The sequence below is a fragment of the Haemaphysalis longicornis genome, unplaced genomic scaffold (assembly GCF_048455015.1).
Source record: "Haemaphysalis longicornis isolate Haplotype H1 unplaced genomic scaffold, Haemaphysalis longicornis Haplotype H1 scaffold_2, whole genome shotgun sequence".
NCBI lineage: Eukaryota > Metazoa > Arthropoda > Arachnida > Ixodida > Ixodidae > Haemaphysalis > Haemaphysalis longicornis.
Window position 1 is genome coordinate 36,683,925 of NW_027526295.1, and position 144,179 is coordinate 36,828,103.

At 46.8% G+C, this 144,179-nt stretch overlaps 1 protein-coding gene across 1 annotated transcript; it reads left to right on the top strand.

Annotated features, from left to right (window-relative positions):
- Positions 1-23,279: 23,279 nt before the first annotated feature.
- On the top strand, positions 23,280-104,879 carry LOC144168835 (uncharacterized). Its single transcript, XM_077697818.1, has 9 exons — positions 23,280-23,428; positions 71,393-71,941; positions 80,837-81,252; positions 83,809-83,920; positions 87,795-88,051; positions 94,320-94,668; positions 96,820-96,879; positions 99,970-100,094; positions 101,874-104,879. Exons 2-9 carry the CDS (start codon positions 71,413-71,415, stop codon positions 102,045-102,047), a joined length of 2,022 nt encoding a protein of 673 aa, XP_077553944.1. The 5' UTR covers positions 23,280-23,428; positions 71,393-71,412; the 3' UTR covers positions 102,048-104,879.
- Positions 104,880-144,179: the final 39,300 nt, after the last annotated feature.

Genomic DNA, 144,179 nt, shown 5'->3' on the forward strand with positions numbered 1-144,179 from the left:
ACGAGCCGGTGGCAAGGTGGAATAGGGTTCTAAGCTTTTCAAAACGACGGACGATCTAAATAAGGCTCCTTGTTTTCAGATTGATCAGCTAAAATCGAACAAACCCTACGCGGTAAAGTTTTTTTCTATACAGACCCTATTCCTAAAAGCGCCCATTTAAGAGCTGTCGGAAGCAAAGACACGACGGTCCAAGTTCGGACTTTAAAAGGTTCGATAACTTATCGGGAATGCTGAACTCCACGTTCGCACTTGTTGGCGATACCTGCGATCAGGCAGCGATAGCTAGGAGGGGCTGCATATCTTTTTTTGAAGAACAGCACACATGACAAAAGGAGGAGGGTTATCTTATCTTCCCAGTTTACTGTACAGTGTTCAAATGTGTGTCTGTAATTGAAGCTTGAGCGTTTCCCCTGGTTGAAACACTAGGTCCCGATTTACAAGTTCGTGTTTCTTCGAACCGACGTCCCGATCCAGCTCATCAGTAATTTTGCGAACTATCACAACCATGAAACGCGAATACCAGTGTACCCCTGCCGTTTTCGGGACATCCCACGGCTTTTCTGCTGCACGATATTCTGCTCCACTTGGCTGTTTCTAGTCGGAGCCTTGGAAGGGCGTTTTCAATGCCCGGTCTTCATTTCAACGAAAATGAATTTTATGATCGACAGAAACCTCCCAAGGTCATATTTCTTCAATTACAGCAAGCTGTAAGGTAGTGGTTCTTTCAAACGTAAATGCTTTGTATTCATATCATTGTGCTTCTCCGAATAAGTGTTCGAACATTTAAGACAATTAGGATGCACATCATGTGTACCTCGATATGCTGAGGTTAGGGTATGATTTTATCAACAATTTTGAATTTAGAGAGCACAGCAAACATAAACTTCTGGTGTTGGAGTATTGGTGATTCCCGATTGTTATGCTCCCGTAGACACCGAATTTTCGCGAAGTGTAAACTCGTACGCATACAATCCAAATTAACAAAAAATAAACACCGAAAACGTGGAGCCCTAGGTATCAATAAAAAAATGTATCATTTTTATTCGGCTCCTCAAAGCGCAACCTTATTTTAATTAAGACCTCCCTTCCACAGACATAAAAACGAGTGTATCTTCCCAGTTTCTCGTTACTCCATAGCACTTAAATAACGACCTTTATAGAACGTTGTCCCCATCAATAACTACATCCCTTTCCACCAACCTCAGCGAGCCATTCGGGATAATCATCATCATTATCATCGTCATCATCATCACCAGCCAATCTGCGCCCGCTGCAGGGCAAAGTCCTCTTCCATAAACTCCAATTACCCCGGTCCTGTGTGAACTGCGACCAATCTATCCCGGCAAACTTCTTGGTCTCATCTGGCCACTTAACTTTCTGCCGCCCCCTGCAACGCTTGCCTTCTCTAGGGATCCCCTCTGTTACCCTTAATGACCAACGGTTATCTTGCCTTCGCATTACATGCCCTGCCCACGTCCATTTCTTCTTCCTAATTTCTACTAATATGTCCTTAACACGCGTTTGTTGCCTGACCCACTCCGCTCTCTTCTTGTCCCTTACTGTTACACCTATCATCTTCCGTTTCCTTGCGCGCTGAGTCGTCCTCAGCTTAGGTTGAACATCTCTGATAATCTCTGATTATGGTAATCACGGCGTTAAGTGTACTCTCTACGTGCGTAGTGTGCAATACAGCACAATTGGGGCAGCCCGCAATGGCGCAAAAACGGGCAAACGGGGTGAAGACGGCTCGTCAGGCGCACGTGTATCCGTACTATAGGCGGAACGAATGGCGGAAGCGTCGTCATCCGAGAGTATACATGTACGCGCGAGTATGCATTATATGAAACAGAGCAAAAAAGTGTGGGCCGCAGTGTGTAAAAAAAGAAAAGTACGAATGCCATTATGAGAAATATTGCGTTAAAATTAGCAGTGGATGAGCCCGTCTATGCCGGGATTTACGTAGCGTGAGCTAAGGTTCAGCTGGTTTTCTTAGCTTTACTGGTCGTCTAGGATTAGCTTGATTATCATGCTTACCGCTGCTTCAATGGCACACACAAGGTATACGCATTATGTGACATTACGCATTATTTATCAAGCGGCTCCGGCGCAGCGTTATCAATAGCCCCAAAGCTAAGCTGGTTCCACAGGCGCACGACCGTGTTGCTGCGACGCACGAGCCATCGGGTCCACACCCGGCCACCGCTCGCATTATAAATCAAGTGGACCGGGCCGCCACGTGCGGAACAGAGGTCGGCGAAGACGCTGGCAGCGTGCGTGGGGTGTGTGATGGACACCGGGCAGCGAGCAAATTTCTTTGCGCCGTGTGACGTCACTGCTCCTCGACCATGCGCAGCACGGCTCTCCAGGATCCACGCGAAACGGCCCAACCTCGGCCAGTGTAGCTCAAGCTACAAAACATGATTGATTGATTGTAGGGTTTAACGCGTCGACGCAACATAGGCGATGAGGCACGCCGTAGGGGAGCGTCCGGATTAATTTTTACCACCTGGGGATCTTTAACATGCGCCGAAATTTCGTACACATGGCCATTTTTGCTTTTCGCATCCGCCCGCAAAGCGGCCGCCGCGGCCGGGAATCGAACTCGCGTCCTCGTGCTCAGAAGCGCCACGCCTTAGCCACTGAGCCCACCCGGCGGGTGATTTTTAAAAAAACTTACTTCTACAGCCTGTTTCTAAAAAGATTGTCCTGTTCTTTGCTCGCTGTGCTTGTCGTTACTGGGCAGTAGCAAGGGGAGGGATTACGACAACAGCTATTGTTTTAAAATGCGGCTACGATGTGTTTGCCGGGCAAAATCACCTGCTCACTTCCTGTTAACCATTTATTTTACTCCACGCAGGTGGGTTACGCTGCTACCTCGTGTGTCGTAGACAAGAAAATTCCGCGAGTCCAAATTATTCTCTTCATAAATGCCGCAACCACTGGCAAAACACAATGCAATGTATCCTTCGAGACTGCTGGTAGTAATGTTTTTAAGATTGCATTCCCAAATGAATGCCGATATACAGAATTACGGGAGTCAGTATACCAGGGCTTCCCCGCGGTGTCCGCGCCTAGTGATACGGTTCGCTCACAACGGTGCCAGGAACCTCGTACCAGATGACAATAGGTTAATAAAAAATTATCTCCGAACCGCAAGGTGGCTATCTTTGAAGAGAGAAATCTTTCTTTACTAACCTGGCGGTGGACCTCACCGTGAAGACCACTGGACAGTGCGTTCTGTTTGTTTGTGAATCAGGCGGTGGTCGCGTTCGACACCCTATCTAATCTATATGCTGGTCTACACGGCTGTGCTTGTTGCCTTTTTTATTTCATGGCATGGTGGTGGTGGACCAGTAACACCTCCGAGAAGGATATTTTGAAAATGCAGTATTTGGTCATTTGTATGACTTTGCAATTGACTCGTAAGAGCGGTGTGATTTGGCAATTCGGTCAGCATATTTTCAGTCGCTTTGTTTTCTGGTTACCTTTAGTCTTTTCGCAGCTGTACCTATTAGTTGACGACCAGATATACATCAATTCCGAGCGAAGTTGTGCCCTTATTGACCATTTTTTCTAGTGCGTGCGTGCGTGCGTGCGTGCGTGCGTGCGTGCGTGCGTGCGTAATTGTGAGCCTGCGCGTGTGCTTGCGCGTCTGTGTTGCAAAGTCGCGGAGTTTGTGTGCATCTTTTTCCGGTTCCGAGGCCAGCCAAATCGTAAAATTTGTGTTTAGGCAGAAGAAAATTGTATCGCAATAAAATTGCGCCGCCTTCCTCTTGTTGTAGACAGTTGCTTCAACGGGTAATGCAACAGCAAATACATTAGGCTTCATTATGAAACAAATGCTTTAGAAAACCCCTGCTATTGAGTTACCCGCTGAATGCAGGCACCTGTCTGTTGGTAACTCCGGCTTTATAGTTCGTTGCTTTATTTAAAACCATTCTCATACGTACACAGAGCAACTTGTGTAACATACAACGTGCGCGGTCAAATATGTCTGAGCGAATGAAGGAAACACTGCGACAATACGCCAGCCGCAGGTGCAAAACATCACTATCGTTGTTACATATAGACATCACACGGGCCCACCGCTCAATAACGCTCTAAAGAGGATTACCGCACATATGTAATATGGTATTCAAAGAGCTAGTATTTTCTGCGGGGACAAGCGCAGGTCTTATGGCTTAGAAACACTGTATGCGCTGGCATATAATTCAATTTCATCTTTTTGCGGACGAGTGATAATATTTTTTAGTGTAATTGGTGTATATTAAGTTTATGAAAAATAATTTTCTGTTGTAATATTGGCGACATGTAATTTTTTTTTCTTGATCGGCACAGTTTTTTGTGATCCAGAGAGTTGAAAACTGCCGTGTTTCCTGTGCTGGTATTTCGCGCAGAATGTGCTCAAGCGTGCGTTTCGAAACATTTGCATATCAAGTGTAAGAACACCCATCCGGCAGCTTTGAAGGTTGAAGCACGCGATTCTCAGCTGATAAGCAGTATAACCAACGAAGTGGTGAGCTTGTTTAGAACAGCTATAGTAGTTTGCAGTCAGTGGTGGCCGCAGGTTGTGCTTCGTTCCAAAACGCGAAGATACGTGTAGGCTTGTGCCAGATCTGGAGGAAAACCACATCCACATGTCAAAAATAAACAACACGAAAAATTAATTTTTCAAGAATGATCTTAATATGAAGCTACCTTCTCCGAAATGCTCATAAGCGTTCGGCACGCAGCTCCCTGTCAGAAGTCAAGGAGGCACATGAGCAATGGCGTCCCGTAAGTTCAGTCACAATGTTAACAAACTGCGCCATCAAAACTCAGCTGTTTTTGGAGTAAAACTGCACATGGCTATGATTCCAGGGGCACCCTTTTGCGTCAACAGTCTACAGTAGAACCCCACTGTCACATCCCTGAGTACTGCGCTTCCCTGGATGCTACGTTGTTTTTGTCTAGTCCCTACGCAGCTCTCATAGAGTCCCGCGTATTAAAATCCTCACTGTTACGTCGAGGCTTACAGTACGTTCCCGGATCATGCGTCGCAATCTGACACTCCGATGCCGCGCGGGCAACATGCACGGACCGCCATTCTGACATTTGACAAGCGTTGGCCAGGCTTGGCCTACGCAACTGACTGCAAGAAGCCGCATGAGTGTGCGATTCACACCACTAGATGGCCCCATGTTACTCTACGTTATCACCATCATCACTGCGCTTACAACTGAAGTATCACTTCGGAATGGCGGAAGTGCGTTTTTGCCATAAAGCACCAGCCCAAGAATAGCACGCGCACTCGTCGTCATCGTGCGCTGCAAGCTGTGAGAGCACCGTTGAACTTGCAACCGCAAACTTTGCTATGGATTCATGGCGTCGTGAAAACCGGACGCACACTTCCTTCAGGAGGCTTGACGTACTAATCGCAGTAAACAAGCAGCAAGCGCGGAAGAGAGTCGACATCTCTAGGGACCTTGCGTTGCCACGCGTGGTGTTTTCCAGCGACCGCAAAAAGCGGCAATCCTGCATTCTCTAGTTTTTTAAGACTCGAAAGCCTGTGTTGCAGAAATACATGGGTGCAAGTCAAAGCTACGCTGTTTTCGTTCATTATCGAAAGTTTCCTGGCTGCTGCGTTTTCCTGGTGGTTGCGTTTTGTCTTCCCGGTGCGATGAAAAACGCACGAACGGGGTTCGACTGTAGTCAGCGGTGTGAACTGAGCGTAATAAGAAATTGTTACAAAATAAAATTTCTACAAAAGACACTTCTATTGCCACCCCAAAAGTTCCTCTCCGGTGATGAATTTTTGTTTGCAAATGAAGCCGACTTTAAAAGGATTGTGTACGGTTAGCCATTGTAGGCCGGCTTTCTCACACTGCGTGTCGCACAGTGAAGCATGGCTACCTACAGCGGAAGTATAGTTACAATCCCATTTAATACTCCTCTCACCCCTGCCACTTTTTTTCTGAGTCGTGTATACTACTGCCATTGTCCTTTGATGCCTTTCTGGCCACGAAACTCCGGCCGCAAGTTTCTATACGGACAAAAGCACCCGGTAGGGGCGCCACCGTTTGTAAGGGGCCACGAGCGACTGCTATGCTGGGATGATATGCACACAGCCGCTGAAGTTTCGACGCACTTATAGCTGTTCTTATTCGTACCTTTTCTTTAACGTCAATAGATGCATCAGTGACACCCGATAAAACATGTCGAAACGGGATCCCGCGTCGACGACAAATGAGGGCCTGAGAGCTGTTTACTGAGGAGCGCAATCTTACTGTTTACTTAAGAGTACGGGCATAACTTTCAAACGGCGCCGCCTTTAAAAGTTTTTTTCAGGCATCGTTCTAACTTATTTGGTTCTTCTCATGGCCTAATTGCCTACAAACTTACGAGGCCTCGAAGTGGTAGCGCGCACGTGTCAAGAAGATACTCATCACGCTCCGAGCTTCTTGGCTCGCCGATGCGAGTAGCCACTGCCAGACCTACTCGAAAACTTGCGATTTGCGGAAGAACGACTAGGCTAACGTGATAGGTAAGCTTTCCATCACTGTAGGGCGAGAAATAGGGGGAGGGGGCCCTGCGGGATACAACAAAAGTATACATGAAAAACGCGGCTGCATTGGTTTCTGTTCGGCTCGTTTTTCACGCGCGGCTTCCCAATCCCCACGGAATTACTCGGCCACATTGGTACAGTACAGGGGTATCAGGAAAAGGTACCCTGCGCCGCACGTATTCCTTACCAGGGCAGAAGCCACCGACTGGAGACGGTTGCAGACTGGCACCTTCCCAAACCTAAACGTGCTGAGTAAAATTTACCCAACTCGATATGTACACGCATGCCCATTGTGCCATCAAGAAAAACCCACCCTCTACCACACCGCATGAGAATGCCAAAGCACAACGGCTGTCCCCAAAATGAGAAACCCTAATGCGGAGCAATGGGAGGCACTGCTGGCCAGCGCCCGCTGTGAAGACCAGATCGGTCTGATTCAGCGGCACGCAAAGCGGCAGAGGCCGTCGTAGCCCTGGACCAAGGCTACCACCACTGCTGGCCCCGTAGAGAACTGTTGCACGTAGCACGAGCCCTCGGTGGACTGCCGCCCAACGGCTAAAAAATATAAATAAACGTTTTTTCTCCTCCTCCTCCAAATATTCAAGTCAAATGAATGGCCGAGCAAGCAGCTTTATTTCAAACCTTTGAATTGCATTCTCACCCAATTATGCAGTTGCAGTGGGTGCGCGTGAGTGCGCGCCAATGGCTTACTTGACGCGGGGAGCTCTGATGCGCAATTGGTGCGGTTAGACAGCCTAGCGCTTCCGAACCTGTGCGCTTAGGTATTAAGAGTGCTTTTCAAATTGAATTTAACCGAATAAATTTTATGGAGACGGGGGAGGCCCCATGACCGTAGTTGTAGAAAGGGAACCGAAGGAGGAGTGATAACCAGCCACTGATTATCATTGGGGCTTCTTGAAGGTGATGCGTGATATCTTGAGAGAGCGACTGTAGACCCAATCTCACACAACCCTTTCCAGGCCAGCCTTAATTGAAAAGAAAAACAAACACTACAGCATGTAGGAAATTAGGGTCCTCGTAAGGGGGAACATCTGTAGATGAGTTAAGCACAAGTTTCGCGTGCATAACATCTGATCGATCACTTCTTTCTGCGCAATGCACAAGGGATACCCGTCGCGGTTGCCGTTTGCTAATGTTACTGCGTAGAGTAATAATTATAATTTAGCAATAATTTAGCAACAAACGCCCCTCTCCCGACGCGCTCATCAGTTCTGACACTGTCGGCAGCATGGAAATGCTTTTCGCGAACACAAGTACTCCTACAGTCAAAGCTAAAGCATCCCTATTCGAACGGTGGTGTACCTTTTCCATTTTTCTCGAAGCTCACCAATAGTAGAAAAACACCTTTTCGTCTGTGCTTCTGTATCCGGAGAGGCAGCGCGTCATACAGCACGTCTTGAGAAATTTGATTCCGAGTTTTATGTCGTCGACCATTTACACGGTGCACCCGTACATGATGTTCGTGGGATATTGACGAAAGAAACTCTGTTGCGGGGAATGCGACGCGCAGCATCCACACAGTGCCCCCGAGCTTCCGCTGCTGCCCGCCGGAAGTGACGGCCCCCTTACGACATCCTGCGCCTCGTAGCGGCTGTTCTTGGCAGCATATAAATCTCTCCCATAGAGTGACGCAGACGCTTCGTGACCAGGGCAGTATTCAAACACTCTGCTACTACCTATCTGCGGCGTCTCCTTCCCCCTGTAACATTGCGCTACGGCGCGCTCTGTGCGATAGCCACCTGTGAGACGCACAAGAACCTGCGCTGGGATTGGTGCTGCCGGGCTATAAGAAAACGTCATTGCCTCTACCATCCAGTCGTGTGCGTCCTTAGTGTGTAACGTAGAGATCGGGCCACTGTCCTTATAACTCAGTGTAGCAAATCCCCAATATAGTTAAAACCCATCATACCAAATCCAACCAGTACGTTAGCTTCGCTGCATTCCGCTCTTTACAGGTTAGAAAAACTGAATTTTTGGGGCAAAGCACCTTAGGGACTCGAGTTTTCGGCGTCTACCGTCGTCGTCGTCTCCTGTCGTCACGGTAAATCCAGTTGCCGAACGATGGTCAAAAAACGAGTGTACAATAGATAAAACCGGTTAAAAATCAACTAACATGTTTTAAACTAATTTAAAATACAGGAATATTCAGGATTTTATTGAAATGATAACAGAAATTTGTTAAATTCGGTTTCGAAATTGGTTTCAAACGCGAGGTTTTTTCATATAAAGCATAATTCGTAGCATGCTGCCGCGTGCGACGCAAAGACAACTTGCGGTCAATCTGTCTCTCATTTAGTTGCTTAAAGGAGTACTGACACGAAATTTCAAAGCTGAGATAACTATGTAAAACGCTTCCTTTTTATCAGGAGATATCTCCCAGCAAGTTTCAACAGCAACCGTTCAGCGAAAGATATTTAAAATCCATTTTAATCTTCGCCGGCACGAGAAAGCCCAGAGCGGGCCGACGTGATATCATCTGCTACGTGCCCCAAACTGCCCACGTCGGGGCTCCCGTGACGAAGCCGACGCGCTGGCTGTGGTTGGGCGTGTGTACACGTCATGGTTTTGGGACTGACGTCATGCTGCCCGGGCCTGTGGGGACGGCGAAGACCTCGGCCGGTCTGGGCGCGCGCGTGCGCTCGCTCGCGCGCGCTTCCAGAGAGGCAGCGATACGGCAAGAATGGTGACGTCATGTCATACATGCTGTCATGGCGGCCGCTCGGCGTTTTTTTGTCGAAACCGAAACTGGCACGAATAAACGACGCCGTAAATAAATGTTTACGCTGCGCTCGACCGCCTAATCTGTCATTCTATTATTAGTGGGCTGGTAGGCACGCATAGCAGCGAAAAAAAACGTAACATAAAAATTTCGTGTCAGTACTCCTTTAAATCCGTTTAAACGCAAGACGTTTAAACGCATTAATGATTTGACTAACACGGTTTCATCCCAAATCAGGCTTTTCGCGGATGATTGCGTGATCTTTCGCAAAATTTTGTGCAAAGAAGATGAGCAGGCCCTCCAGGCTGACCTAGATGGTATAAGCTCTTGGTGCTTTAAATGGCTAATGTGCCTTAATAATTCTAAAATGAAGCCTACGTTTACGAGGCCTTTACTAAACGCGAATCTCGCATTTCAACCTCGTACTCTTTATATAATACTCCAGTTGAACTTACTAGTAATTACAAGTACCTTGGTGTTTACCTTAGTTCGGACTTATCCTTGAATCATCACATTGACGTCATACTTGCATTGGCTAACCGCTCACTAGGTCTTCTAAAACATAATTTGAAGCCTGCCCCATCGCACCTACGTAAACTCGCTTACATCAAACTTATACGGCCTAAAATTGAATATGCATCAGCCATTTGGGACCCTTACCAAGCTTACATAATCAACAACATCGAATCACCTCAGAACCGCGCCGTTCGCTTCATCTTTTTAGACTACTCCCGGAATTCCAGTGTCACTGAGCTGAAAATTCGTGCAGAACTGCTCGACGTGTCGCAACTACGCACAGCTTCAAGGATACCACTTTTTCACAAACTTTACCACCACCCATTGCTTCATGACGCTTTCTTTTTTTCACCAGCTTCCATTCTTCCCAGAGACGACCATCCTTACAAAGTGAAGCGTTTACCATGTCATATATTGTACTATTCTCGGTCATATGTTCCGCGTACACTCATTGACTGGAACGCATTGCTATCACACATAGCCACCGTCATTGATGCTGTTAAATTTAATCAACTAATACTCACGGAAGTTTAGTTCGAAACAAAACTACCGCTTTTTTATTGTATAACTTCTGAGAGATTGTTCTTTATCTAAAAAAGTTTTGTTTGTTCTTGCTTCTAATGAGTTTATTTTTTACGCGTTATTTCGAGCTAACATTACATTTATCATATTTGTGTTCGCGCATGCGTTGTCCTTTTTACGTTCTATTTTTCCCAGTGTATATATTTTTGTTCGTATGTTTGTTTCTGCTGCATTGACTACCCCCTATGTAATACCCTCCCGCGTGAGGGCCTTTAGGGGTACTTTGAATAAATAACATAAATACACCCGTCACCTGCCAGCAACCAATTGTTTTGCCCACCGCAACTTCTCAGGCGCCCAATCAACGCACGCCCTGCTGCAAGAGACACAGACAGACAAAGAACTTTATTCAGGTCCTGAGGGACTGCGTTAGACCACCCCTTTCAGTGGGAGTCCGTGGCAGTTGCGGTGGCGGGCCGCTCCCACGCAGGGACCAAAAGGCCGTGGCCCTCCACGCTCTCGAAGACCCTCTGGAGAGTCCGAAGGTGAACCGAAAGGTTACCGCCCTTAAGGGCTTGCGAATGAGCAATTCCAGAAGGAAAAATATATCTAGCCTTTCCTCCTAGTGTCCATTAGTCAGTAGAGATAATCACTGAAAGGCAAGCATTCATTGACAAATTACAAATTTATTCACAGTTAATAACGACCACAGTGCAAAATGGTAAAAACTGTTAGCTATGAAAAAAAAAGAAAAAAACTCTTTACAGTACATTTCCCACGAGGACATCAACTGACATCGGGTTCTAGCAATGTAGAGTGCTAAGCACAAACTAGGGTCAGTAGGTTAGAGCACGAAAAAATGCATAAATAAAAAGCGACGCAAAGGAAATTTAGACCTATTTCTATTGCTAGCAAGTTTCCATGCGAGTGCATCCACATATTCATTAGTACTAACCTTCGTAACAAATGCCATTTTCCCGCACTCATTACAGCCGACAACGGCTCAGTAATATATTGCCTTCCATACTAAATGATTTTGGTCGTCACCACAGGCAAGCCATGAACTTAAGCAAAGCTCCAATTCACGAAATTCTTCAGAGATCTGCCTGAATCCTCGGGAGGCTGAACAATGTGATACACGCAAATATAAGTGCTTACGATGTGTTAAAATGACGTGTGTCTGTTAGAAAGGTACGCTTTTATGCCCGCATTGAATGTTTCGTATTTGTTGTTGCCATTAGGTACCTACCATCATTTTTTTTTGCCTCAACTTGTTTTCTCTGTGTTATGTACTGGTTAAAAAAGATCGATTGATTGATTGATTGATTGATTGATTGATTGATTGATTGATTGATTGATTGATTGATTGATTGATTGATTGAGGACAGAAAAATTGCACATTGAGAACGATCGATAATAATTCTGTCAAGACTAACTTCTCTCTGGCTCCTCAATTAGAGATTTTTTATCTATATTACTATTATTTTAAAGATTCGTTGAGAAAAACACCTACAATAACAGATATGATAATAGGGTTTCGAATCACTAAAAATCAGTAGGTACGCATTGTGGCAATAAATCAATGGGCACTGGAGCAGCAAAGGGGCCACAATGGCTCAAAGTCAAAGTCAAAGTCAAAGTCAGTGTTTATTTCAATATTGCATATGCTGATATACTAAGGGCACAGGCAAAAAGCCAACTTGGGCTTGGCGGGCCCTGTGTCCCTTATACAGTTCAAACAGCCGTTGCAATGAACATTCACGTATAGTAGACATACAATTTGGCAGATTAATGCAAAGAAGATAAAACCAAACCACCTCAAAAAAAAATTAGCGCCAATCCACACTGTGAATGTGGTTGGAAAGCAAAGGTGTAAACGACACCCACAGTGATTACCCATGCGACCTCACTTAAATTCACTCACGTCGCCCTACAAATAGTGAAACCAGACAGAAGTGAATGCACTTAACCACACCCTCTATTACTTCAAAGAGATATTCTTGGTAAGGTTAACTTAATGCACGATGCATGAACGGTGGTAGATTGAGTTGCATTGGTGTAGCAAATGAGTGAAAACTTTTTTTTATAAAATTAAAGCTCAATATCGGTTAGACGACCTGACTTCTCCGTCTCTGCCGTCGCGGAAGGAGGCGATGAGATCGGCTGCAGAGACGGGGGAGGAGGAAGAGGAGGAGTGCGAGCATAAGGAAATACTTCTATTCAGATTTCTGAACGGCAAAGAGTGCTGCCCAGGGGAGTGTTTCCTTCTTCACTGTAGCGCATATTCAGTCCGCGCCGCCTGTTCTCTGCCCACCAGCTGAAACTGGGTATGCAGAGAGGAGCTGGACCGCAGCATCTCATATTCCTCTTGTTCGGTAGTGGACGGAAAGAGAGGAGGGTGCTCAGGGCGAAAGTCGCACACCCCGATTATGTGGCAGAGTGTTCCTACTTCTGAGCAAAATATACATCCAGCGTCCTAGCGATTCGGGTGCGTTAAGTGAAGACGCGTCGGGTGTGGGAAGGAGCCGGATTGTATGAGCCGTAGGCTAGTTTGATGTTCTATGGAAAGGTCAGGGTAAGGCGAGGATAGGGTCTGTCTCAGAAGGCGAAAATGCTGAGTTATGTGCCTGAACGAGACAAGCGGGTGACTGTCCCCGTGCAGCTCCATAGCACGAGGGTGAAAGTGCAGGCTTTGTGGGCGTATTCGTTGCCCTCCATGGAAGCGTGAGCTGGTGTCCAGATGTGCTGAATGGACCCATTTCGTCAGTGGTGTTTTGCACTCTCAATGCAGGTCGGGACACCAAACCTGACTGCTTATTCTTGTAGGCTCATTGGGAATCGCCGACTACTTTACGAACCCCTGTTAGAGTGAAAGGCAAGGCGATGGCTTCCTTTTCTGCTGCCGTCATTTCTTCGGTCTCTAGTGAGGCACACGCAAGAAGGTTGGTTCTGGAGGTTGCCACAATGATGTCGTACTGCTGCCCTCAATGTTGGGAGGTGTTTCTGTAGATAACTGCATGATGCCCACCGAGGATGGTGTTCAGCGCTTAAGCCTGTGCTTGTCGGCGACCTTCGTCGTGTGAAGGGTTTATATTTCAAAGCCAAGGGAGCATCTTTATTTCTTGTCGCCAGAAGTCCAGGAGTATATTAGGCGGATTGGCATTCTGTGCTGCCCAGCTAATCTGTAGAAGGATGCTGCGACCCGCCTCAGTTCTGCTCATTCGGTGCTTCTGGATAGAAAGATGGCTCTCTAGCCGCTCTTCCACCGTGTTGTAGAGCCCCTTGCTAAGCAGCCTTTCGGTGGACGCACACATGGGAAGAGAAAAGAGAAAAATCATTATATAAAGCATCTAAGTCCTCCTTGCCAAGAAGAAGGCAGGGGGTTGACGTAAGTGATTCTCAAGATGACCAAAGCTTGAACTAATCGAAAGGTATCAGATTCGTTGAGGCCTCGCTTCTTGGTGTCAACTCGCCTGATCATGTGTATGATTTTATTGATAGTGTGTTTGAGGCGCCGCAAGGATCCGTCACTCTTGGTGGTGGTCTGAAGATGTAGGCCCAGGATCTTGATGCTGGGGCTTGGAGTGATGGCCTGGCAATCAAGGAGTATTTGAATGTGTTCTTTGGAGTGTCGTTTGTCGTGAGGGCGGATGACAAGGAGGTGAGAATTTTTACGTGTGTAGTGGAAGCTACAGGCTTTAGCACCCAGGGGTACTAGAAGTGAGATGCCATGGGATGGTGTGAGCTTCCTTTAATCGCTATCGCGTGGCATTCAGTGAGAATGCGGGGGTTAAACCCGTAGATGTGCTTGGTGAGTGCACCACTTTTCTTTCCCGTCTCTGCGTGGGCTCGTAGCTCAATCGGTAGGATAACGGGCTCTTGCTTTGTTACTCTGTTAGTTCCAGGTTCGATTCCTAGAAGTGCAGTAAATTCTTTTTGTTCGCGGGAGTTTTCTGGTGACACCAACGGTCGCGAAAGAACCCTTGGGGGGTAGAGGTAAAAAGCTTTGCTTTAAAACCACCTCTGCTTGTATCACAGGTCCTGCTTCCGCTCCTGGCCTGTGCTGCGTTCCAGCACAACAGCAGCGCAAGTGGTTCGTCGCTTTTTCCCTTCGCTCCTCAGCACCAAAGTTACGGACCGTCGCTGGATGCTACTGCGCACATTCCTTGGCTCAGCGACACTCTTCGTATCAAGCACGTCACCGCGGTGACATCAGAGGCACCTGCAGCATCGACTACAAAAGGCTGGCGTTCCCCCGGCATCGTCAGTGGGCACTGGAGCAGCAAAGGGGCCACAATGGCTCAAAAACCGCCTCTGCTTGTATCACAGGTGTGTAACAACATCCCATTGTACGCGAAAAGAAGTAGCAACCGATGTTTATTGCTGTTCGCGTGCCCACGGGTGCTTTGCGCTGTTCTGACAGAGTGTATACATTGTGCTGAACTTTTGTTGCTGTCCACGGACGTCGACACGAACCCTGGTCCAACTAGTAAAACTCGCGCTCGTTCTAATAGTGTTACTGACGACAGTAGTACTAGAGATGGCAGCGCGATTTTCAGCATTTTAAAGGCTGTACAAGCGCAAGTAACGACAATACAAATAAGCAATAATGAATTGAAGGGAAGTGTTGCGCAGGTTCATGCAAGTCAAAAAAGTATTGAGGCTGGACTGGCTGCTATGGGAACTAGACTGACAGTCGTTGAAAATAAACTGCAAGCTTTATAATAACAGCGCTACCGACACAGACAGAAAGAAGAGGGCACAAACACGGCGCTGACTAACAACTGAGATTTATTGCTTAGGCCCTCACAGAAAAAGAGTGTAGATTTCTAGCGCAGTAAGCCCGCCCTGGTAATCTTTGTCTTGTTTCCAAACTGATTACAAAATGGACTTGTGTTTTGTGTTCATCGTACTTCTTTCCCCGTAAGTAGATTAACTTGTGAATAAACGTAAAGTCAGCATGATGCCACGCTCACGCTCTCATATGGTCACGTGTTAATTTAGTGTTTCCTTCTCTTATTTCCTTTTGTTGTTTTTGCCCATGTGTGTATAAAAACCACTGGCCTAAGCAATAAATCTCAGTTGTTAGTCAGCGCCGTGTTTGTGCCCTCTTCTTTCTGTCTGTGTCGGTAGCGCTGTTATTATGAACATATACCAACTCGCCCAGTCTTCCGTTTTTGCAAGCTTTAGATGAGATCGAGGTTGATGTGCAGTCTACAATTCACCACCTTACCCGCCGCGGTGGCTCAGTGGCTAAGGCATTACGCTACTGAGCACGAGGTCGCGGGTTCGATTCCCGGCCGCGGCGGCCGCTTTTCTGATGGAGGCGAAAAGCAAAAACGCCCGTGTGTACGAGATTTCGGCGCACGATAAAGATCCCCTGGTGGTCAAAATTAATCCGCAGCCCTCCACTACGGCGCGCCTCATCGTCTGCGTTGCGTCGGCGCGTTAAACCCTACAATCCATCCAATTCACCACCTCAAAAAACAAAATCATTTTCTTCAGTCTCGAGTTGATGAACTTGAAGATATGGCTAGGAGGGATAACCTTATTTTTCATGGTTTGCCAGATGGAAAAGAAACTTGGGAACAAACAGAACAAAAAAATCCTTGGCTTGCTCTCATCTTGCCTTCAGGGTGAGATATGTGGCATTGAACGTGCGCATCGTCTTGGACAGTTTTTACCTTCAGGATGCCGTCCAATAATAGTTAAGTTTTCTAGGTTTAAAACAAAAGAAAAAATTATTCACGAAAAGAATAATCTGAATGTGCGCAATGTCAACGTTACCGAAGACTTCTCGCCTGCAACACGCCTAGTTCGTAAAAAACTAGTCTAATTTGCCAAATCGTAGCCCAACTTTCCGTCCTTCCAACTAAGGTATAAAAAACTTCTTCTACATGATAAATACTACGTTTACGACCACGTAACAGATTCTGTGATTGAAGCAACCACGCTTTATTCCCATGAAACAATACTCCCGGTGTGTGCACCGCCCCTCCCGAACAACTTCGGTTTCACCAAGATAGCGGATAGCGAGGGGCAGTGGTAGTACAGTCGAACACGGATATATCGAACTCCAAGGGGATCGCGAAATAGTTCGATATATGAAAAATTCGATATAAAAAATATGGGCTCTGACACCTCACCTATGGCGAACGATCACTTACCGATGGGCGCATTCAAGAATGACAACTAATTCCGCACTCACGACGCAACAGGACGCTTTATTTCCGTGAAAAAAAAAATCGCTGATCTTGGCCTGCTTCTTCGTCCTGGAAATGAAATTAAAGACGCTGGTCTCAATCTTCTCGAGGCCGTCCAGGTGCGACAGCCCAGTTCCTTCCATGTCGCCGCAACAACGGCGAATCAAGCTGAACGCAGCGGCCACTTCACCCGCGGAGTACGATCGTGTAGCCGCCTCCTCGTCCGGACGATCTTCACCACTCGAGCTATCGGCCTGGGTTCCTGCGACCGCAGCTACAATATCCTCGTCACCGAGGCTCGAAACAGCCTCAAAATTGGTGTCAGCGTTCACGAAGTCGTCGGCAGACACTCCGGCTGGAACAGCAGCCGGGAAAAGGGGCGACAACTCACGAAACGTGTCGCCCATGCACTCGTCGTCGTCGTCGCCGTCTTCGCAAGCTTCGGAAAGTTCGACCGTCACAAAGCCTGCCTTCCGGAAGCAGTTGGCCACGGTCTCCTCCTTCACGCCGTTCCAAGCGCTTGTCATCATATGTATGGCTCCCAGCAGGTCAACCTTAAGCTCGGTGCCCACGCGGAGGTTCATCAAAAGCCTATCGAGGAGTCGCCTCCTGTACCCGACCTTCGCCATGCCCGCGCATTCCTCCACATCCTCCTCAACCTCAATCGGGGGTGCAGCGACCGCCGAAGAGCACCTACCTGCTCCCGCGGCGTTCGATATACCCGATGTCGGGAAAAATACGGTTCAATATAAACGTACGAATTACTATACTTTTACACACAATTTTCAAGGGGATAATTTATGAGTTCGATAGAGACAATAATTCGATATACCTGTGTTCGATATATCCGTGTTCGACTGTAGTTCCCATTTTACGGATGCTTGCATTTTATGCACGAATATCAGAAGCTTAATCAGCAAGTGCACTGAAGTGTCAGCAGCAACTAATTCTTCATCTGAAGATATTGTAGTGTTAACGGAAACTTGGCTCCATAGGAATATACGTGATAGTCAACTTTTTGATTCATTTAACCAGTTCCATCTTTATCGCCGCGATAGGGACGCAAGGCAAGGGGTCGGTGTTCTCGTGGCTGTTAAAAAACAATTCGAATTCTTTTTACTTAACATACCGTCTGTTTAAGAAATCGTGTGGGTGTCTGATAAGCTGTCGTATCGCAGAATGATTTTCGGTGCATGCTATCGTCCACCAAATTCCTCGCTGACGTTCGTTAGCGACCTTCACGACGCTATAAACATGGTTGTATCTCGATACCCAGCATGTCCTATTTTCTTACTGGGTGATTTTAACTACCCAGGAATTGAATGGTCGGCCCAAAATACCGTTTTCGACAGCGTTTTCATCTAGTGATTTGATTGATTGATTGATTGATTGTAGGGTTTAACGCGCCGACGCAACGCAGGCGATGAGGCGCGCCGTAGTGGAGGGCTCCGGATTACTTTTGACCACCTGGGGATCTTTAACGTGCGCCGAAATCTCGTACACACGGGCGTTTTTGCTTTTCGCCTCCATCAGAAAAGCGGCCGCCGCGGCCGGGAATCGAACCCGCGACCTCGTGCTCAGCAGCGCAACGCCTTAGGTTTTCATCTAGTACCCAGCAATTTATTGACTTATGCTTAGCCTTTAACTTAAAACAATTAGTATCGGAACCTACGAGAGTAACGCCAACTACCGCGAATATATTGGACATTGTTCTTACAAACTGCCCTGATCTGTGTTCGCAAATAACGTACATGCCCAAACTGAGTGATCATGCCCTTTTAAACTTAACTGTAACAATTCAAGTGCAAAAACGTTCCAAAAAAAACAAGAACCATTCGAAATTATAACAAAGCCAATTTTACGGAAATAAATAGTGAACTGCATTTATTTATAGTTGATTACTTAAATGGATTCGATGAAGGATCGCTAGATTGCAACTGGGCGTTATTTAAGAACAAGATCATTGAATTAACAGATCGCTTCATACCTACTCGGGAAATATCGTGTAATCCTCACGCTCCCTGGTATAATCCAAATATTAGGCGCTTATCAAACCGAAAGAAGCGGCTGTAGCGTCTCGCCAAGGCATCTCACAATATTTATAGGTGGTCCTTGTACCGCTCAGCAGTGAATGAATATATCACAGCTGTCAAAACTGCAAAGTAAAACTTCTTGACAAATACGATGCCTAGCTTTTTGCAAAATAACCCGAGGAAATTTGCCGCGTCGTCAACCCCACGGAAGATTCTCGAATAATGTTAATTGACGCAAACGGCGAACCAATGCTCAATAATGAGTGTGCTAGTGCGCTGAACAAAGTATTTTCAGATGCTTTCTCCTCGAGTTCCACTTCTTATTTACCCAACTTTAAGGGTCGGGCCTATGTAGCGATGTAACCTCTGCAAATTGACCCAAATGGAATAATTAAGATTACTGACTCACTTAAAACTAGTTCTTCCGCTGCGTTGATGGTATTAATTACAAATTCCTTAAAAGTACCAAACACAACTGTTCTATTATCCTAGCTAAACTTTTTCAGCAGTCACTAGAACAAAGTAATATCCCTGATGATTGGGAAATAGGCAAAGTGTACCCGTCTTAAAATCTGGAGATAAACAGTCCGCTTTCAATTACAGGCCAATATCTTTCACTAGCATACCGTGTAAAATCTTTGAACATATAATTTATTCTCTTGTTGCCAACTTTCTTGAATCTAATTTATTTTTTGACCCGGCACAGCACGGCTTTCGAAAGTCTTTTTCATGCGAAACCCAGTTAATTTTATTGACTAACAAGCTTCACTCTATTCTTGACAACCGTTCCTCTGCTGACTGCATTTTTTTTTATTTCTCAAAAGCGTTCGATAAAGTACCGCACCCGTTACCTCTTCACAAACTAAGAAATATAGGTCTCGCCAACGGTATAATCAATTGTATTGATTGCTTCCTCGTGCATCGCCAGCAATTTGTCACAGCCGATGACACCGTTTCCTATTTAAGCCCGGTTATTTCAGGTGTACCCCAAGGCACCGTTCTGGGTCCACTACTTTTTCTCATCTACATCAATGATTTGCCTGAGTGTGTTTCATCATCAGTGCATTTATTCGCTGAAGATTGTGTCATTTTTAGGAAAATTGATAACGAAATTGACATATGCACACTTCAGTCCGACATCAATTCCATATCCCATTGGTGCAGTACATGGCAGATGACCTTAAATACTAATAAGTGCAAATCAATGCGAATTTCCCGTATCGCTACTAACCCGCACCCGTATATACTTAATAGGAAAATCCTGGAAGCTGTTACTTCATATAAATACTCGGACGTTCATATTGCCGCGAACCAAGCATTGGGTTTGTCTATTTGTGTTTTGCTTTGACGCCCGGCTACGCCGGTCTGTGTTATCGTTGTTGTGTGTGCCAAGAGAGGCGCGTGTGCCCTTCTTTCTTTCTGTGCCGCATGTGTTATCTCTTCTGATAGGGAGAGCGTTCCGAACTAACGCGAGCAGCCTAGAACAATCTTGGTTGATCTACAGTGTTCTGGATACAATTTGACTATTCCAGAAACCCTCGCGCCGAGTGATAAATTACCGCTGAGCAGATGCCGCGGCATTCAAATCTCGACGCTGAACTAGGCACGTCGCTGTCTTGTCTGCTGTTTCGCCGCCTGTGTATTCTTTGAGTTGTTAGGGGAGCACAAGTTCGCTCCAATAAAATTATTTCCTTTGAAGACAACTGCATCGTCTTTGGCTTCGTGACAATGTCACTGCTGACCTATCTTGGAATCTTCAGATTGATCATATAACCAATAAAGCTAATCGAATGCTTGGCTATGTAAGACGTAATTTTCATTCCGCTCCTTCTTCGGTAAAACTGCTCCTTTTCCAATCCCTTGTCCATTCACAACTTGACTGTGCTTCGTCTAAATGAGACCCATGTACTGGAGTGCTGCGTAACCAGCTGGAATTGATTCAGAATAACGCCGCACGATTTATTCTTTCCAACTACCAGCGAGCAGCCAGTGTCTCCAGAATGCAAACTAACTTGAATCTCTCTTCACTGACGTCCCGACGCAAAATTGCACGTTTGTGCTTATTCCATAAACTATATTCACACAGCATGCTTCACAACACACTACTTAGTCCCCCTTCATACGTATCTTCTCGTTTAGACCATGCTCACAAAGTGGGTATTCGTACTTGCAACCCCAAAGCCTTTTTTCACTCTTTCATTCCCCGTACTTCTAGGGACTGGAATCATCTTCCTTCTGATGTCGCTACGATTAGCAACCCGGGCTTGTTTTCCCACTTGTTTTGCTGTTTTGTTTTTATTGTTTTAATTTATTTTTATGTGTTTTGCGAGGAATGCCAAAACTGACACGAAATTGCAACTGACCTCCTGTATTACTCCTTACAACATGTATACCTTAGCCGCATTTCTCAGGTTGTAAAAGAATGATTACAACCTTATTTACTGTTTTACGTTTGTTTTAGAGGTGATATGTACTCGCAATGTGTTCGTTGTACTGCATTTTTCTTATTTCTTGTTATGTATTTACCCACTCCCCTCTTCAATGCAATTGCCTTCAGGGTATTCCAAATAAATAAATAAATTATTGATGAGCCCCCCCCCCCCCCTCTCTTCCCCCCTCGCCTCCAAATAGTGCTACTAAAAACAACCAAAATAATGCATTCAAGGCCGACAACCAACGGGCTGACACTATAAAAAGGGAAAGCGGCTGCGCCAGTTTCCAACAAGGCTTCATTTTTCTTGCAAGCAAAAAGAGACTATGAGGACCGATAAGCCGGAGAATTGGGATAACACGCCACCCGGGGATTATTCCTGAATCCCTTCAAGCTTAGCGTTATATTTTCTAGGATGACCTGTCACAGCCCAGAGTTTATCCGATTTGAGGACTGGAAAGTTCACTTCGAAAATCTGTTGCTTACCCGTGTACGAACTTGTATTCGCGCTTGCCCTAAAAAGAGCAATATCATTTATACACGTTAAACGCCAAGGAACAAAGCCTGACACATTTATGGAAGTTTCGAGTAACATCTCAAGCAGCTGCCTTTCTAAGCCTGGATCATGGTATTGTAGTCAGTAATCTTCAGAATAGCGGCCGGAAGGATATTTTCGCTCCAGTATTTCTTGATAATTCAAAATGGCGTATTCCTATTCTGGTATAATGCATGTTTATTCCGGTGTGAACCGAGAGAGGCTCATGTTCCCAACCCTAATTCCCAGCCCTCCACTTCTCGCCGTTTTGCCCATCTTCCAACCTTGTTTGATTAATTGCCGGTAATATTGTGTACAGAACAAAGTGTTCAGCATCGTATTATTCAAAAAACGTCTACGGCATACAATAATTAGCGTTCTTCCGTGAGAGAAATAAGGACGGCGCCGAGCAACGCCGGAATCGGACATGTCCATCCAAGCATGGAAAACGTAAATATTTGATTGTTAATTGCATAGCCTTGATCGGAGGTTCTTAATTGCATGCTCGTAATCGCATCTCTTTATTCGCACGTTTACTGAACCTTGATGTACATGCACTGAAGATCACATGCTTAATAAAATCCTAACATTCAATGGGGAATGCCGTCGCCGGAATTCTTGTGCCGCAGTGTCCCGTTTAGTTATCGAAGGTGGCGACACAGCAACCGTGGGATCCGCGCAGATGTTCGGATTAAACAGCCCCGTTTAATTAATAGCAGCGCTAGCGGTGCTTAAACACGGCCAGGGCTAAAAAATCAAACGACACGAACGCGCCTGTCTGGTTCACTGACTGCCGAATGTAATCAAATCTTCCGTTTCCGCGCAGAGATATCTACCCTTAATCCCGGCGTCGCGGGGTGTCCTACAGCTCTCCTTCTCCTGTGCCTCCCCGCTTCATCTTCCGCTCTGACGCTGACATTTAACCTTTACGCCCGTCCATCCCCCTCCGCCAGGTGGCGTGGCGGCGACGCCGACAGACAGTGACCGCGGCGGTGACGGCGCGACATCCCCGCCCCAGCCTTCCCGGCATGCCGCGCGGCGATCGATCGGCCGTCGCTCGGCTGGCTCGTCCGGAGGGAGTTCCCGGTTGAGCAACCCAGCAGCAGCCCTCGGAGAACGGGCAGAGAACGGAACTCTTCCATCTTTGCGCAGAAAGCTGCGGCTCACGCTCCTGAAAAAAAGCGGACTTCTGCTTCCAGACATTCCTGTGTAAGTTGGTGGACAAAACCAACTTCGAGGTCGGGCCTTCTTTAATGAATGAGTTTTTTTATGACCGGAAACACCATTTTTGCAGCAGCACTTTTCAGAAGTGCATAGAAACCAATTAAAGGTTTTCCGCTTACTTGCACGTTAATTTCGAAGGCAGCGCAACAACTGAAATGTACTGTAAGCAAGTCAGGAAGAAAATAAGGTTGCCGCAACTTGTTTCAGCCCGTGGCCGAGTTCTGCCACGACGCTTAGACGCACTCAGCAACAGGTTCTCGCAACAGTTCGTATTTTTCTTTCATAGACAAGGGAGTAATTTTTCCCGCTGACCGGAACAAAATCACATGACCTAATTTAAAGTTCGTAAAATTAGATTATGACAGAAGCTAGATTAAAGTCATTCTTGAAATATTTCCTCAACATCAGTTTCAGATAACAGAAACATGCTTCAAAATGAGAAACGGAGGAAACAAAATGGCGGTGCCGAACCGTGCTCTACGCATATCCCAGTGCAACGCTCCGTCCCTCTTTTCCCCTTTTCACCTTCTCTCTTTTCCCCATCCCTCGGCGGCCCACGAAAGGGAGAGGAGTCGGTATTCCGCAGCGTACCGGCGGAGCCCAGAGGCTCGGGCTCGTTCCATGGCTGCAGTCGCCGCGTCATCCAGCGATCGCTAAGAACCTCTGCACTGACGGAAAAGGTGAGCTACCATGTCCTACATCCGTGAAACTGCAGATTCAATCCCGAAGAAACAGGTTTCGTGATGCAGTAGTTTTCAGCACCGATCGCTGCAGTAATAGTGGAGGCACGAATTTCAAGAACAATGCAGTCGTTCTCAGGACGACCCCGTTATCTCTTTGTGCGGCTATCATCCCCATGACACCGAATGAATAGCGACGTCGCTGTGAAACATTGCAGTGAACAGGTGGAAGCAGGTGCAGCCTCTACTCATTCGCCGTGACAAGCGTTATCAGGGCATGAAATTGACGCAAAACTACAGCCCGACCTGCCGAAAACAAAGGTTTAAATTTGCACCATTATTTGGGACCAGTAGGTGCCATTTACTTCGTTCTCACAAGCGGATTCGGCATATTAGTGTGCATAGCAATAGCGCATTACTTGAAAGTATTCATCGGTAAGCAATCTGTAAAGAAATACAGTTTAATGCGTGTGCATTAGGACTACGCACGCTAGGCACAGCTACACATTTAGTAGCGCTAGTTACAGTAGCTTTCGTAAAAGATTCTGTTTCACCCAGTCAGTAACGACTTCAGCATGAACACCTCGATACCTTTTAGCGAGTATGTATTCTGTGAGGAAATAACCTCAGATTCGAATGCGGGCATGCGAACCTTATTCTTTATTTTTAGTTTCGTTTGTGTGCTTCGTTGAACGCGCGACGTTTGCTCTCAGTGCTGCGACGACGCTTTTAGTACGCGCAGTAGGCATGCGCCTGCTCGGTATCAGGTACAGAAAATGTTTGCACTTTTTCTGCGATCGTATTAAATTGCGACTCCAGAGTTTTTCAAATCGGTTCCAGCGTTAAATTACAGCATCGCAAAAGAATAAGTTTCATAGGTTCTAACGTAAAAGTAGGGCCTGCTATCGAGCACAAGATTCAATCTAATATTTTTGGAAAAAAAACCAAAGTAATCAACTTGCCCCCCCCATTTTTAATGTGCTACTACCGACTTTTAAATACATTTTTTCCTCTGATGTCGACCTGTTGAACGTTGCTATTTGGTAAAGATACCTCCTTTGGGAAGCGTAGCTGCCCAGGAATGAGAACAATAGAAATATATAATGGCTTATGAGCAGTACCGGGAAAACCCATACTTTAGCGAAGTTCGGATGCGATGCTTGAGAGAGAGATGAAGACATCTTTTCTGACACTTGCATTTGCAACTAGTGCAGACATGTGTAGGAACTGTACTGTTATTGAAATTTGAAGTGGTCAGTATAGTACGCGTACTCTTACTTTTTTATTTTCGTCGTTGTTCGAACTGCGATTGGCGATTATAAAAATGCACTCAATTCGAAAGCTTCAGGCGGGTTTCTTGCGACGGTTTTGCAACATATCCCTACACCACAGAACTGTCACATAGGGACCTTCGATGAGAGGCGAAAACTCAAAGCACCAATTTATTTTTTTCTTCCCTATATGGGAAACTGCTACCAGAGACTGGTATCAATCTATTGATGTTCACAGCGGCTGCACGCACCGCACTGTGTACGAAGTGAAATGTTGCTCCGGCAGTTAGACGACCTACGCGCGGACGAAGACAAAACGTTTTTACTTAAACTTGCACATCATCCCGAATTCCGCAAGCAAGATGAAACACAGCGCAGCTTGGAAAATCCAGAATAGTTCGCTTGAAGAATGGGGAGTTTTGAGTAACAAATATGGCCGGTCTTTATTTATTTAGGATGGCCGAACAACGCGCGTAGCATACTGAAGGAAGCACATACACAACACGAATTTTTCGCCCAAAGCTTCTTTCGCGCTAAATTTGGCAGCAAACCGACGACACGCACTATAATAACTAGAACTGAGCTCCCTCAATTCAAAACACAGAATGAACAATTCCATGGCTCGAAAAAAAGGAAGCATACGAAACTGATCCTGCTAGCGCAATAACATACGTACAGGTGTAAGAAAGGCAGTGTAGACGAAAAGTATTTATTGCATGACAATTTCGTGATATTATACCTTTATTAAGATACGTGATACTGGGAATAAACATTCAAATATCCAAGTTGCGTGTATCGCTGAAATACCGCGAAGGTGAGGACGGTGCAAAGGTCCACGGTTTGTTTGTGCTTACAAGGCCGTTCCCTACTGGATAACATTGACATCAGACTAATAGTTTCAGCTTAGCCTTAGAAACTTTCGAACCAACTGCGTCTAAATATATTTCATTCACAGCGAAGGCAGCAGTTGTAACGCGTGAAAAGAGGACAGGACATCGACTGCCTTGCCGAAGCTCTTTATGCGTGCGACGACACCAACGACATTTTTTTTTATGACAGCGTAGTTGCTTTCGTTAAGAGTACTCCCCTTTGCTGTCGTCCTGTCGTAAGGGTGTAACACCCCGCAGCAATTCGCTGTTCTGTACGCGCGTATAACTTACTTACCACTGCATAAAAGGACATTATATCCGCAGTTTCGCCTCAATAGCAATAAAAAGAGGACGTCGTTGCGACAGAACCCTCTTTGAAACGGCCCTTTTTACGACGTTTCTAAAAATCCTACGCGCCGTGATGTTTCCAGCGGAGTTTGAGGCTTCCACTGCGGCGCGTGGGATATCTTTCCTCCAACCTTGTCGGAAATTTTAAGAACAGAGGGTAATTAAAAAAATAAGATGGGCTGGTTATTCGGAAGTCCTCTACGGACTCACTGTGGTATCAGCAAAAGGACATATCTGGTAACGTAGCAGCACATTTTCCAAAGCACCACTCCTTTACTCCTTTTTATGTTGTGCTTTTGACCAATACATGCAACCTTGTCAACTCAGCCATATAAATGCTCTAGAAGGCACAATGTTCAGCACTTATATAATCCGCAATACGCAAAAAATGCGGCGGAGATTGTCACATAGTAACAACACTCGGCGGTCACGGCGTAAAGAACGGTACTCCTTTTGTTTCCAACACATCAAACATTCACAGTTATTTCTCGCGAAACTGTTGGCGATGGGCGGTGCAAATGTGCACCGCTTTCTTTTAAAATAGCTCCGTTTTTCCAGCTATGGAAGGATGTAACCACAGGAGCCCATCTGCAGAATTGATCTTTTATGATTCTATCCAGGATCCTTTTTATGACCTTGGTATATCGTGTATAAATGCATGCACATACAGTCTCCCATCGTATCCTACCGCACGTCTATCTAAATCGTAATCGCATTTGTAGTACCAGAATTTGCGCAGAGTATGTACTTTTGAAATGTACCGTGTGCACAAATTTGAGCTTTATGGTTTTCCTAATATTAGGCACCGGGAGGGTCGCGAAGACCACCTGGACAAATAACTTGTGTGGCCAGAAGTACACCGAGTGAGATGGTAATTATCGTTGTCGGCAGCTCAATGAACTAAAATTGGATAAGTAACCGTTGACTACGTGGCTACGTGGCTACGTTTGTATTGAAAAGTTAGATGCAGTCCTGTTTCTACACAGTATCAGTTGGCAGAATTCTTCTAGCGTGTTTGGGCTCCGATATATCCGACTGTCAAGTTTAATTGTCGTTCGCATGATCGCGCATGCAAGAGAGTTAGGATTGGCGCAAAGCCCCTCCCTGATGTGACGCGGCTGCTGCATGCGGTGTCTTGTCTGACAATAGAGCGGAGGCGTTGGTAAAGATGATAACTGTCCATCTCCCCTCTCAGTTGGAAAAATCAAGATATGAAAGCGCAGCAGGCGCAACATCCGCGTCTGCCAGCCTCTTCAATCGCCACTTGATATTTTCGCAATTCCTTATATGCACTTATACGATCCGCGAAACGCAAACAAATGCGACAGAAATCGCCACATTGTGGTTAAGCCTGCGGTCACATCATAAAGAACACTACTCCTTTGGTTTCCTAAACGTCAAACAACCATTGGGATTTCTCACGAAATATTTGGGGACAAGCGGTGCCAGGCGTACTTTCGTGAACAGCCACGCCTAACCGATGTCGCTCAGGTAGGGGCTTCAGAGTTCATTGTGCTAGGGACAGTAAGGCACACACAAACGTTCCCAGTGGCATGATTATGTCCTCTCATTGCCATCGTCATTATAATTTTTTGATTGCGTCGTTTTTGTCTGTCTGTTATTATAACGACGAATTTGACAAATCACGCTTATTAAAGAGGAGCTTTACTATTCTCACTGATCGCGTCAGTAACGCGAAAACGCCGGGTGAAGTAAAAGAAAAAAAAAACGCTTTCCGAGCCCGAAATGCAATCCGGGTCCCTCGAGTGATGAAGCCGGCGTCTCTCTGATGGCTCCATTTTGACGTGGTCAGCGCTCACTGCAAACCAAGACGACAACCAAAGAACCTGTCACGAGAAAGCTGCGAATTCAACCATCGTCGTATTACACTGAAGGGTGCAGAATTTTTACCACTACAAGTACGCTATTAGCATTAAACTTGTTTTTCTCATTTTCCAATTCTAATTCTCGAATTACTCCTGCCACCCTTCTCTAGTGTGACGTTGTTCTCTTATTACATCTTCATTATTGAAATTGAAGAGAGAAGTACTGCGCATACTCCAAATATTTTTCTACAGTCATTCTATCTCCGTAAAATTCATTTTGTCAGATTCAAATCTCGGTTTGCTAATAACGCTTAAACAACAGAGACGAATACAAATGTTGCCTCTTCCGTTGTTTGAAAACCATTCCACTAACCTTTTCCGATGCCAACTTTCCTAAACGGTTCTTTGAATGCATAGATTTCGGTAATATACATCAGAGTGCTAACTTACCCGATTGGACAGAACGAATGCCTTTACTCCCTCCTCCCGTCCACTGGTCGCGAACGTCGCAACCTAAGGTCATAGAATGAACAGTGTGATGGGCTCCACCGGATGATTTTAAGACCCGTTTATTTATTCCCACTGCAAAATCAATGTTCCATTTATAGACAGGCGCCAACAAACACTCCAGGCACAAAGAAAACACTCACCTTAAAAATGAATAATTCTTCATTATCCTCATTATTCATTAACCTCATTATTCTTGGTCAGAAACATTGGGGGTCAGAAATTAAGCTTGCACCCACGTGCAATACGTGAATGGCGAAGCTGTTGTAGGTGAGCATTTCCGGGCACATAGTTAAGTTTCAGTATCATTGCCTATTTGCATAATCGCGGTGCTAGTGATCGTCGTCATAAGAATCGATGAGGTTGTAATTTTTTTCGCGGCAAGTGGTGGATGCCAATTCATCCATAGCATTGTAATTCATTCACCAGCTCATCTAACGAACTTTCAATAAGTCGCGCAAGGATTGAATCATAGTTAAGCTGCACGATTTCTTCATACGTGAGCGTTGAAGGACACATCACCACTTATTTGTACGAGTTTGAAATTGCTGATGTACATGTTAGGTTGTTGCTTTGCAGTGTGAAAGTTTAGTAGTCATCGTCATATACCTCAATATCGTCGTGTTTCTCTTGTCAAGCATTGCGTGCACCGCATTTCTTGACGACACCACTAGAGTTTGTTTTCCTAAAGCCATATACGGCCGACCCTGTTTACGGATACAGCAGACTACACAGCCATAATTGTCCAGGTGGCAGCGGTAGCCGACTGGACGGGTGAGGTGATCACGTCAGCCACCATACGCTCCAGGAACAGTACGGAAGCGGAAGAGTGTGCAATAGCACTCTCTGTGAGCACTCGCCCTTCAGGGAACCCCATAAATATTGTATCCGGCTAGCAAGAGGCATGCCGAAATTATGCGCAAGTACGTATCACCCCGATTTCCCATCAGATCCTGCAACGAAACCGACACATTTCACCAGTACGTCTAATCTTGACACCTGGGCATGCGTGTTTCCCTGGCAATGAACGCGTTCAGGCGATAGCCCGAGGCCTCACACACCGGGCGCCAGCGGAAGACCAAACCAAACAAGACAAGACAGAAAGCATCCCACTCACAAACACACATATACTACAACACTACAGACTCTTCCGTAGGACACTTACTCCGCCACACGCGCAACTCACCCGTGAGGAAGCCGCTGCATGGCGCCAGCTACAAACGAACACATTCTCTATCCTCTCGATCCGGCACACATTCTACCCTACCATGTACCCAGACAGATGCCCATACTGCGGAGGACACCCGAACCTGTATCACTCCACATGGGAATGCCCCAACCCCCCGAACCAACTGCCTATACCCAGCCTCTCCCCATCGGGATGGGAAGCCGCTCTTTCCAGCTCAGCCTTGGAAGACCAGCGCGGGCTGATCGACCGGGCGAGACGGTGCGCAGCAGCAAATGGGGCCCTTGACTAAGTGCACCATCCCCTGAGAGATAAAAAATCTGACTTTATAATAAAGGTTTCTACTACTACTACTACTACTAAGTGAGCCGCAGACTACGCAGTCGCCGCGAGGCGCACACTCACAAAAATTCGGCATTTTCTGGCTCCTCGACATCATTGACAGTTTTTTATGCATATGTGTAAGACGCTAGGAAGAACTGTTGCAATGTTTATGCAGCTCAGTTTCTATTTTTTGTTTCGCACTCGGGTTTAGACCACTCATTTTTTATTTTAACTTTTAAGCCAGTTGGCATCTATATTGAGACCAATTTTTAGTCATTGCAAAGTCCGCCTGAATTTTAGATGCGCTCAAAATTATCAACGCGATCCCTGAACTACATATTATCGACGAGCCCTGAGGCACCACAGAGAGACTTGGTGGGATAAAATGTGGGCCTATATCCCTAAAGGTGACGTGACAAATTGCTTTTTTTTTTGGGTATATGCCAATGAGCCGTGGAGTAAATTTGCAGACGATGAACAGAGTGGCTAGTCCATGTTTTCCCCGGTGCAAATATTACTGAGTTCCTCGCGCATCGCACAGCGCAAGCAGATGATTGGTGTTAGCGCCTGGAGTTGCCATTCATTATATCGATTCCCTGGTCATCAGTCTGGTGTTTGTTTCGAAGATACTAGCCCGCATTTCATTACCCTGCGTAATGCTTTAACACGTCGTCTTGCCGTTTTAATGCTCCCCACGCGCTTAATTTTCGGCGTAATTTCGCGTGCCCTTTCAGGTACGGATGCACCGAGGTATCACTGCCTTGTCCGTGTTTTTAGCGGCGAACGAAGGCAAAATAGCTTCATCGCCATGGAAAACGGCGGTGGTTAACACACGCCAAAGGCTACCTAAACGCCCTCTGCAACATTTTCAGCTACTTTTGCATCATTTCAAACAGTTTTAGAACGTGGTTCATAAGTATGCTCAGTCGTTATAAAGTACGTTGCCATGTAATTCCAGGGCAAGTATTTCTTACTGTAAGCACATCGGGCCCCTTGAAAGTCACTCAAGTGATTTTGCTATCCTTCGCGCGTTCTTCAAAGTCAGAAAATTGTTTGTATCCTTATAAGAGTGCACAGAGGGCGATTATTTGTCGGTTGCCGCAATGAAGGTATCCGATAATTTGTGAGAGCTGCTGAGCTGTCTGTGAACACGAGCTGCTGAAATGTATTTCATTCAAAGGTGGTAGTAGATCTCATTTCGTACATCAGCCAAACATTCCCCTTGAGGGACTGTCTTCTGCAGATCAAAATGTTCTCTTATTTGAACACTTTGCTGTACAGCAGCTACCTTCTCAGCAAGCTGAGTTGGATTCTCTCACCTGGATGGGAAAAAAGTATTATTGAAGTGAACTATATTTGTGTTGAGTTCACTTGAGGACCAAAGTTTGAAAGAATGGCAATCGACCTTCTGCTGTGAAAATCGTTTAGTACAAAATTGTCCAGGATGAACTCTCTGACCCATCAAGTAAATGAACAAGCGAGGAAGCGGGCATACCAAATGCGGCAGTCTTAGCTGGGTTTTGGCATATCCCGCTACGGATCTGTTTCATAAATGTGCTTGCTAATGGGACATTTGTGTTTTATATTCCACAATAGACAGGGTTTATTCATGATCTGCATCCATAAATTCGCTTTAGGTTCCAGTTTAAACACCTTAATGAAATACACTGAATGCCCATTCGGCCTCAGGACTTCTTGTGGAAAACAATTCTCTGTAATACGGAGATTTCACTCGATAGTCACGGTAGGGTTCTCCAGAAGGGTTTATCCATAATGACACAATATTTTAATTTCACTGCTAAATGAAAATATACAAATATTTTCCATAGAGACCCATAAAATAGAGATAAAGAAAACAGGGCTAGAAAACTATATTACCATTCGGGACCAAATGTGCAAATTTTGCGAAAAGACGAGGCCCAGCGTGTGATTAGAACAAAACAGTATATACGCTGGGGCAACAGTCGCAGCCCAGATGGTAATGTTTGGTCTAATCGCAAGCCCACCGCTGCCGATTTTTATGAGTGTGGATCTCACAAAACGTTGCGATCATATAATGCCCACTTTGCTTCCCATATTCAAACAACTTTGAGACATTAGAATATCCTTTTTTCCTTCGTTACGATGTCGTTTCTTTCTGCGATGTATTCCTGCGAACCAGCCAGAGAGAGTTAGCTATCACTTCTTGCGGTATTGATTGATTGATTGTAGGGTTTAACGCGCAGACGCAACGCAGGTGATGAGGTGCTCCGTAGTGGAGGGCTCCGTATTAATTTTCCCCAAACTGTGGATCTTTAACATGCGCCGAAATCTCGTGCACACGGGCGTTTTTGCTTTTCGCCTCCATCAGAAAAGTGGCCGCCGCGGCCGAGAATGGAACCCGCGACTTCATGCTCAGCAGCGCAACGCCTAACTGAGCCAACACAACGGGTCACTTTTCGCGGTATCTGTTCCTTCTAATTTGAATGGCCCGTAACCTGAACTCCTGTGGGATCGGTCTATGCAGCTCAAAGCGCCACATGACCGACCGACATGTCATTCCGTGAAAGGAAGTCGTGTTTGTAGGGCAGCTCTTCTTCCCCTCGTTCAGGCTGTAAGAGACGTCCGACACAATAGCCCGCCGTGCAGCAGATGCCGCCGCCCTTCTGTCCAACTCGCGCCAGGAATAGTCCCCGAAGAGGCGGAGCGGGAGAGCTAATAAGAATCGAGGTAGTCCGGTGACACGCCTGCGTCATGCCCCATGCTCGCTGACATTAGCTTGATGCCTTAGGTCAAGCGTGGGCGCTCCGAATCTGTTTCCCTCGGTATGCTGTCAAATGGGTCGTCCGCAAATTACAACCGCCCCCTTGCGCTCCCCCCCAATCATTCATCTAACCGTAACGTGAACCTGCCCGTAAGCGCGACCAGAAATAGAGTGTTCGTGAAACTGATGTGACTGTCGGTATTACGAAAAAAAAAATGACGGTACTACAATGGCAAGCACGGTCGTAAATCATACTGTTTACGGGATTTCATCTGGCGACAATATCAAACAAACTTGCTTATAAGACAGAACACACCTCGATTTTAGACTGTGCGTACGCAGAGAAAGTGAATGCAATGGGAACACCCCATACCTGCGCTTCTAATTCACAGCGTGCTGTGTGCTCCGCGCACTGTGCGGTAGAGAGAACTTTGTGCTAGTACGCACTTTAATTGCCGTGTCTGCAGATCCCTCTGAAATGACTTCCCTGCTTAACCACTGTGTTGCTCTCCGGGTTTTATCTTCAAGCACTGCCTATTTTCTGAGTTGGCTTATTCTCAAGTGTTTAACTTGTTATTCCCCTGCCAATGTTTTCACTCAACAACAGGAAACAAGAATGCACGTGAGCGTTATATAGCACTGTTTTCTAGCCCTGTTTTCTTTATCTCTAGTTTATGGGCCTTTATGGAAAATTTTTGTATATTTTCATAGCCTTGTCTAATGGCCTGAACTTGTATTCTCTTTCTATCGTAAGACCTGTCTATACTGATGCTGTTCCTTATAGTGCTGATACTGCTCAATCGAGGGGACTATTTTCTTTGCACTGTGCCGCCAAACGTAACACCATTGACGTGGAGGCTTGTGGGATGGTCCAGCCCAGCCATTGTTTCTGCAGTTCCGATGCCTAACAATGGCGGTAAAATAAAATAAGAGTAAAGAATCAAAGTTATTTTCGACGTGCAATATATGGGTCTTCTTTTTTCGGTGAGAAAAAAAAATGTATTTCGTGTCACCTACATCAATTTATAGGGTGAATACTTTTAGGTCTGACATTTGGCTTTTTTTACTCCCGAAGCTGAAATGATTCGACGTAATACCGTAGCACTGCGACTCGCTAGGGAAGGATATATAAATACACGAGCACGGAAGTGGTCTTCAAATTACAGATTCATGGTGAAAAACTAGACCAACTTGCCATCTTACTTTAAATTATAGAATAGGAACGACACTTTCAGCCGTACCATCCACCGGCTACAGAGTAACGCGCTGACGTCGCTTTTTATGGCCGCAGTGCCGACGCCTGCTTCAGAACTTCCAGAAGGAGAACTACCGTGCGCAGAGGGTCCTCAGCTGGAGATTTATGGCGAAATAAGGCTACCTGTGGGTCATTCTCATAAACCCAAGCATTACCGCTATACCTAGTTCACTCTGGCTGAATTTCCCCGTGGTATGCTTGCGCCAGCCCGTGTGTAGAGTGCACATCCTTTAGTGATGCAGCTTTCCTGAATTATTTAGCGTATTACAAAGTATCCAATCATTCAGGTATACCGCGAGCACGTTCCCGATCTGTCATCTTGTTGCAACACCGGCGCAGGATTGCCTTCTCTATGAACTTGCAAGGAATTGCTATGCACCCCCAATGGCAACGCCATGAATTTCACAACGGGTTCTGTCCCATTTCCTTGGGAGCGTGCCGGAAATGGGAAATACCAAGTTCCAATATCCTTAAATTTTGTTGCGTCAGCAGCCTTAACAAAGAAAGTTAAGGCTATCTTTTCTGTGTGCGCTGTAGTGCTTGCAACAAGTAACTGCAAGATTTGCTGTCTAATTCCCTTTCAATTGCTTGTACCAAGTTCAATTTAGCAGGTTATTCGGTATCGCAGCATTATAGAAAATTATAAAGAAACATAGATTGTTTGATTGATTGATTGATTGATTGATTGATTGATTGATTGATTGATTGATTGATTGATTGATTGATTGATTGATTGATTGATTGATTGATTGATTGATTGATTGATTGATTGATTGTACGGATGAACGGGCCGACGCAACGAGAGCGATGAGGCGCGCCGTAGTGGAGGGCTCAGGAATAATTTTGACCACCTGGGGATCTTTAATGTGTGCCGCCGAAATCCCGAAAAAAGGAGCGTTCTTTCTTTTCGACTTCATGAGAAAAGCGGCCGCAGAAGTCGGGAATCGAACGTGCGCCCATATAAAAAATATATGCTTGAATATTCACGGCATTTTCCTCAATCATTGCGCCCACCCTCACACGCGGTGGCCGAAACCTTTCAGCTCAATGGGTCTCAGTTTTTTTAAGCGATTGGAGGTCTACAGCGGTACGTGGATATTTTAACCCAACAGTTAAATTGTGGCGATCAAGATGCCCGGTTGAGACACAGAGATCGTATTCGTATGAAGCACTAGTGTGACTTCCTGCAAAGCTAACTATGCCGTTATAAAAATATATCACTTTAATATAATACACTGTGTACAATTTTCGAACACACTATATTATTTATTTACTAATGTATCGTGTTTCATAAGTTTCATATGTGACTTTGTCAAACAGAAACCGGAAATCTAATGCAGAACAATTAAACATTCGCTCAGCTTTTAAGGGAGTCCGGAAAATATTTCCCAGTAAGATTCCCAATACGAGATGGCAAGGCATGGCTAGTATACGTTTTGCCCAGGTGTTGAACCAGCCACTGCGCATCCCAAAACGACTGCAAGCACAAGAGCAAGGCTTTGGGTAACAATGTCAATTTCTGACGTTCATAGATAGGCCCCGCTAAACGACAAATTGGATCTGTCAGTTCGCTAGGGGAATAAGACGTGATAGTCACTAGTCACGTAGTTTCCAACAGGTATCAAGAAATTTCTTCTCACCCTATCCTGAGCAAGAAAAAGGCCTCGATAATTTTTGTGCCTCACTTTTCAAGGGAAATACCCATCGTCACAAACCTTCGAATTTGTCGTACTCGTTGAGATACCCATCCGTCTATCTCGGTAGATGTCCGTAAAGCGATAGCTGCCATAGTTGCTTTGCGCCGGACGGTAATACTTGTGTGAGTGCGCAGACGACAGCGGGGTTCTCGACGCCGGTACACCACGTATGAGGAGCTGAAGGCAGCATGTGACCGCCAGAACGGCGCGAAACGCACTGGTGTTTCGGTGGCCGCGTTACAGGCCGCGTTGTAGCAGCGGACGATCATCACAGTTATGTAGCGCTATGAAAAGTCAACACATCCAAGCCTACTAACTCTGGGAATTCGCGTTGACATCCCATCGCAGCTTGCCGTTTACATGATGTCATTCAGTGAAGCCATAGAAACTGGGTAGCGGTGGTTTTATCGCAGCCGTGTAAACTCACGCACTTCAGTTCCAGGGCTGGCTCGCAACAGCAACAGACGCAGCTGGCAATCGGATCCCAGAAGAGAAAATGGTGGCGTGCTTCCTTCCTTGTGATTAGGATCAGTTTGGTCACGTGACGAGCTAGTTTAAACAAGAATGCGTGTGTGGCTGCCCAAAGCGAAGGGCTGAACCCTTAGCGCCTCCTCCGAACCCGTCGTTTTCGAGGCGGTAGAGGCGATCGCTAGGAGAGCAAAGCCAGACCGATACAGCTGCGGCAAGTCGCCTGGGATGGACGGAGAGTTGTCTCTGTGGGCAAGTGAACCTTTACCACCGCCTTTATCTGCGTATGCACCATTAGCCGTTGCCTTAACTTTGGTTGCTCGCTGTTATCTGAATCACTGCTGCTGAAGGCAGGCTGGACCAAATTACAAAACTGTGGCATACATTGGCTATAGCCACCGGGCTAAGCTATCTGAACACAGATAATCAACTTTGAAAAACAAGTAAATTCGCCAACCGTGCGTTTAAACAACTACCTTTGCGCATGAGGTTAGAGAAGCGAAGCGCAAGGTAAACATGCATGGCAATCAAGCGTCATCACCACGGTAACAGCGTGATTAGTATACATGGAACAAGGGTCTCCGCCAAGCACGGTCAAAAGAACCGCCAATCGTGCTTTTTGGGATTCCCGCTAGTGGCACGTTTTGTGGCATAAAAAGTTCTATTTGTCGTAGCGCCACACTAGGTCTTTTTGATCCACTAGAAATCAAGAGGCAAATAACAAACCGTGTCCTAGACTGTTTGTTCAACCTACGTGACCAATTCGTCCATTTTTGCAGCCTTTGTAATCGAGTGTCCTGACACAGGCAAAATAATATTGCAGATTAAACATAACAATAAGGCACATGGGTGAGGGTACTTATCAATTAAAAAAAAAAGAATACTCGTTTTCTTTAACATTTCGTAGAATGTTCTAAAAGTTGTTCTCTTTTGTCATTTTGTCAGTAGTATTCTTGGTCCTGAGATATCGCTTGCTAGTTCTTAAGTCAACAGACCGGCAGGAGTCAAAGAAAAAAAGGTTTAATTTTGAATTTTATGTATTCAATGTTCACTGAAATTTCGTCAAGTTGCGTGACTTGCCTTATAGTACCGAGCTGTGGAAAATGATATGACGGAGAAAGAACGCGGGAAAAAAATAAATTTTCTTGTTGTGTTCGCATGGATGAGGAGAAAGTAGAGGGATATTGCTAACAAACAAGAATATATAAATGTTGATTCTTCCATTCCTTCAACCCGAACGAACTACTCTAGAAAAGCCGGTCTCATTGCAAGCGGGAATGCCAATACGTTGAAATCCCAGATTCCCAGGTGGCCTCAGGAAAATGTGCCTAGCATAAGTTCTTTACACTAGTACATTACGAACACGATCAGCACTTTCGCATCCCAATCCTATTATTGCGCCTTGGTGGAGCGCTGTTGTTTGTTTTGTTTTTTTGCCAACTTGGGTACCCGCGCTCTGAAAGTTATGTATGGCGTTTGCGATAACGAAGCCCCCGGAAAAGTGTGCCCGGTCGGTAAAGACTTGCGAGTTGCATATATTGTGGTCAAAGTCACATGCGGAGCGATCTGAAAACTAAACGTTTCATGCCAGCAAAAAGTGAGATTGACTATGAGAGATAACTCACATTTCTGCGCTGACTTTGCATGATTAGATCACGTATATTTGATTTACGAGCCGACCTTTACGCCCTAGCACTTTAGATTGGTTGATCGAGCGCTTGAGTAAAACTTTCAGTAACGTAGGTTGATCGCTTTTCTTAAAAGGCTGCTTTTTGTTTTTGTAACATTCTTCGGGAAGGATTCCTAGGACGGCCCGTGCCCTTGAGGAGTTTAAAGGGCATCTGAGACCTAGCCTGAGTGACTGCATGTTCAAAACTTTACTAAAAAGGTCACACGAACCACCGGGTACGAGCTCGAAAAGTCACATATCAATATAAAGGAGTAAAAAGATCGCATTTCTGGTAAAACGTAGTTTATTTTCTGTATCCAACACCCCATCCAGCAAAAACATGCACGGACAATTTTGAGGGACCTTCTTCATCAAAAACACCCCCCAATTTGTTGAAACATCCTAACATTCCAGGTTTTTCATGGCCCTGCTCAGTCCAATCCCTGCTTCGGGTTTTCTTGCCATGACCTTGAGGGCTTCGGGCTCGGCAGGCAGTGCCACGTTCTCCCATGCTTACGCAGTGCGGCTCAAATTGGGGACCTATATTTAAACATTTCCCGGAAGACCATGTGGCGTTTTTTTTTTCTGATACTGTCTACACGAACTGAAAGGGGCGACACGGACACCGGTGTGCACGATAAACACCAAACAAATCCTTCTAGAGCAAGAACACTAAAAAAACGCTCCTAACTTGCCCAGCTCGCGCCAAACGATGGATGGTGTATCTGTACTTCCCAGGATGCGCCTGTGGGCTCACGTAATTCACGAACATCGCTCCGCACTTATTAATATAAGTGAGTGCTGGCCGTCATGTACGGCTTTGAGACGAGAGCCACAGGATATTTATTTGGGGGCTGAGAATCGTGGCATGTTCCCCCCCAAAAAAAGCCCTAGTGCACTTGCTTTTTTTCTTAGTTTGGGGCGGAGGGCGTGTTTGGTGGCCCACATTGAGGCCATTGAGAAACTTAATAGGGAATTGTAAAAATATATTCGAATATAATACCCGGATGGAGCGCTTGTTTGTATTTTGGAAGTGGAATTAAGTAATTCCTAAGACGTCTTGGCGAAGGATTATGTTAATTATTCCTGGTGAATTTCATTTCTTTTTCTTCATTGGAACTATGATCTCATCTACTCGAGTTTGTTCCCTCATCCAAGAAGCTCGTTTCCTGTCCCTAAGTGTTGCTCCTATAATTTTTCTTTTAATGGCCCGTTAAGTCGGCCTAAGTTTGTTTTACAGTTGCTTAGTAACGCAGCAAGCTTTCGCTTTGTGTATCATGACCGGCGGGAAGCATTGGTTGTATATTCTCCGTTTGGGTGATAGCGGTAGCCTACTTTTCATTATTTGGGATCACCTGCCGAGTGCACCCCAGCCCAAACCTATTCTGCGCCATGCCAAAATGCTACCGGTAAACAAACGCGCTGGTAGCGGTGGGTGAGGGGCTCGTTGTTGCTTCTGATTATGTATACCTTATACCGGGCAGTCAGTGCGCGCAGTAAGTACGATTTAAAATGTTAAAATGTGCTGTTATGAGTGTCTTTTTGTATACTTTTAGCCACTCTAGGATATGGCTGCCTGCTCGATTTATTGGCGAAGGAAGATTTTATTATTCCCCTTGAGCGCGGGTCGGCCGTGCTGCCATTAGTTTGTTTTACGCTAGCACTTTATCGATTGTACATTAGCCTCTCTCAGAAAGATTGTATACTGCTATGAATAGGAGAAAAACCTCTAGGGCATTTTTCGCTTTCGGTGATCCGCAGGAGTGGATATATATTAAAGCACTTAACTAAGTCCAATGCAAGAAAGCACGCCACAGCGCGCACAGCAAAATAAATTCACAACAGACTAAATGACAATGAACTTACCACGAATACAATGGCTAAAAGAGGCCACTAAAGAACAATAGAGTTTCTTAGAGTCGACACCAGTGCACTTCATATATGTTGTATATATTGATATATTTAGCCATCTGTTATGCTACCATGCCGGGGGGAGGGGGGTCCACTTTTTTCATCTTTACAAGACTGGTCACAAATATTTAAGGACTGAAGAGTGAGGGTTCCGGCTTGTTGGTAATCCACACCGCTACACAGCGCCCAAACCGACGACAGGCAAAGAAATAAGAAACGAGTAAGCGCTGTCTTCCAACTAGCTTTAATGTAACCGACATCTACTTAAATATGCATTCACAACAAACGGAAACGTCACATAAAATCAGCTTGCGACTTATCATACACCCGTAGTAATAAAGGTTTTGCACAAAACAACACAACAGCCCTCCGCCTAGCGACGTCGCAATCACAATAGCCTTTTTAGTGAACTAAGATTAAGGGAGACCCCAAATAACTCTACCTCTTTTTGTGATAGCACAATGGAAGGCGCACTTATAAATTCCTCACCTTCCGTTGCTATTTTGGTGCCCACGTTATTTCACGTGTTAGTACCTTATTACGACGGTCAATCACGACGCTCTCGTTAACCAAAGGGCGGCAGTCCTCATAGGCACACGGCAATACAAGCTTTGGCACCCTTCCAGACCACGCCTTAAATTACTGCCATGCTCACGCAGCCTGTCGTTACGAAGGCGTCCCGTTAGCCCTAAGTAGTTCGACGAGGGATTTTGTTAGAGGGGTTCCAGTATCCTTTAGTGGCATACCCACCCACAGTATTCGCTACTTATAAGCGTGAGGCACTGAGTTTGCGAGAGACGGAGACAGAGAGACAGCGGTTGGTGGAAAAGATCAACACCTTTCCACGCCCGGTTCCCGTGCAGCTGACGGGCTCCCGTTTGGTCCGAAGGACAAACTGTGCAGCTCAAGGAACTAACAGCGAAAGTTTCACCTATTTTCTGCCCCTTCTTCTTAGAGTGTGTGTAACCGCGTGTAAACAAAACACATCTCTTATACCTTTACAACTGTAAAAGATAAAAGAGGCAATTAGTTGACCACACGTAGTTTTGTCAAAATACCGTCATTCAGAACTAGAATACAGTTGAGAAAGTTCACAGAGACCAGTTCTTGAACATCTATAAACGTTTTCTTCAAGACCCATTTAACCGACTTGCTCTGGATAGACCCGCTGCTTGAGATGAACACTTTGTGGTCGTTTAAGCCAGCGCAACTGCAATTTCGTACGGTTTCAGGGAGCTGTAGAAATAATATATTGATACAGGCCATGACTGTGCGTTTAAACTTTTTCTGTGGCGTTGTGTCAATGTTAACAGTGCGGCACTCCCGCCGGGAAAGCAATATGAAGTTCGAGAAAGCTTCCCCTTAAAATCTTTCCGAGTGCTCGCAGCCTTTTTCTCTCAGAGCGTTCTTCATCCCTAAACCCGCTTCTCTCTATCGTTGCCCCTAAGTGCTTTGCTCCTGAAACGTGCCAGCAATATTCGATCCTCTCGACGCAGGTCCTGGGGAAATTCTGCAAACATATACTGGAGTTCTTACTACGTTGACGTTGCAACCCAAAGTGGCAAGTTTAAAATATGTCATGGAATGTAATTCGCTTTTAGCGAGGAAAGTCTTTCTTGAGGTACTTAAACCCGAATATTCTGGTCTCTCTGTCTATATAAACAGGAGTTTTATTTAGACAAAACCTCCACAAACCACTGAATCTGGAAATACGCTTTATACTTGTCAATATTGTTCAGAAAAAACAAACAAGACATTAGGCGTACTTACGGGAATCCTTCCATGCCCGGTTGTATTTTCAAGGTCCTTTTAACTAAAAATACATGTCTGCTTCATTTTCACGACAGGAAATAAACAACTGCCCCTTGAAAACGGTGTTTTGACGCAGAAATACGAAAAGAGCTAGCGCGCAACAACACACCGCGTGGCACCTTTCCCAGAGGTTCAACAGCAATGAATGGTTCCGGTACATTGCGCGCGAGCACTGAAACACTGTAAAATGGAACTGACTTGAACAAACCTCGACCGTATTTATCGTGAGAGGAGCGAGGCGGGAGCCGAAAGGTTGGCGGGAGAAGAGGCATTTACGTGGCAGAGGCGGTAGAGGACTATTGTGTTTCTACGATACTTGCAGCAAAGGGAGCAGATAAGCTGCCACTTTTGTTGTGTTCTTTGGGTGGCTCTGCACCTTATGCTAGCGGTCTGTTATCCACATTTACCGGCTGCGTGCCGAATACTAAGGACAATCTGCAGCGGCCTGGAACCTTCACGAAATGCTCACCGTGGCCCTTTACTTGTATATTCGCTGACGGGGAGTTCGTTCTTGGAAGTTGTTATTTTACATATACACTCGCTTCTACGCAGCAGCCACCAATGCGCTTGCCTGCCAAGCATGGTGTTGAGGGTTTGGTTCCTGGTCATGCTGGCTACAAACAGTGTTTCCTATGAAGCCGATGTCGGCGCACATTAAATAAACACTGAAGGACGAAATTATTCTGCAACCAACACACATCCTAGGATGATTTTTTGTCGAACAAGACGCCAGATAGATTTTGCTTTTTTCGCTTTAAATCCATACAAACCCAAAGCGCCACCTTTCAATTGTGTTCGGTTTGCGGGATAGCCTTTCAAGGGGCCATAAAAACAAAATAAAATTTGTTTTCTCTCGATAGCAACGATAATAGTTTTGTCACAGACTTAAAAAAAATAATCGATGTAATAAAGAAAATGTAATAAGGAGTGGCGACTCTCCAGACATCTTCCAGCAATTTTCCCAGGAGGTCACTGAATCTTGTTTGTCCGATTGGTAGTCACCGAGCTCAACAACCGCTAAGAAAAATGACCGGGCGATGGTAGTGGAGACTCCAGTTCCGTCGGATCGAATCACTTGAATGAGATACGAACTTTACGACACGCACAAACGTGCGCCGGCGACGCTGGGCGGTCGTTACGAGGCACGGACACATTAGCGCTCGACATGTTCTTGGTATTTTGACTGCGGACAGGAAAAATTACGATCTAATAAACACAGCTTTGCTGTTAATAACGAATTTCGGAAGGCCAGAATTGATTCTAGCTGCGCGGGACAGGAGCGGTGGAGGTCGATGGGAGAGAAAGAGAGACTGAACATATTTATTCTTTCCTAGTGAAGTCTTTAGGGTGGCATCCTCATTCCAGTAGTCCATTGGCACAGACCGCGTCATCTGTCCTCTCCACTAACTTACACTGGACGTCGAGGGAAGAGCTGGCGAAGGCGCTCTCCCAAATCCCATAAGTGTGGAAGGGATTGGGCGGGTCACGTGGGCTTTGTGTACAGCCGCCGACCGTATGAAAGAGTATCCCGGATTCCCCACAGAAGCGGCACAAACAGGGATACAGGGTGGGGGCTATGTAGTGGTTTCTGCTATTGTGGAGGTAAGTATTAGTTTGCAGGGTGCGAAGTATTTGGTCATGGCCCTTGGGTAGTTGTTTCTGAGGTGGGGCGTACGTTTGTCTTTGTAGCCGATAGTGCGCGGTAATCTCATGAAACGAGACTAGAGGAAGCGGACGCAGATCTTTGTCTTCAGGTGCTCGGCCGGTTAATTCTCGAGCTGTGAGAGGGGCAATCTCGTTTCCTGAGACACCAATGTGCCCAGACGCCCAGATTATCTTGACGCGTCTCACTAGTGGCTTCTGTTGCAGTATTTTAAACGCAATCTTGTGTATTCGGCCGCAGCAAAAGTTGCGACAAGCCTGTTGACAGTCGGTAATTACGGTCTCAACTTGTGTTTGGGTAAGCGCCAAGGCAATGGCCGCTTCCCAGGCGAGTAGTGGGTTGGCTCGTTCGAGTGATACGCTGGTGTGGTGGTCATGGCCTATTATAACTGCCGCGGCCTTTGCCCTGGAGTTGACCTAGTGGGCTGTCGTGGTGGTGGTGATGATGACGACGAATTGTTGGAAAAACAATTTTTTTTTAAATGTTAGCGTTGAACAGAGTTTTGGCTGAAGACAAATGCTCTTCGCAGTAATTTAGTGTCGGAGAATTTTTGTACTGTACGCATTTCTAACGCTGACACGAAAAATTATTTATATCAACTGTCCTCTGATGGGACATCTAATCGCAAAGTACTAGCTTCAGACAAGTCTTTTTTTGTCCAGGGTTTAATTGGCATTTGAAACAAACATGTTTCGTATTTTATGATTATCACCACAATAAGCGAAATTTGAAAGAAGCAACTACACACATACGCTACAGATAAGCGGCACATTTCAAAAGTTGTTTTTATTTTGGGGAATACTGGTATTCCAAATTATCCAGTAAATGTATGGCTTTTCTCCGTTGGTGCTTCCAGTTCCACTAATATAAACAAACCATACATAATATTCCTTCCCCGCCCTAAGTCATGACAGATCACAACACATGTGCATAACACGTCACAATTTTCCTTCCTGAGAAGCACAGTCGTTCTCATAAATTGTGCTAGAATCGACTTTGGCTCGTTAGCCTGGGCCGACGGCCTCAAGGTAAACAATCGTGTTTTTGCACGAACTGGGGAATGTGGAGCCAAAACCTTATTAACTCGCGAGACATCCACGCAAATTAAACGCTCCAGGGATGCACTTTGTTCGCGGATCCGGAAATTGGATTACGAATCTCGAATGCTTGCATTTACCTGGCGGCTTTCGTATTCTGTAAACATTGACTATTTCTTGAAGCTCGGTAGGCTAGGAATGTTTTGAATCGCAATTTGAAAGCAATTTTTGTACCAGTACGTTTTCGGTCGAAAAAATACTTTCATTTTTTTCAACCGCACAAATGAGGTATCCAGACTTTCTTCACTGGAAACTCCTTTCGCTGTTTTATCTCACAATAAGAAAGAGATGGATCATCATCCATTTAATATCCATTTGTATGCTTTTTATTGTTATTTACGGAACATTTTTCGGGCGCTACGTTTCAATTGGAATTTGACCGACGTTTAAAACTATTGTTACCGTGGTAGGCTAGTTGCAAAAACAGTACTTGGACTGTGAGCCAAGTATTGTTTAGTAGTAATTGTTTCCTAATAAACCTGGCAATACCTTCCAGTGTTTCCTAAATAGACGCGGCGGTTGTTTGGGGAAGTATGTGGGTATGAAGCACGGTTCCATCTTGCGTCGTATTAAAAATTGCCTGAAATAAAATACCCTATACAACACTGATCTTCTAAAAGGCTCGGTATAAACAACCCACCAAATAAGTCATTTTAATATAAAGGTCTTTGCAGTGGAGTTGCCCAAAAATTTGGTAGTGCTCAACAGCTTCCAAGTTTACAATAAATCGACTAAGGTCCCCTAACATTTCTGCAACTCGATACGTTTTCCGTGCGTGGAAACAAAGAACATACTATTTAATCATTGGGACAACCCCCGCGGCGCCAAGGTTTGCAAGCTTTGTCCAAAAATAAAAAAAAGGCAATGCAACATGTAGTGCCCTTGGTAGTGTTGCTGTAAATTTAAAGGTAAAGGTCATTTAAAGTTTTACTGTGCGCAAGCTGCGTGTCGTACCAATAAGGCCGGTTTAAAATCTGCAAGAAGATTTAGGACTGCACATTTAGAGAGGCACTCAAGAATTGCTACGTGTTGAAATAAGGAAGCATTGCGTCTTATTTAAACTTTGCGATTCCTCACGCCTTCTCGTGATATGTCCTTTCTCGTCATCGAAGGTCTTCGAAATAAAAGGAACACATGTGCGGCACTTAATCCTCTCGTCGTAATTGTTGCGGTGGTTTCGACTAACGGGGCTATCGGCTGCAGAAAATTTTGGTATTTTCCTCCATCATCTTCTGAAGTATATTGCGAAGACACTCGCGTTTTACAATTACCATAGAGGTAGGCGCTTGGGAGTATATCGCGGCCGAACGAGCTACAGCTTGCAGAAATATGACCAGTGTTGCCATTGTTTTCTCTGATTATGATTTTCATGATTATTTTCCTTTTCCTTCCTCTCCTTTTCTTTATTGCTTTATTCCGTTTTGTAAGGTATACATATGCGCTATAATGGTGAACATCCTTTGTTTTATTTTTCCTCAAGCTCCTCATATTAAACTTCTAGGAGTACGCACAAATTTTGAGTAAGCCGGTGGCTACAAGGCATTAATTATGTTCACAATGCTGTACGCGATGCAGGTACACTGGCAGTCTGTAGGACCAGGTTTCGGACCCGTGACGAAAATTTATCTACACTTTTTTTTACCGGTATTCTCTTCAAAACGTAGGCACTTTCCGAAATCATCGCTCTTTAACGCCGAAGAACGTACACCCAATTTTTGGGCAGTGCGGTGCATGACTTCGCATTAAAAATCTCTCCAACAAAGCCCACGTCAGCAACACACCGTGTGTCGCCAAAGCAGGCCTTGTACCTAAGCCACAAACACTTCTTTGGCTGCAGACACTCTGACGTTATGTGAGCCAAAGCTGATGAAGAAAGACAATGACGCCGACCACAAGTTCGTTGAGTGTAAAGGGGCGAAAAGGTGCGCAGATTTGGGACCAACGCTTCCGTGTGGGAGCCCAAACGTTATTTCCTTTCAACTCAACTAACGTGTGGTCGGCGTCTTAGTCTTTCTTCATCAAAATGCATCCCGACCAGACGGGCTTCCGTCACATCTTTGACTTCAAGTGAGCCGAAGCTGTTGCCATGGAGATGCCCTTCCCTTTCTGTTTCTCTCGAACTCAGGGTCAGAGAGCGAATGACGTTTACGAGAGCCATGGTGCGGCTCAGAAGGGTGTGAACGAGAGCTCTGGAGCCCGTTTCAAACACATTTCAGCATCTCTTCCCCAATCGCATGACCTGTTTGGCTGGCGTGGGCGCACAACCGGGAAACTCTGGAATGGCTCCAAAAGGGCTCGAAAGGGCAGCTGATTCTGATGGTGGCCACCACACGTGCGCCATTCCCGGTTAACGCTCTGGTGGCCAACAACTGAAGCACTCGTCGTCCGATTCGCCTTGAGCGTGACCCGCATGCTGAGCGCTTGTTTGCGCCTGCAAACGCGCACTTTGACATCTTGCGCGGCGATGCGTGCTGACGTCGCAATTTATGCTTTTGTAACTTAGTTTTACTGGCATTGTACATTTACATGTCGTTCGCCCAACTTTAGTGGAGCGGAACATGCGGAGGAGTTCTAGTCACACGGTGTACTGATGACAAAAAAAATGTGCATTTATTTCTTTGTGATAAATGCAACAGAAACTGCACCACTCACTTTGAAGGCTAAACGAAGCAGGGTAGGGCTAAGGCACTATCGCGGGTTCATGAATTCACTGCACTAAAGCTGCATTCGCGATTATCCCGGTGCGCATGATGCCGGGCCTAAGTAGGGGAATATCCCTTAGGGAACCCTTCCGCAGAGAGAAGCACGTTGGCCGCTGTATCTTCTCACCCCCATTCATTGAATACGCCGTACGATGTTGTAAATTTCAAGAAAAGACAAATTATCCTTTTCAGCTAAGCAGTGCGATTTTCGATTTTATTTTAGGTATTTTGGTACTATGTTACCTTGAGGATGAAAATGTTTTACGTAGCGTTGGCTGCAGCCATACACGGATTTCCTTTTAACTCTACGACACGCTCAAAATCAGCATATTTTCGTTATGCAGTAGACAGAGGATGTGCGGCCACAGTAAGCAAAGAATATAACTCTATATCATGCAAACGTCAAGATTAAAGGGCAAATAAGGTTTGAAGCCGGTAGGTTCTATCCATCTAAGCGAGCCCTGCGTACAGCATGTACGACACACCGATATTAGGAACAAATCACCCAGTCAGCTGAGTTTACGCTATGCAACCACTCAAATCTCGCAAGTAATTATTGGCCGGTATACAAACCGCACGAACACTACGAGCATGAAGCTGGGTAAGGCTGGGAAAAAAAGGTGTTACTTTTCGAAAACAATGAGCTATTCCGAATAGGTTTAGATAGAGAAGCAAAAACCAGACTGGAACGAAATCGCTAACATATCATTCGAAGCGATTATGCAGCAAGATGGAACTCCAGTTATTCCAAGTGAAAAGATGGACAATGGCAAGGGGAGTGCTTCGCATTTTCAACCACCAATAGACAGCCTGAGATTGCACTTCAACGGGAGCAAGCGTACACAACCTTGCAAGGAACAAACAATTTCCAGAGTGTACCTCGCCTGTCCAACGAGAGGCGGGAATGACCATAGGAATATCGGCGATGAGTAACGCCGGTTTTTAACGTCTCTAAACGTTTTAAGTGACAGGTTTCCATTATTTAGGCTGGACAATAATATTTTAAGGTATTAGGCACGAAAAAAAAGATGAGAAACGCGGCATAGGTAATCACAAACACTGGAAGGCTGCTTGAGGGCGCATATACACCGCTAATATGTTATCGTTGAGTGAATGTCATATTTAACGAAAGTTATTTTTGAATATATTTGGCTTCCTAACTATTGTGCGTGGAGTACGTCTCACATTCACGGTCTTGCATTTTGACCATGTTTGGTGCATTTAAAATATAACAACCATGAGCTTTGGCGATTTACCTTTGATGTAGACTGTTTTGCTCTACATTGGGGATAAATGCTAGCGAATAGAAACTGGTGTGGCTCACCGTCGGAAACTGTTACAGATATAAGAGCATTCAGCGGTTTATAATTATATTTATTCTTCGTGTGCCCTCGTGTGGTTATGGACCTTTCTAACGCACAGTTTAGAGATAGAAAAAGAACCTTCTTAGCATTGGGGACCCATCCCCAAGCCACGGGTTTCGGGGAGAAAATTTGAAGTACTAGGCAAATATTTTTTTGTAATGGTGATAAGAACAAAAAAAAATTCCGATACCTTTCTAAAGAAAATTACGAGAAGCACGAGAGCCAAAAGTTTGTCCAACCTCCGCTGAATGTACGTCAAATCGATCATCAATCCTTCCAACAACAAAATCGCGACCAAAGAATCAACCTTTGCGACGATTGTATTCGCACTACGTAAACGCCTTCATGAATGATCTAAATGTGTACGGATACGTAGTATATAAAATACAGGTTTGCTATAGTACTTTTTCTTCATATTTCATGGGTGTTTTGTCTTATCTAGAACCGTTCCTCAAAATGTGGCGATTTTCACATAACTGTTTTGACACATTAGAAGCCCGGTTTTGCACATACCTTTTCGGTCTACCAACCGGCCTATGAGGAAAATCATTAGTTTTCTGACAAAACGTCATTAGTCCCACTAAGAAATATATCGCTTTATATTTCCGCATTTTTTCACTAAACATTTATACCCGCCGTGGTGGCTCAGTGGCTAAGGCGTTGCGCTGCTGCGCACGAGGACGCGGGTTCGATTCCAGGCCGTGGCGCCCGCATTTCTGATGGAGGCGAAAAGCAAAAACGCCCGTTTTCACGAGATTGTGGCGCACGTTAAAGATTCCCAGGGGCCAAATTTAATCAGGAGGCCTCCACTACGGCACGCCTCATCGCCTGCGTTGCGTCTGCGCGTTAAAGCCTACATCAATCAGCTAAACTTTATGGTGTGTTCAAGTCCAGGAGGCAAAATATTACTATACCGGCATTCTTGTGCTGACCTAAAAAGCAATCATAATAACGTAGGAAATACTAGCCATTGCTCGATACAATATGAGGATCATTTGTATGAACCGTATAATTTGCATATACAACAAAATGGATGATTCAACATTTTATGGTTCTTCTGTAAGACCAGCCAGCTTCAAAATGACAACACTGCTGAAGGCCTTCTGTCTGTGCTGTGAAAATACTAGCCCGACACCACCTCTTACGTGCAGGTGTATAGACCGGCCTGTCCAGAATGCTTATACAATGATCGCGGCGGCGGCCGCATTACTGGTGCAGGCGAAAAGCAAAAACGCCCGTGTGTACGACATTTCGGCGCACGTTAAAGAACCCCAGGTGGTCAAAATTAATCCGAAGCTCTCCCCTACGGCGCGCCTCATCGCCTGCGTTGCGTCGGCGCGTTAAACACTACAATCAATCAATCAGTCAATCAATGGTCGCAGCATGCGTCAGCGTTGTACTTTCTCCGGAAACTGGGATTCGTCGCAAGTACAGTGCGCCCAATTTTTGTAGATCTGGTACGTAACGGCATAAAAGAAACGAAAAGTCCCCCCCCCCCCCCCCCCCCCCCCACAGCCCATGGACAATTCACGTGCAGAAAAGCTAGATAAACCCACTTTTTCTCAGGTGACTTGCGGATTTAAACGCGTTGTTCGCGTTTTTTGCGCTGGCTTGTTACTACCTGAAATTTTAAAAGCGAAAGCTTTCTCTGTGGGGTCTTCGGCGTCACGTGAAAACAAGATGCATTTCCCTTAGACCAGTTGGTCGACCTCGAAGCTCTGATTAGATCTCTGGACACACGGGGCGTGAGTGAAACCTGGCTTGCATTGTGTCAAAAGGGTTACTTGATCATCGCGATAAAGGAACCGTTCTAGATAAGACAATACCAGCATAGAGCATGGCGGAGTACACGAGGGTACCTTTATCGGTATACATTTGTACGTATCGGTATATATTTAGATCGTTCGTTCATGCGCTTACTTTGCGCGCAAAAAATCATGGCATGTATTCGTTCTTCGTTTGCGAATTCGGACTTTCAATGTTTGACGATCGATTGGACGCGCTTCCAGCGCAGATTGGACGCCCTTTTAGCGTTGTTTTTGACGCATTTTTGACGCGGTTTTATGTTAGAAAGCTTTTCCGCTTCCCTCAACGTTCTTTAGGAATGGTTGGTAAATTCATTCGTTGCAATCTACTTTGCTAGTCGTCGCTGTGCTGGCAGACAGCATGCTGTATGGCGTAATGGTTTGTTTTAGTGGCTGTGCCTTACTTATTTCCTACGAAGGATAAATTTCCGCCATTCTTTAAGTTATCGATGATTTATTTGATCAAAAAAAGTGTACCAGCGATGCTGCAAGAAACTGTAGATAAAGCAAGAAGAAGGAGGCATTCGCGGGCGAAGAAAGTGTGTCACCTGCAAAAAACAAAAGTAATCTCCGTCGGGGAGTACTAAAGGAGTAAGGGCTGCCACTTTCTCCTCTCTCCAAAACTTCCAGGGACAATGATTACATATTAGTTTGTGTGGGGTGATCATTTGTTGCTGATTGTGTCGGAAAAACGCAAAAAGGGACTATAGAAAACTCGATGCGCAAATATCGTACCTTGTAAAATATAAAAAAGATATTTACTTTGACGCAATTTTTACTTGTGTCTCGGAAAAGCGGCTTGAGGAGAGTCAACGATTATTTGTATTGCGACAGTCATTTGAACAACGAGAGATAATAAACGCAGTTTAACGGGCATATTGCACATCTATCCTTATTTCGACAAGGCCCAGATAATTGTCGCGTTCACAGAAAGATTCGTACAAAACGAAAATTGCGACAAACGCGCACAGAAAATAGGTTACGCATACATCACTAGGCTGTAAGGAAGGGGTGACATACAGCGGCAATATAGAATGGAATTCTTTATTCGTATGTGGACTTCGCACGGCGGCTGTGTAAGGGCAAACAAGACAGGCTTGGGAAAGTTATGGCGGCGTAAGGAATGAAGCTATGGGAAGCTGAACCGGGCAGTCATTAGTGAAGCTCAGTAAAATACTGCGCGCTGGGCAGTAGGTGCCGATATAAATAGGACGCATGAAATGCTGAGGGAAACTGCGGCGTTCCGGACGGTCCGGTAACCATGGAAACCAGGGTTCACCTTGCCCGCCCCGCCCACGGGCGACCCTTCGTCCAGTCAGTCCTATGCCGATGGGGAGGCCCTACTAGGACTTCGGGAACGCAATATGAATTATGGCGAGCCGGAATCATAGCGCTGCCCTCCTCTTCTGCTGACCGGGGCCGGGTATCGCGCTCTTCTGGACAACTGCTGTTTATTTTTTTTGTTCGGTCATGGCGGCTCAGTTGTCTGCAGGACCGCCCACGCCTGGATATGTCCGGAGTCATACCACGGTCGGTGCTGCAGTTGCGTACAGTTGCGGGCGCAACCTTTTTTCCACAGTGGTCGGGGAGGCTCTTGAGAGCAAGGTCAGCTGCCAAACATTCGGCTTGGCTTCTCCTTCTTTTGACTTTGTTTTGTGTTCACATGGAAATTTGTTTTAGCCAGGTGCGTACGGTCGCTGCGCTCTTTTGTTAGCGCTGCTTTTGAGGCTTGCGTGAGCTGTAGAATAATTCGTATCACGGCGTACTTTCTCTCTCTCTACTCACGTATTTGATGCCATAATTGGAGAATACCTACAGGCTTGCGTTGACGTTGTCAAGAGTTGGCACAGTAGCGTCGGCCAGTCCGTGCACACGGGCGAAGTAATAGCCCAAACACCTTGAGTACCTTCAAGAGGATGGCGCAGTTTTGGCAAGTTGATTTGAACATTCTTTTTGTTTTCATGATTCGCTCTTCCCGAATGCCGTTACCACCCTATTTCTTCATAGTTCTGTCTCATTTCGATTTCTGTCTTCTAAATTAGCTTCCCAATAATCTCCTCTTAATCGGCTATGTAGGTAATCAGGCGGTAGAGAAACTTCAACGACTAAAAACTGTGGGATATATGAGGGGTTCCTCGGGGCGACTTAGCCAGTCCTGGCGTTAGCCACCACGCTAGCTCCCGGCGTGTCAACCACGCGGGCTCCCATGGCTACGGCAGCCCAGCGAGGTTCGCCGATACGAGAACACAGTAGACAGTAGTGCCGAAGCACAGCCGTTTATTTGGGGAATCCCAAAGCATGCGAGCACAGGGCTCGACGGCGTTCACGAATCACGCCGTCCGGGTCGTGACCGCGAACGGGAGGCAGGCACTCACGGCGCGCGACAAACAAAGCTCCCACCTGAGACACAAGTATCCGCCGCCACCGCGTTCCGCCGATCTCGTCCCGACCGGGTCTCCGCCGAGACTCTCCCTCATCTCGTGCGCGCACGCTCGCGCCGCCCGCGCGCCTATCCCCGCACACATCGGTGGCGCCATCTCTCGGGGGACGCCGACGAACCAGCGGAGCGCCGGACCGGTTTCAGCGCACAAGCGTCTCTCCCGAAGCGCGCGCTGGCTCGGGATCGCAGGTCGCGGTTCTCCACGATTCCCACACTCCTCCCCCCTAAAACTGGACGCCACTTGAGCTCGAGTGACGTCACGTTGCACCACACTCGTCACGACGTCTAAAGTCAGCAAAACAGCCACCGAACGCCACTCCCATGCCAGTCCACACCAAGGTTCGCCACACCATGCCGTCGTCGCGATGCTCGCCTCACAAACCCGCAAACACATTGCAATGGTTCCGAGTCTCTCGCGGTTGGGCAGCACAGCAGGTTGGCAGGCCCGGGGGTAGCCTGCAGCCGCAGCCGACGAACGCCGGGGTCGCGCCATGATGCGACCCCCACTCCCAGCTCGAAGCGGCAACAGGAACGGCCGCGCCCACTGCGGCTTCCCGAAGGCTCGCGCCGCTCGCGTAGGCGCCAGATCCCGCCGCCTCCTGGGTTCCGTGGCCGCTTCGGCCGCAGGTCCTCCCGAACGGTTGGCTGCCGCCCAGCAGGCCGGAGCAGCAACTGGCGGTAGCTCCGCGGGCCGCGCTCGGTCCCGCAGGTGGTTCAGCAGGCCATCCTCGCTGTCCGTGGCAGTGGTGACTGGCGTGGCTCCCGGTTGTATCCGTTTGCAGGTCTCGCTCTCACCGTCCAGTTTAAACGATTCCCAAACTTGAAGTGGGGAGCAGCGGGTCTCCGCAATCTCCTGTGACTGGCCGGAAACCTTATTTATCGACGATCTCGCCAAATAGGGTAACAAAGATGCCCGAGGGGACTCCCCCTTGCACGTTCGCTTGCTCGCGGAATCGCGAGTCCGGCAACTGTGCTCCAGCAGCCACCCCCGCCTGGAGGCAGCTCGCCTGACTATTACGGGTTGTCGGCATCGAAACGCCCGTCCGAGCTATTTCGGCCTGGTGCGTTGGTCGGCAAAGCAGCGTCAGCATCAAGCAGGCGGGCTCCTGCAACTCACTCGCAGCAATACAAGCTGCCGTAGAGCCAGCGCCAACCGCAATACCAGCGGCTTACGGGCGCAAATCACCGGTATAGGTCGCCTGAGAGTCCGTCTCTTACTAAGACTGGCGATCTCTCGCGACCAACGAGCCCGCTGCCGAGCCGCGCGAAGCTCTTACTGCCTAAACGCAATCTCGAGCGGAGTCTTCACGGCATCGAGACGCACGCACTCCGGAAGCGCGGAGACAACGGTCCCATTGCTCCCGCTTCCCCCCGCAGCGAGAGGAGACTGATTCTTCAGCGATCCCCCTCGCTCTTTGTCAGGCGTCAAATCGGCAAACACTCCGCCTCGGACTCGAAGCGCAGTAGCGGCGGGCTAATCGTGCGGCTTGCGAACTCCCAAACACCGCACCCTCGCTCGGTAGTGTCCGCCGCGCCTGGGGGAAACTTCAACCTACTCCGCCGGCGCGACTGCGCGGGGACGGCGCTACGAGGAAGGCGACCCGCCGCCATGTTGGAACAAGGCCTACGCACCTCCCGTCTCGCAAGCGGGCCGCGACTGCGGTGCTCGGAGGTATCCTACTGACTCACCGCCTGGTGCGTGTAGGAAGGTTTACACATTTGCCGTCACGGCTGTATCGGGCATCATAACTGTCTGCCTGCAACCGACTGGCGCGAGGCGTTTCGTCCGAAGTCTTCCGGACAAAGGGTAGCGGGCTACGACTGCAGCAACGCATTTCTCGGGGAGCTAGCAACCTCGAATTCGTCCGAAAACGAGCCCCACGTTGGGCGCCATGTGGGATATATGAGGGGTTCCTCGGGGGCCCTGCCAGCTCTCTGGGGTAGGCCCCCACGCTAGCTCCCGGCGTGTCAACCACGCGGGCTCCCATGGCTACGGCAGCCCAGCGAGGTTCGCCGATACGAGAACACAGTAGACAGTAGTGCCGAAGCACAGCCGTTTATTTGGGGAATCCCAAAGCATGCGAGCACAGGGCTCGACGGCGTTCACGAATCACGCCGTCCGGGTCGTGACCGCGAACGGGAGGCAGGCACTCACGGCGCGCGACAAACAAAGCTCCCACCTGAGACACAAGTATCCGCCGCCACCGCGTTCCGCCGATCTCGTCCCGACCGGGTCTCCGCCGAGACTCTCCCTCATCTCGTGCGCGCACGCTCGCGCCGCCCGCGCGCCTATCCCCGCACACATCGGTGGCGCCATCTCTCGGGGGACGCCGACGAACCAGCGGAGCGCCGGACCGGTTTCAGCGCACAAGCGTCTCTCCCGAAGCGCGCGCTGGCTCGGGATCGCAGGTCGCGGTTCTCCACGATTCCCACAAAACGCAGTTTTAATTATTATGCGCCGAGTCACTACGGTGAGCCCCGAAGCTTGAGCGATGAAAAGCGGTAAGTGAAGTTGTTTTCTATACCGAAACACGTTATGGTTCATCAAAAACATACCGCACACCTGCAAAGTACAGTGGGGCTTCAGCAGTTTTTTGTGATTAGAAAAAAATACCGGTATCAAGTTAGGACTTCGGTTTAAAGAATACGTGTTTTGTGCGGTACCGTGCATGCCGACCAACTGTATGTGAACCGCCGCAGAAAGATTGTTTCATCAATCCTAAATGAAGAGGTAACACTCTTCTTGTGTCAATCACAAATGTTACCAATGTTATAGCGTTGTGTCTCGGTTTGACGCCCGTGGACGCTAGTGCCCAACGAAATGCCTGGTACTATGGGCGAAGTAGATTCCCGCTGCAAGAACGCTGGCGAGTATTGTGAACAATAACAAACGGCCTTTGTTTGGGGGGCTTTTGTTCACACCAAAAATATCCTTGAACCTCATGATAATTCGCAGTACTCCATTGCTGTCAGGCTCATACACAATTGGTTGGATTGCTGCAAATAACACTAATTTAGAAGTTTTACGATTGCTATCATTCCAATCTTTAGGTAGGTGTCCTGTCAACAACACCTACCAGCCTGTCGAAAAGCTCTGCGAACATCGTGCTATTTATTATTGGGAGTGCATACTTGCAATGGCCATAGAGCGACGTCACGCTTGTGTTACACTGCTGAGCGTTTTCGGTGACACCTGCAAAATGGAGCGCTCACTTGGATCGCCACAACTTTGCTATGAGTATCAGAAAAGAGCCAATGAATGCCTTGGAGTTTGGCATAATTTAAATTCATTGGGATGCAGAGAAATTGATAAAATTACCTTATGGGAAAAAAACTAACTTAAAAACTTACGAGCAGGTGTGTTCGGTTAACTAACATCCGCGCATTCCACATTCTGGACGCGATCAGTAGTCAAAATACACTGGATGTATGCGCAGTAAAGCAGATGACAGGAAGATAGCCATGTTGAAGCTTTGAGGAAGGCAGGCGGATAAATCACTGTGGTAACAAACAGTTGACGACAATGTAATTGTAGAAAATAAAAGTGACATGAAGACAAAATATAACTTTGTTCAATTTAAAACAAGATGCTTTTTCTTGACTCACTAAGGGCCAATTTAAATGCAAAAGGTGGTTTTTACCGGACAGCACACAATAAAGTTTAAAAAGCGTGCAACGTGTCATGACATCATTATTTAAAGGGACCCTGCAACACTTTCGATAAGCGCTTTCACTCTTTCTTCGCGTCTGGAACAGCTGCGATAGTAGTAATTATCACCAGCACGGAGCGGCACTGCGTGATTTGCTCGTCGCACCAGATACGACTTCCATTTCTGCTTCGTTTTTGTGGCTTTATTTTTAAAGTTGTTATCGAAAAGCGTTTATTGCTGCAACTGAAGGAAAACCATCCAACACCCTCTAGATGGCCGTAGGGACGTAGTTGGAGCTATCGAAGAACGTCGAGACCCGGAAAGACAAAAATATTTTAAGCGAGTTTCCAAGTTATCTGATGGGCATAGAGCAGTAATTTTAGCTGAGGTACTTTGCGATCCCCTAATCTATGCACTGGGTGTGTTGGGTGACAACGCTCTGCAAGCATTTAGGGTTAAAAAAAAGTTGGAAAAAGTCTTGCAGCGTTCTTTTTAAAGTTATTACGACAGTTGCGACAACAGTCTGAACCCGGACTTAGACGTTGTTTACAGGTTCAGTTGACCACCAATCGGAATGACGTGTCCAACCTCGCTTTCGAAACAAAAGGGATTACTCAAGACGTGCCTGGCAGTGGACTTTTCAAAACGGGAGAGTTGGTAGGTTATTAACAGGATAACCTGCAAAAACAATGAAACACAAGGTTCCAAATGGTGGCCGCGGTGGCTCAGTGGCTAAGGCATTGCGCTGCTGAGCACGAGGTCGTGGTTTCGATTCCCGGCCGCGGCGGCCGCTGTTCTGATGGAGGCGAAAAGCAAAAAACGCCCATGTGCACGAGATTTCGGCGCCCGTTAAAGATCCCCAGGTGTTCAAAATTAATCCGGAGCCCTCCACTACGGCGCGCCTCATCGCCTCCGTTGCGTCGGTGCGTTATACCCTACAATCAATCAAGGTTGCAAATAGACACCAGGCTGTGTCTGTTTGTACTTTCTTTTCCTGTGTTTCGTCATTTTTCGCTGGTTACACTTTTCATAGTGGAACTTTGCAGGCTACGAGCGAAGGTGGGATGTAGTAAGGAGGGAGTCGTGCAGTGCCCTGACTAATTTGCGCAGTGCGGGGAGGATCCTCTGCCGTTTTTAATGTAGCTCGCTTTCTTCTTTTGTTGTGTGTCACGTGGCCTCCGCAGAACGATCGTAGGCGAATTTGCAAACAAAAGTGGGTTTCCTCCTTCTTTTTGCGGCGTGAATAATATATTTCGATGAAGCCTTGCCCTCCTCACCACGATTGGTTTAAAAGACGCAGTCCGCGTGCGGGGGTTTGCGATGCATGCTTTGTGCTTAGGGGTACCCGCATGTCAGAGAAAGTTTAAGCGAGAGCGGTCCGTTGGCACCTCAAAACTATCTTGCGTTGCTTTCACTGCAGTATGGAATGTTTTGGATAGCATTAGGCCTAATTGCGGGATTTTAGGCTTTTTGCTACCTTTATAGTTTCTACCGATATGAACGGATATTTCAAATATTGAAACAAAAGACATATTTTTTGCTGATAACTTGGTTTACTATAAACACCGTAATATATTTCTGAGTAATACAATTTTTTGTACATTTAGCATTCTTGTGTTTACGACCTCCTTTATCAGCAGCAACGTAGCTCTAAACACTTTAATAAAGGGCGCGGCACTACGAACGCTACTCTAGAACGCAATACCGTATATATCGATTTGGCGCCCCGATACGCCCAGGCCGATCAATTGAAAGACAGCCTGCAATGGGACAACCGCAAATTAATTCTTCACGCCCAGAAAGTAAACCTTGAGAACTGCAGTTTGCTTAGAGGCGTTTTTCTTCTTGCTTTTGCAGCTTTATTTTTTGTTTACAGGTTACGTGTCTAGTTTATGCAGGTGGTTCAATCTCTGTTGCCCCTAGAAACACTATTTTTGGTGTGGCTGTTTGGTTGTTTCAGTACATTTTTTTATATGCAGGGTTCTTCAACTATCATATCTACCAAGATTTAAAAAAAAACAGCAATGGCATTACTCCATGAAAACATAGTGCATAAATGTTTCCAGTACACTGGAGTAGTGGCCAGGAATTTTTCGGTTAATAGTATTTAAGTATGTAATTTTAATTCATTATACAACTCAAAAAGCACTGTCCTAATCATTAGAGTGTCAATGAGGAAGGCACTTGTAGGTACCCACGAGGGGAATCTAAGTGTGGTATTTTCAGCGACGAACTATTGGCGTACGCATTGATTCTGAATGATAAAGAAACCCTGCGAAATATGAAAAATGCCGCATGAGGGGTATTTTATGTGTTATTTCTTTATATATATTGTGAGACCAGTGGTAGCCTCGTTTGTGGAAGGTCGGAACGCTGAATGCAATGTCCCAGTGGAATGTCATCTTCACTGGCGCTCGGTTGCGGCCACGGCTTCTTCATCTCTGTATATACTCATCATCACCGATTCTTCTACCTTCTCGAACTATCATCATCGGTAACCTTGTTCGGTCGCCATCTTGCCGCCTTGCAGCTCGGCCTGCGAATAAAGCGGTTTGTGCGTACTGGTCTGCCTCGCCTACCATCGGCCTTACAAGTGGTGGAAGGTGCGTTTCGGTCCCGTCATCCACCTCTCAAGCTGCCCCACTGGAGCTCCGTTCGGGTCGCCGCCTAATGCCGGAAACTACAGCGATGACGCTGGAATCGGCGAGCGCCACGGCCCCACCAACCCCCCAGTGCATCATAACCAGCCCCCAGCGTGAACCTCCTTTCTTCGCTGGCCTTCGTGACGATGATGCCGACGAGTGGCTGGACAACTACGAAAGGGTGAGCGCATTCAACCGCTGAGACGATAACCTCAAGCGGCAAAACGTTTCGTTCTCCCTGACCAAGGTTGCCGAGACGTGGTATCTAAATAACCGGCATACCATCACCGACTGGGCCGATTTCGTTGCTCAGTTCCGCCGGATTTTCGGCTCTTCTAAAGCTCGGAGCGACAGCGCGAAAAAGAAACTCGAGACCCGTGTGCAACAGGCGCATGAAACGTACACCTCATATATCGAGGACGTTCTGGCGCTGTGTCGTCACGCCGACAATAACATGCCGGAAGCTGACCGTGTACGCCACGTTCTAAAAGGAATCGGTGAGTTCGCGTTCACCACACTGGTAACGCAGAACCCCACAACGGTGTCGGACGTGATCTCCACTTGTAAGCGTCTCGACGAACTCCAGTCCATCCGCCTTCGTCAAGACACGGCTCCTACCCACCATCTGGGAAATGAAGACCTGCGTGCGTTGATACGCTCTATAATTCGCGAGGAGATGCACGCCAATATTTCCCAGTGCGCACACTGTGTCCGCGAAGCTCCTTCTGTGCCTGGCCTACGGGATATTGTTAAGGAGGAGCTCGCGGCTATGCCCGTACTTCCGCCTCCCACCCAACCTGTTTCTGTGGCAACGCCATCCTACTCGGATGTGGCTGGTCGGCATCCTCTACCGCTCAGTCCCATTACGACACGGGCCCCGCCCGGCTACGTGGCCGCCATGCCTCGATTGCATACCACGCCGACTTATTTCCCGCCACACCAAGACCCCAACGTTGGCCGGCCAGTCTGCTATTATTGTGGCATCCGAGGCCACATCTCCCGATTTTGTCGAAGGCGCCAACGGGACGAACGACGCGGCTACGCAGCCTACGAACGCGATTATGTACGTCCGAATTACTTCGACTACGTGCATCGTACGCACCCGTCTTTCTCACGCCGTTCACCATCGCCACCTGAGCAACCAACCGACTTTTCTCGTAGGCCGCGCGATACGCGACGCCGCTCACCATCGCCAGGCCGTCGGGCGCTGTCACCCCTTCGGCCTGCGACCTACGTCACCGACCAGCACTCGGAAAACTAGTTAATGCAGTTTTGGGAGGGGAAACTGCATCACGTGGGAAACTTACAATGCCTCCGGGGCGTCCATCAAACATGTTGTCAGTTTTGGTTGAAGGTGTTTGTGTAGATGCCCTTATTGACACTGGTGCCAGTATTTCGGTGATAAGTATGGAATTGTGTGCCCGACTACGCAAGGTTCGAACACCCTACACTGGACCTTTGCATGGCGCCAATAGCAGCACGATCAGGCCATCCGGACAGTGCACAGTACGAATTTCAGCCGGTCAACTTCGTCATCACGTTCAGTGTGCAGTGTTGTCACCGTCTGCGCATCACCTCATCTTGGGCTGGGACTTCTTGTCATCCGCATCCGCCGTCATTTCGTGCCAGCAACCGCAAATTGAACTCGCAGATACGGAGGACACCAACATTCTGGAAGAAAAGCCACAACTGAATTTGACAGCAAGTGCCGATTACGTTTTATACCCGGGCCACGATACAGTCCTTTCAGTTCACTCAACCCAAATTCGTGACGGTGATGCGTTAATCATTCCTTCTGCGCGTTTTATTCCCCAAGGAATCATTATCGCGACCTGCTTTCTCCGTTTTGCACGTGGGTCTGCGCCGCTCATTGTTACAAATACCACTTCTGAGACGATACTCCTCCCTGAAGGCACCACGCTCGCTTCCGTTGTGGCTGATGACAGTCTGTCTCTGGTTCCCCTCTGCTCTGTGTCTTCCGTTCCCCTGTCTTCAGATTCCGGGTCCTCACGTCCCACCCTGGCAACCACGATTAGCGAAGACCTCACGGTGTTCGAAACGAGACTCCTACTTGAGCTGCTCGAAAAACACAAAAACTCATTTGACTGCATCTCTACCAACCTTGGGCAGACGTCTGTTGCAGAACATCGTATTGAGACAGATGGGACTCACATTGTTCGCCGCCGCCCGTACGGTGTGTCGTCGTCGGAACGGAAAGTCATAGAAGAAAACGTTGCGGACATGCTTCAACGAAACGTTATTTGACCTTCCTCGAGCCCGTGGTCTTCTCCTGTTGTTCTGGTGAGGAAAAAAGATGGTTCCGTACGCTTTTGCGTGGACTATCGGGCTTTGAATAGGATTACCCGGAAGGATGTGTATCCGATGCCGCGCATAGATGACGCGCTGGACCGTCTACAAGGGGCTGAATATTTCTCTAGTCTGGACCTGCGATCTGGCTACTGGCAGATCCCCATGCGCGAGTCTGACAAAGAGAAAACGGCGTTTGCGACTCCAGACGGCTTGTACGAATTTAACGTAATGCCTTTTGGCTTATGCAACGCCCCAGCCACATTTGAGCGCATGATAGATACGGTCCTTCGCGGGCTTAAATGGAAAACATGCCTGTGTTACCTTGACGACATCGTCATCTTTTCGTCAAGTTTTGCGGAACATCTGCAGCGTCTGGACGAGGTGTTGACTTGCCTGGCAAAGGCTGGTCTGACTCTGAACACCAAGAAATGTCGTTTTGCTAGCAAATCGATAAAGGTTCTTGGTCACGTCGTCAGTAAAGATGGCATACGCCCCGACCCAGACAAAATTTCTGCTGTAGCCAATTTTCCTCGACCTCAGCAACAAAAAGCGCTGCGTGGTTTTCTCGGCCTGGCGTCCTATTTTCACCGTTTTGTCCGCAATTTTGCTACTCTCGCTGCACCTCTGAACCAGCTATTAAATTCTGATACCCCCTTCGACTGGAGTGATGGCTGCGAAAAGGCCTTCCAAGACCTCAAGCATGCGCTTACTTCCGCACCTGTATTATGCCACTTTGATGAATCGAGACCGGCGATCCTCCACACCGACGCTAGTGGGCATGGCATTGGCGCCGTTCTGTTGCAGCGCGATGCTCACCACCGCGAGAGGGTTGTTGCTTATGCCAGCCGCTCTCTAACACGAGCGGAGACGAATTATACAATAACGGAACAGGAGTGTCTGGCCGTTGTGTGGTCTGTGCAAAAGTTTCGGCGATATCTCTACGGCCGACATTTCACTGTCGTCACAGACCATCACGCTCTGTGCTGGCTGTCTTCATTGAAAAACTTGTCGGGACGCCTGGGACGCTGGATTCTGCGATTGCAAGAGTACGACTTTACAGTTACCTACAAGTCCGGACTCAAGCATGTAGACGCAGACGCACTCTCGCGGTGCCCACTGATGCCATCTTCAAACGACATGGCGTCGCTTCCTCATACACCGCCATTATCAGTTGCACCTGTCGACTATGCACCGGCTGACGACCGCCGCGACTTGGTCGATCATCAACGAGCAGACAGTTACTGCCAGAAAATAATGGATCGGCTCGCTGGTTCGACACGTTCACCGAATAGCCGCCTACGTCGCCAACTGCGGCAGTTCCAGCTCATAGACGGTGCACTGTATCGCAGAAACCACCACCAGAATGGCGCCACATGGGTCCCAGTTGTGCCTCGTGCTCTCCAGAGTCGCGTCTTGCAAGCTTTTCATGACGACGCCAACGCCGGCCACCTTGGCTTTCAAAAGACGTACGACCGCATTCGAGGTCGCTTCTTTTGGCCAGGACTCTCGACCAGTGTGGTGAAATACGTCGCATCCTGTTCACCCTGTCAGCACCGCAAGCGCTCTACGGCACCCCCTGTCGGTCTCCTCCAGCCTGTTCCGTGTCCAACTACGCCGTTTGAAGCGGTCGGTATTGATTTGTATGGGCCCTTACCGACGACGTCCAGTGGTCACCGCTGGATCGTCACGGCCGTTGATCACTTGACTCGCTACGCGGAGACAGCGCCACTTCCCTCGGCTAGCGCTGGCGACGTCGCTGCCTTCTTTTTGCGACACATCCTGCTACGACATGGAGCCCCTCGCGTACTGTTAAGTGACCGCGGCAAGATGTTTCTATCCGAGATCCTTGCCGAAGTCCTTCGTGCCTCTAATACCTCCCACAAAATGACATCAAGCTACCATCCACAAACGAACGGGCTCACCGAACGCTTTCACCGCACGCTTTCTGACATGATATCAATGTACATACGACCTGACCACAGAAATTGGGACGCTATATTACCTTCATTCACCTTTGCCTATAACACGGCAGTTCAAAGCACTACAGGGTACGCGCCTTTCTACCTTGTCTACGGCCGTCATCCATCGCACGTGCTTGATACCTGTTTCTTTACCGCTCCTGTGTCCGCTTCTGCATCGTTTCCGGAACAATTCGTGTCTCGGAGCTACCACTGTCGGCGCCTGGCCCGCATGCGCACAGAAGCAAGCCAACAAGACCAAAAAGAACGCTACGACGCTCTTCGCCGGTCCGTTTCTTTCCGACGTGGTGACGAAGTCTTGGTCTGGACACCGGTTCGCTCTCCAGGCCTCTGCAAAAAATTCCTACACCGGTTCCTTGGTCCTTACAAGGTTCTTGAGGCTACCTCACCGGTGAACTATCGCATCACCCCCGTTTGCGGAAGTTCGGACCGCCGTCATCGTGGCACGGAGATTGTCCACGTTTCCCGCCTCAAGGCGTTCCACCGGCGTAATTCGCAGTAAAACGCGACCAGGCGGCCGCTCTCGCCCCGGGGGGGAAAATATTGTGAGACCAGTGGTAGCCTCGTTTGTGGAAGGTCGGAACGCTGAATGCAATGTCCCAGTGGAATGCCATCTTCACTGGCGCTCGGTTGCGGCCACGGCTTCTTCATCTCTGTATATACTCATCATCACCGATTCTTCTACCTTCTCGAACTATCATCATCGGTAACCTGGTTCGGTCGCCATCTTGCCGCCTTGCAGCTCGGCCTGCGAATAAAGCGGTTTGTGCGTACTGGCCTGCCTCGCCTACCATCGGCCTTACAATATATATATATATATATATATATATATATATATATATATATAATCGTCTAAACTCCTGAACCTGGGGTGCGTAATCTTGAATGATTGTAGGGTTTAACGCGTCGACGCATCGCAGGCGATGAGGAGGGCCGTAGTGGAGGGCTCCGGATTAATTTTCATCACCTGGGGATCTTTAACGTGCGCCGAAATTTTGTGCACGCGTGTGATTTTGCTTTTCACCTCAATCGGAAAAGCGGCCGCCGCGGCAGGCAATCGAACCCGCGACCTCCTGTTCAGCAGGGTAAGGCCTTAGCCACTGAGCCACCGCGGCGGGTGGGGGAGTCATGCTGCTCAACCAGAAAAAAAAAATAAAACACCCGTGCACGCCTGGCCCTACTTTATATGGATCCGGTAACAACAAAACAAAAAACGCAGACACGCACATAGAAAAGCAAGCGCGCAGCACTCATCGTACATTCTCGCCCGTCGTTGTAAATAATGACTGCAGATGAGAATGGCGGCCTTCTAGCGGGAGCCACGCTTTTCCACAGCTATATGTTCGCGTGACTCTTTATTATATACGGGTGTGGTTTCCATGCTTTGAGTCGACTGCGTGACAACCTACGAGTGGCGCAAGGTAATTATTTCGGGTCCTCTGGGGACTAATAGCACGATCCTGCGTGTAATACCCTCTTCTTTACGCTGCAATTATGATTCTACGTGCAAAGCTAGGGAAACACGTTTAATTGAGTTTGCCATTTTTTCCTGGGAAGTATGTGTGGTAAATCGTCAAATTTAAAAATATTCACCCCTATCCTAAACATCAATAGTCTTTTTTGGACACCAGCCGCGGTGGCTCAGTGGCTAAGGCGTTGCGTGCTGAGCAGGAGGACGCGTGTTCGAAATCCGGTCGGGGCGGCTGCTTTTCTGATGGAGGCGAAAAGCAAAAAAGTCCGTGTGTACGAGTTTTCGGCGCAGGTTAAGATCCCCAGGTGGCCAAAATTAGTCCGCAGCCCTCCACTACGGCGCGTCTCATCGCCTGCATTGCGTCGGCGCGTTACAACCTTCGACCAAACCAGAAAATCTTTTGTCTGTCTGTCTGTCTGTCGGTCTGTCTTCCGGCCAAAAGTTAAGCAAATAGTTGAACAAGAGGTTTATATAGGCAAAAATTTCCCAAACCACAAATTCTGGAAACGCACTTCATGATCGCTTACATTGTCCAGAAAAAAAATATTAGGCGCATTTGTGGTCACAAGGAGTATTTTCAGTGTATATTGAAGACTATGCGCCTCGAGCTTCGCAAAGGCTGTGCGGCCTGCCTCCACTTCTGCGCGGTGTTTACAGGATGAGCGCTGGGTGGCTGATAGGGGTTCAGGCAATGTTTGTTACTTCTTCGCTTCATTTTGCTTTCCCACCCGCTAACAAGTTGTTATAGTCACGTGTGTAAGCAAATAGTACCTTTAGGGCACAACGAAAAACAAATGTGGCTTGTTAAAGTGCTGGAACGCCAACAAACGCTATCCGGGGGCCCATCTGCGCGCTTGCTGACCGCTCTTAACGGGCGTAACTGACGGCAGCAGCATATCACCACTGCCAACACCGAATAAGTCTACAAGTCTGACACACGTGAATTCTGTTGCAGCCTCGTTTAGACAGGATACTGGCCCAGTAAGAAGTTGGTTTTGTCTTTTAGCGCGTACAATAAATGCGGCTTCGTTTCGAATCCATACGTCGTAAAAAAAAATCTACATCGGGGATGTGGTTATGAGCTTTACTAACACTTGGTGGTGGGCTAGATGCTGAACATCGTTTGCTCGATTGCTGTGGTTATAACGCAAGACGCATTAAAAAAAGAGAACATACACGACGCAATGTCGGCGCCGTCTTTACGTCAACTGTATCAGTCCTTTTTTTTATTCCGTCTTGTGTTATTATCAGCGCAATCCAGAAAGCAATGGGGTTATCCCAATACCTGACTACCACTTGTGCCTTTTAAGGAAATATAAGCCAAGCGAGGATGTTAAGCATAGCGCAAGGCTCTGCATTGTTAAATATGCGCTCCCTCGAACCTTATATCGAGAACCACGGAAAGTTAATAAAATCACAAAATAATAAATGGCCTGGAAGTGGGAAAGAAACGGAATAGCTCTTACGGGAATAAAAAAAAACACAGTGCAGCCTCGGCAATGCTTAGACGTTCGTCTAAACTTCAGCTGGGTAAGACTCGCCACACCCAATTAGATGCGAAATGCAGTGCGATTTCGCAGGACTTGGGAAGGTAAGGGGGTGGGTGGAGGGGGACACTTAACAATCATTGGGTTCAAATGCGGAATGAAATTTTACAATTTAAGTTTTTGCAATCACACACACAGCTGCGCGTTCACTTTTCTTTTTTTCGACTTCAATGAACAGCTGATCGCTCGGCGGACACACTTTTTGAAGCAAAGGTATGGAGCTCACAAGGAATAAAGAATGTCGTCGGAAGAATGTAGTATCTGATAACCCCAGTTATTTTACTTTGTGCTAGCTTCCGAGGGCTCACAGTGTCATAAGATGACGTTTCGTAAAAGCGCTTAGTGGAGGACGCTGCTTACTCCATAAGCCCGTGGCCGCGCTGCTCGCGGATGATATATGGAACAGATGATGAATGTTTGGGGGCGCTCACCTCAGGAACAGACGACCCAGTATTACCTTCTTTGTCGTATGCTGATTCCCGGGTATAATTTTGTGTTATCCACCGCACTTCCTGCGTAGAATTGTCGTGAAGTTTATGCCACATTGCTTGCCCACGGTAGTGACCAATATCCAAGGTATACAATAGTGGCAAGAGTAAATGGCGTGCTGTCAGGTATGAGTGCACCGCCAGAATATGTAAGCGCACGAAATCGATTTACATCGTATTGTATAGCCGTAGCATTACCATCTCAGGAAGCGCTGCTTACGGAGGCACCGTTACTAAATTTCGTGGCAGTGGGACTACAGTCAGCTCCACTCATATGCCGTCATCGTGAGGCTGGTCTGTTAAACACACCTGGCGCTTATACAGACCTAATGTACCACGCTAAGATTTCGTCAGAAACGTTTACACTCTCGTAAATACACCACATTTGCGAACAGAGTTGCTACTACGCATTACTATGTATTGCGAACTCATATAAACGGTAAATCTAAGTCGTGAACGTGCCGCATAAGCAGCGGCGACATTGGGGGCGGGCCGGAGAGTCCCGTGGATGCTTTCGAAACGGGCCGCTAGGGGGATTTCAGTGGCGCCCCTACTGGCAATGCTCGAGGCGTATATGCGTGGAGGGTTCTTGTTTGCGACTGGGAATAAAAAAGAAAAACCCGCCCGCATCTTCCCACGGGGGGAACTCGAGTAAATGCGCCGCAGAGTGGCGGGGGTATCACGTGAATGTTGCGTAATTGGGTATGGTTTGGGAGTGCTTATTTGTTATTTCGTCTTTATTATTCTTATTTATTGAATGAAGGAGAAGCGAAGGCAAGGAGTGTAAAGTTAAAGTCTGTCTTTATTGCTTGGTGCCGTCAAGAAAAGCGTCAAGTCAAGCGAAAGCCAAGCAAAGACGCCCTTGACTAAATTCCGAACGTGCGCTCCGCCGCTTATATACACCATTTTCCATAAGCAGCCGGGAAAGGAGGAAAATACTCTCAAAGCAGTTCTCGCGGCGGCCGTCCAGTGTTGCCCGAGCGCGCTGGGCTGCTAACATCGCTCGGCGCGGTGTGCTCCGCTGCGTAGTTCAGGAGTATTTCGCACAGTGTGCTTAGTTTTTGCGGAACTTTCAACTGTTTTAGCCAATGCTGCGATGCCGTTCAAGGCGCAAACGTCGCTTGGTCAGCACTGCGCGGTGGTGGGTTATTGAACAACCAGAGAAAGCGAGAAACAGTCGCTGACAGCACGCATGTGCAGGACACTGCCTGGAGAAAATGCAGTGCGGTTGCGGCGTGTTTTTGCGGCATCGCTTCCCAACGCACACCGAGTTGAGATATTGGTGGATTCCGTTGATAAATCGCAACGACTTTGTACCAACGGCCAACTCCAGGGTTTGTTGGGTGCACTTCGACGGCAAGCCGACGGAGCAAAATCCTTTTATCACAGGCAAAGCTGCGATAGGGAACGGAACCCCCTGAAATGTTAGAAGCAACTTTATCCTTTACAATACAGCATTGATTGTTTGGTTGATTGATTGATTGATTGATTCATTCATTATGGTGTTTAACGCCCCGACGCTTCATGCGTGATGAGGCGCGCTGTAGTGGAGGGCTGCGGGTTAATTTTGACCATTTGGGGATCTTTCACGAGCGCCGATACAATACAACACTACAATAACTTCTGCTTCCTTGTAGTCAATTTAAAATACCATATATTGTTTGGTCATTACAGCCGATTGGCATTAAACAATCCCCTTTTCATCTAATCTAACCTTTAAAATCATGGCGTTTTGTTTACTTTTTTTGAGGCCAACGCATTACACTGCCAAACGATATGAAAGGATAACTTTCTCCATCGCACACTGCTGGTCGATAGCAGGATAAGCAGGCCGCTGCTGAGCACGAGGTCGCGGGTTCGATTCCCGGCCGCGGCGGCCGCTTTTCTGATGGAGGCGAAAAGCAAAAACGCCCGTGTGTACGAGATTTCGGCCCACGTTAAAGATCCCCAGGTGGTCAAAATTAATCCGGAGCCCTCCACTACGGCGCGCCTCATCGCCTGCGTTGCGTCGGCGCGTTAAATCCCCACAATCAATCAATCAGGATAAGCAGGCAGCCAAATGTGGAAACGCAGCTCGAGATACGCGTGAACACTGTATTTGGAAAATAGCTCAACCTGTTCACAACGCGGTCAAAGGAAACGCTTCTAATCCCCTTGCGTTGCCACGTAATCTAAAGTATTACAATTACAAAACAGTTACTGCTGGTCGCGTAAAGCATTTGTGGTGCAAGCAGCGGTTTCACAAAGGTGGGCTCCGAGCGACAGGCCACATGCGCTGCGCAGAGTTAGGTCAATCGTGGTCATGATCATGATCAACCAATATTAACTCAACCGAACGTCAACCCTTTGCTCAACCTTCGAATAGTAATTTGACATGGTTGTGCGGTCGTGTTATTTTTCCGCCCGGGTAATTTCGTTTCGTCAGTAACCGTCATAAGTCTAGTTAAGAAAGATTATATTGCATTGCAATGTCACCAGCGTAGCAATCGCCTCGTCGAAAGTCCATCGCGAGCACGGATCACCGTGACCCACATATGCTGTGCGCGCTCCGCATTCGACGTCCGCGCTTCCGTAAACATGACTAATCGGTGAACATAACAAGCACGGTGGCACTGAAAACACGTATTTACTCCCCGATATCGATTTCTATGTCAGTCGGTGCCATACCGGTACGTTTGCATCGCGGAACTGCGGAGCGCCACCGGCACCACCACCACACTGCTACTGCTGCTCGCAACAGCCGGGGTCGGAATTTCCCGCTCTGGCAGCAAATTAGGACCTAAAATCTGTCCGCAGATGATGAAAACAAAACAGAACACACACAAACAAGCACTCCAACCGCTAACTTAACGCCAAACCACTACGGTTTACTCGGTAATGCACGGATACCGATCAGACGCACGCAAAGAACGGCGCACTTAACAGCCCAGCGCGGAGGTTTCGGCAGTCGCTTCAAGACGGCGCTAGCGTCTGGTCAGAAAAAGCAAATGTCGGCGCCCACCTCTAGCAAGGAAAATGGTGTATACACACCGCCCGCGTTTGAGGGAGAGGAGTACGCGGGAGAGACGCGCATGCGCACACTTCCGTACACAAGCGCGCGAACTTTCCACGCACCCATCACGCCGTTATCACGTGTACACGCCCTGCCGCCGTTACTGTTGAGCGCGACGCAGCGCACGGGTAGCTACGACGCATGCGCGCACAGACGTGCTCCCCCCGCACCGCCGCAGCTGTTGTTGAGAGCGACGGAGCGCACGTGGTAAACGCGCTCCTCCCGCACCGCCGCACCTATTGTTGAGAGCGAGGAGGGTACGGGGGAGAGACGCGCACCTGCGCCTCGACGCGACGCGCATGCGCAGTGAGCGTGTGGACGGCGCCGAGAACATCGACGAGTGACATCGCGAGCCTAAGAAATGCTCCGCATTTAAAAGTTGTGCACGCCATTCCCCTGAAGTGCCGTAACGTATATGTCGGCCAAACAGGTCGGTGCCTGAACGACCGGCTGCGTGAGCATGGCTACAATGTTCATAAGGTTGTCAAGGGCCAACTAGGTATTCATTGCCGCGATTGCGGTTGTCGCCCTTCTTTTACAGTTGTGGCGTCATCGCTAGACATGCTAACCAGAAGACAAGGGAAATAATCGAGGCGGCCGAAATAGCACGCCTTAGGGATCGTTCCGTGTCCGCACCGTCCGTGGCCTTGCCCGATAAGGAGATTGGCTATCTGAAAGGGGGGGTGAGTGCTACCTTAGTCAATGCCTCGTGCTGCCTTTTGTCGTTTTCAGAGTTGTGCGAATAATTTTGTGCGCAAATTTTATCAGGCCTTTCTTTTGTTCTGTTCTTTCCTATCTTTGTTTCTTTATGATAATGTCTTGCCCCAGGGTTTAAATTCACGTATTTTTTTCAATAAACTCACTTGGAAGTTGATTGATTGATTGTAGGGTTTAACGCGCCGACTCAACGCAGGCGATGAGGCGCGCCATAGTGGAGGGGCTCCGGATTAACTTTGACCACCCGGGGATCTTTATCGTGGCCCGAAATCTCGAACACACTGCCGTTTTTGCTTTTCGCCTCCGCAAGAAAAGCGGCCGCCGCCGCCGGCAATCGAATCCGCGACCTCGCGCTCAGTAGCGCAACGCCTTAGCCACTAGCCACCGCGGCGGGTCAGTTGGAAGTTAGCGCTTGCACCCGCCGCCTCCATGTGTCCTTTGTCGTTTTTTTTTTTGTGGTACATGAAGTCATCGATTACCGCTACCAACTAGCCGAAACCCAAACTATAAAAAAATTACTCGTTTTGAGCAATGTTTTGACTCGGTAACGCAAAAAACGCTCGCGCCCGCGACTAGTGCCTCGTGGCGGCCTTCTAAGAAGTCCCACAGTAACGAAATGTTCCAGTAGACGGTGCACGAGCAGTGAAATGCGGTAGAATTGAATTAATGGGAACAAACCTCCGCAGTTCTGATCGCAGGAGCACAGTGAAACGGGAAGGTAGGTGCGTGAGAGGTGAGCGGGAAAGACAAGAGAGATATTTACGTGGCAACGGTGTCCTAAAGCTCACCACTTTCGCCAGCGTTCGCAGCAAAGCAAGCAGATACGCGGGCAATTTCTTTTCTCAAGGCCACAATGAAAACTGGCAGTCGAATTTTGCGCCCGCTGAAAGCGCAAGCGAAATGACGTAGAGTAAACGTTCGGCGTATGTTTCTAGTCATTGCTAACGAACTTGTGCTATCGCGACACTTGTGCCAGCACGACAAAAGTAGGCTATTGTATTTTTTCGCTGCTTGGGGAAAAAACTACCCCGTTACTCCTCGGAACACGACTGGTTTCCTTCCAACCTCCAGTACGCTGTTTGTGAAGTTTCTGTCAAATGATCACGTCCGATGGTTCCTTAAGGATCTCCCCTTTCAATCCTCCTGTGCAGCCAAACGCGCGGCCGCCGGCATGCTGCGCAGCAGCTCCCTGCTTGTTGTCCTGGTGGCGGGGCTGGCGCTCAGTCTCGACCTGGAGGCCATCCAGCGGTCCGCACACTTCCCAGCATCCCCCTCCACCTCCTCCTCTCATGCGGGGAAGCAGCATCACTGGGGCTCCGGTGCCAGCAAGCGGGCCTCCGTTCCCCGGCGGCTCCCAGAAGAGGGCCCCCTGGTGGCGCCCGGCGGCGCTGGGGGCAGTGCCGAGGAGCGACTCTACTACCGGCTCCTGTCCGCCCGCATGGCGCGGCTACTCCCCACACTCCTGGGCGAGCAGCAGCCGGGATACCCCAGCGGACAGGTGGTCCCTGCCTTCTTCGACGGCGACGATGACGATGGGTCCGCAGCCAGCCATGCCAGCGGCGTTCAAGGCGAGGACGCCTCCGGGGACGAGGCCGGGGACGAGCAGGAAGCCGACGAAGTAATGATGTACCTGCCCAAGCGACGCGTCATCCACACCCCTACGGACACAAGGAGGAAGATGCCTCGGCAACCGTCTTTCGGTAAGTCAAAAATACTAAATCGGAGGTTATGACGTCAAATGGATTGGACTGCATGTGTCGTGGTGTTTCCCTGCTCACACGTAACAGCATCATTATCGGCTTTATCTCAGCCGACCTTCACCTACCAAACGCCTTGCCAATAAAGTAAAGGGCTTAATGGTGACGGCGTTTACTACAATGCTTCTCGTGAGAAGCAGGAGGTAGGGAGTGGATTGGTATAAAATTTAGGGGAATGGCACGCTTCCGAGATCAGAACACCAGTATCGTGTTTCGTCTTCCGGTAGCGGTACAAAGCGTGATATCATCCTCCTAAGCTCATGCTATATATTTGTAATGACTTAGAGTTGGGGCCAGTAAACAAAAATAAATTGAAAAGGTGGGGAGGGAGTACTCGCCCTTTGGGCGTGCCACAATCTCCAAAAGTATTTGGCGGAGATCTTAGGTTTCCAACCTTGAAAATAGCTTGTCAGAGTTTGGTTCCCCGTGGGTACATAAAGGTGACATACACTGACCAGTGGTAGCCTAGCATGTCGTTCTTGCAAATAAGGTTTACTCAGTAGTGACGATGTATTAACCAGGCGTGCAGGATTAAAAAAAACAACAACATTGCAGTCTACGAAACCCGTACGCCAAAACCTTGAAACGTGAATAAATGCTGCGCGTACGACGAGACCCATATGGTTCCTTACTTATTACCTACAATGTTAAATGCGGTTTTCATGAAAAGAAAAGTGCCGTTGCAGTGCGTTCATTCAGAGAGTTTTGTGCCAGGCTGTACCTGGCATATCTTATCTCGGCGATTTGTAATGAGAGCTGTGGTCTTGTTTTGTAATTCCTTTTGGCATGCTTGACTGGCTGCTCTGTTGGGAAGTGTCCAGTGCCATTCGAGTTGTTTCAGCCGGTCTTTCTTTGGTGTTCCCCGAACACGGTTGTAAAACCCACTCACTTCAATTCTACCACGCAGCCTCAGTTGAAATCCTGGGAACCGTTCAGATAACTAAGCTAATCATTGTTCGAAAACACCTTCCCGGCCTCCCAATCCGTGCTACCGCACATGTCCATCCAGGGACATGTCCATCCAGGGACAATGTTAAACACGACTCCATCTAACATTAAACTGCTGTAGCTTAGGCTTCATAACACGCTCTCAGCTCATAGCGCATACAAGCCTCAGTCAGACGCCATCTGGCGTAGCCTTAATAAAAGCCCAAAAATCATCATGCCTCAAACACTCTTTTCCAGGTTTCTCCCTGACCAGGGGGCCGCCACCTACGCATTCACAGGATAACCAAAAACGAGGATGCCGCCCTCACCCGGCAGACGTCAATCCCAAAGCGGAGCTCAGGAACACATGCACGGCAGGCGCACAGACGTAGCATACACGCATGCCAACCTACCCTGCGGCTCCGTGTGGTGGTCATAGGCTAATCGAAGAATACCAATATTGCTGACGCCCAAAGCAAACCTTTTTCTACATGGGTAGCTGAAGAACTAGCTTCACTTCTGCCATTAACAACTATCACTGATGGGCGCACTAATTCACAAGTTGTACGTGGAAACTTCTTGGAGGGAAATATGGCCCCCTATACTCAGACGATCCTCAGGGAACATCAACCTAAAAAGAGTGGTCGTTGCGGAGGCAAAACTTCATTTATTTTGAGAGAGATAAGTTTCGCGTTCGAAAGTGGGAGAAACTTTGAGTCCAGCGCTCCTCCGACTGCTGCTGTTCGGCGTGCTCAGTCCACTGTCACTAGTGCCCCGTGTCCGAGCTGCGGAGCGCGGCCTCTCATTGCTCGAGGATTGTGGTTCGAATAATTGGGCTCCTGGCGTGTCCTGGCAAGCCTAGGCATTTTCTACATTGTATAAAAACCAAGCCAAGCTTCATTGCTATGCAATACAGTTCAGCACCCCCAAGCAGGCGCTCTTACGTCTCAGGCGGCAGAGATGCCACCGGCATTCTTCCATTAGTCACTTCTCAAAGAAATCGCTTAGTATCATAGATTGGCTGGGCAGAAATACCCTGCACCACATACAAAATATCCAGAAGACGACAAAACAAACTCTGGAAGTCCTTAAAAAAACAGTTTTATTCACCCCATCCGCCTCCGCAAAAAGCACATTTATCTACACTCTGCAGACTGCCAATATTGCTACTAATAGGGCATCCTACCTCCATGACACGGGAATGAGGACAAAATGCAAACACTTCGTCTTTTAGATGCGGAGCATCTCATTCTCGGGGCTGTGTCCCTCCATCCCTTGTCCGCTGTCCGCATTCCACTGAGCATGCGCGTCTCTTCAGCCCGATCAGCGTTTGGGCTGACGTCAGCGCAGTCCACTATAAAAAGAAATAGGCCGTGCCTGGTTTCGATCCCACGACTCTCTGGCCGCAACGGGAGGTACGTGGAACTCTTCCTACTGCGCTACAAACCGAGATGGGAGCTTGTGCTACGAACGCACCTTATGTCCTTTACTCATTTAATGGGGCCCTGAAAGGCGTTTCGGGCACACTAAATGAACTAGCGCAATCGTTAAATTGGGTCGTCAACGTCATCTGTGCCACGTATTACTCTTTTGCGCGCAGCGGAAAGCTCACACTTTTGTTGCAAAGTTTGTCGCTTTTTTCTCACACTTCCCTTCGTGTTTTTGGACGCCGCCATCTTCACATGTCTACGTCATCGATTCCCAGATGTTCGTCATGAGCTAGACATCCTGCTATAGGGCGGCTTTTACACGCACTTCCGGCAAAGAGATGAGTCGTCTGCTCAGCGTCGGCTCGCCGGCTGATCTGCCAGCGTAGTGCCGGAGTGTTTGGGCATTTTACGACAAACAAAACAAGTGTAAACAAACGCTTAACCGTTTGTATTGAATGCAACACGGCCATAGCACGACATCGGTAGTGTCTTACCTGAGTACGTTCCATAAGGAAAGCGTTGAAGCCTCGTGGCACTTCTTTCGTGCAATCGCAGAGAACGCGCCGAGCCGAATGCCCGGGTTTGACGCCCACATTTTATTCAACTTCAAAACAATCCAGAGATGCGTTTCGAACGAACACAACGTCATAACATGCGTTGCAAGTCTGAAGTCTCAACAGCGATTGACATACGATGGGTTGCCTCCTCCTGCCCGTCGTAAATTCGGCACTCACCTGGCGCGCGGTTTGCGGGGACGAACAGCAAGTCACTTAACTCTGGCGCACAAGCCGAGATGGCTTTTAGTCACGCACACTGCACATACGTCGCACGTTGTACGTCGCTCGAGAAAGATAATCCAGACCATGGGAAGTACTATCCACCCGCAGAAGCACAGCGCCGCATTTCATCGCGAAACAAAGGCGTCCACAACACACACACACCACCGCCTCCTGTAATGCCAAACGCATCTCGCACTTCCCAATGGCAGTGAGTGGTACGCCTGCAGTGCCCACATGTCGCGAGCTGAACCGGGATCATGGAACCGTAACTGACTTCTAGAGCGGTTTGTGCCTTGTTGCCAAGGCAACCGATACATCCATGCATCGGCGGAAGGTATTTCAGGACCCCTTTAAACTACATCAAGACGCTACTGATACAACGAAGGCACGCGAAGCTGAACGTCAATGGCAACGACGAACTGAAAACTAATGGGAGCTTCAGTTGACTCCATGGCTGCTTCGCACACTACTGACGGTTCCCCTACGGGAAGATAGTGTGATTTCTTTCTCTCCTCTCTCTCCTCTGAGCAGTAGCATAACTTGACAACCGTTGGTCAACTCGAGACCAAGCACCTTTTGGCTCCCAGAGCCCCGATCGCCCCACGGATCCCGGGACTGAGGGGCGACCCCCACGGAACAGCTCATTGATGTCGTTACCCCTAAATTGTGCCCAAAATCGTCCCGTCGTGGCGTGGATAGAACTGGTTATTTATCGGTATGCTCAAGAGGTAAAACGTGTACGGAGTTGGCTTCCTTCATCAGCGACGACTACAGTCAGAAAAAGGGTGTGAGGTGTGGTGTACACGAGCAGAACAGCCTCCAGCATCATATTTATGGTTCTTACCTATTCCCATAAACAAGCATTCGCCCTAAGCTTTCCTAATTGTTTTCCCCACCACTGTTGTTTTAGATTTTGTTCTATTCATGTAAATTAATCATAAATCACCTGCCCTGTTAGAGCATATAGGCACCTTGAAACTAAGGAAATCGTCATAGTCTTAAAGCTATACTCACACGACCTCTCTAGCAAAGCAATATCAAATGTGCATTCCGCCACTCACAGCAATACGTAAGTCTGAACCGATGCGAATTATTTCCTTGGACAGGTGTGCCTGCCTAATACTTTATGCGAAGGGGTTTTACGTCTCCGCATTGTTTCCGCAAGCACTTTTGCAGACCGCGGAGGAGATTTATAGTTTAGATATCTTGCTAACGGTCGAAAGGTTGTCAATTATTTTCGAGTCAGGCTTGCCGAGAAAGGCAAGATTTTCATTAGCGGGTCATAACTGAAAAGGGAAAGTCATAAGCGGGATGTTAGAAGACTCTAATGGCCTCTTTCTTACCTGTCTTCTATCGTTTCTTTGCTTGAGGTTTGACACAGTTTTCTTGGCTATTGGCACAAACTATAGAATTGAATGCAACTTTGTTACCTCAAGTAGTGACTGTTCTGCGGGTCGTATTTAGGTTTACAGAACGAAGTTTGCAAACTCGGAACGTATATGATTGCCAAACGAGCGTTTGAAACCGTCTGCAATTTCAGATTGAAGCACTTCTGCAGCTGTAGGGTGGCTAAATTGTACATGCGCGACGACTGTTATAGGCAACACGGGAGCGCGTTGAGCGTCCAGCAGTTCGCCACCACCGGCGTAGTGTGAACCACTGCATAACTGTAGCAGGGGACAGGCAGTACATTACACCGACCGACCCTCGATGTAGAACGATACTCAGCGACTCACGAACAGCGATCCTCCGCTTTGCGAACAACACAACAACCACCAGTACGGCCCGCTTCCTCCACAGGACGGGCCAAACCCGCCAGCACCCGATCTTTATCAGTTGGTATCCTGCACACGTGGGACCGCTCGACCCGGAGGGGCGGATCCGTAACCGGAACGAGGAGGCTGACCGCGCAGCGCGAGGACTTACGTACCGCGCGACGCACACCAGCCAACACTCGGACCGCAATCGGAACAGCCAACTGCGAGCCGAAGAGAGCGAACCAGTACCACTGGAGACGTACGGAGACATCCTGAGATAGTACCGCCACAACAGGCAGCGACTCCCTGCCCCACACCCGCAACTCACGCGCCGCGAAGGCGTTCTATACCGCCAGCTGCAGACGGACTCAATCCTGACACCCGTGCTCGCCAGATACATCTGCCCAACGCTATACAACACCGACCGTTGCATCATCTGCAAGACTGCCCCCGCTACGACAGCGCACATCCTCAACGAGTGCACTCACCTACAAACACACTCTGAAGCACAAGAATTGCCACCAAAAGTGCGTGAAGCGATCACCTCCTCAGACTACAACACACAACTCCAGGCCGTCCGGCAGGTGGAGGAAGCCCTGACCCGACAGCGGGAAGGACCTGCGGTGGCGCAAACCATTACGGGCTCGACCCGCCCGGGATCGGGGCCGACCCCCACGGCCTAATTCACTCTGCCGGACACGCAATAAAGTTTCTCTCTCTCTCTCTCTCTCTCTCGGGGTAATATTGCACAGTGCCGCGACATTTCGCCGGCCCTAGTTTTGACACTACTCGGCACTATTGTCTTTAACACTGGCCGCGCCTTTACATGTTATAACTTACCTATTGAAGTATCAGTATAAGGGGCTCGATCACTCCCGATTTATAATATGTGAGGTATAGCTGCTGAGTTGTCGAAAAAAATTCAGAGCAACCAAATGGTTTTTTTAACGTATTCAACCGTAGTCTCGGTTTCACCGTTGCGTTTCCTGCCTCTCCTATCCCGAGAGGGTATTAGGGATAATATTCAGGGAGTACCTAGGGGTATATTAGCACTAAAGTGGCAAGGGTACTTAATTGCACCCGCTGTTTCCAGTGCAAAATACTATATTTGTCACATACAGCTCTCTTCAAAGAATTTGCGAGCACTTCCACTGCCTATGAGGCAGTATACTCTGTATAACAGCGAGTACGGACCATTGTTACTGAAACACATCGAATAAAAGAATGCGTATTCTTATACTAATATAAAACATGCGTCAAGGGAACGCAGACTGGTTGCATTGGTTACTTTTTGTTCGTCCCCTTTGTGCATGAACCATGAGTACTTAGACTGAAATCCGCATAGCCGAGAAATGCTCTACTGATATGAAGGGTTACGGTGGCGATGGAGAAGCTCTAGGTGGGATTTTTACTTTATGGAGATAATGGGCAAGAAATGTGAGCACAAGAGAGGTACTGTCGAGAGTCAACAAAAAATGCACACAAGTTTTCATATCGTACTTGCCATCACCCAGAACAACATCTTTTATCGATCAGCGATCACTATACCTCCTTTAAAGACATTTTCGATCGCAAAGCCAGCCTCTTTCTAGACGGCCATTAATGGAGCGGAACAAGGAGACCATCTGAGAGGAACCTTCCTCTGTCCCGCCGAAAGGAAGCGTTATCGGCTCTCCTCGCGGTTAAACCGCTCTGTTTGCCGAGGGGCCCAATAAAGGCGGGAGTGGCTACGGCGATCAATTTCCGGTTTCTGTTTTCCCAACGTTTTTTTCTCTTTCAACACGATGATCATAAACCGAAGACTTGAGACAGCAAAGAGCCCACATCAAAAAAGTAAGTTCGTAAGTAACTGTAAACATTTCCTGCTCTAAGATTATATATTTTTTTGTTTCCAAACCATTTGGAGCTTAATCTCAGGACCACGTTTATCTAGAGATCTTACAATTAGTTGGAGAAAAAATTCGATAATAAATTTAAATTAAAACAAACCGTGTAGAAACTGCCACTTTTACATGAGAGGAAGGCGTCACGAATCTGTGTTTCTTGAGGGATTTAGTGGTAACTGGATTGTTGGTAATATACGCTCGGCTGTGGAGGAAGTGCTGACACATGACCACTGCGTCGCACAGGTGAAACATTCGGCATGAAAAGTTTGAGAGCAATGGATCCAATGCTGAAAGCGCTAATCAGACTTTTGCCAACGCATAGAGAACTGGAGACGCTCTTGCAGGAAGCTGAAGGCAACAAAATTGCACGGATATTGATTAGTGGTAAATGCCTCCACAGAGAAACTGACAGGTACTAAGTGCCTACTACATGTAGGCTACTTGTTTGCTGTTCCCTTCGTTCATGTCAAAAGATTTCAAACTGCCGCCATTTCAGAACTGCGCTTGCTTTGATTGCAGTCGGCCAAAATGGCAAAATGGCAAAGATCGGAAGTTAAGTTTGGTGTTTTATGCTTCGAAGCAATATCTCGGTCGTTAGAGACACTGTAGTGGCATGCCGCGGGGTAAAGAACGCCCATAGGGATTCTTTTCAGCGCATCTAAATTGCAAAAATGCTCCAGTTTTGTTACCGCTAGCTTTTGCCTGGAAATCGGGAACTCTCTGCCGTAACCACAGTATTACCAAGGCAGATAAATTAAAGCTGATAACATTAAGCCAACAGAACAGTAATCCGATTTCAGAGTCCAAGTGTGCTCTTTGCATTGAATATCCCGCCATTTAGGATCCCCGCTTTCAAATCATTCGGGGAAATGCAGTTTTGAATCTGTCGGAATTTTCTACGTTTATTTAGCTGCTTCTCACTGTAGCTGGTAAAATAAGCAACACCACCTTCAAAAAAATTACCGTAAGTTGTACGTGATTTCCTTTCGTTTGTTGAATTTGAAATACGTAACCACCCGGAGGAAGACCATGCATGGCGGTAAACGAAGAAAATCACGTCTTGCACAAATTTGGTATACATACTTGTGATTACTTGACGTGCATCCGCCGAGGTCGTAGGTATTTAAAGATTTTTCACTTTTAGGGGTGGTAATTCCCAAGCTTTTTTTAACTGAATGAATTTCTGTTTGCCACTGTCTATCGCAAGTTAGAATTATTGTACTAAAATTTCTCGTCTTACGCTTAATTATTTGAAATGCTCTTGCTCCTTTCCTCTTTCGAGAGTGAACTCATGCAAAGAAAAAGTGTGAACCGTTGAATTCATGGAAAGAGGCCTTAAAACCAAATTAAAACCCTGCAATTTGAAAGAAATAGCCTTTTGTAACTCACTCAATTTTTTTTTCTTTTGCACACAATGTTTCTGACACAAAACGCCAAAAATGGTGAAAAACTTTGAAATCTCGCAACGCAGGGAAGTAAAATGGGCACTACTTGGTTAATATGGGCGAGCATTTAAAACATAGATGTCATTTTGTTAAATCCACGTTGGCATTGAAATGACAAAAGAAAATGGAGCTAGAAGCCCCACTGCAATTATTCAGTCAGGTTTCTTGGCGGTGGCTTTGATGGCGTTCGCCAATCGCCCAAACAAAGATCTGTGATGTCATAGAAAATCGCTGTAACGTTAGTGGGAAATCGCGATGGCTACACATGTTTACTTTTATATCTCAGTTATTTCATTGAAGACTGCGGTAAAATTGGTGCATTGTTGTCAGGACAAAGCAGCTTTTTTGTTCCTCTTGGCTCCTCTAAACTGGCAAGACAAATAAAATTGTACGAACATTTTTGCACTTGCTGTATCTGGGAAAGAAAGTTTGACTTCCACGTTAATGCAGCCGTACGGGTACAAAGGAAAGCTTGCATTGAGTTTGATGTCAAACTCTCCTTTGCAGAAACTTACTCCACCCTAAATCTAGTGGATTAACATTGATGTACCTGATTTTGTCGCGGCCTCGCGACGATATTGTTCCTTGTTTTTTTTTTTTCTTTCTTAAAACAGCGGGCATGGATTCGGGTCCAGTGTACGGCATCCGAAAGCGGGTACCGGCCATGAAGCGTCGGCTTCGCATCCAGGTTGCGCGAGAGGAGAAGCGAAAGCGCTCAACGCGGCGCCAGCTGAAGGACTTCTCGTTGCCCACGGAGGCGGCTCCTCTGCGACGCAGCAAGGTCTCCAAGACTTTCGGCAAGAAGAAGACGGCGTCTGCCCTCAAGGACCGATCCAAGCCTTCGCGGTCTTCAAGCCAACTCGAGAAAGGATCCACGGCTGGGAAGCTTGGCAACTCAACTGCGGTGCACAAAGCGGCCCCATCGAAAGTGGACAACCAGGGAGCGGCTGCTGCTGGAACGAGTGCGGGGAAAACCGAAGGCAGGAAATACCACATCATGAAGCGGAGCAGCGACAGCACGGATGAGAAGGTAAGATGCAGAGTTGGGCTAGTAGGTGGTACATTGCGAAAACTCTAACTGCGCTTAAAACGAGCACACAAGAGAAGACGACTACACAAAGGGGGCGCAGACTAGTGACTGATTTTTTATTTGAGTGAAAAACACATTATGAAGGAAACTGCGACCTACGCATGTGCGCTAACCTACGCCACAGAACGAAGATAAGCAACCAAAAAACAACCAAAGCCACAACCGAAATACTGAGAGCAGCACGGGGAGAGGGGTGCAAGAGGGGTTTAAAAAACGCACTAGGCAGGCACAATCGCTTCGTACATAAACAAAAACAAGGCGAGGGCCGGGGGCACTAAAAATCACCCCAAAAAGTCCTGTCAAGATACGCGATCTCGGTGCTTTGTAGAGACATCGACGGTGAACTGACGCAATCCTCGCCTTGTTTGAGGATCGCATACGCTTCAAAAATCTCCCTCGTGCGCGCACCCTTGTAACGCCTTATCACTTCTCATGCTTCCAGGCGCGGCCCAGATCGTTTGCAGTCTTTAAAGTGGGTGGCCTGGTTGCGGCTGGTAACAGTGCAGAGGCTGTTGCCGTACTACCTCTGTCGATCATTAATGCATCGGCCCGTTTCTCCAATGTACGATCGACCACAGGACAAGGGGATAACGTAGACTACGCATGCTTGACAGTTAACAAAGAGCTTCTCGTGTCTTTTCCGGCACCCCGCATGTCTATTTTCTTCGGACTTTATTCGTTTACGCAACTTGTGTACCTTGTTAGGTGCCGAAAAACACAACACGAACCCCCACCGTTTCACTAGCTTTCTTGATCATGTGCCCAACATTGTGAACGTAAGCTAAAACGGCCATCTTCGCACCTTTGCCCCATTCGCACGTCTTCTTCTTGGTGCGTGTGTCGACAAGAAGCTTCTCTCCAAATGACAAGAAAAGGAGCAAGGAAACCCTGCTTCCTTCAGCTGCTCCACCTGGGAACAAAAACTCGCCTCAGCTTGCTGTGTGCACGATCGCAGCAACGCATTTCTCAGCGCTGACGTAGCGATTCCCCTATTTACCAGCTTGGTATGTGCTGACGTGAACGGAAGCAGTCCTTTTTTAGATTGGGGGGAATAGATCAAACAGGCATGATCACTGTTCACCTTGAGCTCCATATCTAGAAACCGCATCAAGCCCACAACCGGTGCTTCCATTATTCACGAAAAGACGTTAACGGTGGAACGAAAGAATTCAAACACTTCTTCAACTTCATGTGCAGTGGTCTCTGAATTGAGCTCTGAATCGTACATGGGCCAAACGGACCGATGCATTAATGATCGACTGAGGGAACACGCCAACAGCCCCCGAACTTTTACCGCCAGGAACCTGGCCACCCACTGTAAAAATTGCAGAGGCTGCGCGCCACGCCTCGAAGCATGCGAAGTGATAAGGCGTTGCAGGGGTGTCCCCACGAGGGAGATTTGTGAGGCATACGCGATCCTCAAAAAAGACAAGGATTGCGCCAGTTCACCGTCGGTGTCTCTACTAAGCACTGAGATCGCGTATCTTGACAGGACTATTGAGGGTAATTTTTAGTGCCCTTCGGCTGCCCCGGCCCTCGCCTTGTTTTTATTTATGTACGAAGCGATTGCGCATGCCTAGTGTTTTCCGTGCACCCCGTTCTGATCTCAGTCTTTTCGTTGTGGTTTTGGTTGTTTTTTGGTTGTTTACCTTCGTTCTATGTTCTAGGTTAGCGCACGTGCGTAGATCGCAGTTTCCGTCGTGATATGTTCTTCGCCTAAATAAAAAACCAGTCGTTAGTCTGTGCCCTGCGTCTCTAGTCGTCTTCTCTCGTGTCCTCGTTTCATGTGCAGTTTTTGTTTTCGAAAAGGTAAAAGTGACGACGGTTCCGCAATTCCTTACTGCTTCGTGAGATTCGAACCAGGGTTGGTGAAAGCTATATTGTGGAGAAAGGAAGCACGTATTAAAAGGGGCAAATTCACTACTAACTATTAAAATTTAGTCGGTTACATTCCCCATAGGATAGAACCTTTTTTTACAATATAAATAGTTTGTACCTACTAGCTACAATTTAGTATGTGCTGTGCGGGGTAGGGAACTCCAAGATTTGATGCATGTCTTTGCTGGTTCTGAGCGCTTGGTGCTTGGAGATTCTCACCAATCATAAACCTGAAAACTTTACTAGGTCGGTGCTTCGTCAGCGTTGACGACGCTACGACTCTTGGCCCTTTTTTTGTGCTCTGTTGCACAGGAAAATTTATTCAAGACAATATGCAGGCAAAAATAATGCGGTACTCTACAGGATCTAGCCTGATCATTTCCAACCTTTCCCTCCCTGGTATCTAGTTTGCCTAATTGCTGTATGTTCCTCGGCTTCAGAGCCGATGGAGCAACCCACGGTACCTATGGTTACTAAACTTCTTTTACTAATTTTTTTGCGTTACAGTAAAAAAAAATGGTGAGGGAGGCACACTTTAAATGCATACCCAGTCTGCTTAGGATCAAGTTCAAACAGCGCACATTTAGGGACTACTTTCTTTCTGGTATTTTGTACCAGGTGACCGGCGAGCTGCGAAACATTTTTGGCGATGATGATGAAGAAGAACAAAAGAAGCGCTCAGAAAAGAAGACGGTCAAGAAGAGGGAAAACACGGCGGTCGCACTCAAAGGTGAGTAACTTGTAGCACCATCCGGGGAGCGGTCTGTACAGTACAGCACAAGAACTAAAATGAGGTTCTTGTTTATTTAAGTTCGAGTTTTACATTGGATCCATTCAAGGAGCGAGATAGTTTTGCACCCGCCGCGGTGGCTCAGTGGCAAGGCGTTGCGCTGCTGAGCACGAGGTCGTGGGTTCAATTCCCGGCCGCGGTGGCCGCTTTTCTGATGGAGGCGAAAAGCAAAAACGCCCGTGTGTTGGAGATTTTGGCGCACGTTAAAGATCCCCAGGCGGTCAAAATTAATCCGGAGCCTTTCACTACGGCGCGCCTCATCGCCTGCGTTGCGTCGGCGGGTTAAACCCTACAATCAATCGAGAGAGTTTTGTGATGTACATATTGCTGAGCATAGGATACACAGTATGAAAAATACATACGTGTAAATACCTTTCTCTAGTCAACTATGATTAGGAAATGAGCTTAACGCTTTTGAACGTTGCAGGAGTTTCCCAATACTTTACGCATGTTTTTATTCTTAAAGTATAATATTGCACAGCAATCGTTGGAGACAGGGTGCGAGGGTACACCTTCCTTGCAAGTAAAATCCAGGAAAGCCCTTCTTGTGCCTCTTGAGTGAGGTTTTTAAATATAAAGATAATGCGTGAAATTGGACCTCCGTCCTGTTGTCATGACACCGCAAACTAAGCGTCGTGATATGGAGATCTCTTTATATTTATATCCTTCCCACAAAACGTCAAAATGCATTGTGTTATGCTTCCATGGTAATGTAGGTGGGCGCGACCTAATTTCGTCGTTTGTTATAGATGTTACGTCGCACACACTTTATTCCATTCCATGTTGGAGCACGCCGAGTAACAAAATTTTAATCGGATGCGGCAATATTGGATATGCACTTTAAACAACTGAATGGTGTAGCGGGCAGGTGCATTTAAGAAAAGAATGTGTAATGGGTGCGAAAATCCCGAACTTGACTTATTCCAACGAAAGGAATGTAAGCACTGACAGTGCAGAGCCTTGGGTGGCTTATAGTACCCGGTTTGTGTCCCTTGTAAATTTTGAATTGTATTTTAATCATTGCTAATGAATTTATGTCGGTAAAATTATTCTCCAGGCGGAAAAATGTAACCTCAAGGACACTTGTGCTCACCAGGAAACGCTATCATTGCATCTGTCATGGCGGCTTTTATATTTTGGTTGTCAAACTTGAACTTGAGCGGCCGTGAAGACGAAACATGCGTTTGTATCGAAAAACGATCTGCTATGTACGAATATCAATGATATCAATTTTATCGCAAATCTAAACATGGTCTCAGAATCTTGAGAAACCGCTGAAGCAGTGCTGAAGCTTCGCTTCCTATCGATTCCGGGGTATACATAGGATTCCTACCTATCGCTATATACGTTGTACCGTACACGGCACTTCATCTAGCATTGGCTCATCTTAAATGAGGTGGCCTGTCCTACACAAGCGTACATCTTGTCACAAATTGAGAATTGATAAAAAAAAACGCCCTTCTTTTTATGAACCTTGTTTGCGCTGACCCATTACCTAAATTCTTGTATTAAACTCATCAGTATCGATGCGGCTTGAATGTGTCAATCATTCTTGTTTTTCAGGCAGCCTTTACTCCTTGCGTCGTAGAAGGTGCCACATTGCCTTCGTATTGTGTATCCGTGGCTGCCACTAGCTCAATCGCACGCAAGAACCGAACTGAGGCATGGACGGAGTTTCAATTTTGCGTCGGATGCTTGTGTAGCGCCCTATTGGCGGTGAGATGTTTGAGTGGCGCCCCCTGGATCTGACGTCAGCTTAGGGACCCGCTCCGCTGTCGTCTGCTACATTCGCGCCGCTGCTACACCCGCGCCGCGGTTGTCCGGCTGCGACTGGCAGCAGTGCCTTTGCTAGAAATCGCCCGCTTTGATGCTTTGGTGCTTTAAAAAGAGTCTTTTCAATCAGATTCTGACAGCTCGGAATAATTTCAAGCTTTATCCCGCACAAGTTTACAACACACGAGGAGAGAGGGAACGACTTTCAGCTAGAGCATCGCTCAGACGATCGTTTGTAACTCGTCCTCCTATCTAGCGTATTTGCGAGTTCTAGAGCTGAGAGCTCCTCGATAAGTATTCAAAATGCGTAGGCTTCCTTTAACTATTTCTGAGATGCTCTTATGAAGATTCAACAGTCTAATGCTACGCATTAAGCAGCGGGACGCACAGCAGGAAATAAAACAGGTGTTTTCTATTTCTTTCTTTGTTGTTAGATTAATGTTTTTTTTTCTGCGCCGAACGCATTCATTTTTCTGCACCGTCCCAAACGTCCTAAGAGGTTTGGGGATGTTTGCGAGGCTCACAATTCGTGTGAATATGCAATGCAATGAGATTTGTGCTACGGCGCAGATAATGTTGTCCATAATACTCGAAGGCGGCTTTTCTGCACGTAATTTCTATCGAACCATCGTTATCGTAACGAACTGAATATCAACCCGAAAAATTATGACATAATTACGGTGTTGAAAACTTGATATACTTGCTAACGAACGCAATAAATAGTATACATGCCAATTTTCAGTATAACACAATTCGAAACCAATGAATATGTCCAGTCAGCTCTTTATTGTTTTCAAACCCCTTCAGTCGCAAAGAACAAATCCTGGCCTACTCGGGAAGACGTTCGGTGAATTGAAGAATGAATCTTACTCTCTCGTCTTGGACTGAGGATCCTGCCCACTAAACAGCTCGATTTTACTGTTAAAGTTTTCCCCTCCTCCTGGTCCTCCTCCTCGTGAGTGCAGTTTTACTATAACGCCTATCTGAATATTGGGATGATATGGCTGTGACAAATGTACCAAAATATCCCTCCAAATCTGAACAAACATAGCCTTACTGTATGTTTGCCATACAGGTTACTCGTTTTGCTCAATAAGCCTGCATACTGGTTAGAAGCCTGGTATAAAACCAGCACGCGTCTATACATACAGCAGGTTATTTGGAAATCAACCTACATTATTTGTGCCCCATAGTGCATGTCGGCCCACTTTCATGCCGTGACAACGTAAAGTGACTTGATACAATAGTTTCGAGCGTTAGGCAAGGTTTCCAAATCTGTTTTACCTTACATACGATTAGCTGGAATCGTAATGCCGTCTGCGAAAGCCGACAGCCCCGAAGGCCTGGAATTTGTTTTGGTCTTCCATTTTCGCTGTTGTCGGTTGTCAGCCTCCGGCTGTTACCTTTGTTCGAAAAACTGCTGAACACAGAGGCTGACGCCTAGCTCCGAGTCTTCGCGCTCCGCACAGGACCAGCTTCGCAGCAATGCATGGGCGACGCCGGGAATGTTTTTTTTCCGGAGCGGTATCAAAAACTATACTTAATGTCTTTTGTTACGAAAAAAAGTTGCGCATACGTGATATCTGCTGCGGACAAGCACAAAATCTCAACCGCGCGCAAAGAAACAGCAGAGCGAGCGAGCCCGAGTGAAGCAGACGACAAATGCGAGAATCCCTAAGCCGACGTCACGGAGGCGCGCTCCGCAGCGCCGCCCGTGGTCGCGCTCACCGCCAATACTACGCACATAATTGCGACCTTTTTGGCGTTCCTTGAAGATATCACCGAAAACATGAAGCTTTCCACTGTGAAAGAAAAGACACTGAACGAAAGCGAAGAAAAGACGCTACCGCTGCGCTGTGGTCCTATGTGTTCTTCGCTTTCGTCCATTGGGTTTTCTTGGTCAGTTGATAACGCGATTTGTAAGCACTAACCGCCCAACAATGCGTTAGACTATCACAGAGGACTTCTCGTGCAAAGTATAATCTAGAGTATCAAAGTGCGTGCGCACAAGAGCTAAGGTGGCAAGTTTCACTTCTTGTAGGCTCGGATGATGCGGCCGGCGGCAACGAGGCCACATCAGCTCTCTCTGCCAAAGACGGCGCCGGACCGACGACTGATGAAGACAAGTTCAAGAAGTGGCTTCTCGACGAGTACTACCGCACTATGGCCCTGTCCTTTGCGAGCATGCGTCGCAAGCGCATGGCCACCCACAGGGACACTCTGGACCTCCGGCAGGTCAAAAGGACAGCCGCACCTTCCGTGGTTCCAGTTTCAGGCGCCGCCGAAGAGCAATTCGAGGTAGGCAGCCTGTTGCATTACAGTGTCTTACAGGAAGTTTAACATAGCTGGAGGTGCAAACATCTCAAAATTACGAAGACTCGGAGAAGGCACCGAAGTTACTTTTAACATGCGAGAAATGTTTGTCGTGCCGTAGTGAAGAGCCTCCTGAGTAAACCCATTCATACTGATATAGGTAGTCTAGATGGCCGTATTTTTTATTGAAGTAAACTGTACGTTGTGATCATAAAACACCGGATGTAGAAAACAGTCATTGTACCAAGAACACATTTACACTCTACTCCTATATTGCTACTGATTTGTTACTGATCTAGCAGTAAAGCACCGCAAAACGAGTGCCGTAGATGCTAGCGGACAAAAATCTTTGTAGAATTGCTACTGAATTTCTCCGACACTGCGTTACCACTACGACCAGATTCGGCGTAGTGAAGCTGAGTCCTCCAAGGTTTTTGCAGCGCTCATGCTACTCTCTAGGAAATAGAAAGGATGGTCTCAGCCGTTTGCTGCCGTTTTGATGGTCTCATTTATGACTACTGCAGGAACGTGCCCATTTCATTTATTTATTTATTTATTTATTTATTTATTTATTTATTTATTTATTTATTTATTTATTTATTTATTTATTTATTTATTTATTTATTTATTTATTTATTTATTTATTTATTTATTTATTTATTTATTTATTTATTTATTTATTTATTTATTTATTTATTTCGCCCTGGTCTTTGCACTCATGAAAGCCTGCTGCTCCTCGGCAAATTGACCGGCAACAAGCGCCGACGTGGAACCAAGATCCCGCCGTGATCGTGGCAGTCGACCTCAAAAAGGCTTTCGACACCGTCTGACAGAGTGCCATTATTGAATCTCCCCAGGACTGTGGTGCGGGTACGCGCGTAATTAATTTTGGTAAATGTTTTTAAACGGCCGCATGTTTGACATTAGAACGGAGCTAAACCATCCCCGCGTCTTCACCAGTACAACTGGTGTACCGCAAGGAGCCATCCTCTCGCCTACGCTGTTTAACCTAGTGATGCGGAAGATTGCAAAACAACTTCGCAACATTCATCACCTGCACCACAGTATGTACGCTGATGACATCACCATCTGGGTTGACCCTCGACGTACTACGCTGAACACGCAGCACGTCATCGACACAATTCCGCTTGGATTTCATGCCATTGACAGGTGCCTGACTCCGACTTGAATGAGTGGGTCTCCAGAAAAGACAAAATACCTCGTCATTGGAGGGCTCGACCATCTGCAGGCACAAATACACTTTACGCGGAATGGTCAACCCATCGAGCGTGATGCCGACAGGTGGCTCCGGATACATGGCGTGCCACTCGACGAAGACGGAGGGGCCAGTGAATGGATCCTGCAAATCACATGTGTTTAGAAGCAGCAGCTTCATATCACCAAAAGAATTGGAGACCGCTTCGGTGGGGCAACAACGCAGGTCCTGCGCACACTTACACAGGCCGTCCTGACTTCGAAGGCGTGCTACGGTGGTCCATGCTTTGCCCTTACAAAGACACAGTATGACCGACTGGAGACATTACACCAAGAAAGCCTGAGAGTAATTGTTGGTTTATCTTGGCACACCCGCGCGGAAGAACTCTTCCGCTATTCCCAGCTGCACCCACTCCGCCCAATCATAACGGAGAGGGTCGAAGGCCACAACAGGAGACGCGCCGCAACCCGCGCGGGGCAGCTTGTCCAAAAATCGGCTTCCGGTCAGAGCGATTCGCTTTTACCGCAACTGCCGGCTGTTCGAGCCCCTTCGGAAGATATCTTGGTTCGTGTGCCAAAGCCTCTATCTGGCCTACGTTGCCATAACCATAACCACCATGAGCGCGCCGCTGTTGCTGCACGCGCATATCTCCGAGCCGGTGCCACCATTACAACAGCAGTCCTAAATGAAACAACATTGCACGCTTCACTTTCGTGTATTGACGGCCAAATGCGCATTTCCCGCACAATTCAATTTCTTCACCCTCCAAGCCCATGTCACCCGCCGCGGTGGCTCAGTGGCTAAGGCGTTGTGCTGCTGAGCACGAGGTCGAGGGTTCGATTCCCGGCCGCGGCGGCCGCTTTTCTGATGGAGGCGAAAAGCAGGAACGTCCGTGTGTACGAGATTTCGGCGCACGTTAAAGATCCCCAGGTGGTCAAAATTAATCCGGATTTCCACTACGGCGCGCCTCATCTCCTTCGTTGCGTCGGCGCGTTAAACGCTACAATCAATCATCAAGTCCATGTCAGGCCCGCCTTGCGGCAGTTTATCTCGCTGCGGAGCACACTGAGGCAAATTACGGCGCCGGTGACAACCACCAGTTTAGAATATTTACGTACAGCCACCAAGCCCTCGATCGGCTTGGCCAAACCCCCCACGTCGGAACCACCTGCGACCTCATCAAAACCATTTGTCGCAGACTGCGGGACACACGCAATATAGTCGTTCGGGTAGACTGGGTATTGGGACACGCAGACGGAATCGGAAGCGAGACCACTCACGCGTGCGCGATCGAGCACTTTGAACTCCGCTCCAACCGGGTGTTGCCCGTCTCATTCGCAGTATGCGACCCCGACCCCTCAGAAACAAAGGTGGCAGCAAGGCACGCGTCCAAGCAGCCGTTTCGGAATTTGGCTCCACCAGACCCCGCCCCCATGCCCCTTGGATTGCCCCGTGGCGCTCAAGTGCTTATGCACAAGGCACGGGCTGGTGCCGTGCTAACCGATGATGTCTTGGCCAAGTGGCTTGCGTATGTGTCAAAACGTCGCCAGCATGCTGTCCAGGACGCACAATCTGTGGCCGCAGTTTCCTGCACCCCTTGCTCCACAGGAGCCGCGCCCACTGTAGAACACATGTTCTGGGAGTGTCCCGGGCTTCAAGCGCTCCGTTTACAGTATCTTCCGCGCGGCGACCAACGGCTTATGGAGTGGACAACCCCGCTGCAATCCGCCACTGCACGGCAGGCGCTGCTTTCTCTGTGGGAGTTCGCGCGCACGTCAGGCGTCGACCACCGAATGTAACCTTCAAACTCTCCCCCCGCACCTTCCTTCCTTCCCCATGCTGACTGACGCGTCCGCCTTCTGTAATAAAGTTTTGTTAGGTTCTTTATTTATTTGTTTTTATTTATTTATTTATTTATTTATTTGTTTATTATACTGTCGGTGTCTAGAGCATTACACAGGGGAGTGGTGTGAAAGCTAGATAATACAGCAAAAAGGAATAAAGATACACTAGTACAGTAAAATCACTACGCAATGTACTAAAAATTTCAAATTGTGAATCATGAATACAAACATTAAAGAAACTTTTCTTTGTACAATTGTAGCTAGAACATTTTGAAACTGGTGGATGTCATTGACTGGTACAATGTGAAAATGAAGGGGATTCCAGTCACGACTTGTCCTCGGCAAGAAAAAATGAGAACAACGCATTTTTTCGCATATTAATTCTCACTTTGCGCTTCTGGTCTGACAGTGAATCCTTCAGCCTCTCACTGATGTTGTTTGTAGTCCACCGAAAGCGCACTGCACGCAAGCCAACTTTCTCTTAACATGATGACGATCGTGGGTGAAATGAAGAAAAATTAAAACACTTCCCGTGGTAGGAATCGAACCTCAGTCCCTCGCGTTCCAGAGCGAACGTCTATCCGGTTGCGCCATTCCTTTTTTCCTTCATTGCCTGCTTGGCGACAACACAACATGCACTGCTCAATACACAAATTAGTAGCTCTAGCCATCAATCGGCTGAAGGGAGTGGCTTAAAACATCTTAAATTGCGCTAGAACATCCAGAATGGGTAACCACTCAGGTTTTACTGGCATGACTGGATAAACTTCTCTTATATAAACAACGCTTTCAATGAAATACTTTCGCACTGTGCGAGCATCCTCTTCAGCATTTTGAACCGCCATGCGAGTTTTCCACTTAGTATGCAGACTAAGTGCCATGAACGTATCATAGGGCACGCCTCCATCTTTGTTTACGGGCAAAAAGCGAATGCCATAAGGCGTCAATGGTATGTCTTTTTTTGAGGGTTCGTGGGAGGATGTCCCTGTGAAACACCGCATCCCAACAGTCCAGAAAGATGTGCTCCATTGTTTCCAGCTTTTGGCATAATCTACACTTAAGTTTGTACATATAGTCCTTTTTCCTGCAGCCAGGGTTTTACCGGTAGGGTTCCGCTATGAAGTTTAAAGAAGAAAGATTTAACAGATGAACGTACTGGCATTCGTCTCACTCTTTTAAGGACATCTTTTCCTGAACCCCCTGCATATAACTGCGATAAACCGGAACAGGCAGACACACATCAATCATATCTTTGTACAAACGTTTCCGCGGAACACTACTCAAATACTCCGAGAAAAACCTAACCCTTAAAATCCTAAAAGCATCCATCACTTCCCGCAAGAACCCATACACACGTACACATCGCATTTCAGAAGTTGAAACTACATAGTCTGGAATAACATCATGTAGTCGGACGTGTACCACCGTACCTAGAAAGCAATCTTTCTGATCTCTCAGAAACATAACCCTAGAAACTATTTGTCGGATAAACAGATCTGCCAGTCCCAATCCACCACTTTTCACCGAGCGAAACAAATTAGTTCGACTCATGCGCTCCCAACTTGAGCACCACAAAAACACTGCAAACCCTCTGTGCATCTTTTGTGTGTTCCTTCTTGACATACAAATCGCCTGTAGGACGTACCATACCCCTTGGCAACAGCAAACACATTACATACTGATGCACAGGCAAACATTGACAGATCCCTCCTCCCCCCTCCCATTGTGGTAATTTCTCTCTAACTCTAACAGTTTCTCCGTCCCAGTACTCTCTAGCGTCCTCGTAGTTTTCAAGCGGGATGCGCAGGTACCTGGTCGGTGTTGTCGTCCAAGGCATGTTCTAGAAAAACACTGGCCTACTTTGCCTGTCACCATGCCAAAATCCTATGCACTTGTTCTATTTACCTGCACTGGCAGGCAACTCGCAAAATTGCTTTAGATCGTTCACCACCTCACTCACACTTTTCCTATCACAACAAAAAACAGCGATGTCATCGACATATGACAAAATTTTAAATTCACTGCAGTGCAAATGGAATCCATGTATATTTTCATTGTGAAGAATCTCTAAACAAAAGGGTTCAAGTTAAATCACAAACAGCAAGGGACTCAAGGGGCACCCCTGCTCCACCGACGACAGTATATCAAAACTTCATCCCACGGTCGAAGCAGCTTGGATTTACATAGGGTTGCGTGGACGCGAAAAATTAGAGAAAAAATGTACTCCTCGGTCTAGCGGGCACTACGGTTGAACGCCAGACAAAGCATAAAATTAACGTTTAAATAAAGTGCTAGAAGGCGGAATCCTAGTGCAATAAACCGTCCCGTTAAGAAGTACTTTATCTCTATAGTAAGTTACGGCGATGTGGGATCGCTGGCTTCTGAGAACGTTGGTTTGGTGTTGGAAAGAATTTGGAAAGCGGGTTTTCCAATCGTTTTCAGTTTGACAGAGGGCAGGTGACTTTTGTCAAACTTACTTTTCTTCTAATGGCTAACTTTTCTGTTTCTTTTCAAGGCAAAAAATCTTGCAGTACCCCGACCGAGCGTGAAGGGAAAGAAGGGCCCGTAATTTTCTCCGCCATTGCTTTGAGCGTACCATCAATACAGGGTGAACAATCAATACGATCGAATTTCGTATGCAGTTTTTAGAAACCACAAAGGTCCACTGACGCAGGAGCAACGGGAATCACTCAAAAGCGGCGTGGTGCATATAATTGCTGCAGTACGGCTCGATTACCCTTTCGTGTTTTTTTGGTGCGCTTTTCTTCAGTCGTGCAAGATAATTTCGGAAATTGACATTACCTACATGAACGACCCCGCATTCGAGTCCTCAGTTCCGTGCTTTTCTGATACGGGAACTGTTAACCCACGAACAGAAAGAACTCTTTTAGATCGATTTCCTCTTTCCTGGCTGCATTTGCTCGAAGCCAAATTTAACTCACGCTGACTGTTTTTCTTAAACAACAGACCATACCCCAAACTGCTATAAGTGCAGCAAATGTATCTGGCTTAGCTACCAGTTCTTTGGGGACTAAAAACGGCTGCAATTATTTTGCTGCGTCATTACAAATATGGTTTCAAGCTTTTTGCTCCTTCGAGAGTCAACATAGAGTGCATACAACAAGAGGTACCCTAAACAGTACGATAGTCTCGCAAGGTACATTGGTAAAAGTATATTCATTAACGTTCGCAGGCAGTGGAAGACAAGCTCCGTAACATTGAAGACGCCATGATCGCCGAAGCCGTCGCCCTCGTCCGCGATGGCGCAACCGACGAGGCCGAGTTGCGAGCCATCAATGCAGGCGTTGCGTCGCGTCTAGACGCCGCCTATGACCTGGAGAACGTGCGCCAGTCCCTCGATCACCTGCAGGGCACGTTGGATACCATACGGCAGCAAGAGCTGCAGGCCGCCCTCTCTGACGACGACGACGAGCACGGGACCCCAAATGCCCGCAGCGCCGCCGTTGATGCTGATCAGGTCGGAGAAGAGGACGTGGAGGAACTGGCCCAGGGCTCCTCCTGGGCGCAGCTAAATGACAAACGTACGCCTTGTTCGTGAACTACGATTGCGCGTTTCTTTCTCAGTTGTGGCTCCACTTTCATACGGGGAGTGTACAAATATTGATGCATTACAATAGGGAGGATGGTAGGTGGGGCGAATTTGTAGATTTTAAGGTTCTTGAGGCCCTTTTCTACACATGGGATAATGCGAAGAGCAATTAAAAGAAGGTAAGGTGAATTTGAGTATAGCCATCAGCTCTAAAACATATTCGCGAAACTCGTCTGGTCAGTTTCCTTATTGACTGCGCGTATGTGAGAGGCGGTTAGCCTCTTTAGTGACTTAGCCCGACGCAACTTATAACCGAGTGCCAATAACCCCCGTCTTTATCAACAACGTATAAACGCAGAAGTTGTCGTGTGCATAAAATTGAGGAGAAATTGTTGCCAAGCATTTAAAACTCCTGCAAACCTTAAGTGGACGTAAAGGCGGTGCCAGCTCGTTCACACGGAACCAACATGCCTTCAAATGCACAAGAAAATCTGTCCGCGCAGAGAGGCGGCTCTAATCCCAACTAATGCGTTAGTAAGACCGCAAAGTTTGTATCTGGCTACAATTTTTCTGTTATAGAAGAATTGGTGATGTCTGCTGAAACTAATGAAAGGAAGGTGGAGGGCGGCGGGGGTGGACGGAGGAGGGAGAGGGGGCGTCTGCGGAGAGTTACACCGCAGCCGCGGCTAGTTGGTCGCGCCTGTAGCCTAGTACTTGTAAATAATATTCCACGACAGCTGACCACATTTATGGCCCCTTTTGGAGCAAAAAAGAAATACATCAATCTATAGCGTGAATAAAATTTTCCATGGGGGAGGACGAACGCTCTTTCGCTTGTTCGCCGACTCAGTCTTGTACCAGCCTTTCTTGGGCAGTGATGGCGAGTGTATGTGGAATATGTAAATCTAACCAGTTTGAAGTGTCGTGAGGTGAACCACGGGTAAACGTTTTACAAAAAAATTACTTCAAGAAGTTCAAGTCCTTGAAACTTAATGAATTTAAAAATCTTTCAGCGGGACAAGTATATTTCATTTAGAAAACGTGAAATGTTTTCCGTTAAGAAAACCAGTCCTTTTAGGATGCACCATAGTTCCTTCGCGGAACTGGCTTTCTAGCGTGGGGAACACTTAGTTCGCTGCTATATGACCCAAACTAATATTCGACCCAAATAAGGCTATGGCGTTGCAGAAAACGCGCAACAGAATTCACTCATGTTGTTGTTTTCTTTCGAACTGAGAGCAAGGCGCCCCGCGCGGAGTATTTTTTGATAGTTTAGAGTCAGAAAGTTTTGTTTAATGTACCAGTTTTTATCTTAAAGAGCCTTTGAGAATGATCATTAGGGAAAAATCAAATGTTGCGTTTCGTTGTTTTTTTTTTTTTTTTCAATTTGTACAGGTAAAGGGAAAGAACAGGGAAAAAAAAACAATAAAATATTTTTTTTCATCTAATGCTTTTTAGATCATCAGAGGTTATTTTGATAGAGTGAGCAAAACACTTTTAATATGAAACAGGAAAGAATTATAGGAAGGAAAATTTGACATCCACCTGAACGCAGCCATAAATCTACAAAGGAAAACTATACAGCTTTCTCAGAAACTTTGCAGTTGAATAAAAATTCGTCCTGCTCCAAGATTCGAACCCGGGACGAATTTTTCTTCAACTGCGACGTTTCTGATAAAGCTGTATAGCTTTCCTTTGTAGCCGTACGGCTGCATTCAGGTGGATGTCGAACATTCCTTCCTAGAAGCCTAATCCACCTTGGGGATTACCCCTAAATCAGGAAACAATTATATGCATCAATGCTGTGGCGAGCACTCAAAACATTTATCTAGTATTCTGAGTTACTTTTCTTTAATAGTGGGTTAGCCAATTGAAAAAATTCTCAGGGATATAAAAATGACTTCTGTGAACCAAAAAGCCATGCCAGGGAGTACATCTGGGCGTTTGCATAATCTGCACGTCAGCATATTGTTCCATACCATGACGTCGGGACTCACACCCTTTTTCTGTCCAAATGCAGATGCTGTCCCGTATTTATTTGAGCTAACAGATAGAACTTTATGTCAAGAAATCAATTCATTACCTACTATTCAGTGTCTGTTTTTTGTAATTAATATTTTCGCGCTTGTTTATTTACACGCAGGAACAGCGTCTTCAGCCCCAGCAAGCAAACGTCAGGAGGAGCTTCTCCCTGAGTCAGCAGGTAAGGCAGCGTTGTAACTGATTACGTAACACTTTCCGTGAGGTAAGATCACCCGTTTTTCAGAAGGAAGGTTTTCGTTCACGTTCAGTGCCACGGCATATATTTCCGTCATATTTAAGCAAACTGTGACGTTTTCGTCATTGTTGAATCTCATAAATATACTGCTGGGTACGTAGAGGTACATTGTTTCTTTTTGCAAATACACGGCATTCACTATGCATATTTTGGGATTTTGAAGAGTTATTCGAAGACGAAAAAGTGCAAAATGAGACCTGTTAAGCGTTTTTAGAACCTACTTATGTTGGTGTATACGGGGTAATGGCGAAGAGGCCAACGAACACCGGTTTACGGTGGGTGGCCTGTTAGTGGGTTTTAGACGTTGTGTGGTCTAATGCTGAGTCAAATTAATTGACTCAGGTGTCGAGCAGGAGCGAGCAATGTATAATAAGCACATTATAACCAAGCAAAATTGAGAAATGTCTACATGAAACAAGAAATTCACAATTTTAAATCGCTTTGAATGTCTAAAAAGTTCACTTTGGGCCAATTTCAAGCAAGAATAACCAAGGCCACTACACTCCAACACATGTCTCAAGTTCTACCATATGTACTCAATTCGCCAATCTATAAAGCAACAATGAACATTTGCGACTAACGATGTCGAGTCAAGGCACAGCACAGGCATGTTCTGAAAACCGCACTATGGTCTGCGCGTCAATTTTCAGCACACAAAAAGGTGATAGATAAACTGGTGCACTCTTTACCGACAATACGGATACAAAACCATCTGCCGACACGATTCACACGTCTAGGGGGACACTGACGGAACGAATTAAACCTAATCATTCGCGGAGTACTTATTACAAACTGCTTTCCAAGAATGTTGCAACATGGTTGTACGACTTGTTTTTGTTTTTTTCTCCGTTTTTTTTTGTTTCATGAGGTGCCGATTGGTTCCCTTTTCGTGCGCCGCACTAAGAATGGGATCTTGAAGCGTAGGGGGTGAAGAAAATGCAGAGGTGTTTAGCGAAACCGGAGAGAGTTTGAGAGTGAGAGTTGGCAGATAAGTAGTTTGGACTAGGCGGAGTCAATCCGGTTCTTCGACAGTGGTTTAAGAGGTTGATTAGACATTATATAGGAGCTTGATCACACCAGATAACACCAATTGAACAAGCCAAGATTTATTAACGCCCGTGTCTGCTCTCCCAGAACGTTTGGTACTGTCGGACGATGCTGTGCTGCCCAGACGCGCGAAGGTCATACTTCCATACTTGTCCGTTCCAGACAAGCCGTTGGGATATTTTATTCATTCTATGTTTTATTTTATTGCTTTTTGCCAATGAGGTTAATTGTACAGCATTCTAGCGATGACGTGCCTTTACTTCACTATTTATGTTTTGTTTTGAAGACGCAAGCCGTAGGGTAGGGTTGGTTCGTTTTCGTTATTTTTATTCCTATTCCCAACGTAGCTTTGCAGACTTTTTTTAATATTCGGTCTTCGGGGGAGATAAATACGAGGCATATCTGTTACTTTGCTGCATAATTCTTGCGGAACTTTTATGTTTTATCATATTCTTTTTTTCCAAATTGTGTCCTACCAACTATCCCTATTTACACTATTATAAAAATTGCAGATGTTACTTCCGCCAAATCTGCAGGTTTGGGGGAATGTAGGGCGTTACGCGGTTAACCGTTTTCACCATTCTTGCCATGATATGAAGCTCAATGCAAAACACGGACGGTGTATACTGGGTAGACAAGACAGGTGCTAAAGTAGACAACATAGCGCCTGTTACGTTTGCTCTCTATTCACCATCCGTGGTTTTTCGTGCCACCTCAAATCATGGTAACTAGACCAGTAAGAAGTTCTTTTCAGCTTTCTAATTAGTGCTTCTAACGTCCTTTTGCGGACTTTTTGTTTATTGTTCGGTTTGAGAGGAGACGTACAAAGCGCATATTTTTGATTTTGTGAGATCGTTTTTGTAAAAATATTATATTTACTATTTTTCTGAATTGTTGGTTTTTCAACACTATCTTCCACCAATTATCCCCATTTGCGATATTAAAATGAATAAAGGCTCTAATTCTGCCAAATCTGCATTTTTTTTTTGGAAATGCAAGGCGTTGCACCGTTCGCTCATTTTCGGAATTTTTTATCCCTTGTTCTAACGGTCTTTTGTGAACTTTTTCTTCATTCGTGGGTTTTTGGGAGCGGGAGGTGTATAAGATGCATATTTTTGATTTTGTAAGATCATTTTTGTTAAAATGTTATTTTTTCTTTTTTCCTGGTTCAAAATTTTGACCGACCATTTATCCCTATTTATGCTATTATGGCGATTTAAGGTTTTGCTTAGGCCACATTTTCATTTTGTGGAAATATAGGGGTTTGCACTGTCCTGGCTGTGGGGTATGAGGAAAAGAATGCTACGCATTATAAACATGAGCGATGTGCCGTACAAAATAAGCAAGAAACAAACGATGCTCTTAACAAATTTGTAAGTTCGGCCAGTAGCAGCCAGGAGCACCGAGCGCTTATGCTCTCCTCATCGTTGGTTACCATCATAACTAACGACGAACATAATATTAATAATAGTTGCCCAATGTTATGTCTACGACAAGTTAGGCACCGTTCAGGGCGCGAATTGATTCGTAACTCAGTGTCACCCTCCGCGGTGGCGCAGTGGCTAAGTCGTGTGCTGCTGAGCCGAAATATGCGGGTTTGATCCCAACCACGATGGCGGCTTTCTGATTTAGGCGAAGAGCTATGAAATCCGTGTGTTCAAGACTTCGGCGCTCGTTAAAGATTCCCAGGTGATCAAAACCAATCCCGAGGCCTCCACTACGTCATAGCGCAGTTTATGTAGCTTCGGCGCAGAAAAAACCCAGAATAAATTGTAATCCTGTTTACTGTAATACAAAATCATGGCGTTTTATTGTGTCGCGCTGATCTGGAATCAAGGCTTGCTTGATTCCTTCCATTTGAGATACGCATTACTCATCAGTGTACTGGCTTAATATCTTCTGCGCTTAACCACCTGATGACTCATAGGCGATGCTGAAACAACTGTCTTTTGGGCTCCTTCCTTCCAGGTTGTCCGGGCGTCGAGGCTGTCAGCAGCTCGTGCCCAGCAGCGGTGCTCTCTCTGTCCCCGGTGCCCGCCCTGCAGAGAATGCTTCTGGATGCGTGCCAGTGGCACCAGATCTGCTATATTTGCGTGAGCACACGACAGACTCTAATATTCTGGAGTGAAATTTACTTGAAGCAGATTATTAGGTTTAACATCAGCGTTAGTACCGCACATGGTTTAAGTTGGAGTTATTGCTTTAGGAAACTCTGCTATTGCCATTTCACTCAGTATCTTCTAAGCTGTACCTACATAATAACAAATGTTTAAAAGAATGTCCGCGATGAAAACTGCACAAGCAATGCTATGGCAGTTTAAAATCAAATCAAATGAAATTGGCGCTAGGCATAAGGTAGTTTTAGAAAAGGCCACGTTGGTGTTGCAAAAAATTGCACTCCACATCCAATGGCACTAGTATCTATATTCACCCGAAAAAGAAGGCCATTTTGTAAAACGGAGCTGGTTTGTAAAGCCGGAGCTGGTTTTGTAAGGCCGGCCATATCAGTGTAAAAATCCAAAAGTATTGGAAGGTTGTATATGAAGCGACAACACACTAAAAATAAGTTTATGAAATGCAATACAGCAACAATGTCACTGACGCAAGTTTTGTATTACGCGAAGTTCATTGGCTCATCAATGTCCATTTTCTGCACTCGTACACACCAACACACAATAGTTACACTTCAAAACAATCAAACCAGATAAACTCCCAGAAGAAAACTCGGTTCTTTAATTCATTGCTTCGCATTGTTTTCCTGGGCTTTCAATTTTTTTTCGGCGTTTGGGTGTGAACGGCATTAGGTCAGCCGAACAACCACCATGTGTCAATTTATGCAAACGACACGTTCCAATATGTCGCAAACTGCTACTGTACCGGCGTTAAAAGTTTGCGGTGAAGAGGAAGGATATCAGGCAGGTCTATGACAACCTAAAGTCATTACGATCGATGAGCCCGCGTAATTTATTTTTGTATGGTACTGAGTAATACCTTGTTCGGAGTAGGTAAAGCTGTACACAGCAATGTGGCGTTACGGTCATGGTCGTTTGCAATCTCTTTCGGGATCGTTTTTTTCTCAGCCTAACTAGCCAACTGGTCAGGGTTGTAGCACTGTTTCTGGTCGAAAATATTTCTGTAGGAAGCTTTTTAATAACGTTGGCTTTCAGGCCAATGTTACTGGATTTGCGAACCTAAACACTTGACTTCGATTCTTTTGTATATTAGAGAGAGGTCTTAAATTTTTTGTTATTTCAAAACAAGGATCTGCCAATCGTATTTACTTCGAACGGCTGGCGTCGTCCCGATTCAATGATTATAAATTTTTACGTTTTCTTAACACGCTTTGTAGCTTCAGGAAGCGGTTTTATATGAAGAAGGGAATCAAAATCTAAGAGTAAGGTGACCAACAATATCTCGTTAAAAACATTCATGATTATTGTTTAATTAGGCTACCGATCTTCAGTAGTTTATTTTTGGCACGTATGATGGGAATTTAGAACATTAGGATGGCTCATTGAGAGACGCAGTGCTTTCTAAATACGCGAACCTCACGAATGCTAACGTATACTGCGGCTTAAATTGTGGTGGTGTGTGTATTGCCTCAACACCGAAACGGGTGTTGGAATTTTCGTAACCTGAAGGTGAACTGTTCTTGTTACTCATGATATTGTAGGCGAATTGTGTCCAAGGCAGTTTACGCAATCAGATTTTCTTGAACAGTGGTGTGTCACGTGATCCCGTGCTAGCATTCGACTGCAAGTTACATTACGCGTCACGGTTGTAACATTGCAATTCTAAACAATAATCGGACCGAATGAAAGTTTGAAGGCTTTCGACCATCAAGCAAATGCCCAAAAACTCATCTTTTTCAGGGCTCCTACTATGGCCTCGGCCCCGAAGAGTGTGAGAGCGGCACTGGCGGCAGCGGTTCGTCCCAGTTCACAAGGCTACTCGTCAGCGAGCTCCTGCTGCGTCAAGGAAAGCACGGCACTGCCCACACCACCTGCGGGGAGCCCTGCGTCGCCGAATTTCTCCTCAACCACTGAGCAGAGCACGACCACTCGGGCACTGTACACTCTCGACAAGGTGGAGCCACTTTTATGGCGGAGACTGGAGGAAATACAACGGCGCCTTGCAGCACTTCGGACAGGGCCTGAACAGCGTCCCCTAACGCTTTTCCGGTCTGAGATTTTTTGAGAGGTGTGCCAGTTTGCATGCAGCCGTTTTCAACTTTCAACCGGATCTGGGCCACTGGAGTTGTTTCAAGTGATGACTTTAGGTGCAGACAGTTTTTGCTTTTTTTTCATGCCTTCCTGAGTAATGTCAGCCATTCATGATTTGATTATGTAGGGCTGGAGTCTTTCTGTGCGTGTGTACCCAACACCTTACAATTTTTTTCAAACAGATCCTCCTTTAGCACTGAAATAGCTACTATCTACCAGACATGAAAGTTTTAAGGCCTTATTTTGCATTTACGGAGACCAAAAATGCTTTCATGAGAAGCGTATTTTACGCTTGCATTGAAGGTTCTGAATGTTTATCTGCGTCCTACATTACAGCACAGGAGCCCCACTTGGGGATGATGATGTCACTTTCAGGTATATGCTGTCTTCAGTTAGCTCTTGCAAGATGCGTGCAACGTGTCAGTTATGGTTAGCAGCAGTAAACGCTTTGTTTTTCATCTCACAGGAAAACGGTATTCTGAGGAACCACCCGGTGCCCTTTGCGAGCAAACTGAGTCATCACCCTTCGTTGGGACAGCTCATTTGATAAAAAATGCGAGCATTTTGATGAATATGTTTGCTCTGACAGTAAAGGCTCATAGACCGTAGCTTTACAAGAAAAAGGAACTACTAGCATGAGGGTTACCCTGATGTCGTAGTCTCAACAGAAGCTCTGTTTTGTGAAAGTGAAACTACAACACTGATAAGAAACTTAGCAGTGGGGCTATGTTAGTTGTCATTACAAAACTTTGTTCTCGGTAGGCTGATTTTATTTTTAAAATGAATGTTTGAAGGAGGAGTAACGAGCAAGGCTGATCTGTGCTGGAAAGAAATTTTCTCTTCAAAGAACGGCAGAGCCATTCTACAAACGTTTCAAGCTGATGGACTGCCTAACTACTTAGCACATAGGGAAGAGCGTGGCTGTCGTGCCTCCTATATACAGCAGCATGCACTGCTGTTACTGTACTGTCACTACTGTAACAACCTGCAATATTGCTGCAAGGAATGATGGCGCTCTAAAGATACACCCAGGAAGTTAGAATTACACTTCACGGAAATTTTTTTCGCTAACCGAGAAAGATGAAATAATCGCAGTGAAAAAAAATGAAAATGCAATATCTCTTATTCACTAATTGTTATTTTTGCCAACACCGTCCTACGTATCTACGAAAAACAGCCCTATATACATCGCACCAGGCCGAATGGCGGTGCCGACAGTTCTAAATTAACGGCTGTTATGGCAGAAACCTACACTCTCGTTATCTGTCGATGTTCGGTGTGCTAGTTTAAGGCTTTCCTTTGATTTGTGCTTAACGCCAAGCGCGTACATGGTAACAATATGTGTACTTGGGATTCAATAAGCTGCACATACCATACCCACCACACTTTGGCACTTTGCTTCTTGGTAATTACAAAAACCTACTTTGTTTTCTCGATTTTCTTCTCCATACGAAGTGCTAGATGTTCATGGATTAATGCGTGCAGCTTCTAAGACTAAAGGCACTGCCATTTCGTGTTGTGTGTTAAGCCATTCACAACATGCCAAGCCGTATACCTTCGGGTTTGGTGTAACTCAACATGCCTCAGAGACTGTCAGCGGTTATTAGCGCCTAATTTATTATTATGGCCACTGGGGGCAACAGCTCTTATTAAATGTCATAAAAATAGCGACGGTGAGCCAACCTCAGCAATTCTTGCGATCATAGAGACGTGAAAAACAACTCTCCAGGCCTTTCCATAAATAGGGTATTTCGGCTTGACTTCCCTTATATCGTTCAAATACCTGCTGGAAATGGCAAGTTTTAATAATTTGTCGTCGCGCAATATAAAGTATTTTTTGGAAAATTTCTGATTCGGTGGTTAGCATGTAGCACTAAATTACTTTGAACAATCTACGTTGTCTAGAAACAAACGAAAGCCGACGCTACCTAATAAACCATCTCCATGGAGCTCTGAAGCTAACCAAAATAAAAAAAAATATTCTTGGCTACTTTGTATTTTTACAGCGCAATACCAAAACATAGACACTTGTATCTTCGGTGGCAACATTTCATGGGGAAGGTCAGCAGCAATTCCCTAAAGGTGCACCGCTTATGTTAGTACACGTATAATTCATAGTCAGGGTAATTCTATCTCGCTGGGATAAAGGTGGTTCCAGGGGACGTATGGATGCAGCGGCTAATATCCTCCGATATAATTGCGCATACGTGGTATACAACTGCACAAGGCAATACCTAAGGGGTTTGTGCTGCGTTTAAGTCAACTCGGTGTCTCGCAGAGCAGAAAAGAGCGTACATATACCGTGGGAAAAGTACAGAGATGTCTGAAAACACGCATTCGCGCCATGGGGCGCAGTTGTCGTTGTAATGTGTGAACGTCGTGCATGCGTTAAAAAAAAACAGCGGGATTGGAACCCCGAGAGTGACCATGAGAGCTGTTTGTGTGCTTCTTAATCGCTGTTGTTGCTTCCTCGCTGTATTTTTAATTCTATTACTGTGTGTTTTCGGGTTCTGCGTGCCTGCTTGCTAAAAGAATATGTAAAGCCGGTTTCAGTATACACACACATATAGACTTGACGTGCCATTACAGTCAACACAAAAGACTTGCTAATGTGTTCAGATAATGTGATACAAATAAAGAATAACTATACTGTTATTTTTGCGATTGTGTTCCTGTACCTCTCCTAATTTAAATCATCACGAGATAGTAAAACCGGCACTATAGTTGCGGCGTTGAGAAAATAGAGAAGAGAGAGCTTCATATTTGTTGCCTTTACGGGCATCAATATTACAAATCACATTTTTATTTGAGTTGTACACACTCAGTTTTCCAAAATAATCAAAATTTGGGAGTGCTGGTGTTTTTCTGCCCTAATGGTTACATTTGGTGGTCGTATAGTGTCGCAACTGTCGTTATTCTCAGTGAGAAATCTTAGGTGTTAGGGCTTGTCCAAGTGACAATGCTTGTAAAAGCCAGTTTGGGCTGAGTAAGCTACACCTATTGAAACAATATCACCTACACTGAAAAGCAAGCTATCTCCTTTTGAACAGTGCAAAAAGCCCCCCAAAAAATCCTGCATATTTCGTAAACATGACATTTCTAGACAGAATTCAGCCATCACGGTCTACCGGACGTGCCCTCAACCCACAAAACCTTGCAAGAACTCCCAACGAACCACGGAGTTATTACTTTCTGACTTGGTCACATCCCTTAGATGAACACTGTGTCGTTTTAATCGCAGTCACACACTCTAGTTCACACAGTAAGCCTTGAGGAAATAAAAAAGTCGTAGGCCCAGAGATGAAGTTTTTGCGGACAAAAATACAGCAGTAGGAAAAATGGTCCGGCCGGTAAAAGCTTCCTTCCATTTGGTTTCTGGTCTACGCCGTGCAATGGGAAGCGTTTGGAAATATTATGAAGTTATTAGAGAGGGCTTGGAAAGGGTGAGGAAAGGTTGAAGGAACTATCTGATTGGACGACCTTTTTTTCCTGTGAAGTGCGTATTAGGGAATCCGCCGCTCTCCCTTGTGGCTCAGCGTGTGGGTTTACACACCTCAAGCCGAGCCACAGTTGCATCTCAATCTACATTATGCTGAGGCAGTAACTTTGCTGCCCGTTGGGGCGTAGAACCTCGTTTCCATAACATGAACGCTACCGAAACTGAACTCACTGCATTTTGACGGCAGCCTTGCAAACGCGGCAAATAATGACATTTCAGAGCCGCAGGCAAAGAAGAGTGCACGAAAACGATCGCAGATCCAAAGCATAGAAGGGCATCGGCCGAAAGAGAAGCTTTCACTGTGGCATAGTACGGCATATTTACAGAGTTATTGTGCTTACTTTAGTGGCCAATTGTATAGATTGGTGAGTATGCCCAGTGCGTAAAGAAATAAACAAAGTAACAAGAAGCGCTAGACGGCTTAATACGCATGGTAAAGACGCTACTAGTTCCAAGAGAAGAGAACTTGAGGTGTGATATAAACATGAACTAAGGTTTCCCCGCCCGCTGCCCGCCAGGCGCTTCCCTTTGCTGGCACGTGGAAAGCGGTACTGAGAGGGTAGTCTTACCTGGTGCAACTTCCCGGGGAACCCAGCACCAGCCGCTTTCCCGTTCCGCAAGCGCGCTACAATGCTGGGGAAGAATCGCAGCGTGCCCCGTTTCGCTACATCACCACCACAGACATGACGCGTACAAAGCCACAGCGAAGGGACTGCGGCTGCAGGATTGGATACGATTCATGCCACTGCGCTAGCTCGATCTGACGCGGTTTAGCCTCATCTCCTTAAACAAGGTGACCAGTTTCTAGGGGACGTTTCTTGGCGCAGTCCCAGACAACGCGGGCGGACGTGAATGTTAGGTGAGAACAAGAGCCGGCGGGCTTACATGATTGAAAATTGTTCAATTTTTATTTACTACCTGTTTTTCATTCACACGTGCTATACGCACACCAGCTAAGTATGCCATTTGCCACAGCCCTTCAAGCCTTCCAAAGAGCAGACAGTGGAACTATAGAAAAACAATACTTCTGCATTGCTAATATAGATACTGCGCGAAAAGTAACAAACACCCGAGGAAACTGGGGGGACAAGCGGTCCTCCAGTCGTTTTCTCGTGTCTGTGTTGTTTTTCTCGCTCTAGCTATTTTAATATAAACAACTAATCCCCCAGCAGTACGCCCGGTTAGCTGCACCACACAGAGCGGCTAAGATGAGACCTAAGCACTCACATCCAGGTGTGGATTCTTGAATACATCCAAGTACGGGCAGATTGTAGCATGCAATGCCCATGGCCACACACGTCGGGCAAGGGGTTCTAATGAACTCCTATATTTCTTAAAAAAGGCAATACACCTTCCTGTTTTTAGATGCGACGCATCTCATTCAATCTCCTTGTCCCTGCATCCATCCGGCGTTGTTGTCGGCGTTGTCGGCGTCCACCCCTCCCCATTCTCCTCGCCGCGCCAGCTGCGCTTTCCGCCGCTCACCCCGTTTCCTCTCCGATAGCGAACACTCTCTCGCGAGGGGCATTGGATTGGATTCGACTGAATTGGCTTGGCTTGTCTTGGCTTGGCTTGGCTTGGCTTCGCTTGGCTTGGATTGGATTGGATTGGATTTGGATTGGATTAAAGTGGATTGTGTTGGATTGTGTTGCGTCGTAGCCGCGGCAGACGCACTGGCGCCGGCGCATGTGCAGTACTCTCTCTTCAGTGGTCTCTCCTTCGGGCGCGCTGCGCATATAACCAGTGTGCCGCTCTCCGGCGGCCTTTCGGTCGACGGTTGCTCTCCGCTTGCGCTTGAACCCCTCTCAGCTTCGCATCACACCAGGGTTCCCGCGAGGGGACGAGGGCGTAATTGTTTTCTACAAGACTTTATTGTAAATATTACTTGTTTATCGGTGGTGGTCTGTATGCTTTCTAGGGCAACAATATAATTTTATTGAAACGTTTCGTAATACTGTTTCCAAGGAAACATGACTTAAAATTCCGTATTGCCTTCAGCGTCTTCTTACCCATCAAAAGATTACCTTCGTGAACAAGTAAGGAATCTTTATCAGGTAAAAAAATTAAAAGACATGAACAGAAATACGCTGCAACTAACACTTATACACATCAAAAACCGCAGCGTTGATTAATTAGGTAAGTAACCTATATTAAGGAGAGTTTAAAACTATGAATAAGAGACGGGATTGGTCAGGGCTTGTGATGCGAATAACGGGCAAGCGGTGGACCATCCAATTGACAGATAGGATTGTATAGACGGTATTTGAATTAGGGACAGATAAAATACGCTATGGAGGTATGAAAAACAAAATGCGACAATTTGAGGGAATGAGTAGACAAGAAAAGTCCGCGAGGGGAGGGATTGGAAATGTCTGAGAGGGGCTTTGATCCTACAGCGGAGACGAATGGCCTATGGGAGTTGATGACGATGGTAGTGGTGTTGAGTAATGACGGCGATGATAATGGTGAGCAAATGTAACGATAACTTCAAACAGTCGCTATCTTTCTAATTACTAAATACAACAAAATATGTCGCAGCATCGGAGCAATACAACATAGTATCGCAAGGGAAAAGCAGATTGCCAGTTATAACAAGAACTAGACAGTAACGCAAGTGAAACTGCACCAATCAGCAATAGATTTACAAAGTCTTGTAAATTGAAAAGGAATTTCATAAAAACAACGTCTCATCGTCAGTTGTTTTCGTACCTACGGAATTCTGTACAATTAATTATGCATTTGCAGTCACAAACATAAATTTATACCAGGAATGTTTTTGATACTGCTTATGTTTGATATATATAGTGTTGATGACCGACATTCCTTCTGATAAGTTGTTTTACGTCTAGCGATTTTTCTGCAGCCAAAAGACTCATCCTATTTTGTAGTCAGCAAGAGAACAAATTTAATTACCTTTTGCTCAGAGGAAAATTACTTCTGCCAAATAGCCATGCTTAACTGATATGGTGGTTCCTCCTCAACTGATCAGGAGTAGCGTTGTTAACCACAGAGAGATGCATTCTGGTGCGCATGCACAATCAGAACTGATAGGAGCATGAAAGAAGTCAATGCTCGATTCACTCCTCCATTGGGACCTTTCCCGTCTAGTCGAAATGACCTCCTGAATGCAGTAGAACAAGATAAAGGCAAAGCGTCGGTCCGCCTGATAGACTTGAAATCTTCTAGCGATACCTTCGAGGCTCCATAAATTCATACGGCTTCAAATAATAATTTCTACTCCCACAGTAAACACTAAACTCGACAAAGAGAGTTTTTGCGGATGTTTGTTTTACTTAGGACCTAAATATGTGCACTTTTTCTCATCCTATCACCTAACAGGATAACATGTTAAGCTGACGTGCTATGTTCTGACCACCTCAATTCTGTGGGGCATTCTACTATTACTGGCCAGAGCCCATCGTACACCTGCAAAGGACGTTTTCTAGCGTGCGAGAATTTTGCAGCCAGCCACCGACATTAAGGAGCTCTCGTAGTGCACAACATCTAGAGACTGGACCACTACGCAGAGTGCCTATTTTGCATTGTGTACGTATTAAGCCTTTCGCATGTAAGCATAAATTAGGGGTAGGAGCGCTTCATCAGATCATTTATTGGGCCCATTTCAAATGCCTATTTCATGTTTCGTGCCTATGCGGTCTTTTAACGCTAAAAAGTGCAGTTTGTGTTGCTGGAGTACCTGTCTGTTAGGACTGTTCGCACAATGAAGCCCCCAAACTCGGCGTTTGTCGCACGCTGTTTGCAAGCAGAATTCGCGCCCTGTAGCAAAAACACCAATACACGGAAACTGCGCTTGAGCCGTCAGCACGTCGACCTGGCGTTAACCTGAGCTACTGGGCCGCTAAAAGCACCCATGATGTTACACTACGCAAACGTCGCCACAGTATATGATTTACGCCATCCCTGTCTGTACGAGCTCTCTGGCTCCATGTGCTTCTGGAGCGTTGTGTCCCCGCACCAACGGTAAGCACTTTTGCCGATATGCCCTTTCCATTGGTAACGCAATTAAGTGCCAGCAAAAAAGAGAATGAAAGCGAAAGACAACCGCGCACGTTTTTCTCTTTGTCAAAGACGCCTCTCGGGATAAAACCCCCTGAAACACGGGGGCACGCGAGCTGTGAAGATCCAGCACGTGTAGTACAAAGATGGAATGAGCCACAGCGGTTGCAGAATGACCATCTCTACACTTTTCTTGTAGTCTGGTTGCCATAGTCGTCATATAACTGGAATTCAACACAGCGCAAAAAGACGCGACAAAAAACGACGACTGTCTAACGTCTAACGCAGTCTAACGCAGTCGTCACCTACCATGCCGGGTATCTTTCAAAGCCGTTTGCAACCTAGCTCTAAGAATTAAGGTGGAAATATTCTTTTATTCCGCATATTTTTGTTAATCGATATGTAGTGCACGGGTATTGAATGGTGTTATCCCCTAAAGTATCGCTAGTCCTAACCTTTTCCAGAACACGTTAACGCAGTAGTTTAACTTGAAAAAATGGCATTTACTATACTGTCCATGGGATTCATCACTGTTGAGAAAAGCTAGGAAGCTCGTTCTCTTCCGTGAAGGAATAAATAGCTGCAGTAAAGATAGATTTATAGGAGTCGCGTTGGTGTTTTCAAGGACAAGCTACTGATTGTGCCTCTTCCACCAAAACCTTTTGCTACCCTTGAGCAACTCTGCTAAGGGCAGAAACCTACTACAAGAAACACTTCTGTGGAATTACCAGCTTAGCAGTCTACACAAGCGTCGCAGAGACTATTCTACACCGCGCAACATTTGAACGTGACTTTGCACATGTGTGTGCTTAGTTGACATTCTCAGGAAAAAGCCTTCAGTACCTGAGAACTCGGGCGAAACTCTGTCTAAGATTATCGGCTGGTTTCGAAGCCACGAGACATGCCTGCAGCCACCTCTGGCGGTTTGGCTTCTGACAGAATCATTCAAAAGCTTACATTTGTCCAGGACATCAAATTCCTGGATTACCTGTATTCGAAGAACTACGAAAGGTTCTGAGCAGAAAACATTGTGACACTCCAGATGAAATTAAATCGTGAACCGTTCGTACGCAGGCTCTGCAAAGTTCATTTGACGATGCGGGTTCTTTTCCCACACAAATAAGGTACAGTGCGCAACACCCTTGCCTAGAACACTGCGCTCAACTTGAACTGGTTACCTCTGATAATGCAGACCCAAACTTGTCCCAAAAGTCGCTGATTTCAAAATATATGGTCAGGAATTCATAATGATACAATAGTTTTTCTCAAATGTTTTATGGCCGAGGAAGGATAAGGCTTTAAGTACGAAACCTGTGTTATAAACAAGGGTGTTGCCCTCTGTACAACTCCCAGCCGTAATACATTAAGATGGGGCTCGTTTGCCGCGGCTTGTAAGATCTTCTTAAGCGTCAACTCACACTTAAATTTACGTAAATGTTTCGAATGACGACACTTGTGTGGCAGGTTTTTACAAAGCAAATTATATTACTCTGCCACACTAAAAGATTTGTCGCTGTTTTCGTACCAGGTCAGAAAACGTTTCCCTATAATACGCTGCTGAAGTGTATACAACTTCTGCCTATATACACCTAAACGAGAGTATTCGACGCCTATATGTGCCTAAATGATACTTTTTTGTGCCTGCTATAGGCGCCTAAATAATTCATTTTTGGTGCCTTAAGTTCCGGTCTCTAGCCATGACAACACAACCGGCACATCGCCATATACTCTCACAAAAATTTCAAATGTGTATTCCAAAGCATAGGCTTGCGACAGCTCTTCGCGTGTGGAAAACTAGGTGGAACATGGTTATTAGGGCGGAATAAAAATCAATAAATTACAGAAGGTTGAGGTCTTTTAGAGTGACTACAACCTGTATGTTTCTGCCAGCATTCACATAAAAAATGGGAGCATACAAAAGCAGCTCAACAAAGCACCGTCACTAGATTTTGCGTATTATATTATGTATCCTCCAGTAGCAACCTTGTATCACGACGTGAGTACAAATCTAGTAAGGAAAAGCAACTGTAATATACACCTCCTGCTGTCTGAAATATTTTAAAGCAAACCTTTTTCTTACAGGAATATACGTAATCTACCACGGCACTCGGTTGCTGCAATCTTCTTTGGCACTGCGCTGCTTCAATTCTGTGGGAAATGCAGCCGTTGTGTGCTTATACTTGTATTTGTCAGCGTGAATGGCTGAAGCGAATTACTCAAGACAAAATTTAACGACGATTTTTTGGGAATTGAAGATGGCGGAGCAAGAGAATTCACCAAAACACTTCGAAAAACCTCTGCTGGCCCCTTCAACGTGACAGATCACAAAGTCGCCAGTACAGAAACAGCTTGCCTTTTTCTCTTTGTTTCCAGTGAGGTTTCGCGCACAGAAATTCAAATATTTCATCTGAGACACGCTGGCGACTAGCTCCAAAAGCTGTAATATTTTTGGGGGTAAATTTCTCAGCCGCTTGTGCGGCTATTTACAGCCGGCTACTTTTGCTGGCAGCTGATAATTTGCTCTTTTGAATTTCTTCCACAGAGAGCTTCATGCCAAAGCATCGCACCAAAACAGATTGAATAAAAAATATATTTGCATGGTTAGTTGAAAGCAGTTAGAGCGATAACCCTGTCCATACACACCTAATGAATTCGTCTTTTCATCCAAGCAGGACAAACAGTGAGCTCAGAAATTAGAGTACGACGAAACGACAACGTACCTCCTGCTCCGTGAGATATTTAGAAGTGCATCTGAGATCGTGCGCATACATTCGGTAAGGAAAAGCGACACCTATAATGAATGTGCTACAGTGAAAATTTCAATTGAGAATTGAACGCCCGCTTCAAAGTGCGCCGTATATATTTACAATGGGGCACTCGATAGACAATTGATTGAACGGCCTGAGGAATTCCCTTCAAACGGGCATGTAACACAGTTATTACACTCGCACAAAAGAGAGCATTTCAGTTACCCATTCAAGGGAGCAACTGCATTTTTCTGTTGGTTAGCCTTCAAAAAAGGGAACGTGTTTTTTTTTTCAATAGAGATTTTTGGGTAAGAGTCGGCTGGTCTTCATTGGTAGGTTGGAGTGTCGTCAGTAACAGTGTGCCACTTAGCAGCAGCAGTTCCTAAATTATGCAAGGCATCGTACGTGCCATTGTTCGAAAAGCCTGGTGTCTGGAGTTGGCGCGTGGGACATAAAAAGCGCTCCTTGAGGAGCATAAGATGACCTGACGTCCCTACCGCCCTTCCTGGTGCACAGCCTTCAGCTTTCTGGGCGCTCCCGGGCACGGCGGCCGCTTTTCCGATAGAGGCGAAAGACAAAAAAACGCCCGTTAAAGATATCTAGGTGGTCAAAATTAATCCGGAGCCCTCCACTACGGCGTGCCTCATCGCCTGCGTTGCGTGGGCGCGTTAAACCCTACTATCAATGAATCAATTTCTGGGTGCTGTTGAAAATAACAGTGCACCATAGGTTCACTGCTTTTTATCACGCACGCGTGCGAAAGCACGGCCGTTAAATTGGTTTCTCCAAACATTTTTCAGCGCTTTTCGTAATACCGAATCCTTGCAGAGCGTCTTCAACCATCGCGTCCAGTACCGCGATTAGGGGGTCGCAAATTACCTCAGCCAGAAATTACAGCTGTATGTCCATCAGATAACGTAGAAATTTAAAACATTTCTATGTCTTTCCCTGTCATCGCGTTGTTCGACCGCTGGAATCCCATCATTACAGTAGTGTAGCGGCCCTTGGCCGGCTGTCATTCAGTTGCAGCAGTGAACGCTGTCGATAGCCACTTTAAAAAGAAAGTCACAAAATCAAAGCAGGAACGGAAGGTGCTGCGGCTGCGACGAGCACATCACGCAGCCCCGATCCATGCTGGCGATAAAAATAGCATTCGTGCTGCTTCCGGACGCCAAAGAAGAAGTCAAAGCGTTTAGCGCACGTTTTTCAGTTTTTATAAAGTCACGCTAGTGCAGGTAAGCTACGAGCTTTGCCAAAGAATAAAACAAATGTTGCCGTGCAGTCCGTACAGATTGTCACGCAGCGAAACAGTAACATACGGCCGATGTTTGCCATTGCCACGTTTACGCTTCTCCGCCTGAATCGCCGCCACTGCCCACACCCGCCATTCTCGCTCAGGGTGTGCTTCAGGCAGACACTCGCTGAGCGCCGTGAAGCAAAAAAACCCTGCGTGGTGCGCACTCTGCTGCAAGATAGACTCTTCTCCGCTCCCTCGAATGTGCTGTTACCACTTACCAGTGCACGCGAGAGAGCAGCTATATACCTATATGCACCCTGCACCAGACAGAGCCCGCTTTGAGTGCAGAACATTGCCGAATAAAGTTACCTGTAGCGCACGCTACGGCATCGACAAAACTGTGGTGATTCCTCGACCTGCTATGAACCACGGCCTGCAGCATTTTGAGCGAACGGTTTACGGGGCTGACACTGACACAAGGCGTAAAGAAATACAGCCGTGATAAACGCATCGATGCCTCCTTGTGGTTTTCATTCCCTACGACCTGATTGGTCGGCTGAAATAACGAGGTTTAGCTGACCGTTTTTCACGGTCCGCTCCGCTCCGATAGCAAGAGGGGGCGCCGTTGTGCATTCGTGGCGCGCTTCAGCACGAACGGTACTGGCTCTGGTAACGCTCAACGGGCCTCCAATAACGGAGCGGACCGTGGAAAATAGTCACCTCAAACTGTCTAATATCAGCTACTGATGTCTTGTCCCCTGCGCCGCTCCGACTGTTCGTTCCCCTTCGCTTTTTTTTTACGACATTAGCAATAACCTTCTGTTTGTGGGCGCCCGTGTCTCCACTCACGATAATCATGGATGGTAGTGTCTCGGTCAGGGCGGCGACACTTACAAGAATTGATTCTTACGAGCAGAAGTGGTGATGGGCAGGGCTTCTTTCACAATAGAAATGACGCCCTGTGCCACCAGGATAGTGAAAATGGCACTGCTGCTTGTGCGGTAAGCATCAGCGCAACGCGCATGTAAACCCATCCAATCGGCTTTTCCGTACTTACAACTACTATCCAACTTGGTTTCTTTCGCATAGGCATGAGATCGCCATGGAGGAGTTTTCTGCGCACGTATTTTTCGGAGTACACCGAACCGCCTGATTTTCCTTTCTCCCAGCCATATAAAGTGTCTTAAAAAGCAAGTACACAAGTTAAGGAGCGCGCCCACAAGCAACTCAGGTTGATGTGAAAAGTGACAAGTCAGCTGTGTGTGTGTGCGCGCGTGCTTCTGTGCGTATATGTGTGCGTGCATGCGTGCCTGTGTGCGTGCGAGCGCGTTGTACGGCGGACAATCACGAAGGCGTCGGGCTGATCTAGAACAGCAACGCAGCGGCGGCATTAACGCCAGCACCAAACAGAAAGGTCTGCTCAGCGGCGTTCAATTGGACATCAATGTTTTAGCATTCACAACTTACACAAAGGTGCTTAGAAGCGCTCGCATATTTTCGCAATGGCAAAAGTTCCAAAAGCTTGTTAACCAGTGTCGGTGCCCCAGAAACTTCCTCGCAGAGAAATTTGTGTCATTAGCAAAAGCAAATTCATCCTCAAACGGGTTTACTGGAGTTGTGGAAGCGTTTTTCTGAAACAACCACTCATGCGTCGCTTTGCAAAGAGACAAACCACACGTTGTAAGCATTCATTGGGGTGTTTCACCAAAAGCGGGATGTTTTGTTGCAGTTTCAGTTCGGCTCAGCTGTTTTGCCTTGCTGTGCCAGCCTCGTATGAAAGTGCGCGCGAGTAATGGGGAGAGCCAACCGTACATTTACTAGCGGCTAGCGAATATGTGTATCATTTCATTCATTTCATTGTATTTCCTTAAGGACCCCCAAAGGGTATCACATAAGGGATGGGTAACAAAAGTAACAAACGTAGAAGACAACGATTTAACAGAAACAAACTCATTGATGTTTTCTATGACAAATGATGGGCAGGTAATGGTTGCGATTTCCCTGGGAAGTCCGTTTAATCTGGTGGTGTACGAGGAAAAAACGAGGCAGAAGTTGAGGTGCGGGTAAGTGGCCGAGCAACTTCAAGCGAATGGCTCGTGGGGAGAGATATGCGTGTTGCGGGAATGGTGCAGGATGGGGCTTGCAAGGGACTCTGAAGCATTTTGCGGAACTCAGAAAGGCTGGCAAAGTGACGGCGAAGAGCTGTATCCGTTAAACCAGATTCTTCTTTAAAACCAGATGTGTTGATAGTGGAAGCGTATGAAGAGTGAATAAATCTAGCTGCCCGGTTTTGAACGGATTAGATGGGATGTTTAAGATAAGAGTGTCAAGGGTCCCAAATGTTCGATGCACATTGTAGTTTAAGTTGTACAATAGATTTGTATGCATGTAATTTTTCGTGTTGTGGAGCGAGCCGGGAATGGCGTTTAAGGAAACCAAGCGTTTTAAACGTTCCATTACAGATCACTACACAGAGTGGCGCCCAAATATTTGTACAATTGAACATTTTCTAGGGTATGGCATTAACTTGGTACGGGCACAAAAGCGGCATACGGCGGCGGTGGAATGATACGACTTTACATTTATTGGGGATTAGTTTCACGCGCCAGCGCGTTGCATCATTCATGCCGGCAGTTTAAGCTGATTTCTAGAACGACTGTTTTGAAATGTTGGTAACATTGTCATATATAACGCAGTCATCAGCGGACAGGCGGATTTTGCGGCTTTATTTGAAGGCAAGTTATTCAAGTATATAATGAATACAAAAAGACCAATAACCGAACCTTGTGGGACGGCGGAAGTTACTCGAAGGAGATTATAGGTAAGGTTGTTGGTAGTAACAGGCTGGGAGCGGTTTGTAAATAAGCCTTTAACCCAATTTAGCATATCACGGTGAAGATATAATAACTGTCGATAATAGGATACTTTGTCAAATGCTTTGGCAAATTCTAAGAATATGACATAGGTTTGTAAGGTACAGTTTTGGTTAGCATGCAAGTCATGGACAAAAAAGGCAGCTGAGTTTCACGATAGAACTTCTCCGAAACCCGTGCTGCGCGAAATAAGAAAAGATGTTTCAATCAAGAAAGTTTATTATTTGCGTAAGATGACGTATTCCACGATTTTAGAGGGCACGCTGATTATAGGTATAGAATGATAGTTTGAAGCGTATACAACAACCAACAGCAAGATCCAGAATTATCAGCGCGATCATCTCCTATGCTCAGTGACATAGAACACGCGGTAGGCTGCCTAGGGTGGGCTGGCAGACGTCACTCTGGCTGCATTACTGCGCCAGGTTGTGGTAACGCTGCCGTCAAGAATTACGACGTTTCTCATGTCACGAGCTCCGTATACGCTAGGGTGGGGAGTGGAAGTAGTGCCGAAGACGGTGAGAAAAATAATTAGCCGCTATTCTATGGTGAGCTTGAGACTCACATAACTTCACGTATTCGCATTTTCTCGCGGATGGGGGAGGTCGAGGCACCAAAATTCTGAGTAAATACACTGCAGAAGGACTGTCAGTTGGGCTAGTTGGTACTTGTTCATGATAGAAAAAACTGCCCAAAGACGACGAACTAGAAAAAGAAGGGAGACAGGACACGCACTGACTAGCCAGACGTGGTGGCCGTTGCCTCAACACGCGGTTTCGTGAGCACAGGAAAAAAACAAAAGACTGATAAAGGTGCTCATATATCCGCGCACTGTGGCAAGTGCAAATGCAACTCACGCTTTGAAGATACGGAGGAGTTGTATCAACACAAATATTGGCTCACCCGCGAGGTTGCGGAGGCGTTTCATATTATGAAAAACAGCTGATGCATTAGCGAACCCTCTATCAGACTTGCTGATAGGGAGGTTGACTTTCTCGCCGGGGCAGTGTGATTGTGCACGGACACTTGTGGCTCGTGTTTCTTTCTTTTTTTTTTTTGCTGTCAGTATGCGCAAATGAATGCGTTATGTGTTAATCTTTGTAAGTGTATATATCTCTTCTCCTGTGCATTACAATATTCAGTTGCTAGTGAGCGCATGTCCTGTCTTAATTGTTTTTCTAGTTCGTCGCCTTTCCGCAGTTTTTTTTCATCATGACCTGAGTAAATAGTTCCGCGCGCACGGCAAAAAAAAATATGTTACTGCTGCGACGGGTCGTTCTCGCTTGGCAGGGAGAGAAAGGGAGAGAGAGAAAGAGAGAGAGCGCGGGAAACACATTTATTGAGTCCTGTGGTTAAGTGTTGCGCTGTGGCCGCCGGTTTAGCTCCGGGGTGACGGTGACAGCCCAAGCGACCACGAGTGTTTGGACTTTCAGGTCCGAGCTGCCGAGCTCACCCTCCCACTGGTCATCTCTATTTACATACGGAATGGGATCTTGGGGGCACGGCTACATAAGCCCCGTTTACATTGACCCGACGAGGGCGCGTTGAGTCGAAATAAACAGGTTTTCTGGACTCGCCCTCCCCATGTATAAGCGGACGCGTCGGGTCGGGGAGCCGTCGCGGCGAGTCCGGTCGACCCGGAGACGGGGGGTAGGTTGGCTGAACTCGCCGCGCTCGGAAAGGGCATGTATAACCGGTCGCGCCGAGTTGACGGGCCTCCGCATACCTCCGCCCATTGTGACCTTTCCGGCCCGTCGCGGTCTCCCCTTCCCCTGTCCCCATCGCGCCGAAGTTGCTCTTGCTCTGCCGGCTTGGAGGAGCGGAAACCGGTACCGGAAGACGGGTTTTCGGCTCGCCTCGACGCAAGGCGTCGCTGCGATCACCGCTCACCTCGACTCGTCCGTGGGAGTTCATATAAACTCGGACGCGTCGAGGTAAGCTGAACCCGCCACTCAACTCACCCCGTCCCCGTCGCGTCCATGTACACGGGGCTATAGAGTGGACAAGTATGGCCGAGAGCCGTCACACCGGAGGCAATGCGGTTAGGGGCACTCACATGAGCGCCGCGAAACTAAATTATTCATGATTTTGTAGTTGTAGTCATACTTGGTTGTTCTACACCCCCGGTCAGAAACGAACCGGTTTTGGACGTGGTTTGTTGCAGTTTTCTGGTTTGTACTAAAGAAACCGAAAAAACTGTAACGATCGCGTACTTAACAGGTTATGTTTCTGACTTGTGGTTGAGAATTCCCTAGTAGAACTCCAACGTAATGAGTGATTTAATTTCGCGGCATTCATATGAGTTGTACTTCGCTAGCAGCCCTTTTAAATATTTGAGTTCTGTAGAAATTGCATAGAGATTTGGTGGTTCCTATCACTTGAAAGTACAATTGATGTGCAGATATGCTAACTTATACCCTGAACCATTTAGCTGCACTACTTCATGAAATTGGTTTTGATGAACGCACTACACAATGATGTAGCCGAAGAAAAACTATTCATGCTTCCACGTCTTCCCGATGTCTGTAATTTAAACAGCTTAAAAGCGGTAGGAATGTTCGCTAAGAATTATGAGTTAGTTGCTATAACAGGTACTTTATGCATGGATATATTTATTCATTTTGAGCGGACAATGTATAAAGCCTGCTGCAGAAGGATAGACAATCGGGTGAGGTGGAAGATACTTATGATGGCCAGGGCAAGCGAAAACACGAGACAAAAAGAGGGGGGCCTAAACTGGTGCTTTCAAAAACTGAATTTTTATTGAGTCTGTGTTTTCCCAATAAATCGGTGTTTTCCTAATGAACATTGAGTTGTTAGGCAGCACCCGTCTTGTCTTCTGTCCTCTTTTGCAGTGTTTTTGTTTGGACTGTCCATCATGGGATTATATGCAAAACGCCAACACTTCTAAAAAAGCCCCCGTCACGCTGAATGCAACAGCACGCCAACAAAAAGCACTAACACTAAAACGACAGCCCAGAATGAATAATAAAATGTCTCACAAAAAGGAAAAGATAATCGCCTGTTCCGACGACAAGCTGATAAAATGGCACTGTAAGACACAATGAATTCTTTCAGGACAATTTCCCAACAATTAACGTTTTGTCGGAAAGCGGAGCTACTACGAATATTTTTTGACATCCTCTGCGGATACAAGATACAAGAATCGGGACTTTACAAATACATACGTTGCTTGTATTTCTGAAAATTCAAAGCAATGATGACGGTGTAATGAGCCGCTTATTCCATGTGCTTTAGCAGAAGGGTCGCCTACAGTTAAAGGTTCCCATTAGTTTTCTTTTTTTCAGCTTAGCCATGGACGTTTTAGAGCCCAACTGCGTCTAAAAAGTATTCCTAGCAGTGGAAGTAGTCAGCAGTTGGAACGCATGAATTGATGTCGGCATATTGACTGCATTGAAAGGCCTATTATTACGTGTAACGACTCGGGCATCACTTTTATCACAGCGCAGACGTTTTCGATAGAGTACCATTCTTCACTGTCGCGGCGTGGTCAAGGGTTATTACTCCGTGGTAATTCGCTGATCATTCCATGCGCATAACTTAGTTACGAGTGCATAAATCGCCCTTATACCCGTAGTTTCGTTTCAGAAGCGCAGAGAAGGAAAAGCAGTCGCCGCGACAGATATCTCTTCACTACGGCCCTTTTACGACGTCTCTAAAACTCCTATGTGCTACCACGTTTGGAGAAGAATTTCGAGGCTCGCACTGCAGCGCATGGGCTTCGGACGTAGTGGGAGATTACCACAGCAGAGAGTGATTAAAGAAATAAGATGGGTCGGTTATCTGGAAGTCTACCAATACACAGACTTGCGGTTGGCTCATAAACAGGATAAACCAGGTGACGTATAGCGCACATTCGAAAGAACAATGCTTCTCATCTGTCGCTTTATGGAAATGAATACACTCTTGTAAACATGCCCATAAAAAATTGCACACGTCTATGATCCGTTCGTTTGAAGGAAGAAAAGCAAGAATTGAAGCGTTGGCGCATCAACAAGCGCGAATGGTCGCAAAAACAACGGAAAGCTGCTTGCGCCGCCTTCACCGCCTCAAGTTCATCTTGTTGAGTAGCGGCGAATCCCTCCGGATAAAGAGCAACTTTACCGCTTGGAACGCCCGCGTGAGCCGATATCACTTCAGAATGCTTTCAAGGGATATTTTCGACGGCCTCTGTCACTTCTCAGCACGCGCTCATGATCGGTTGCCGGTTTATGCGTGCGCAGGTTTGTAGTTGAGAATAGTGGAAGGAGGGGGGGGGGGTCGTGCACTCACAGCTATAGGATTCATGCCCCTACTGATGGATGGCATTTCCGTTGTGCTGGTGCGAGGTTTACACGTAGAAGTTAAACGGCCCAATGGGGCCTGTTCGGAGTCCTTGTTGTAGAGCGGATTGGGTTGGTGTGTTAGGCTATGTTCAGACTACTGACGCAAAAGCCCTATCGCGATCAATGGACGTAAACAAATGGCATACCATGGCTGACACGTTAAATTACGTCATTTTTTAAAAGTTAATATGCCAGTTGCGGAAACAGTCTGAACCCGGCCTTACACCAACAGTGAGATAATTTTTACGCGAGAGAGACACAGGCAGTTCCATGTGTATCTCCGAGAATAAAGCTGGGATCCTTCGGAGGTTAATTATACTAATTGGCTAAGAAGTATGCTCCATCGCAAATTACGATAGACGTGTTTTGTTTCGTGACTACCGTGTACTGCATCTAGCTTTGCAGGAAATCCTTCTTCACAGAGTGGAAGGGCAGTACTTTTTTTTTATCTAAACTTGGGTTAGACAGGAGCAAAGAAAGATCGCTTTCCAATTGCCATTGTCCCCCACATAGGTCGGCGGCCTCACTCACGAGTGCACTAAAAGCCCCTCTCACAACTCACAAGTGATGAGCGAGCGTGGCCATCATTTTGAATCTGGAGGGCGACTCCGAGTGAATGCGAGCCCCACCCGCAGTGAGCCCCGCTCACCACTCGCGAGTGCGAGTGCACTCACCACTCACGAGTGGTGAGCCCCACTCTTCACTCACAAGGGTAAAGTTCTACTCACAACGCACGAGTGCACTCTCGCTGCTCCCGCGATTGGCGGGCTTACCGCAGTGAGCACCAGTAACTCTCTAGTGTGTGTTGTCATTTAGGAATATGATTTGGATTGACTTCTGACGCCGCAACGAACTGATACTGTTCCATTTCATCACCAATGGAGGGTCTGCTGCGCACACTCGTGGCCGAGGGGTGAGCGTGAGGAAGGGTGATTGGGAGTGGTGAGGGTGACTGGTGAGTGCGAAGGAGTACGAGTGGGAGAAATAGTAGTGAGCATAACCGCTAGTGAGTGCGAGTGGTGACGGTGAGCGATGAGCGTGACGAGCGAGTGCATCCCATTGGTCACGGCGAGCGGTGAGCGTGAGCTGGAATGGCTGCGATTGCTGAGGGCGCGGAGTGAGCGTGAGGGCGAGTGACTGGGAGGGGGGAGGGCGATTGGCGAGTGTGAGTGGGAGAGAGTGCGTGGAGAAAATATATTGTTCTAGTGAGTGTCAGTGAGTGGCGCCCAGTTTTACCGGGGTATGGTTCACCATCTTATCGATTTACAGTTTTGCCAGATAACTCCTGCACTACCTTTCGTTGCACAGGTTGTGTACATTGTGTACATTATTTTAGTTTCGTAATTTATTTTTCCAGTTTTGTACATAGTTTTCAATTCACCGAAGGCTTCGTCGTTGCTGGCAAAGCCCTCTGCCGCCCCTTGATTTACCGTCCCGCCTCCCCTGTGTAGGATTTATGCAACTCAGCCATCCGCCTCTATACATGTTGCCGACCCCTGCACTAGGCTATTCATATGAGCACAGTGGCAATTATTTGGGAAACAAGCAGGACAAGGGGGGAGGTGCTGTACCGAGGTTAGTCGTGGAGGAGATGGGGAACGTGAGCATTCGAGCGACAGGCTTATTTCTTTAAAAAACTACCGAATGCCGGCAATCATATCGAATGCTTTATCTACATGTTGGCACGCCTCATGAGGATGTAGAAAATAGGTCCGAGTAATAAACGGTGCTTATTAAAAAGCAAGCTGTTCCCGTGGAACCAATGCACAAAGGTTAAAATGAGGAAGAAAAAATGCTTCAGAAACAACTGCGTTTTATAAAACCTCAATAAAGAAAAAAATTTACTAAAGTCTCAAAATCGCCCCAGGCGGGCTTCACCACAACTCTTAAGAACGACAATTCACCGTGACCAAATGTGCGAATTTGGCGAATGACGAGGCCCGGCATGCAATTAGAGCAAAAAATACCATTTCCGCTCTGAAAACAACGCAGATGCACGCCTTCTGCTGTTCTCTCAGCGCAGATATTATGTTTCCCTCAAATCGCTTGCTGGATCTCGTTGATCGCCAAATTTGCACATTTTGTCACGGTGATTGGTTGCTCTGGAGCACTGCGGTGAAGCCCACCTGCCGCAATTTCTTTTTTGAGTGAAGAGTAATGGTTGTTATCTCTCTCTCTCTCATGACAAATAGATTACTCCGTGGCTGAAAAACATGTTTTACCTGCCTTTGTTGTTGCTAAAGGAATTCCATCTTGCCAAGCTCTGACACTCATTCTATATTGGCGTATTTCGGTGCTAAACGTGTTTTCCCGGTGGCAATATACCCCAACACAAAAATTGATGCCATCAAAAATCGTTGTAATTCAAACGTTCTTTCTTTATAATATTTTTAGCGTTTCTGCCGCTTATTATTCCAGATTTAGACTTAGGTAGTCGTTTCAGTCAATAAACGTTCATTTCTTTCTCTCTCTCTCTCTCTCTCATGACAAATAGATTACTCCGTGGCTGAAAAATATTTTTTACCTGCCATTGTTGTTGCTAAAGGACTGTCCCGAAGGAAATGCAAAAAAAAAATGCAGGTAGTCCACAGCTACCTGTTCATGAATAATTGTTCATACGAATCCTGCGGTAAGGCAGAGAAACTCGTAACTCATATTGCCAGCTCTGCGGACGCTAGGGTGGATGTGTCGCCTGCCATTTGACGCTGGCTTCAATTTTCCGAGTTGCCTTGTGCGTTCTGCCCCTCAGCTGCTAGACACTACTATGTTTAGCTGTGCATTTTTACCTGTTTACGTCCACTAAGGTGCAGAGTTTGCATTGTATATGGCTAGAGGTGAATCGTTCCAAACCGCGGTAGTATGATTCCTAATTATCACAAAGAAAGAATTTATTCAGCAACATATTCAGATATTATTTTAAAGGAACACAAAAATATTCACTCTAATGTCTTGATCAGTTGCAGTTCACGTCGGCCTGTGCTGCTCATGTTTTCCTTCCAGTTAGCCCGTCTATGCGCGGTGATAGTTATTCAAACGATATTTAGGGAGGCTCTCAAAATTGCATACATGCGGGAATTTGATAGCATAAATCACGCTTGAAGCTACTTGATCCTCCACGCCCAAATGTAGGTTTCTCAAGGCTACGTTCTACTTTGTCGTAACAATATCATCTTCCTCAAAGTAAGGTATGCGTGCCGTGGAATCCTCACGTTGTAACGGTTCCGGTGGTGCCTGCTGGGGGTGCTCTTAGCTGCAGCAAGCGCGGGCCCCTTCGTCCGCCAAGACAAATTTTTGCATTTCCTTATGTGCATATTTTTATGAGGCGCATTTTCGTGAACAACCATGTCCACAGCTGCAACTGAGGTAGGTGCGTCGGAGCCCTTTGTACTGGAGAAACCACAGACGTACAAAAACAAGCTCAGTGGCACGATTGCGCCCTGTAATAACAATGGTTTTTATCCTCTTTCGATCGCATCGTTTTCTTTTGGTTCTAACTATGACCGCGAGGCTTGGCGAATCACCCTTGTTAGCATTTACATATGCGCTAGAAGCTCCAGAGTTCTTTTACTATTTCTCTTGTTTTAATGCTCAAATTACTCATGTAGCTCTCCAGTGGAGTGAGTGCTTCCTCGTTATCCTTTTTCACCAAGTCCATTAAATTTTCTTTGATTCCTGTTTTATTTCGTCTGCGCGTTCCACCATTTTAGTACTTAAATTTGTTCACGTCAATGCCGAATGTTTCACTAAACGTACAAGAGGAAAGTACACTTTCGTTTCTAAAATCCTGTATCTAGGCGAGATCGGAGCTCTCATGAAAAATTTTGTTCAGTGTGGGCATTGTTTTTATCAAAATGGGAACATCTCCGCTCCATGGATGATGGCGAGGGTGCGGAGTACGGGGACTCGAAATGGCATCTATGTTGCGCCCCGAGTAATATCCGATTTTCGCCCCGATTGTCATTCGATTTGAGCCGTTAGTTGCACCTTCATTATTCCCTAACTAAAACTGCAACTCACGGCTCAAATCGAATTTCGCTGGATTTTCGCTCGATGCTGGTCTTCGCACGGATGGACGCGGACCGACATTGGGAGGTCCTTAGGCACTCCGCATTGTTAAAGGCGAGGGAGTAAGCCGTTTGACTCTCGGGAACTAACTCTTGGTCGTAGCAGAGTGGGTAACACGACTGACACTAACTCTCTCTGGTCTGCCAGACAGCCTCCAGTAGTCCCGGTGCCTGTTTGATTTTTTGCAATTGTACATGCTATGCGCACGGACGCGGATAAATACTGTGCGATCCTAAGCTACTCCGCACCTAATAGTCGCTTCCCTTCGTTGAATCGATCGCTTCTTGGCAAAATATTGTTTACCGCATAGAACTAAAAAAAAAAACGAACGCTGACTAGTGTGGTTTAGCTCTTTCGCTGCAAACCCATTCCTCTAGGCATTGCCACTTCAAGCTAGCCCAAATGTTCTTTTTTAATTCCAATTACTACGGCAACCCAAATCACCCTCCTAACTTTGATTCACGAATTGGACTACGGACAATTTATTTTATCGTTAAAACAGCCCGCGCCCCTTCCTTTTCGCTCCTGGGCTATTTTAGGTGGGGTTAAGATTATTAGCCTTGGAGAGCGGACTTGCAATTAATCCTCCAGCACAAGCTGCACTTCCATTCATTGACCATGCGTCCCTCACTCGCCTTGAACGTACAGTCACTCCCAAAACAATACAGTCACACCCGATACAGCCACACCTTGAACGACTAATGTACAGTTGAATATTTTCGCTCAGGCAACAACATTCATCCACTATGAATTGTCCTGGGGGATATTTTAGGTAATGTGCGCGAATGAAAATATACAAGCTTTATTGCCGGAATCAGTAAAAATTCACAAGCACCGGAAGGCACAAATGTACACGCAATAACTTGGAACAAACGACCCGTCAGTACTGTGAAGAAACCGAAAAACAAGTCGCGAACATTGGTGATTCATCCAGCATTTCTCGGTCAAAACAAATGTAGAAGGTCTACTCAAAACGAAACACGTTTCTCGTGTGAGCGTTTTCCTCCCGCTTGTGTCGGCGTTGTTTGGTTTATTACATCGTTTTAGGGCGCAGCCGTTTGGCGGCGGTCTCTTGGCTGAGCCACGTCATCGTCGTTACCCAGTGAACGATGGCAAGACCAATGAAAATAACGAGTGAATGACGGCAATACCGAATAGTGAAAATACCGAGTGAACGATGGGAAGACCGAATAGTGAAAGAAAGGAAAGGAGGAGAGTGTCGTGAAATTGTGAGGGGAGGGTGGTTCGCCAGGGCGGCGCGAGCGCTCGCCGCCAGTGTGCGGTGGAAGAGGAGGGATGGGCGGCGGTCTGTATGCGAAAGCCGCACGAGACGCTCGTCTGCGCAACGCTGGCGAAAGCGTGAGGGGGCATCCGCGTGACGATGGTGTGCGTGCCCTGCCTAAGACACAGTTCGAGGTCCCTTTTTAAGACACACTTCGCGACGCCGACGCAGGGACTCATCATCGCTGCCGTCGTGAGAACGCCCGAGTGAGTGCTTCCTCAGCGCACAGCTGCTGCGCCCAAATATCGCATTAGGGAGTATCGTAATCGGCAGGCAATTTTTTAAATGCAGAGCATTTCTTTAACTCACGATGTTATGCGTCCGTAACTCGGCGTCCGCAGCCAGCCAGCACGTGCGCCCCTCCCCCGCTCCTCCTCGCTCTCAACAACAGGTGCGGGCGCGCATGCGCGTGCCCCGGCGCTGAAAGAGGCGTTGCAGCAGCAGGTGCTACCTCCTCTCCCGCCACTGCGCGCGCCCGAGCGAAGGATCCGCGGCCCGACGTTGACGTTTGGCCGCGGCTTCTCGTGCACGAAGTTCGGCGACGGCAGCGCGCTTCAGACGCTTGCGTTCGGCGTCGGCACGCGCCGTCTCGCCGCCTTGTCTTCTGCCGCCGTCGATGAAGAGGATGGCACGATGTCTTGAACTGGTACTGCAACGCTGACGTTGGCTCGCGTCGCGGTACTAGTTGAAGGTGTTGCTTCCATCGCTTATGAACTTTCGACGATGGCGCACTGCCCTCCCGAGAGGGATAATAAGAAAAAAACGTAATGCACCCAATATTTCATAGATTTCTTTTGGTATACATCTTTGGCCAAATCTTTCCAGTGTGAACCAGTGGTAAGACACTACACAAGAGGGGAGAAGAAAAACATAGAGGACACTGAAATATGTGTCTTCTCCCCTCTTGTGTATCATCTTACCACTGGTTCACACTTGAAAATCGATGAACCAACTGGCCCACAGGTTTTTCCAGGTAACTACTCGTTTCATTGATTTTCTGATGTCAAGCCAGTTATCGTCGACAGAGAACACAGTTTTTAGAACTCGTATACTCGCCTGCAGTTTGAGATAGGGATTCAAAACCATCGCCGCGTGACCTTATCGGCGTGCCGGGAGAGGGCAGCCTTTTCTGCCTCGCAAGGAGTCACAGAGCGAATGCGAGGTAATGTGCGTCAGAATCTCAACGAGGTTGCGACAGAACTGCCGCGTTTCGGCTACATACTGATAAGCAGAGGATCGGTATTGCAGGCGCCGAACAGAGGGGCTGTCCTAGTCGTTTGGCAATGCAGACTTCCCTAAGCTACTCGTGCATCGCACAGCGGAAGCAGATGGCTGGCGTTGGCGGCCGGCAGCATCGTTCATCATATCGATCCGCTGGTCGTCAGCCAGCCCTAATTAATGCAAACTGGTGTGCCTTCCAATAATATTGGCGGCCATTTCATCAACGGACGCAGTGCTCTAACCATTCACTGTACTTGTAGCTTTAATTTGTTCCGCTCGCTTAAAGTTTGACAATTAGGCGCGAACATTCGCCAATACGAACGCGTCAAACAATTATTGCTTGCATCGCAGTTTTAGCTCAATTTGTTCAAGTGGAACAGTGGCGACCCTTACATTTTTGAGACCGGCGCGGTACATTCCCATCACACGAGCAACGTTCACCTATTTTGGCTACGGAAGAATGCAAACAGCTTGAAAAAGAAAAAAACATCCCCCTCGCGAGGGGCACGATCAAATGCACAGCATTTCCGAGGGGGTGCGCCGGCAAGTCGTATGGATTACGTATTGCTGGTCTCTCGATCATAGTCTCGATCGCGGGACCTGTGTCGCCATCTTGCGGAGGCGCGTGACAACTTATGGCGGGTCTCTCGATCATAGTCTCGATCGCGGAACCTGTGTCGCCATCTTGCGGAGGCGCGTGACAACTTATGGCGCTTTCGAAACAAACCATAAATGAGTGAAGGATATAAGGCGCTATCGGTGCATCGAAATCCGTGTTGGTTGCGTGGCTCAATCGGTAGTGCGCCCGGCACTTGCCGTTCCGCCCGCGGCGTCATGGGTTCGAATCCGGGCGCCGGAAACTGTTGTTTCTTTTATAGTGTAGTGGCCTGGCTGCGGACTAGGCCGAACGCCGCGTGACATTGTGAGTTACTAAAATGCTATGCATTTAAAAAGAAAAGAAAGAAAACAATAATAATAAAGATCCAACCGATTGCCCCGCAGAGAGGGCGGGGTGCAAACGATGGCAATAAATAACACGTTACGTACTGACGTCTCTCGTCTCTCTCTCTCTCTCTCTCGTCTCGCAACCCAACTACCCAACACCTACGACAACAACAACTACAACTACCACAACCTACGCCACGTGACCACCCCCAATGCTCTGAATTTACTCGTGTCCCTCGCGCGGGGGCATGCGACGGAGGTTTTTTTTTTATTGTTCGTTGAATTCCTTGCCTAATTATTTCCATTATTTGGCTGTCACTTGAAAACATCAAAACTCCAAAATTACTCCGTCATGACGGCAGCGCCATAGGCCTCATTCTTAGCCCTGGCTTTTGCTGTATATCTTCTTACACCGGCGTCATGGATCTTGAAGTTTAGGTCATAAAAGGGTTGTTGTTAGGGTTAAAGGTTAGGGCACACAGGCTCCCGGGTAGAATAAAAAATAGTTTCACTGATGTGAATGCTTGTGGTTGCGCTCCCGCAGAAGGAGCGCCACTTGGTTCGTCGCGATAGCAGAAGACACCATAAGGATGATGCTGCCTAAAGCGAAAAAGCTCCGATTATCCTGGGTGCTGATCCACAAAGCTTTTCTTGCTCGCCGGGCCGGAGTTCCCTGCATGAACCTGAACCAGAGGATTCACAATTGGACCGAACAGCGTCACCCAGGAACAGTCGTTCTTGGAATGCGCCGGGGTATGTTGATGGCAACGGTTTTAACAGCAGACCTGCACAAAATAGCAGTGGCTTAGCTTGGCTATGCCAGGATATACGTAGCGTGAACTAACATTCAACTGCTTATTCTTAGCTTTCCCGGTTGCCTAGGATTAGCTTGATTATCATGCTCACTGGTGGTTCAGTTCCACACAGACGATACACGCATTATGTGACACGTGTATATTTATCAGGCGGCTCTGGCGCAGCGTCATCAATCGCCCCAGATCTAAGCTGGTTCCGCAGATGCGCACCGGTGTTGCTGCGACGCACGAGCCATCGGATGCCGCACCCGGCCACCACTCGCGTGATTACCAAGTGGACTGGGCAACCACATGCGGAACGGAGAACGGCGAAGACGCTGGCAGCGTGCGTGGTGTGCGTGAGAGACGCGGGGCAGCGAGAAACGTTCTGTGCGCCTAGTGACGTCACTTCCCCTCGCGAATGCGCAGCACGGCTCTCCAGGAGCCACGCGAAACTGATTAACCTAACCTCGGCCAGTGTAGCTCAAGCTGCAGAAAAAAAGAAAAAAAAACTCCCTGGCACCATGCTCAAGGCACGACCATCGCGCACTGACTTGAGCCAAACATTGATTGATTGATTGTAAGGTTTAACGCGCCGCCGCAACGCAGGCGATGAGGCGCGCCGTAGTGGAGGGTTCCGGATTAATTTTGACCACCTGGGGATCTTTAACACGCACCGAAATCTCGTACACATGGGCACTTTTGCTTTTCTCCTCCATCGACAAGCGGCCGCCGCTGCCGGGAATTGAACCCGCGTCCTCGTGCTCAGCAGCGCAACGCCTTAGCCACTGAGCCACCGCGGCGGTCTTGACCCCGACAAATGACACCATCGTCCCGTAGGGGAACCCTGAGTAGTATGCGAAGCAGCCATGGGGTCGATGGAAATTCCCATTAGTTTTCAGTTCGTCGCTTCCGTTGACATTCAGCTTCGCGTGCCTTCGTTGTGTCAGTAGCTTCTTGACGTAGTTTTAATGAGTGAAGGACATGAGGCGCGTTCGTAGCACATGCTCCCGTCTCGGTTTGTAGCGCAGTGGGAAGAGCGCCACGTACCTCCCATTGCGGCAAGAGAGTCGTGAGATCGAAGCCGGGCGCCGCCTAACTATTTCTTTTTGTAGTGGACGGCGCTGACGTCAGCCCAAACGCTGACGGCGCTGAAGAGACGCGCATGCGCCGTACAGTGCGGACGGCGGACAAAGACAACGAGGGAGGGAGGGACACAGCCCCGAGCATGAGATTCTTCGCATCTAAAAGAAATACCGAGCGTGCTTGATCGGTAACGTCAGGCAACAGGCATCGTCCAGGCTTCCGGGTGGGCTTACGCCACGTGAGGTGCTCTCGTCGTCGTCGTCGTCTTCGGCGCGGCAGACCCGTATTACCCCCCCCCCCCCTCCCCGGTTAAGTCGGAGGCCGTTCTGTTGCCCATGTGACGTTTTTGTTCCGCTGAACTTGAAAATTCCGGGGCGGTGTCATTGAGACGGGGAAGCCATGGGTGAGTAGGGATGGAGCTGACGTTAGCAGGTTTGACTCTGTCGGCGTCGACGACATTTTGCCGGGCTTTACCGTCGAGAATGACAGTCTTGTGTTCCCGCTCGCCGTACGAAGGTGCAGAGACTTGCTCTTTCTGTTCCCTCTCTTGGGATCCTCTGTCTGTGTTGGCGAAGCGAGGTCGACCCCCAGCTCTGCTGTTTCTGCAAGCTGTGCCATACCTATTGTATCCCTCTGCTCCAGAAAGTGCTCGGTTCTCCCCCTTTTCCTGTGCAGTTTTCGACCTGAGCTTGCATCCAAATTTAGTGGCGTGGCTGTGTCGAGCTGTCGCAGGGCAGTTTTTACTGCTGGCTTTTCTGTTCATGTGTACAATTGATAGTCGAATGAAGTTTTATTATTGTCGTATTCGTATTATACTTACTTTCACGCGCCACTCTCACTTCATTGGCAGGTTTCAAGCATACAGCAAGCTTTAGGGTGGGCCCATATACGGTCACGCCTCAATTTTCACTGAAAATAACGAAATTTTGCATTCATTGTACGCCAGTCTTTCGCGCAGTGGAAATGTACGCCGTTCAACGTGCACAATCTCGGTCACTCGTTCGAACTGAATCTCCGTGGCAATAACGGGATCGTTCGCAAGTACAGATCACAGTGGGAGACGACATAGGATGTGGGGCGTCTTACACTCTACGGTATCACTGTTGCCGCATACAGGGGCACATATGAAACTTTATTTATTTATTTATTTATTTATTTATTTATTTATTTATTTATTTATTCATTTATTTATTTATTTATTTATTTATTTATTTATTTATTTATTTATTTATTTATTTATTTATTTATTTATTGGGAATTGTAGCAGCATGCGTAAAGTTGGGTGGCTTGGTTGCTAACTAGGGAACTCATCGTACTCGTGAATATTAACGCAGGGACAAACCTACAAAGGAGACGAAACACCCGTTAGATGTTTGGATGGTGGGAAGTGCGGTGTGCAGATGACGTTTTCGGAATGTGAGAGGCTATCAAGAACGGTGCGTAAGGTGAATGACTCTTTCTCAAAGGCCAGTTGGGCCATGGGGCATATAAGTTTGTGTGTTAGAGATATCGGCGCACGTTAAATATCCCCAAGTGGTCAAAACTAATCCGAAGCCCTCCGCAAGCGCACGCCTCATCGCCTGTGTAGCGTCGGCACGTTAAACGTCATAATATTACTAATCATATATCACACAACTTTGTAAACTGTGCGATCGGGGTGGTCGTCTAAAATATCACCATGTCGTGCGAAAAGTATTCCTTTGGGCAAACAGGCAAGTCTCTCAATCCCAGGTCCGGAGAGCATCACCCAGCTGTGAACACGCAGAGGGGGGCTGGCCACCTGGCTGAATATAGCCGCAGGGGCACTGGGTGCACTCCAGATTTCTCGAAGACACGCATCGCGTACAGGTCTTTCTTAAAAATAAGAAGAAAAATTGTCCAGGCTTTCGCGATAAGACGCGAAGGGGAAAGGTGCGGTAGTGCACCGTCCTTTGTCGTTGCCTGCGATAGGAATTAACTTCTTGAAGAGGGGCGGCTTTTTGCGCACGGGCGACGGGTGATTGCTATAAATGCATGTCGTATTAATTTACGTACTTTGTTATTGGGGCCGTACCGGCCCATGATATGACTAAGTGTGACTTTTCTGGCACTGCTTTCGTGGTGTTTGCACTGAGTTTTTATAAGCATTTTTCGACGGGTCATGTACATCAAGCTGTTTTTCATGTTACTGTTGCATAAGCTGAGCTGAAGTGTAGCGTGTGTTTCGTCCCTTCCGTAGCTTTGTTTCTGCGTTATGTTGCGCTAGAACGATGAATTCCGAACAGTAAGTAAAGACCTGATAATGTTGACTTCGAGCGAAGAAGGGGATACATGTTGATGAGGATGATTGCGACACGTAGAGGGTGAAATACGGCAAATGATAAGAATGCATCATGGTAAATGGCCGCCCATTTGCAGGATGTCGTGGTGGGACATATATTCTCACAATTTATAAGACCGGCGCGAGAACTGAAAAAAAAAACGTAATGCACCCAATATTTCATAGATTTCTTTTGGTATACATCTTTGGCCAAATCTTTCCAGTGTGAACCAGTGGTAAGACACTACACAAGAGGGGAGAAGAAAAACATAGAGGACACTGAAATATGTGTCTTCTCCCCTCTTGTGTATCATCTTACCACTGGTTCACACTTGAAAATCGATGAACCAACTGGCCCACAGGTTTTTCCAGGTAACTACTCGTTTCATTGATTTTCTGATGTCAAGCCAGTTATCGTCGACAGAGAACACAGTTTTTAGAACTCGTATACTCGCCTGCAGTTTGAGATAGGGATTCAAAACCATCGCCGCGTGACCTTATCGGCGTGCCGGGAGAGGGCAGCCTTTTCTGCCTCGCAAGGAGTCACAGAGCGAATGCGAGGTAATGTGCGTCAGAATCTCAACGAGGTTGCGACAGAACTGCCGCGTTTCGGCTACATACTGATAAGCAGAGGATCGGTATTGCAGGCGCCGAACAGAGGGGCTGTCCTAGTCGTTTGGCAATGCAGACTTCCCTAAGCTACTCGTGCATCGCACAGCGGAAGCAGATGGCTGGCGTTGGCGGCCGGCAGCATCGTTCATCATATCGATCCGCTGGTCGTCAGCCAGCCCTAATTAATGCAAACTGGTGTGCCTTCCAATAATATTGGCGGCCATTTCATCAACGGACGCAGTGCTCTAACCATTCACTGTACTTGTAGCTTTAATTTGTTCCGCTCGCTTAAAGTTTGACAATTAGGCGCGAACATTCGCCAATACGAACGCGTCAAACAATTATTGCTTGCATCGCAGTTTTAGCTCAATTTGTTCAAGTGGAACAGTGGCGACCCTTACATTTTTGAGACCGGCGCGGTACATTCCCATCACACGAGCAACGTTCACCTATTTTGGCTACGGAAGAATGCAAACAGCTTGAAAAAGAAAAAAACATCCCCCTCGCGAGGGGCACGATCAAATGCACAGCATTTCCGAGGGGGTGCGCCGGCAAGTCGTATGGATTACGTATTGCTGGTCTCTCGATCATAGTCTCGATCGCGGGACCTGTGTCGCCATCTTGCGGAGGCGCGTGACAACTTATGGCGGGTCTCTCGATCATAGTCTCGATCGCGGAACCTGTGTCGCCATCTTGCGGAGGCGCGTGACAACTTATGGCGCTTTCGAAACAAACCATAAATGAGTGAAGGATATAAGGCGCTATCGGTGCATCGAAATCCGTGTTGGTTGCGTGGCTCAATCGGTAGTGCGCCCGGCACTTGCCGTTCCGCCCGCGGCGTCATGGGTTCGAATCCGGGCGCCGGAAACTGTTGTTTCTTTTATAGTGTAGTGGCCTGGCTGCGGACTAGGCCGAACGCCGCGTGACATTGTGAGTTACTAAAATGCTATGCATTTAAAAGGATTCCGGCATCAGTAAACAGACACTAGAAGATAACCTAAAGGGAACCCTGCAACATACTGAAGGAGTTTTATCATTGCAAATGGTTTTAAAATGTGGTCATACGCAAGTTCAGTCTCACCATGACATACCGAGGAAACGCATTTGTAACTTTACTCACAAGGGATGCTGCTAAAGGCACTCATAAGGTTCTGATATCCTTCTTGCATCCCTTCCTGTCCGAAAAACCTTCTTGCCTTCGTTGCGAGGACAGGGAGTGTATCCGGCGCTTTGCTTGTGTTCAGTCGCAGAGATACGAGTATCCTATAGTTCAAGAGAAACATTTCGCGACTGATTAACGGTCTCTCATTCTAATGGTAGATTGGATGTGATTGAATGTTATGCATAAACTGAACAGTTTCAATTTGGGAATAGGGAAGCTACAAATATTCACTGTTTCGGAGTGCTCTAGTCATAATTTAATTGCACAGCAGCCTACTACGCAAGCTGTGTTTGCATCTAGCACCTGGAAGAGAACAACATAGTATTGTAGTGAGGTATGTTTGTGTTCAGGACAATATTTACAATAAAGTGACAATTGATTGTTCGAATTGAGAGGATTAAATATTCGAATGATCGAGCAAGAAACAACCAAGAAAACGATCAACGCAAGTGTTGCACTCTTGCATTGTGGTCTGGAATATCCCCATACGGATATATGCCCTGAATGTGCATGCGTCTGGGGTAGGTTTGTTGTTACTACATTATGGAGTTGATTGATTAATTGTTGGCCAGCATGAATTTGCTTCTGGTTCCGCTTGAAATACAGCTAGAAAAATAAATGCTTATTCGGTGTTAATAAAAAAGGAATTAAAATTGGTAGAAAATTCGGAAAATACATATATCCGCCCTAATATTACATTTTCATTTTACTCGACCAAAAAAAGAAATCAGCCCGACAAAAGGATGTGAACATAGCGTGGTCACTTCACTTCCCGCTTTCTAAGCATTCTGGTAGAATATTGTTTGTTTAACAGCGAACATTTTCTCGGCGGAGGTTTTAATGGGACGAAATAATGTTGTAGTGACTTCGCAGCGATGTGAAGAGGGCATACCGTGGTATCCTGAAACCCTCCTCTATTGGAGCCTCCAACCGACGAGATCCTCGAAAGCGATGCTCGCATGCAAAAGCATTGCAGTATCCTTCACTCAACAGAATCGAGGGGATACATGTAGTGGAGGGCAGGCTGAGAATACGGCGGAAAGCCTAGCGAGGTGGGGAGAAAGGGCCAGGCACACACACAGCAAATTAAAGACTGCTTGAAGGAGGCGTTTATATACTCAACGCTTTTCTAAACTATAAATCAGGTGGCAAGGTTTAAACTCGCCAACATTGTCGAGCAAAAAAAAACCATTAGGTATACTTCAGGAAAGATGTGCACAGGTGACATTTCCATTGTTTTTTTAATAAAAATAAATGGGTGCATGATTTAGCAATTTAAAATTAAAAAATACGCTGTTAAATAAAGAGGGCGCTCTCAGCGGCCCCCTTGGCAGTGTTCCAAGTTTAAAAAACACGAAAGGTCCCCGTAAATTGCGGCAGCAGTGGGACACGGGTCAAATGAATTGGCGCGAACGGGAATCAACGTGCTGGCTCTAAGAAGTTTTACGAAGCTTAGCCATGCTATTACGGAATGCAAGGCAGCTGCGCTGTTACCATTAGCGTTCGCAACTTTCAGTGATTGAAGCTGGGGAATTTTTGCTCAAGCAGGGTGCCCTTTGTTCGCAGGGCTGTATTCCTGCGAACCAACAAAAGGGAGCCACCTATTACATCTCACGGTCTTCGTGACCTCCCTTTTGAACGGCCCGTGAGATTTCCTCGTGATCTGTTTATGCTGGTGAGAGTTCCATGTGGCCGGTCGGCATGCCTGAACACCCTGTGGCACGTAGATGATTCGTAGAGGAGCACTTAATCAGTCGTTGTGCCTGTATGCAAAGTGTGGCACAGCAGCCCGCAGTTCAATATATACCGCGCCGCTCTGTCTAGCTCATATAAAATTAGCCCCGACGAGGCGGATTCCTAGAGCCAGTGAGCGTCGTGGTGGTCAGGAGACCCGACCACGACAAGCACCATGCTCGCGTATACCGTTTGCTGCCTTTACACAAGCGTGGGGGTTCCCAGTCTTGTTTGCGCTGGTAAACGTCGATAGGTGACACCTACACAAGCCGTCTTGCTTTGCCGTGAGGATGCCCGCGAGCGCGCCCGGGGACAGCCTGTTGTTGAAAACGGTTTCAGAGTCTCTATTATGAAAAATTGGCGGTTCTCTAACTGCACCTTGAATCGTTTAACCGTAGGTCTTTTTTCTGTTTCATCTAGAAAAGCGACGGTTCAAAGTTGATATTAAATAGCCAAAACGTCGATTTGGAATGGTGCGCGCGTAATGGAAAAGGAATGTCGTCCATTCAATCTCGGCACATAGTGTGTTCGAGAAGACTTTGGGCTAGAATGTACTATAGCAGCCGCGTCTGCAGAACTCACTGAGATGACCTCCTGGCTTGACCACTGTGTTGCTTGCCTGGTTACGTCGAACTGCGCGCAAGTTCGGAGTTGGCTTGTTCCTGAGTGCTTAAAGTGTTACTCTCCGGCGCCTGTTTCTATGCGAATAGGATAATAACGAAGGCGCGCGGCCATGTAATATTACTTACTACTCGTAACATTTATTGCCTGCGGTAAACGAAAGCCCGAGACGTGCATTCCATCACCCAAGTTTGGCCTAATAGGTTCACTGCAAACGCACACGCACAAAGCGTCACTGCTACTTCAGCCACTTTGGTATTTTATACATGAAACCTTCATATGCATCGAACCGAGCAAGTAAGCAACAAGTTAATAAGCTACCCATTAACCCAAACGTAAAAAAAACATTTTGTTAATTGCGACGGCTTTTGTCCAAACCGTCTTGTTAACGAAGAGCTGGAGAACAACTATGTGAGAATTTCAACGTCTCTACTGGTCCCATCATTTCAGAAATGTCACCACACGCAAACGCCGACTGTGCCTGTAACGCCCACGGCATATTCTTAAGTTGTCGCTTGTTTCCCATTCAGCCATCCTGCTGCCTAAATTACAATATCGACGAGCTTCCTGCACATTTTCGCTACCAGCGCCTGTACTTCCATTGTACACAACAAGGAATATTGCCGTACTAAGTTTACGCTGGCGTCTCGCAATTGCTGTTACGAGTTTTTAGAGAACGACCTAAGCAATCTCCACTGCTCATTCGAAGCACTGTTGCATTACTCTTATCAGGCACAAAACGTAATACGCCTAAGCCATTGGCTACTGATCAGATGAGATTAACCTTGTTAACGTTGAGCCTTTTCGAATTCTTTTCATTATTATCATCTCAGACTGTTCCCTTTAAAACATCGCCACCGCCACCAAGCTTTCCGCGTGCTTACCAGCTTTCTCTATTCTGAGTAGCATTTCATGTTTCTCGCTGTTCTGCAAGCCGCATCATCAATCTTTGCTTCATAACGACTTCTTCATGAAGGGCCATTTTTCTCTGACATGACCATGCTTTCACTCTAAAGCGTGTGAAGTTATACACATTTACTATACACAGTCATCGACACCAACCTTAATTGTGAACATAACGCTCATTCTTTATTGTGTTAAGAACATAACACTAATTCGTAATAACACTCATTCTTAACTCTTAACTTAATTGTGAACAATCATTGCGAGAAAAATAAAGATATCGGATGAGTGGGGATATGAAAATTTAAATTACTTAAAAAAACCCTTTCTGTACTAGTAGTTTTTGGTGCTTAGTTGGTATTTCTCTTATAGAATTTTGTTTGAATTTTAGCCTTTTCTAAAAGCCACAACTTGTGTTCAACTTTTTTCGGAATATTGTTTGTTCTATTGTTGATTATGATGTTTATCTTGCCTTCGCTACACAGGCGATGAGGCACAACGTAGTGGAGGGGTCCGGAATAATTTTGGCCACCTGGAGATCTTTAATGTGTGCCGAAATCCCGAACACACGGGAATTTGTGCTTTTCGCCTCCATCACAAATGCGGCCGCCGCAGCCGGGAATAGAAACCGCGACCTCGTGCTCAGAAAAAATACGTCTTAGCTGCAGAGCCGCTGCGGTGGGTGTTAGTTCAATTCTTGCCCCTTATAGTATGCGTACTGTCTATGGCAGAAGACTGTACTTTTCCTGTACTGTGCCCCCTAAAACGATATTATCTCATTGACAGCCTGTTGTGCGTTTAGAACAAAAAAATAAACAAATATTAATTAAAAAAATTATATAACGTAGCAGAACTTTATTAGGAGATTTGTGTACGTTGGTCATTCATCTACCAAATAAATACCCCCATAAATAAAACTATCCACTTAGTCAGCCTTTGTTGCTACAGCCACAATGTTCAACAATGTCGCTATGTTCGCATCAGAGAAAAGGCCAATGTGTTTCTGAGGGTAAAGATAAAAGCGTGCTTTTTATAGGAAGCACATATATCGCGTTGCTCTCGTATAACTGACACTCATTCGCCTTGTAAATACATGTAGCAGTTGCAAGAAGTTTCAGTTTACGCTGAAAGCTCAAATCATTGAACATAGTATATTACAATCGCACCTCCACTCGTAAACTCACAACACCCATTTTGAAGACACGTATACGGTATCACTCCAAAAAGCACTTATACAAACATGAGCACGAAATTGTTCGTGAAGTTACACGCTGTAGGAAATGCAGCCGAAGACGTTCACGTCATGCTTTTAAGTTGCAGCGCTGGCGTCTGATGTTGCACATTATGCGGCCAGGGCCGCACTCTCAGGTTAGGGTAATCAGCCGGAGGTCCATTGCGAAGGCTGCCTGGCTGCAATCATCATAAACCCACGCGTTCGTGCTTTGCCTGATTCTTGCGGAATATTTCAGCTGTACGCTTTCGCTAGCGCGTGTGTTCAGTGTGCGTCCATTACTGATGCATTGCCCTTAAGAATGTAACGTAATACAAAATTCCTAAGCATACAGGTGTTCCGCGAGTTAAGTGCGCAAGATGTTATTACGTTGCGACACCGGGATAGAATAGCCTGCTCCGCAAACTTTCAAGCAAACCACCAGGCGCCCGCTCTGGCAGCATCATAAACTTCACAGTGGGTTCAGTTCCATTTTCATGGGAGCTAGTCGGAAATGCGAATAACCCAGTTCAAATTTGCAACAACCGTTACGTATGCAGGGGGCAAATAAGAAAAATAGGGCTTCCTTTATGGGAGTTCAAGTGGTCGCAACAAGTAATTGCAAGTTCTGCTGCCCAGTTACCTTCCACTCTCTCGCCGCAAAGCCGACCAAAGTAATTTTTTTTCAGTACTGCGGCATCGTCGTAAATGTTTTAGGAGAATTTCGTTTAATCGCTCAGCATATCGTTAAATCATGACACAGTATTCGCATGTGGCAGCAAACAACTTAAGATTAATGGTGCTTAGCCTTTTGAAGCTCTCGGATACCTAAAGCGGTACGCGCAGATTTCAGGTAAAAATTTAACGTGGGGGGACCAAGACGCCTGCCTCTAACACAGAGATCGCATTTGCACTAAGCCCAATGTCATACCCAGTTGTCTTGAGTGCTGTCCGACGTGGCGTTTCAGCCTAACGCCTCGTTAAACGTAACAGAAAACTCACAGATGGGTACTCGTTTGCAACGAGCTATCATATTTCCGGTGGACTGCTCCTGCACAGCTCAGTATGTGACTGCAAAAAATGGCTTTGAACGTACACCCTGTATTTTCTGGTGTGTGGTTTCGCTTGATTTTAAGGATGCTTTTCGTTGGATAAAAAACCGGGACTGTAACAGAACAAATACGCAATCGCCGTACTAATAATGAAGCAGGGAAGGCTCGTGCCAGTAAAAACCTCTTGCGACATGAAAACGGATGGCTTGTCAATTTATTCCCAAGCGCTTCGCGCCAAACTTCCCGCCTGTGAAAAGATAGCGGGCACAACTAAGAACAAAGCTTTGGGTAATATCTCTTTTTGTGATGTTCAGATCACCTCGGCTAAATGACGTCATGTATGTCGGTCCGCTATACAAGTCACAGAGGGTAGTCGCGACAGTCGCTACTGGTAATAATTTCGTCCTACTTTAGAGAGGCAGTGGAAATGGTACAGAACTTCTCGCATACCTCTTCGCGTCCTATAACTTGCGTACTCCACATTAAAATTCCTCAAAATATTCCTTGAATGACCCCCCCCCCCTCCCTGGCTTTTCTTCAAAGGGTCATAAAGACAAAATACAACTTGGCTGAATTTTGAATTACTATATTTTCGTACGTCCTTGCTATCTATTCCAGACACGAAAGGAGTGTTGTTACCCCAAACAGAAAACATTCACGCAGCTTGCATTAGTGGTGCATGGCTGGAGAAACAGGAGAGCGGTGGGTCGAACCTACCTTCTTCCGATTTTCTAAATTTTGCTAGGCTCTGCTAGCCTTTGCCAAGTTTTGTTTGGTTTGAGGAGGCGCTTGTTGAGGGCCCATATGAAGCCAAGACGACGAAGTGCGTGCCGAGGTTAGAGAAAAGGACGTGGCAAAAGGGGGAGAGCAGGAGGTGGCAAGCGCTGGACAGGAAGGACGAGGTGGTCCTAGAAGCTCTCGGGTGGGCAAGAACGCCTACGTGATCGTCGTTACGGAGCCGCACAATTTTCCTGGAAGCTCTCGGCTGGGCGTGAACAGTCAGGAGATCTTCGCGGTGAGCTACGCCGGGTCTCTTCCAGTCAAGACCGGCCACGGAGCTCCCGGGCCGAATCCGACGTGTTGTTCATTGCCAGCAGCACCGGAATTGACAAGGGCACCGAGCCCAGCGCACCGAGCCAGCTCACCGAGAGGGGCCCGCACGTGAGCGCGAACAATTTGGAGTGGAGCTTTTTTTGATGGACCGTTGTTATTAGATTGCCCTGATTTTCATTTGTGCACCTTACTTTCTAATTTGTCCCGTCAATATACGTTGTACTTGTCGGAAGCTTTCAGCCTCGTTCTTTTCCGCCGGGTCAGATTAACACCTCCCATTTGAAAAAACAACCTGCTTCACAAAAATGGCGCCAGCGACAGGACTCTCTGAATATTTTACAGAGAGTTGAAGAGGCTGTAATGTGGCGGAGAGGAGAATATTTGGCAGCCGACACGGAATTATTGGATTTGCTGAAGATCGGGAAATAGCTCGGGCTAGCGGGTGCTGAGCTTAGGGAATTGTCGGAGAGAGAGACAGACGCTGCTCGCGAAATAAGGGTACGCGCGAGAGACGCAGAAGTGCGAAAGCTCCAACTTGAACTGACTGGTCTAGCCCACCAGATAGAGCTCGTGAAGAATTCAGCTCAGCTTTCGCTTGCGGAGATAGGCCGCGAAGTTTTAGATATAGACAGTTACCTTGAGGAGAACGAATGCAGAAAAGAAGGCATCGAACTCCCGGCAGGTGAAAGAGAAGTCACGTAGGTCACAGACTGCGATGAGGCCAAGCGGAAAAAAGCAGATAAAGAAAAGGATTTTGTACGGCCAGCCGCAGAGGTGGAAGCCGTGTTCCAGGCACGAGAAGTTGCACGTGCTAAGTATGGCACTCAGGCATACAAGCCGCGTGATGCACGCCTACTGTGAATGCTCCAAGTGAGGTAAGTGGTGCACAGTCGCCTGACAAGTTATCCGAGTAGTTGGGAACGCGCTCTAAGTCGGAAAGCTTCGCTGTCGGATGCGAGGCGCGAATGAATGAATGGGGAGTGTGCATTGGCTCGAAGGTGGCACCCATATTGGGCAGTATTTTTTTGTCGAAGGTGGATAAGGCACTTGAGGTGGATTTGGACGGGCTTGTGCACAAAGTTTACAGGTATGTAGATGACTACTTAGTCCTATCCGCTAACTTTGATCAGACGCGGGAGGCAGTGCTTGGGCTGTTTTCAAAAAGCGGGCGGGGTCTGACTTTCACGTTTGAAGTACTAAAAGAAACGAAGCTGCAATTCTTTGACGTGTGCCTGTCTTGGGAAATAGACCACATATGTTGGATGCATTCACCGAGAACAGCAAATCCACGTCTTGACCATCGCTCAGGACACTCCCGGCTTGTTAAGAATAGCATAGTATGGGCATGCTTACGGTCAGCACTAGATAAGTCGTGCACGCACTTGATGGGCGCTAGTTTTGATTGCCAAGTAAAAAGACTGAAGGAGGTGGGGTTTCCGGATGGCGCTATTGCAGCCACGTGCGAAAAAATTATACGTGCTATCAAGCAAGCCAATGACACGGTTGTTTTGAAACCTGCCACACAAGAAAGAAAAAGAGTGGAAAAGATACTGTATGTTCATTGGCTCTCTCATGGCATCAAGAGCGTGGCTTCCCGTTAGGGGGTGATTGTTGTGTTTTCTGCCGAGAAAAAAATAGGCCACATATTCTCTGCCGTACGCAGATGCATTGATACGCCGGGGCGGCACGAAAATGGCTGACACTTGTAACACGGAAAGCAGTTCGTTGCTTGCACCCAATCAGTGGTGTATCGACTGCCACTAGCTTTTGGCAAGGCCTACATCGGGCAAATAGGCAGATGCCTGAAGATACGGTTACGGGAGCCCCACAGTTCGCTGGTGGGCAGGCCTTACACGCACCTGACTTCGCACTGTAAAGATTGCAAGGTACAGGGGGGTGTAAACCCATTTTCGAAAAAACAACCCGGTCGTTTCGGCACAGGGGCAGGACACAAAGGGAGGTAATAGAAGCTTGGAATATCAGTCGGGAGTGGTCGATGTGGGTGAGTCTTCCTTTAGTCAGTCTGCAAGGAGCTGAGTTGGCGTTTCTCGGACTACACGTGCGGTGATAGCATATTGTGGGTTGTATTTTTTTATGTCCGGGGTGATGTTTATTGATAATCTCTGTATAAGTCCTAATCAGTTGAATCAGGTCGGTTAGTCGCCCTATATATTTCTGTTTCTTAATAAATGTTGCCAATTTTTTGTAGCGCGTTGCCTTGAGTGTTTTTCTTCTTTGTAAACGTCTTCGCGCGCCAATTTTCAAGATGAATCAACACCAACCTGCCCAACTTGCCATCCTGTTAAAGATCATGGCTGGTAGATTGGAAGATGAAATCAACCAATTCCCAGACAAAAATTGGGATTACGACTAAATGCTTGCGTTCATAAAGGTAAGATGAATGAAGCAAAGCAACGAAACCGATGGAAAGGGAAGATGAAGCCGAGAAGCTGGAAGCCTGGCTACCGTGAATGCTTTTCTGCTTTCTGAGTTGGTCATTAAATATACAGCGGTGGCTTAACCTGGCTCTAGAATCTTCTAAGTGTACCCGGGCATAAAACACCTTCGTGTTAAAACAAAAACATACGAAGGCAAAACGCTGGAAATGAAGCAACAAAATCACAAAGGTGTCGCTGTTTTTGCACCCACACGTGATTAAAAGAAAGTTTTAAATATTTATTAAACAGAAAATTAGTAATCACAAGGTGGAATAAGGAACTAAAAGAGTTTATTGACCAGCGAAGAAAGGCGTCGAGAGAACACAGAGAAGCAAAAAGAACTGGGATGGAACTGGAGGTAGTGAAGGAGAAATGGGATATCTACCGTGGGAAAAAACTGGAAGTGCAGAAAATGGTGCAAGCAAAGATCAAGCAGAAAAGCGAACAATGGATGGCAGAAATACGGAAGAAGGAAAAAAGCGCATCCAAGAAGTTTTAGAACCATGTAAAATTACTAAGCTCAAGAAACGATACACATCACGAATTCCTGATTGATGAGGAGGGGAAACATTTAAAAGGAGAGCACGCCTTGGTGCATGTACATCGAGTGATTAGTGAGATGTTTAAAGCAATAGCGGTAGGGAAGCCTGCCCCGATAACATCAGTGCCACAGAAGACTGCCTAAAGGGAAATACGTTTCAGCAACCTTGATTGAAAAAAAGCACAGCAAAAAGCTTCCCCCTAGACAGCAGGGGGCCC

Coding starts and splice junctions, on each gene's coding strand:
- LOC144168835 (XM_077697818.1), top strand. CDS start 71,413: ATGCTGCGCAGCAGCTCCCTGCTTGTTGTCCTGGTGGCGGGGCTGGCG. Junction 94,669..96,819: donor GGCGCAGCTAAATGACAAAC/GTACGCCTTGTT, acceptor ATTTACACGCAG/GAACAGCGTCTTCAGCCCCA. Junction 96,880..99,969: donor GCTTCTCCCTGAGTCAGCAG/GTAAGGCAGCGT, acceptor CCTTCCTTCCAG/GTTGTCCGGGCGTCGAGGCT.